Source organism: Pongo pygmaeus, chromosome 14 (assembly GCF_028885625.2).
Source record: "Pongo pygmaeus isolate AG05252 chromosome 14, NHGRI_mPonPyg2-v2.0_pri, whole genome shotgun sequence".
Classification (NCBI taxonomy): domain Eukaryota; kingdom Metazoa; phylum Chordata; class Mammalia; order Primates; family Hominidae; genus Pongo; species Pongo pygmaeus.
This window is the reverse complement of record NC_072387.2, coordinates 97,603,902-97,748,080: the sequence shown is the minus strand read 5'-3', so window position 1 is coordinate 97,748,080 and position 144,179 is coordinate 97,603,902. Positions and strand designations below refer to the sequence as shown.

The following is a 144,179-nucleotide window of genomic DNA, read 5'->3' as shown; positions in this document are numbered from 1 at the left end:
ATTCTACTTCTAGTCTCTTTATAGTTCATTGTACTCTCTATGGATAAGTGAAAATTTTCATATAAAGATAATGTGAAGTAATGACCCTATGACAACGTTCTAAGTCATTTCTCTTTTCAACATCTACATTAAGTCGAAGCTTCAGTTCGGCTCACTTCTTTGGGAATAAGCAAGATTGTATGTTACCTTGCCTTCTGTCTCCCTGAAATTCAAGTTCCTGATTGCTTTAGTAAGGTCTCTCTTGGTGAGACGAGTTCTGGTAGATTATGCTGAGTTTTTCAAATAGAATGTATATCCTTGTCCGTTATGACTATGAATGCAAGTCTGTCTTTCTCCTTGGGTTGTGACTTCCTGAAAACAGAACGTTTTGTGCATTTCATTTTTACATTTTCAGGACTTAACACAGTTTCTGGTGTTTTGCAGTTATTAAGTATGTCCTGTTAACCCACAAATGTAAAAATGCTGCTTTAGGAAATTTTATATATCCTTTGGCTAGTGAGGATACAGTTAGCAAATTACTTCATTTTGGAACAAAATTTCATGGAATATGTATGTTCAGGCTCTGTAACCTCAAAAACAATATAAGAATTAACGTTTTATTTGTTTCCATATGGCATATCTTTATTTAACTATAAAGGAAGGTGTAAACAGAAAATAAGCAATCAATTATTTGAGACTCATCAACTTTCTGTTTTGCCATTGTGCTAGCACACGTGTGGTACTGGGAGTAATTGGAAAGGGAGTTACCCGTTACTTCAAAAGAATTTTTATATTAACAGCAATATTTATAAAATATATTTTAGTATAGAATTAATTTATTACAATAATGCTTTAATTTAATTTATAGTTAAATAGAATGTCTAACAGCACCTTTTTTCCAAGTAGCAGTACATTATATTCATATATTATAAATATATATATATAAAATATGTGCCTGTAAAATAATCTCTGTAGAACTAAATAAAGGAACTAGCATCATATAAGATTTAAATAATTTAGATTTTTTTAAATGATGTGAGAGTTTACCAGCAAAATACTCATTCTTATTTCTACCTTAAATTCATTAAACACAATGTTAGGTAGGGGAGTAAAAGACAAATAATATAAATATTTTATCACAGTAAATGAATAAAGACAAACTTTTCTTTCTCAGTACACCAAATAGGCTCAGTTCCCTCAAAATTTAAACCAAATTAAAAATACTTAAATAGATTATTTCCTACTTTCTTGCTTTCTTTTTCAAATATGTTGTTGTTTTGAATAGGAAGGTGTAGGTTTTCAACATTTTTTTCTTTTTAGGTAATGGTTCTCTATACTCAGTAACAATTAAGTTGAATGAAGATTCCCCCAAAAATGTATTTTCTTGCAATATTGATTATTTTCTCTCACAAGTGTTTGCTTATTTTGAAATGCATTAATAAAAACTATTTTATATGTTTTTTGTCTTTGTACAATTTAATTTAAGGGTACACTCTATTTTTTAAGTATAAGCATAGTATCATGGAAGAATGTGTGCAAAATACATTATAATACAGCATATACTTATCATAATTTGATAGTCTAACATTAAGGAATTTTTTATATCATGTAGGCCAATTTGGATAAACTGAAAGATAGAAACAAGAAAAGGGAAGGGATGGAAAAAGGGAAGGAAGGGAAGAAGGAAGAAAGGAAAGAAGGGAGAAAAGAGGAGACAAAGAAAGATGGGAAAAAGAAATATGGGAGATTTCTCTTTTTTGTTTTTGTTTTTTTTTTTTTTGCTTTCTATTTTTAGCACTAAAATGTATATGAAGCAAACTAAATGTAATATCTTGGGCATAGCACTTACCCTACATATCACTTAAGCTAAGCCTCTTAATTGAGGAGAAAGGCATATTTATTAATACACTGGCAAGGTTACATCTCAAATATTACATCAGTATGCTTTTTACACATATCCCAGCTTCTTTTTCAGTAGGACCAGCAACAGCAGTTTTGTACACTATTCTAGCCTGATTTGGACTTGTCTCTGATTCTCAGTCAGCTGGTGTGTAGGATGAGGATGACTACTTAGGATGGCCTTGACTGAGACAACATAGTTCTGCTTCACATGGTTTCTGTTCCTTAAGATAATGAGCATGAACATGTTTTAATGGTAAATCCAAAGGAACAAAGGAACAAATGGAAATGAGAAAGAACTTTTTCATCTTTCTGACTGCATTGCAAATCTGCAATATTCTGTTTCCCAAACCAAGTCATGTGGAGAAAACTAAGAGTGGGCATGAACCTGTAAGAAAAAGAGTATGCCTACAGAAACATCATAAGCTGTTCCAGCAATGAAGCCTATTACGGTCTTCGGAATGTGGAAGGAGGGCTGTTCCACTAAAAAAGGAATATAAAAGGGATCAAAGGATCAACATACTTGGATTTATTGGAATACATCCAAACACCTCTTTTTCTTTTCTTTGGCTTCCTTTCTTTGCTGAACAATGCCCTAAATTTGACATAAGAGACCTGGAAGTGTTGTGAGTTCAATCTTCATTTTATTCCAGCTACCCATAAAATTAAAAACTGATTTTTTTCAGAAAACTTGTCTTGTAGCTATAAGACATGATATATTCATTCAGGGTAGAACTAGGAACTTTTTTTTTTTTCTCAACCTTTATCTTGACCTGGGAAATAAAAGCTCAGAAAATGAAAGCCAACTGAGAACTGCAAAACCTCCTGGCACAAAGGACTCCATTCAACCCTCTGCTCTAAGAGACTTAATCAAACTCTAGTGTGGCTTCTAGCAGCCTAAAGCCCTGTCCTTGAGATGACCCAGCCCTGCTCCACCCCTTAAGTTTCTGCCTGGGAAGCTCAATGCTTCCAAAAGAACTCAGTTTGTTCCAGTCCAAACATGATAATAGGCTTCTGGCTTCCCTTTTCTGGAAGTATTTGCTTTCAGAAACTTTCCATTTTAAATCTTTCTCTGTCCCTTAGAGATAGTTACGTATTTTCTACAGTGAAGGAATGCCTTTTTCAAAAACTTGGAAGCTATTTGTTTGAAATGTAATCCGAAGGAAGGATAAGAACACTATCTCCCAGTTTCTGTGAGAGGGCAGAGGTTTAACTTCAACAAGCACTGGGTAGCAAACATGGCGTAATCGCATCCCTTAATGTCCATCAATACTTCTCCTTTAGTACAGCCTGTTGTTTAAATGGCCTCACATCTTTTTCTTTGACAGAGCTGAGTTTGGGTTCCCTGAGGCCCTTCCCCCACCGTAGTAGTGATAAATAGAATCTGCCTTTGGCTTTTAACTAGTGTTCAGATTTGTTTCATTTTGCCAGAGACTGAAGGCAATGATCTAATTAAGGATGGGGCCTTTCTGCTCAAAGGTTTGGTTGAGACTCTAAAATTTTAATTTCTTTTCATATCTGCTGCCGATTTCTACTAGTCTCTTAATCCTTTCTCATTTGTTTGATTTACACCTTATTTCTCTGAACTTATTATATATATACTTATTTATGTTCTGTTTCCAGTAATTCAAATATCTGTGATCTTTGCTAGTGTAGTTTCATTGTTTCTATTCTTTCTAATTCTCTTCTCTGAATACTTGTTTTATTTTTTTTGTACATTTTGCATGTTGTGTGTCTGTGTTTATTTCTGATTCCTGTTTGTTGGAAAGCTATTTATGAGAATACATAATGACTGAATTGAGGATGCTTTTCTCCAGAACTATTTACATTTTTTGGTTGATGACATACCTAGGTCTTGGCAAAGATTCTTTGCTCTACCAAAATTTAGTCGGGTTTCTAAATCTTCTCGTAGTCTCACCTGTGTACTTCCTTGTAAACTCCAGTTTTAGATAAAATAAAAAATCTTTCACTCTTCATACCTAATCATCCTCTGATTAACACCTCTCATGCCCCACCATTGGTATCTGATCACCTGGCTTGCTTTCAGCAGGAAACCTTTAGGTTAGTCCAGCCAGAATTTCCCCCAGAATTGATCTCTTCTTTTACAAATTTTCCATTCATCAACCCTCTTACTCCTTGGCTATAAATCCCCACTAGTTCCTGCTGTATTCAGAATAGAGACCAGTTCTATAATGGAGTATCTTTTTTCTATTGCAATAGTCCTGAATAAAATTTGTCTTCACCACTTTAATATCTACTTGCCTCTGTTTTGACAGTCAATGTTCAATTAAAATATTTAACATTCAGTTTTTAAAGTACAAATGCCAAATACTCAAACCTTCAATCCACATGTCAGGTCATCATTGGTCATGAATTCTTATGGATGACCACTTTTCAACTTCTTGCCAGAATGAAGATTGAGACAAGTTATCTGCTGAAAACCACTACTAAATGTGTATTTTTTTTTACTTCGCTTTTTCCATGTCAGTTTTTCTGAGTTCCAATTTTATGCAGTATGATTTATAATTAGGCCTACTGTGTATGTGTTCAATAATTTTCTTATATTATACATCCATGAACCAAAGCATAGATAACTCAAGAGTACCAAGTATCTTCTGAACTCAGCACTGTCAAAGCAAATGATGTGAGGCCATTTAAAACTAATAATGCATAGATAACCTGAGAGTTCTCATTTCTTGATATTCTTGATCACAGTTTTTACTGATTTCAGAAATAAATTCTGTTATTTTATTTAAAGCACCATTAACCATTTTAATATTTTATTTTCTCTAGCACTAATTATTAGGGCTTTGCAGCAAGAATCCTTCAATATTTTTAGCCTATAGAAAAGCTAGAAATTAAACTTTTTTATAGTATTTATGCTGATTAATCCATCAGCTCCTTCTATTAGAACATTGAAATTATTGCATTCTTTAAAAATGTCTTCCATTATTTCCTTGATAATTTATTCCTTCCTTTTACTCTGTTTTCTCTTTCTGAAACTCCTGTTATTCAGATGTTGGATCTCTCAATTGATTCTGTAATTTATTTCAACTTTCTCTTCTAATTATTATTTATGTTTATTTCTTCTACTCTATTTTAGTAATTTCATTGCTTTTGAATTTATCATAATTTTTAAGAGTCTATCTTAGTCTTTGCACACTTCTTTTTATAATATTATTTTTACTGAATCACATAGCCAGTAATTTTATTTTACCTTTGAAGATATTAATTAGGGTTTCTAATTTTTTTCAAAGAATAAATTCTAAATTCTTATTAAAATTCTTTCCACCTGTTTATTGTAGATTCTGTATGTCATGTTAAACACCTGCCTGTAACTTCCGGTTATTCTTGCTTGCTTGTTCCTATTTAAGAGTAGGGTTTTAGAGAGCTACTGAGAAGTTCTTTTATTATTCCTGCAGAACACACTTATTAGAGTTGTTTGCAGGTGTGTGTGCATGTGTTTGTGTAATCTTATATTTGTTGAAAGTCTATCTATGTGTAAGTTACTTGAGATTTTAATTTGTTGTTTTTCTGTGGGAAATACTGTAATTTGCTTTTAGAAGTTTCAGAGTCATCTACTAAGATTCATCAACTGATTGTAATGATTTGCTTGAATATTCCTGACTGGCAGATTCTTTAGGTCTTTTATCCTTGACTTATCAGAATCCTCAGAGTAATGTGTTATAATCTTATTCCTGGAAAGCATAAGCTATGCCCCAGTATCCTGGGAGTAATATGCATGAAGACTTAGCAATCAAAGACATCTAGTTTATGCTGTAGTAAAAATGATCCCAACATCTACATGATTTATACAAATTTTTATTTTGCTCTTATGTTACTTATTTTTGAAGGATCAGTACATCTCCTTTCCATATCATCTTTATTCTAGAACCCAGGCAAGGGATCTAACTTCCCACGGCAAAGCTTTAAACTGCATTGCTCAGAAGTTAAATATCTCATTTTCCTTCACATTTTATAGATGCAATCAAGTAACATGACCAAGCCTTTCTTAACGGCCAGGGAAGAATAATCCTTTCCCAGAGAGAGGCAGAAAATGTATGCCATTAATAAAATAATCTACTATGAAAGAGGACTGTTGATCTTACTTTCTGTTTGTAGATTTTTATTACTTGTTCTCTTAACTGTACCCTTTCCTGTTTTCTATGAGTGTGGAGTCATTCTTAGTTACCTTCTGGAAAGAACTAACCATTCTTCTCCCTGGGTTGTGTTAGGACAGTTTCTTAGCTGCTTAGGGTATGGATCATGACTCATGTCCATATGTTCTCTGAAGTTCTTAGGCTCAATTTCAAGACTACTTGGGGTACCAGAAATTATTTCCTGAGTTTAAATATACAAACAATGACAATGAGAAACTAAAATATATACCAGTTAATGAATTGTCAGATTTATTGTCAAATATATATATTTTTTATTTTATTTTTATTACAAATTGAAGGTGGCATAATGACAATGATAAAATATATGATGTAAGTTAGAAAGCATATCTAGACAATTGATAAAAGAAGGAAGAAAGAGATAGCACAATCCATTAACATAACTGTGTCTCTTACTATCTTCCACCACTTTCGTCGAAAGGGTTTTAGGTCATAGAAATGAAAAAGAAATATCATATTTCAAGATGATATAAGGACAATTTATATTAGTAAAAACTAAATGAAAATGTGGTGACTGTGTTGGAAATCCTAAACTGTTTAGTTTAGATTGAGGTAAAGGTGAAGAATTAAGCTTTCAATTATATGTGAGGGGGAAGAAGCAAAGATGGCAGAAAATATCCCTGAAGAGGCATGGTATAGCTGAGGTACAAGGGTGTGGAGGGCTCTCCTTCATTGAAGATGCTGAGTACTTGTTGCATGGGCTACTTCCCTAACACTCCATAAACAGTAGCCTTATATAGTAAAGTGTTGGAATTCAATAAAATAAAAGACTGAATCCAAGCATTGCCACCCACTTGTCCCAACACTGAAAAATGTACTTAACTTTGCTAATTTTTAAATTTACTTTATCAGAAAACAAGGATAATTATGTTTATGTCTCAGTGGCTCCATCTTCAAATACAATCACATTGAGTATCAGAACTTCAAGCTATGACGGCAACATTCATCCCATAACAGCATCCAAAATGTCTGTCATCCTGTCTGGTGATGATGTCAATTTCTATGACTAGTCAAAGAAATTCTCCAGATGGAAATAGTTTAATTTAAATTCTATGGGCTCATGTAGAATTTTTGTTTTTAATCTAGACTCTGACATAATAATATATAATTTTCCAGAAATTATTAATAACATTTTCATGACTTGTTTCTTCAAGTATTTTATAAAGAAGAAATAGAAATCTATAATTAATTTTTCTTTCAATAGTGTAAAATTTAAATTTTAAGTTCCATTTTACGATTAAAAATGTAGGTCATTTTCTACATAAAGTTTGAATTTTTTTCCATAATATATTTATTTTATATTAATTGTAATTTGAAAGTCAACATGAAAATAGAAATGAAGAAAATATATGGAGATAAATTTTCAAAATAGCTCAAAAATCTTCAATGCTCTCTTTAACATGTTTTAAACATGTTTTTTTCAAGGTAGAAGGTGAACCTTTGTCTTATTTATTAAAAATACAAATTATGTTTTTTGATTTGCTATAATACACAGAGATAGTATTTTATCAAACCACTTTATATCATCAGTACATAATAAGAAAACTTGTATCTATGATTCATTAGCCTAATAACAAATAATTGTAATGAATTCCAAATTTGTTTAAAAGTATTTTTTTATAATTTATTTTAGTAACTGTATCTAAATGTGATATCAATTTCAATACATTTTTTGGAAAGTTTCATTATATTCAAACAAATCAGAAGGCACATGTTTGAATAAACAGTAATTTCAACTATACAATCTTTATAACATTTTTGAAACTTCTTCCTCTGTCATCCTGATTTTCTTGTTCCTTCACTTTTTCTTCCTCTCTCCATCTACAACCACACAATACATATATTTCTTTATATTTTCCAGACACACTATTTCAAAACCTTGCCAAGGAAACATTGTTTTTTTGTTTTGTTTGTTTTGTTTTGTTTTGTTTTTGCATCAGATCTGTGCTAGAGTCTGGATCAACCAGTTAAATCTATGACTTAGGAAAAATCAGTTCCTCATTAAGAAACTATAAATAAATAATAAGTAACAAGCACTATTCTTATAATATTTAAATTATGTTAGTGTTTACTGAACTATTTGATATCTAACAGGCAGTTGAAATTGTTGAAACTGGGAGATAAACATTAGGGAGTTCATTATAGTATGTTCTCGTGTGCTATAAAACATATCCTAAATAAAAGTAAAAGCTTCTAAGACAACAAATGTGTACATGAGCATTGAATTTTGTCCTCAGTTTATCTCCACTCCTCACATTTGATGTTTCCCAAAAAAAGTAGGTAGGCATTATATGTGGTGGTAAGTGCTATAGTCTTAGGAGATATGGTCTGTCCCTAAATATATATATGACCCTCAAAAGTTACTTACCATTTAGAAGTATTTTTGGCCATTTTGAAGATAAAGAAAGGTGACAAAATTTCATAATTCTTCAGATTAGAAAAATTATATTTCTAAGTCATATAAAATTATCCATGTGAAAATTATAATAATTCTAACCTTATATATCTCATGCTCAATTCAAAATCTCTCACTCCAAACCTGCTATTCATGCTGCATCCTAAACTCAATAAGTGGTTTTAAATTGTGCCCATTTTTTTCAGATCAAAACTGACTCAAATGTATTTAGCCTGAATCACAAAATAATTTCTTAACACTATCAATTCTCAACACAATTACTATTCTCACCTTCATCAATTTCTTGCCAGGTTGTTGTGGCAGAGTTTAGTTTCTCTGCTTGCAATTTAATCCATTTTTAGTCTGATTTTCTTAAGATAAGTAGTGTCATCCTTTCAAGTCATTAGTAATGTAAATGCTAGGTTCAAAATTCTCTGATTTCTCACTAAAATTAGAAAAAAATTTTAAAACTATGAAATCATATGAAATGTATATATTATCATCTGTCATTCATTCTCCAATTTAATCTCTTCTCTTTACTGATTGTGTGGCAATGACATGTCAAATACATCCTGTCTTATGTCCCTTGCACATCCTCTTTAATCTTCAAATCACATATTCATATGACTTGCTTACTCACATAATTTGCATCTCTATTTTAAATGCCATCTTTTCAATAAAGATTTCACTGGCTGTGTTACCTAAGTTAGTATTCCCTTATACTGGATCCGATTTCTCTGCTATTTTGCATATATCATTTATTGCTGCATAAGATTGTGATATATGTAATTGTTTATAACTATATGGTCTTTCTATGTAACATTAATGTGAGCTTCATGAAGAGAGAGAATTTTTTGTTGTTGTTGCCAATTCTATCTTTGTTCCCTAGGACAGCACCTGTTGCATAGTAAAACCTTAAAAGATTTGTTAAAGTTTTCTATAAAATAACTTTAACTTTTATTACATTATCCTGATATGTAATACAAGGCTCAAATTTAAATGTGTGTGCTTTATATTTTGCTGGGCATTGATTAACATGATAGCCTTTAATCTCTACATTACTCTTTCTACATTAAATCTGAGTTGTCTCTAACACATAAAGGAAAACTCTAGTAGAGTCAATAAGATGCCAAGATTTCTACAAATGATATAGTTTGTAAAAAGAAAATACAAATTAAGAATAAAAGGCTTAATTCTTCCTGCTGAAAGAAGGGGGGAATTGTTCCCTTCTCTTCTTTATCTTAGAGATTTTTACTTTGAAAAATTTGAAATTGTACTTTGAATAAGTATTTCTCCTCTGAATTATATAAAGTCATGCACTGCATAATGACAACTCAGTCAACAACAGGCTGCAAATATGACAGTGATCCCGTAACATTATGAAGCTGAAAAGTGACTATTACCTAGTAACATTAGAGCTGTTGTAAAGTTGCAGCACAATGCATTCCTCACATGTTTGTGGTGATGCTGGTGTAAATAAACCTGAGCTTTCAGTTGTATAAAAGTGTAGCACATGCAATTATGTACTGTACATAATGCTTGATAATAATAATAAACTGTTACTGGTTTATATATTTACTATACATTTTCTCATTATTTTAAATTGTACTCCTTATACTTATTAAAAAAATGACTGTAAAACAGCCTCAGGCAGGTCTTTCAGGAGGGATTCCAGAAGAAGACATTGTTATCGTAAGAGACGACAGGTCCATGTGTGTTATTGCCCCTGAAGAGCTTCCGGTGGGACAAGATGTGGAGGTGGAAGACAGTGATACTGATAAACTTGACCTTATGTAGGCCTAAGCTGATGTGCTTGTCTTTGCCTTAGTTTTTAACAACAACAAAAAAAGCTTAAAAAGTTAAAGAAAAATTTTAAAAAATTAAAAATAAGAAAAAGTTTACAGAATAAAAATTTTTGTACAGTTGCACAATGTGTTTGTGTTTCAAGCTACAGTGTTATTACAAGAGTCAAAAGTCAAAGGTTCAAAAGTTTATAAAAAGTTAAGTAAGCTAAGGTTAATATATTACTGAGGAGAGAAAAATATTTTCAGTATATTTAGTGTTGCCTAAATATACAGTGTTTATAAAGCCTATAGTAGTGTACAGTAAAATATTTGTAATAAATTTAGTGTAGCCTTAATTGTGCAGTGTTTATAAAGTCTACAAGAGTGTACAGTAATATTCCAGGCCTTCCCATTCACTAACCACTTATTCACATACCCAGAGCAATTCCACTTATGGTATGTACTATACATACCACTTTAATGTTTTGTGCCATGTTTTCATCGTATCTTCTCTATGTTTAGATATATTAGATACACAAATAATTAGTATTTGTTACAATTGCTCAAGGTATTGAGTACAGTAACATGGCTGTAAAGTTTTGTAGCCTAGAAGAAATAGACTATACCATAAGCCTAGGTATGCAATAGGTGATAACGTCTAGATTTGCGTAAGTACACTCTGTGATGTTTGCATAATGACAAAATCATCTAATGATGCATTTTTTTAGAATATATCTCCACCACAACATGGGGAAATATATGTATACCTTGTATATATGAATAATTCATATATACAGTCATGAAAGGATACATTTCAAAAGGATATATGTATCCATTTGAAAACAATAAGGCCTTTTGTCATCTTTATGTCCCAGGATTAACTTTCTCAAGGACTGAGAGAACTATCTATTTGAAATGTAATAAAAATGTAATCAAAAGAGACACGGCCCCTATCTCCAAGACTCCGTGGGAAGGTTGGAGCCTAACATTGGTGAGGTACTGACTCTAACTTGCAAAACTACTTCCTGTCATAAGGATACGAGTGATTTAGATAAAACCAATTAGCTAACACCTAGATTTCAGAGGATGTATAGAAATGCCTGGATGTTCAGGTAGAGGTGTGCTGCAGGGGCGGAGCCCTGTTAGAGAACCTCTGCTAGGGCAGTGTGGAAGGGAAATGGTGGGGGTGGGAGCCCCCACCTAGAGTCCCCACTGGTGTACCACCTACTACAGTTTTTCAGGGGCCACATTTGAGGACAAAAAATGCTGGGGCCAACAGTATTGAAAACAAAAAATGCAAGTTGATAAAAGTATTTGAAATAGTGGGAAATTAAAATTTAATATTCATAATCGTTTTCCCAGAATTACCGTTATATTAATTTTGTGAGTACAGATAGAGATATTGGCAGGACGCTGATGCTAGGTGATAGAGAAGCCGTGTAGGAAGATCGCTGGAGCTGGGAGGTCAAGTCTGCAGTGAGTCAAGATAGTGCCAAAGCACTTCAGCTAGGTGACAGCGTGAGACCCCCATCTCAAAATAAACTAACAAATAAACAAACAAAATATTACATAAATCGTGAACATTTGAAAGTAATAATCTTTTTAATGTACATGTGAATTTTACATAGATGAAATTGATTCTCCCTCCATTAAAATAAATAATATAGTCGGCATGCTTAGCCTTTCTACTGTCTTCTTCCAACTCTCCCATTTTCTATAATTATGTCATCACTTTTAAATTTACAACGGTTAAACTTATTATCTTTTGATGACTTGATTCTCATCAGTGTGCTTGGTCTTAGTAAAATATTTAGATTATAAAAATTTCTAGGCTGGGAATGGTGGCTCACGTCTGTAATCCCAGCACTAGGAGAGGCAGAGGAAGGCAGATCACCTAAGGTCAAGAGTACGAGACCAGCCTGGCTAACATGGCGAAACCCCATCTCTACTAAAAACACAAAAACTAGCCAGGTGGGGTGGTCAGTGCCTGTAATCCCAGCTACTGGGCAAATCGCTTCAACCAGGGAGGCGGAGACTGCAGTGAGCTGAGATCGTACAACTGCACTCCAGCCTGAGCAACAGAGCAAGACTCCATCTCAAAAATTAGAAATCTAAACTAGAACTTTTATCATGAAAAAAATTATATAAAAAGACAGAATTTTATCATGTTTTCCTACTTCTCAGATTTTTTAAGAATTCTCATCCTTGTTGAATTAAAAGTTTGTTTTATTGTTTTATTATTTAGAAAAAATCTCATAGGTGTTGTATTCTCTGACTTCCACACATTGAAGGACATTATGTGCTTTACACTGTGAAGAAAATTGGATGAAGTTTTAAATATTCTCTTTGTTGTGTAGAATTTTTTTAAAAATTACACTTTAGGTTCTGGGGTACACGTGCAGAATGAGAAGTTTTGTTACATAGGTATACACGTGCCATGGTGCTTTGCTACACCCATCAACCCGTCACGTATGTTAGGTATTTCTCCTAACGTTATTCCTCCCCTAGCCCCTCACCCCCTGACAGGCCCTAGTGTGTGATGTTCCCCTCCCTATGCCATGTATTCTCAGTGTTCAACTCCCACTTATGAGTGAGAATATGCGGTGTTTGGTTTTCTGTTCTTGTGGTAGTTTGCTGAGAATGATGGTTTCCAGCTTCATCTAAGTCCCTGCAAAGGACATGAACTTATCCTTTTTTATGGCTGCATAGTATATCAGGAGGAAGCCAAGTCAGGAATACATTCAGTTTAAAACTAACCCTTAAATTTATATAGGACCACCAAAGATGCACAATATCTGTAGCCATCCAGGCCAAAAAGAACAAAGCTGGAGGTATCACATTGCCTGACTTCAAATTGTACTACAATGCTATAGTAACCAAAATAGCATGGTACTGGTATAATATTAGACACATAGAACAATGGAACACATAGAGAACCCAGAAATAAATTTACTCATTTACTGTCAACTCATATTCAACAAAGTCTACAAGCATACACTGAGGAAAGGACAATCTCTTCAATAAATGCTGCTGGGAAAATTGGATATTCACACGCAGAAGAATGAAGCTAGACCCTTATCTCTTACCATATGCAAAAAATCAAGTTAAAATGTATTAAAGACTTAAATCTAAGACTAAAACTATGAAATTATATTAGAAGAAAATATTGGGAAACACTACAAGACATTGATCTTGGCCAAGATTTCTTGATTAAGACCTCAAAAGCACTAGAAGCCAAACCAAAAATGGACAAAGGAATCATATCAAGCTAAAAAGATTTGGCACAGCAAAGAACACAACTAATAAAGTAATAAAGTTAAGAGAATACCCATGCAATGAGAAAAAAACATTTGGAAACTATCCATCTGACAGGGGATGAATAGTCAAAATGAGCTCAAACAACTCAATATATGGAGCACAAACAACTCAATAGGAAAAAAAATCTGTTTAAAAAATGGGCAAAAGATCTGAATTGACGTTTCTCAAAAGAAGACATACAAATGGCTAACAGGTATATAAAAAATGCTCAACATTGTTGATCATCAGAGAAATGCAAATCAAAACTACCGTGAAATATCACGTCACTGCAGTTAAAATGGTTTTTATGCAAAAGACAGGCAATCATGAATGCTGGCAAAAATACATAGAGAGATGAACTCTTATACAATGTAGGTTGGAAAGGAAATTAATAAAGCCACTATAGAGAACACTATGGAGGTTTCTCGAAAAAAAATAGGTGGTAGCCAAGGAGTGGTTACTGCAGGCCTTGTGTGAGACCCAGTGCTGGGCTGGCTTTAGATCTAACTCAGCAAAGTCCTGGTGGTAGTGGTGCTTGTGTCACTCTACCCCCAGCTTCAGGTGGCTCAGAACAGACAGAAGGAGAGACTCTGTTTGTTTGGGAGAAAATAAGGGAAGAGAACAAGCTTTTCTTCTTGGTAATCCAGAAAATTCTTCCAAATTGTGTCCAAGACCATCAAGTTAGTATCCCTACTAGTCTGGAAAAAAAAAAAAAAAAACAGCATTACTGGGCTTGGGTGCCCCCTAAGGCAGATGCAGATGCAGCTTAGATCACAATACACCAGTCCTTTTAAATATCTGGAAAGCCTTCTCAAGAAGGAAGGGTACAAATAAGCCCAGACTATGAAGACTACAATAAACACCTAACTCTTCAGTGCCAAGACAAAGACAAACATCTACAAGTATCAGGACAATTCAGGAAAGCATGACCTCAATAAAATGAACTAAGAAAGACAACAAGGAGAAATCCTGGGAAAACACAGATATGTGGCCTTTCAGACAGAAAATTCAAAATAACTGTTTTGAGGAAACTCAAAGAAATTCAAGATAACAAAGAGAAGGAATTCAGAATTCTATCAGATCAATTTAACAAAGTGATTCAAATAATTAAAAAGAGTCGAGCAGAATTCTGAAGCTGAAAAATGCGGTTGACATACTAAAGAATGCATCAGTCTCTTAACAGCAGAATTCATCAAACAGAAGAAAGAATCAGTGAGCTTGAAGACAGGCTATTTGAAAATACACAGAAGAGACAAAAGAAAAAAGAATAAAGCACCCCTATAGGAGCTAGAAAGTGCCTCAAAATGACAAATCTAAGATTTATTGACCTTAAAGAGTAGAGAGAGAAAGAGATAGGGGTAGAAAGTTTTAAGACTGGGCAGCACTTTGGGAGGCTGAGGCAGGTGGATTGCTTGAGGTCAGGAGTTGGAGACTAACCTGGACAACATGGCAAAACCCTGTCTCTACTAAAAATAGAAAAATTAGCTGGGCGTGGTGGCTCACATCTGTAGTCCCAGCTACTTGGGAGGCTGAAGCATGAGAATTGCTTAAACCTGGGCACATGGAGGTTGCAGTGAGCCAAGATGGCACCACTGCATGCCAGCCTGGGCGACAGAGTGACTCTGTCTCAAAAAAAAAAAAAAAAGTTATTCAAAGGGACAGTAACAGAGAACGTCCTAAACCCAAAGAAATATATCAATTGCCAAGTAGAAGGTTATAGAACACCAAGCAGATTTAACCCAAAGGAGATTACCTCAAGGCATTTGATATTCAGATTTCCAAAGGTCAAGGATAAAGAAAGGATCCTAAAAAGCAGTAACAGAAAATAATCAAATAACATATAATGGAGTTCAAACACATCTGGCATTAGACTGTTCAGTCGAAAACTTACAGGTCAGGAGAGAGTGACATGGTTTATTTAAAGTGCTAAAAAAAACACACAAATATTATTATAGCATTGTAATTGTGGTGTGTAAACTACTCTTTTTTTATTTTATTATTATTATTATTATTATACTTAAGGTTTTATGGTACATGTGCGCAACGTGCAGGTAAGTTACATATGTATTCATGTGCCATGCTGGTGCGCTGCACCCACTAACTCGTCATCTAGCATTAGGTATATCTCCCAATGCTATCCCTCCTCCCTCTTGTTCCCCTTCCTGTGTCCAAGTGTTCTCATTGTTCAATTTCCACCTATGAGTGAGAATATGCGGTGTTTGGTTTTTTGTTCTTGCGATAGTTTACTGAGAATGATGATTTCCAATTTCATCCATGTCCCTACAAAGGACATGAACTCATCATTTTTGATGGCTGCATAGTATTCCATGGTGTATATGTGCCACATTTTCTTTATCCAGTCTATCATTGTTGGACATTTGGGTTGGTTCCAAGTCTTTGCTATTGTGAATAGTGCCGCAATAAACATACGTGTGCATGTGTCTTTATAGCAGCATGATTTATAGTCCTTTGGGTATATACCCAGTAATGGGATGGCTGGGTTGAATGGAATTTCTAGTTCTAGATTCCTGGGGAATCGCCACACTGACTTCCACAAGGGTTGAACTAGTTTACAGTCCCACCAGCAGTGTAAAAGTGTTCCTATTTCTCCACATCCTCTCCAGCACCTGTTGTTTCCTGACTTTTTAATGATTGCCATTCTAACTGGTGTGAGATGGTATCTCATTGTGGTTTTGATTTGCATTTCTCTGATGGCCAGTGATGGTGAGCATTTTTTCATGTGTTTTTTGGCTGCATAAATGTCTTCTTTTGAGAAGTGTCTGTTCATGTCCTTCGCCCACTTTTTGATGGGGTTGTTTGTTTTTTTCTTGTAAATTTGTTGGAGTTCATTGTAGATTCTGGATATTAGCCCTTTGTCAGATGAGTAGGTTGCGAAAATTTTCTCCCATTTTGTAGGTTGCCTGTTCACTCTGATGGTAGTTTCTTTTGCTGTGCAGAAGCTCTTTAGTTCAATTAGATCCCATTTGTCAATTTTGGCTTGTGTTGCCATTGCTTTTGGTGTTTTAGACATGAAGTCCTTGCCCATGCCTATGTCCTGAATGGTAATGCCTAGGTTTTCTTCTAGGGTTTTTATGGTTTTAGGTCTAACATTTAAGTCTTTAATCCATCTTGAATTAATTTTTGTATAAGGTGTAAGGAAGGGATCCAGTTTCAGCTTTCTCCATATGGCTAGCCAGTTTTCCCAGCACCATTTATTAAATAGGGAATCCTTTCCCCATTGCTTGTTTTTCTCAGGTTTGTCAAAGATCAGATAGTTGTAGATATGTGGCATTATTTCTGACGGCTCTGTTCTGTTCCATTGATCTATATCTCTGTTTTGGTACCAGTACCATGCTGTTTTGGTTACTGTAGCCTTGCAGTATAGTTTGAAGTCAGGTAGTGTGATGCCTCCAGCTTTGTTCTTTTGGCTTAGGATTGACTTGGTGATGTGGGCTCTTTTTTGGTTACATAAGACTATACTTTCAGAGATCATTTCTATAGTTCGTAAACTACTCTTTATAAAAAATAGGCCATTTTAAGAACTTTGTATTAACATATCTTGAGTAGCAAGACTAAATGATGAACCAATCAACAACAATAACTATAACAACTTTTCAAGACACAGATAGTACAATAAAATACCAATAGAAACAACAAAAGTTAAAAAGCAGGGGAACTTAAGATGTAGAGTTTTTACTAGGTTTCTATTTGCTTATTTGTTCATTTATGCAGACAGTGTTAAGTTGTTATCAGCATAAAATAACAAGATATAAGATAGTGTTTGCAAACCTCATGGTAACCTCAAACCAAAAAATGTACAATAAACATACAAAAAAATAAAAAGCAAGAAACCAAATTATGAGAGAAAATCTCCTTCACTAAATGGAAGACAGGAAGGAAGGAAAGAAGGAAGAGAGACCACAAAACAATCAGAAAATAAATAATAACTAATATTATCTTAAGCAAAAAGAACAAAAGTGGAAGAATCACATTACCTGACTTCAAATCATACTACAGAGCTATAGTAACCAAAACCACATGGTACTGGCACATTAGACAAGTAGAGCAATGGAACAGAATGGAGAACCCAGAAACAAATCCACACACATGCAGTGAACTCATTTTTGTCAATGGTTCCAAGAACATACACTGAGAAAAAGATAGTCCCTTCAACAAATGGTGCTAGAAAAACTTATTGAGTAATACCCCACAAGCAAAGGCAATCAAAGCAAAAATAGACCAATGGGATCACATCAAGTTAAAAAGCTTCTGCAGAGCAAAGGAAAGAAACAACAAAGTAAAGAGACAACACACAGAATGGGAGAAACTATTTCTAGCTATCCATCTGACAAGGGATTAATAATAACTTAAATTTTTTAGTGAGGAACTCAAACAACTCTATAGCAAAAAAATCTAATAAGTCTACTTCAAAATGGGAAAATATTTAAATAGATATTTCTCAAAAGAAGATATACAAATGGCAAACAGGCATAGGAAAAGGTGCTCGACATTATTGATCATCAGAAAAGTGCAAATCAAAATTACAGTGAGATATCAACTCGCCCTAGTTAAAAATGGCTTTTATCCAAAAGACAGGCAATAACAAATACTGGCAAGGATGTAGAGAAAGGGAACTGTTGTATACTGTTGCTGGGAATGCAAATTAGCACAACCACTATGGAGAATAGTTCAGAGGTTCCTCAAAAATCTGAAAATAGAGCTATCATGTGATCCAGCAATCCCATTGATGGGTAAGTACCACCCCTGCAAAAGCATGCACTCCCATATTTGTTATAGCACTCTTTTTTTAGCCAATATTTGGAAGCAACCTAATTATCCATCAACATATGAATGGATAAAGAAAATTTGGTACATATATACAATGGCATGGTATTCAGCCATAAAAAAGAATGAGATCCTGCCATTTGCAACAACATGGATGGAACTGGAGATCATTACGTTAAGTGAAACAAGCCAGGCACAGAAAGACAAACATCACATGTTCTCACTTATTTGTGGGATCTAAAAATCAACATAATTTAATTCATGGAGATAGAGAGTAGAAGGATGGTAACCAGTGGCTGGGAAGGGTAGTGGGGGAGTATATTAAATAAATATATGTTTGAAACATTATTCTGTAATACTTTTTCTTATAATAAGAAAAACCTCTTCCTTTATAAGTATGTGGTTCTTATCATCTCAAGAAATATATACTGATGTCTCCAGAAAATTGATAATTTTTACCTAATTTCAGGAGGTTTACAGAACCCATATAAACCATTTGTGAACTATTTTCCATGGGTATTCAGAATCCATGTTACTGACAAAGAGATTGATACCCATATGTGAACAATTAATTTAAGTCAAGGCTTGTCCCATTATCCCCTACAGTAGCAAAGCCAGGCCAAATGTAGGACCCTATGCCTTAGCACTAGTTTCTTTTAAATTTACTAAATTGGCATCCATCTTTTATAGACACTATCTAGAGAAAAATAACTGGTGCATTAAACCGTATAATTCATAATATGCTTTCACAAACAAACTTTCATTTTATACAAATTTTTGAGTTACAAATTTTTTTTAGCAGAAAAGGAAATGGAGGCTTGACATGTAATTACACTCTCAAGAAAACTAGAAAATAAACTAGTAAATTCCATCTTAAAATCTGACAACTGTTCTAGTGGATCCCAAATGCCAATCTGTTGATCTATACTCGATTATAAAAAGATTTTACCTGTCACAGAGAAAAAGGAACAGCAGGCAGAATTAAATGGAGGTTTCATAAAGCTAGAGGCATATGTTTTCAGAATTGTCCTATACGTTATACATAACTTCGATTATTAATGATATTTATACTAAGGCATATATACATAAGAATTTGTCTATGTCTGTGCATGTGCCTGTATGTGCATAAAAATTCACTTAACATTAGTGGCAAAACAACACAATGGTAACAAAGTACATTAATAGCAAAATAAAATGTTGTCAACCCTAAACCTGAGTCTTGGTTTGTTTTCCGACATACAGAGCTCCAAATCCCGAGTAATATCTTCTATGCTACAGATGTCTAAAATTCACTCACTTAACATCAGCCTAACTGGGTTATTGCCAAATCTGCTTTTCTCTCTTTTCCTCACAAAAACTCATGTAAATTTTTGACTTAGCCTAAACTTAAGATGTATAATTGCATAAATATCATTTACCCAATACATCGTTAAATCCAGTCCAAACCTAAGCAAATTTGAATTGATGATCTCCTATTAATAATTATTGATCTTCAATTTTAAGTAATAAGAAGTCACTTTGAAATAAACCTTGCTAATCAATGTCATCTCAGATATTAATTTTACTTCCTATTGCTGACTTCATGCAGTTTTCGCTCAATATATCTTACTATTTTCAGATACTCCTTTATTCCTCCACTTAGCTGAAAGCCAGGAATTCTTATATCCTTATCTACTGCCAGTAAAATGAAATCATAGTTTGATTTTTTTTAATTTTTAATCATCTGTTCAGAAAATATTTACAACTAAGAATATAGAGATGATAAATTATTTTCAAAATATATTCAATAATTTTGGGCTGTTTTCCAATAGTTGACTTTTGTGGAACATTTTCAAAAGTACTCTTTATATTAGAAGTCTGTTTATATTAAATCAATAAATATTGAGTATTAGTCACATAATTAAGAAAGTAGCATAGCCAATACGTAATTTTTCTTTCTGGTACAGTTGTATTGGCCTGTTTTCTTGTTTGTGTTTCCTCAGCTACTTACATCTTAATACAAGAGCAATCAAGCTCACTTTTGTAGTAATCACTTACTCATGTAATAAAGCCCAGAAAAAGCAGTGTTTTTATTTTAAAAGATGTCTTCCGTCTAGTTAAATGTTATAGTCACAATGGACTAACATGTGTTTTTTAAAAATTGCAATTCTGCTTTACTTTGAATTAAGGAACTGTTACTATTTTTTTTTTTTTGTAGGAGAACGTAAACATGCACTTTGAATTTCGACATTATGACACTTATCCTTGATGTAAGAATTGGTAAGTAATATGCAAGTTAAAATAGATGTAATTTGAATGTAAGAGCTTAGATACTCCATTACCAAACAAAGCAAAACAGGAGAGGGCAAGTCGATAGACAAGATGGTTTTTTTCACTGAAGTATTTTATTGATGTCTGCAAACCAAATTTGAATATAAACTAGATCTCACTGTTCTTGCAAGGTAACATAAATTGCAGTTTCAATATATAATTTCTATCTCTGCATTTTATAGGGCATGAAGTGTACATGAATGGATTGGAAATGATTATGCCAAGAGAAACTTCTATGTCGTATGTGTACAGTATCTTTGGGAAGACTTAAATAAAACACTGACTTATTACACTGTTACATTAACCAAAGTTAATTGGACTTGGAAAGGGTAGCTCAAGAGGAGCAGCAGACTCTTAAGAGGACAGCAAGGTAGGTTTGCTCAATAGCTCTTAGGATGTTTAAATGTGATGCATATAAAAAATGTAATGCTCATAGAATGTAAGCAGTTAGTAATGAGTCACACTTTTGTCCCTCCCTGCCTTGCAAAACCACAAGAAGTTAAAACCAGTACCCTATATACTCTAGTTAAGGACAGCAGGTAAAAATCATGCAAACTTGGCTAACTTCGGTGTGAACCCGTAACTTAAATCAGAGAGCCCTTAGTGTTGTTTGACCTTTCTACTATTTATTTCAGACTACTTAGTCTCCCATTACCCTAATCTATTTTACATTTTCCTCTCTCCAAATCCTCATTCCTTCAAATCCTGCTCACTCTCAGCTGGAGTTTGTTTCTTATTTCACTGTTAAAACAAAAGCCATCGAAGGCAATTACATTATATAAGTTAAAAAAGGAATTAGCATCCAGTATCTTCCCAAATTGTCACTGGAAAGAAAAATAGTTTCTCTCTCTCCCTCCCTCTCTCTCTCTGTTCCTCTCTGTCTCTCTCTCCCCTTCTCTCTCTCTTTCTTTCTTTCTCTCTCTCTCTCTCTGTTTATTTTATTTTCTACTCACAAATTTTGTGAAAACAAACTCTAGGGATGGCATGACAGCTCATTAGTAACCATGGAATGTACTCTTTTTAATTTTCTGCTATGCTATTCTTAACCAGTGGCTTTTATCCTGAAGTTTGACTCACAGGCATCATACGACTACAGGACCCCTAACTGTGACCTCTGAATTCCAGACACGAAAAGCAACAGCAAAGGGAAAAGTAAGAAAACCTCTCCAGCTGTCCCAACTTCTTTTAAAGGTATTTACCAAAAAACCTAACTCATTTCGTCTTTTACTATTTATCATCTCTCCATCTTCATGGGTGCCTGAGCATAGGGCATTCCTAAGAGCAGAGTGATTCAATGTCAGTGGAAGATGAGGAGAGAGAATATTGGATAGGCAACTGATAATCCTTAGAACAGTGTCCTGCTTTTCAAAATATTGACTTGGAACCTGAGGTCTCTGGATCATATGTAATCCTACCTCATCTGGATATTGTTTTTCTGAAGAGAAGGATCACATAAACTGCAAAGTAGCCCACATAGCTTTATCTGAGTTCATCTTCTTTGCCAAAAGTAGCAATTAAGAGCCACTTATTACTGCATGTAACATTTTAAACATTTTCTGCCATTTTCTTTAGTTTTACAATCTCATTAGGCATGTAGTTCATTTTTAAATATAACATCAAATGAAGGATTAATCAAATGGTTATTATTATTTCTTAATGCCAGCTCTGTCTTGTACCATATGAAACTTATCCAACTACTTTCTGACTACCTTGTTCAGCCACATTTCAGTTTGCATTACTATCAACACCTCACTTCTAAATTATGCCTCTTTCTTGGAAAAAAAAACACACAAAAAAGTATAACCTTAAAACATATCTGGAGGAAGACAGTTCATGGCCGCTTCTGGTGGCTTCATACTCATTAAACAAATGATGATTGTCTTCCATTCTCAGTATATCAGAAATAGAAGATTGCTGGTTGGACTTCAGCCTACTCTTCCTCGTTCTAAAGAAGTCAACAGAAGAATGGTTGACCTTTATCTCTTGATTTATTGCTCACAGACAGTGAATCATGCCTAGTCTCAGTGGCCAGAGCTATTGCAAGAGTGGCTATGACAATTAGTTTTTAGCTGGAAATATTGGCAAACTCCAGTAATACAAGGATCATTCAACAATTAGGAAGGGGAGACAACATATTGAAAATACAATATGTTCCCATCATATATGCATGTGTACTCACACACTGTGCTTCATCTTCTGCTATTATGAATCAATGTTTAGGCTTCTATATTATGCTAAGACTTCCCCTTTTATACTATATCCCATACCCACATTCACATTTGGTCTACTCAAGAATACAGCTCCTCTGATTCTGTCCTCTTTTGGATAATTCAGGTCTGCTTCTCTGCTAGGTTATATAAATCAGCTTAAAAATATACAACCATTATGGTACAACTCCTGCATCAAAACATGTTTATTATATAAATATCCTCTATCAGCTCATGCTTCATTTCTTTTTTATATTGAGATGTCTAACAAGGTGGGCATTAGACATGTGGCTATTTATATTTAAATTAATTAAAGTAAATATAATTAAATATTCATTTTATCAGTTGCACATTTTAAGTGTTCAGTAGTCACTAGTGACTATCATACTAGATAGTGCAGATTATATAGTATTTTCATTTTGTAGAAAAATCAATTATATGAACATATATAATGAAAACATGCGAGTTTCTTAACACCTGAAGAGAAATAAATAGTACATTTCAAGATGTGGGAGACACAACAAATGTTCTATGCAAAGGAAAAATCATAGCCTTAAATGCATAAATTAGAAAAGAAGAAAGTTGAACTCTAATGAGTTTGGAAAATCAGCAAAAGAACAAACCCAATGATTGTAGACTAAATAATAAGAAAATAAATTCATAAAATGAAAACTAGGCCAACAAAGAGGATCACCAAAGCCAAAAACTGATTTTCTAAAATTAGTAATAACATTTATCAACCTCTTCAGGCTTATCAAGGAACAACAAATGTTACCCAGAAAATAAATATTAAGAATAAAAATGGGTTTAATGGCATACTTAGTGATTAGAAAGAAAATGAGGGCATGCTATTAACCATTTTGAGTAAATTTAAAGCATAAGCAGAAATACACAATTATCTAGAAAAATATTACTTACCAGCATTTAATCAAGAATAAATAAAAATCCTGAATAATCATTTAAGTACTAAGTAACTAGTGTAGTAGCAAATAAAAAAAAAGAAGTAGCACTAGACGGTTTTATAGTTTAACTCTATAAAATTCTCAGTAAGTAGATCATTCCACAACTACAGAAAAGTAGACGACAGAGATGAAGGGTATTCTGCAAATCATTCTGTTAATTCATTAAACTTAATTCCATACCTGAAAAGAGTACAAAAATATACAGAACAATAAACAAAGATGAACAAAAATTTAAAGTAGATTACAATTAGTATTAAATTATGTAGCAGTGTATAATATGAACAAATCTAATTTGCCTTAAAATGCCAGGTTGATTAAACAATAGAAATATAATTTACCACAACAACAGATTAAAGAAAAAATTAAAACACAATGATTTTAAAACACAAACATTCAGTAACTATTTATAAAAACTATTCTTAGAGTACTAAAAATGGAAGGTAACTCATTTAAATTAACATAGGGCATCTACAAAAACAACCCTACTTTAATATTAAAGGAGAAATGTTTGAATCATTCTCTTTGAAATCAGAAGTAAAATATGAGTATCTATTATTGCCATTTCTATTCGATATTGAAATGGTGGTTTAAACCAATGCATTAAGACTAAATAAATACAAAAATTAAATAAATAACAAAAGATTCTGTAAAAAGAAAGCAGGAAAAAAAAACATTCATTATCTAGCAATCCTATTTTACTGTTCATTTACGTCTTTGCGCTCACGTGTCTTTCTTGTCCATTTCCTGATTGGTTCTATATAGCAGGCATCTACGATTTTCAGGTTTCCATGAAAACTGCCTTCCTTGTAGGTGCAGCCAGTGGAAGCGCCTTGCAGAAATTTGGAGTCCAGGAAGACCAAGAAGCCTGAACATTTCTGTCTCTATTTCTCTCTGTGGTGATACGTCCAGCAGAGACTCCGTTTCTTTGTGATGCTAAATTCAAAAAGATAGTTTCTTTCTCTGTGATCGTAATTTCTATAGGAAGGCACCTTAATCCCACTTTCACAAGGTTCTAGCTACTCCTGGAAGGCTTTGGTTTCCATGCACAAGTAAAACTATCTTCTTTCATGATCTTATCAGCAAAATAAAGTGGCAAAGGGTTTTGAAGGTGGCAGAGGTTTTTAGATGTTGCTAAAGCTTGGTTGCTTCACCTTTTCCTGGTTGTTCTTCAGCTTTTCCATCGCTTTTGAATCCAATCCCTGGTATTAATGTCACTCTCAGTGAAATAATTGCAGGGATTTCTGTTTTCTTGACTTGACCCTAGTGATACAGATATGATCCAATAAGGAGAAAAGGGAATTCCTAGGGCAATGATTAACAACTATGCAACAGGCTGAAGGGGAATTAAGGAAAGACAATCAATAGATCAAATCCGAAAACTGAAGACTCAATAATGTGAGAAAGGATGGTTTTGAAGCGTTGCTTGTGCTTCTAACTCAATCTACAGTCACTAAAATAGGAAATCTCCACTCCTCAGTGATATTAATTTCAGAGAATCTAACAGCAGCCAACTGTTAATTTCTTGACATGACCTAGTGCAAATGTTTCTAAAATTGATTATTGTTCTACACAAAGCATCCAAAGGTTGCCACGTCCTTGGAAGGCAAACTGGTAAAGAATATATGCTTCCAGAAGAGATTCAGAATCTTTCCTTTAAAAAGGAAAATATGATTTCAGAGGATGGATCAGAGAGACTTCAAGAGGAAAGTTGCCAGCGGGAAAAAAAAATGTGGAATTGAGGACATACCAAATAACATGAAAACAATGTTTGTGGGAGGAAATAGGGGACTAGCAACTTCACGTGCGGCACAGGTGTACTGGAAAGTGGAGTGGGCTTACTACGGTCTTCAAGGTTCTGGTAAAAAGCAGACTGGGTCCTGGTGGATATCAGAACTGTAATTGATTATGGTCTGTGTCCTGAACAGGTGTGGTTTCATCTTTGTTTTCAACTGAAAGTTGGTAACTCTTCAGTGAACCAAATACTGGAGTCTCCATGCGAATGCATCTTTATGAATTTTAAGATTTTAGAACTTTTGGGACATAATCAGGTGTTATGCTTGTTATAGAAAAACACAATTTTGAAATTTGAATTGTATGTGGATATTAATTTGCTTGGAAACTAATATCTACTCATTCATTAACTTTTATTCATTCTACAAATATATATGGACCCCCTGTTGTGCACTTGAGACTTTTCTAGGTGCTGGTGATATGGTAGCGAAACAGCACATCAGAACCCGTGGCTTGATAGAGGTGATTCCTGAGTTTGTAGAATAAGATGAAAGATTAAACATCAGATAAAAGCTAAGTATTTTTTTAAATGTCTCAATAATATGGAGATGAAGGTGGCTACATTTATAAGTCCAATACAAAAAGAAGAAATTTCTTAGCAATGATGCAAGGATATGTTAATTTTTTATTATATCATCTTATTTAAACATAGTAGATAAAGCATCTCATTTATAACATATTTATTGCATCCAAATTTTGAAAAATAAATGTGTTTACAACCGTACAATTTCTACATCACTCAAACTAAAAGTCATAAACGCGTCTTTCCAAAAAGACCAAATTTCTCATGATAGCCTTGGTAAATTTCTCATTTATAAAATTTTTAAAATTAATTTCAATGCAGAAAAATAAGTATAAAAATTGAGGAAAAGTATAATCATACAACTAGTACTGAATCTGTTTCTCCAAAAATAGAGTAACTTTTATATCTACATGGGAAAAATATTTTTTAGTGTTGCATATTTCTTTAAAAAGTCAAATGGAAACTTTTTATTTCTATTTATTCTGCAAAGTTAACTTAAACATTTGAAGATTCATGAATTTTTACATCTGACATCTGCTCAATCCCAGAACCTGGCTTCAAAATGAATTAGATCTTGCTAAGGGGAATTTTTAATGTTAAATTATACTTCAATCTTTCAATATCCTATTAATTAAATTTAGGAAATTTATTATGAGGTATATGATATTAACTCTAATATTTTAAAAATATAGTTTTAATGTCATTTTCCAACATACTAAAGAAAGGGAAATTATTAGTTCAAATTAATAAGATTTTTTATATTACTTCATAATAGAGTATAGTGAGTAAAACATCCTCCTATTGGGAGGAATTGCTTGACATTAGGGATATTATTAAACATAAATGGAAGGGAGCAAAGAAGAATTAGCAGCCTTTGTAACAAACCAGCAGACACAGAAATCATGGGAAGAGAATTGCTAATTTAAGACATCTTGTGTGAGTGCTTCAAAGATGTGGAACACTCTGTAATGGAAGAGAGAAAGTGATTTTAAATTTACTGATTATTTTGCAAGGTGAAGGGACAGGAGAGCTGTTAGAGCCATATCCTTAAATGGGGCACAATATAGAATAATATTATTTTATAGGCCATTTTTATGATAGAATTAAATCATAAAAATAGCATAATTACAAGTGGAGAAAAAAGCCCTCAAATATATATATATTAATAGCTAGTTAAAAAAGAAAGGAATTAACATTGAAGGACATTCTCAGATAATGCATTTGCTGGCTTTTTTCTTATATTACATATATCCAATAATCTATAAAATCACGCAAATATCTTTATAAGTTTGAAACATCACTTTAATTATATTTATTATATGATATATTATATTATTATTATGTCAGCTTATTTCCTTTACCTATGTCTACTTAGTAAAGAATTATGTGTGAGAGATCTCAGTTTTGCCTACATCCTACAACCATGTTTGCATCTCTGCATTTTAGGCATATGAGGGTTAATCTAAAATTTACTAAAATCCTTCAGGGATTCTACAACCACTTTTTATACACCGTGTTAACATTTAACATTATTTGATATTTTAGAAACTACCAAGTCTTGACACTCACCATATCATTGAATTAGTATTTTTAAAAATACCTTCAGGGATAAAAATAATTTCTTATGTTTTTACCAGGCTGTTGCAGTCTAGTCAAGCTGCTGTAGCAAAATACATCAGCTGGGTGACTGGGTGGCTTATAAACGACAGAATTCTCACAGTCCTGGGAGCTGGGAAATCCCAAATCAAGGCGCAGGCATGTGCAGTGTCTGCTGAGGGCCCATTTTCTCACAGATAGTGCCTTCTGCCTGTGTCCTGATGAGGTAGAAGGAACAAAGGAGCTTTCTTGGGCCTATTTTATAAGTGCACTAATTACATAAGAGGTTCTTTCACCTCCCAAAAGACCTCACCTCCTAATACCATACCTATATGAGTTTTGGTTCCTAATTTATACTTAATATGAAATTTGAGGGAGCACAAACATTCAGGACATAGTATATATCAATATCTTTTTGGTATCTTTTCTACTTAATATTTATAAGCAGTATTGAACATCGTAATGCCTCTAACTCATTTCTATTTTCTTCTTTCTCAAATCCTCTTTATTGTGACATTTTTGCTCATTTGTATTTGATTTTTTACTTCTCTTCAAATAATCCTATTTGCTTATATAAAAAGTTGGTTGCTCCATTCTCCCCTCATTAATTTTATTTGTAACATACTAACCTTACTCAGTGCTGTAAGATAAACGCAACTTTCTTAACTGGACCATCAAATAGCCCACCTCTTGTATAGAACTATAAAGCTGTTCATATAAAGTCTAAAACATAATTCAATTAAAAAAATTAAAAATATGTATTAAATATATATGCAAAAAAGAAAAGTATAACCTAATTTTTTTATGAATTTTAAGTCTAAAATTAAATGCTGGTCAACAATAAATTTTTTTATTGTGAAACTAAAAATATTTAATGAAAGCATTTTACTGTAATATATATTATTTATAATTTGATAGCCCTTACTCTAGTAAAATGCACATTGCATTAATAGTTCAGAAACCGAGGCATGTTTTCAGTTTCTTCCACTATTCAGCTCTTTCACTTTGGAAGTCATCTACATCTACAGGTCTAGTGCCTTTACAGTGGCTTGGGTAGGAAGACAGCCTGGATTATGTCTTGGCACCCTCAGAAGCAATGAGTCACTTCACTGATGACTGTCAATGCAAATATAATATTTATCTGTTTACAGAATCCCTTTGTTATTTGCTTTTAAATTTGGATATCTCCCTTATACTAGAAACCAATAAAATAACGAACTGCCACTATGAAGATTCAGAAAGCTAATCAGTCTCCTTTCTGACAAGTATAAAACTACTCCATGTAATCCATTTCATGCTTCACATTCTTTGTCTGCTTTTCAAATAGTTACAAAGCTTTCTACTAAGAAATGTTCTCTTTCACACCCCCTTGAAACAGAGATGCTGAGTAAGTCTTTGAGATATCAGGGCTCTAATGGAATGGCAGTTGCTTGATATATTGTAGGGTTGGTTGAGTAATTAAATAAAACATCTTTTTTTTTTAACATTTTATTTTACCTGGTACTGTTGCAGAAGTGGGGGGTGGTTATACAAAGATACTTATGAGCCAGTCTCCTGCCTTTTAATCACTCACATTCTAATGGAAAGAACCCATAGATATTTAAGCAAGGTTGAAAAATCATGGAAGACTCTGTGTAGAAGGCAATGTGTGAGTTATCAAAAAGCCAATTAGTATATAGTCCATTTAAGACAGAATGACCATTTCAGGAAGAGGATATAACATAAGCATTGCACAAACGACTCAGGTGAGAATAGCACCAGAAGACATATAAATAGCTTTGCATGTCAGGGGCATAGGGATAAATAGGAGATATGAGAGGAGATGGAGAGAACAAATCATTAATGACATTTTATATCTTGCTAAAGTTGTTGAATTTTATCCTGGGGATTTTAGGTGCAGAAGTGACCCTATCAGGAGTATGTTTGAAAAAGATTCTTGTATCAGCAGCATGAAGGATAGATCTGACAGGGATCTGAAGCAGGATGAACATTTAATAGATAAGAGAGATGCATAGAGCAGCAAAGACAGTGCACATTAGTGAGCCTTCAAAAATGTTTATTGAGTTGAAATGAATTGAAGAAGTTTGTTGAAACTTTCCTTTCTCACGTCTTATTTTTAGAAAATGTCAATAGTAGCTATTCATTGGGTTGCTTCAAAGTTACTCAGCTGAACCCCAGTGAGGGTGTGAGATAGTTGAAGTCTGGGTGAATGACCCATGTCATCACAGATGCTTCAAAAATGTCATCAAACGCTCATCTACAGATGGCCCCGTTGTTCCACATGGTCTTTACAGGTCCTGAGTCTTATGCTGCAGTCTGATGCACAAAATATTATTCTGCTTTTTGCAATGAAATTCAATACGCACCTTAATTATTCCCTTTGCGCTTGGACAAAGGGCATGTCAGTGATCGCACTGACTTTGGTTGTTATGCACACTCCTTGGTTACTAACTCTGTTTAAAGACTTTGTTTATTTTTTTCTGTGCCATTTTCAGAAAGTTTTGCCAATAAAATAAATCATTTAGCAGTTTCCTCATAATCTTCAAAGCTGGGATATACCAAAGAAGAAGCTGCTTTTTGATAATTGAAAGCTGGCTGCAACATTTTAATTTTTAAAACATTTTCACATTTTTATAAATGTATCATCATAACACTGTCATATAAATGAAAAGAAATATAATTTTTCCCATGTTGGAAATGAATGATTTAAAGATTGACTTTGGAGAAGTGGGTAAAAGTGTTTAGTTCAAAAGGAAAAAAAATCTCACCACTAAATATCACTATTTCAATATCCATAGTACGTCTATTGGTAATATTTTGTTAGTTTGGCTTTGGCAATAAAAAATATTATTATACACATAAAATATTTTATGTTTTATATTCATATATGTTTCCAAGCCTCATATTCTAAAAAGCCTAAAAACAATGACAAACCCAGTAACACTGACCACCTTGGCAAGCAGACTGTAGCCTCTTACATAGCATTTTACATTCAAATAAATCAGGGGACCCCGAATAACTGATTAAATCTAGATATGGTGCAAAAAATGTACAGAATTGGTCTGAAACAATCTATTATCCTAAAAAATTAAGGAAGATTTCAAAGACTACATATCAAAAGGTCTCATGGTACAATTGGAAGAGGATTCTATTGTTAGGACAAAGCAATTTTAGTAGCAAAACAAGTGGAAGTGACTGAAAAATTGATTGACATTAATTAGTGATAAAAATGATAATTTTTTAACTTAATAAAAAGTCTTTAATCACATTTGGCGAATACTATGTAACCAATGCATTCTGTAAACTGAGAAAGAAAGGGAAAGACCCTAGCATTCATCCTAATATTCCTATACAACTGCAACTAAATAATTGATGAAATATTTTTTAAATTAAGAATTTCAGCTGATAAAGAAAAAAGGTTAATAGAATTGTAGTATCATCATATTGCATCCACGAATGAAATTGTAGACACAAAAATTATTATCAATGGCTGCCCAAATTATTACGAGAAATGCTGCAGAAGGTCAGGCTAACACTTGAACCCACTGTCAATATTAGCATTTAAAAAAAAGGAAAGGAAAGTGTACACAGTATTTACATTATAGGAAATAGAAATATTTCACTATAAATCCTATAAAATAATTCGATTTATTTCTTTAATAATAAGAGGAGCAAGGAGTAGCAAGAGGGAGTTTACTACCTGTGAAGGGAAGATGTTAAATGACATAGGAAGTGAGGTGTGGTATGTCAACCAGCTGACGAAGTGCAAGACTCAAATATGTCAGAAGACTCTAGGTAGCAACAATGGCTCAGAGGCTGTTCCATGAATAGGACATAGACTGAGACTAAGTATACATTTTGTGTGTATATGTATACTCTGGATTGTGATGGAGAAGTCTGGAAGTTCAAGATTTTGGCAGCACAGTTACTGAGGGAATAGATGAGCTATGGAGGCTGCCTCTCTGAGATGTGTTAGGCCACATATATCCAAAAGCATAGAGATCTCAATGAAAATTAAAGCAATTTGTCTAAATCGGGGAGAAAAGTAAGTTTAGGTAATTGCCTCATAACTGTATATTTCAAGAGCAAAGTTTTGGAATCAGTTTTTTATATATACATATGCACGTATATATACACATAATATATGTATATATACGTGTATATATACATAATATATGTGTATATATACGTGTATATATACACATAATATAATGCGTATATATACGTGTGTATATATACACATAATATAATGCGTATATATACGTGTGTATATATACACATAATATAATGCGTATATATACGTGTGTATATATACACATAATATAATGCGTATATATACGTGTGTATATATACATAATATATGTGTATATATACGTGTATATATGTATACACACACACATACATATAGTGGAGATATATGTCTATCTATCTCTCTACCTATCTATCTATATTCAAGTTTGGAGATCTAAATATCCAAGTTCTAACATTATATAGCAGTATGGTCTTGGATTATTTACTTTATTTCACTGAGGATATTTCTCAACTGTTTAATGAGAACAAACTGTATATATCACAGTAGAGTTGTGATGGTTAAATAAGATACCACATAAAAATGAATATTAAAATATATGTCATATTTTAGGTACTCAATATTTTCAATAGAGAATAGAAAACTGCTTATTTGCTTGGGCTGGGGAAAAGTAAGAGGAAGAAAAATAGGGAAAACACACACTCTGAGAAATGATAGGGAAGACTTGAATAACTTCAGTGTTAAAGGAATAAAATTGAAGGCCCTTGGTTTATGGTTATCACTCCTTGGTTTATGGCAATAAAGGAACAATGTTGGAAACCAGAAATCCACATTGGATAACATCGATTTGGGGTCCGGACAAGATACAAAGTCATGCGACAGTTTCTTGGATATAATTATGATTTCCCACAGTCAGAATATATTCAGATACATGAACATGATTAATCCTGGAGCTGAAAAGATTCTATGGGCCAAGATGACTGGAGCTGATGAGAGAAAACTGAAGAACTGGAGGCGTGCCACCGACAGATGTTGCAGATCCTCCAAGGTTGCCTCCAGCCCCTCTTGTTGCTTACTAAATTTGTCAATATTCATTGCGTAAAGGCTGCTGGTTTCTCCTTTTGTCTTGAAAGAATCATATCTTCTGTTGGCTGCCAAACTGAAGATTTGTTTACATTAATGTTCCACCTGAACTTTATCATAATTGATTTAAACAACATTATCTGGAATCATAGAATGGTGGAATATTAGAAACAGAGCCATCCACAGACATTATGTAATCAACAACACACACTGTACCAAAGAATAAATGATTTTACTTACTTGTAGTTGGTTAACAGCTTTGCATAAGACCTCTTACTCAATTCTGATCTCTTAAAATGCCTCTTATATTACATAATCATTATTAATGCCTGGTAGGAGTGTCTGTGAGAAACACTTGTGGTTTTATGTGATATTATTTTATTCAGAAAACAAAACAAAAACTAAAGCATTTTGTTAATTTGGCTAAATGAATATCTGCCCCACTCTATAACTCGGAGTAACTTCAACTTTATATTACATTAACAAACAAAAATAGATTTAAAAAATTACATACCAGAATTTCATTGTCTCTACTTTGTTCTAATATGAATGTTTCATTTCTACAATAATTCCATTAAGGAAAACTCTCCAAATAAAGGACAGGTAAGGTTTCCTTATTTAGTATTTTGCTGTATACAGGAATTCAGACAAATAATGATCAGATTTTATCAAAATTCTTGTTCTCATTAAACAGAGCACGATTTAAACTATATAAGCAACTCAACTTTACAAATGAATGTTTTTCAAATTTTAATTTGAATGTTTGTAATTTAGAACTTGTGCTATATTTTCTTTTGAAATAAAATATCTTTTGAGTATATGCTACAGGTGCTGCATAGATTGTATGTCTGTGCCCTTAGCGGCAAAAGAAACAGAAAACTAAGTTTCTTATTTATATCTTGGAGAAGGATTCATATTGTAATGAACTCCACAGTAAAGAAAGTATGTTTAAAGATATTGGCAACTTGTGATACATGGCTGCTTCCAATGCCCACCCAAGGAGTAGACTAAGCAATGTTTACAATTTTGGTAGAGAATTTCACTTGGAAGATACGTTGCATTTTTTAGTGGAGAGGGTGGCTTTTTGGTGTCAATGGCAGTTTCTGGAATCCAGTGCTCTGTTCAGTGCTGCCAGACATTGTGTCTCTTACCATAACATCATGAGTGGGGTCACTGCTGAGAGAATCCTTCCATGCCTTTGGTGGGACTCCCTGATAAACAGATTCTGAGATACAGATATACCCGCTAGAGTTTACCTGGAACTACTTCAAGAGACCCATTGATAAAAGCGTGAAGGACACAGGATTGGACAGAAAGAGAAGTTGTGCTTTCCACAGGTTGCATCAGAGCATTCAGCCTATCCCATGGGACACTCAAGAGCTGGGATAGCAATTCACTGTTTTTCCAAATTGAGGAAAGGAGTCCAGACTTTGTATCCATTTTAACCAGTCATCAGATGTGGGTTGGTTCTAAAGACAGGGCAGAATCTTAGATGAGGCACCTTCTTTTGGTTGAGGGCAATTTCTTGAGATAGACTCAACTTTGAGCCTTCAACATCCAAGACTTCTGGCATCTTAGTCTTGAGGGGAAAATCCAAACAAGGTAACAAAGCAACAACTCTACAGCGCGGTTTGGATATCCTTTCTGGCTGTGTATCCTCCAAGCCTAGTGTTCTGGCTCTGGAGATTGTGAGACTTAAAAGGCTAAGTCACATGTCTTTTGATTTACTGATTAAAACAGTTTATATTTTATGCAAATAATATATCTGGCTGATGTAACGTCATGTTTTCTTAATTTATTATAAATTTTTACTGATTTTATCTTGATAACTGAAAATTAGAATGTATCACCAGACATTGCACGCAGAAGCCTTTCAAGATTTTCTAAGGGTTGTTGCTATGAAAATAGGGAACAGCAACAATCTTCATATGTGTGTTTCTCTTAATCTGTCTTCATATTAGCGATTTTAAGTGAATACTAGGTAGCACAGAGGCAATAAGTAGCTTATTCTAAGCATTTATATTCTAAGCACTATTTTAAGATGGAGCTTCTACAACAAGTTTCGTCTTTGACCAGCACTAGAATGAAGTAAGAGAACTGGAGTGGGAACGCATTAGTCATGTCTTCACACAAACAAAAGGAGGACAGAAAGAAAGATGAGCTATCCAAATGGCAGCAGCTGGGATAAAATTGAGATACTTGGTTTTGTCTTGCTATTTCTCCTAAAAGACGAATATAAATTAGGTGTAACTAAGTCAGGACTACTCCTGTGGGTTAAACTTGCCAAAATGATATGATATAATATATACATAATGACTGAAAAATAAAGTGAACCAGGTGAATTTTTTAAGCTAGAAGCTACTTCCTTTTGCTCATTATCTTCTTCAGTCTTGTGGCCTCTCATTCTCCAATTCCAATGTGCGACTATTAAGATGGCAGGAATAGTCTCTTGGCAAGAGTTACACAGTGTGGGAGCCAGGAAAAAAACAGAGAAAATAGTTTCAGAAAAAAAAAAAAAAAACTAACATGTAGGAGACTGTTCTGGAGAACCTTGAGAGGAATCTCAGTAGTAATCGTAGAGGAAGCATTGGCAGGGAGCTCGGATGCTCTGAAGGCCTACGGAGTATAGACAGCACTACTGATTTTCAAGTGATGTGGGCTGCTGATAGAACTATTAAGCTCATGAAGAAAATCTGTGCAGCTCCTGCTGTTGATCCATCTGCAGAAAGTTTTATATGCCAGTTTTCTTAATTAGGGTGGGCAGGGAGAGACACCCTGTTGAGATTAAGCCCACAGCACAATAAAGGAAGAAACTGTTTTTCTTATTGAGCTGCTGCCAAAAAAATGTGTTAATTATCAATATAGCAGAAGACTAGGTATATGTGGTAAGCGCAATTGTTAACAAATGCAAAGATTTGAGGTGATCTTTGGAATTTTTATTCAATAAGGAACAGTGCATCCTACTGAGAATGCTTATTGAACTAACTGTTCTAAGTATATTTATTTGATCTCTAACCCTGATTTATCTAGAATTCCACTGTGCCACTGTGTGTTGGGCCTTTTCCTATTCAACCAAAAAAAGGTATTTATATTATTTTCAACTAGACAAAAATAGGTTCTTTAATTTCTTTAAAATTGATGCTTATGCTAGAAATTGAAGAATGTTTTGAAACATGAGAATCTTGTGAGGATGGAAAGTTACGGCAGTTTTCCTCATCATAAGGGTCACAATAGACACTCCTATAACAAGAGAAAAGCATAGCAAGTTTGCTTAATCAAAGATTTATGTGACACAGGGGCCTTCAGAAAATGAAGACCCAAAGATCCAGAGAAAACTGTCTGTTTTATGATTCGGTTTGATGAAGATTGGACAATTGTGTAGAAATGTGACTGGACAAAGGGTAGGACTAATAGTGATAGACTAAGTGGGGAAGCCCAACAAAGCCTGTCTGTCGAAATTTTCCAGGCCTCTCTGGGTGGCATTCCTAGCTTTTAGGTATGGGGTAGGACCCTCTGGAATGAGGATCTTTAAGGGAGAAGGGAAGGAGTGAACTTTCTAACTTTTATGGCTTAGTTTGCGGGAGTGGGGTTCTAGTTTCTATGACCAATTTTAATGAAGAATTCTGGTTTCTATGACTCACTTCAGGGGAAGAAGGAAGGGCAGGAAACAGGAAGACAGGAGAAAGTGCAATCTTGTTTCTGAAGTCTTCCAGTGTCCTTCGGTTCAAAGTACTCAGCATGTCAAGGCTATAAGCTTTGGGTTATTGTGTTCTGAGTCCCAGAAATCTATACTATCAAGACAAGAAATGTCTAATACCATGATATCAGATATAAATATTAATAACATAGCCTGGCCAACATGGTGAAACCCCATCTCTACTAAAGATACAAAAAATTAGCTGGGCATAGTGGTGTGTACCTGTTGTCCCAGCTACTTGGGAGGATGAGGCAGGAGAATGGTTATAACTGAGGAGGCAGAGGTTGCAGTGAGCCAAGATAAAGTATATATATATATGACCGTCTTTTCTTTTTATTGTTTTTTTACACATATTGGTTTCTTGTAGTTTTATAATCTCATCCCTTCTGTAAAATGGCCAATATGAAGAGTGTTAATAAAGGACCTTCAACTCTCTAGCATTCAGTAAGCATTTTAATTAATTTTAACATTTTTATTATTTTGTTTTTATGTTAAATTTCTTCATTGACTTTTAAAATTACATCTCTCTACCTTTGTGATTTAAGTAAATATACAATGTTTCCTTTCGTTGGAATCTTAAACTTCCTCTTTGACTACTTTTAAAATTCTACTTGATGCATTTAATTTTTTTTAAATGCCATTTATAAATTAACTTGGAAAAAAGACTGAAGTAGGCGTGATTTATAATTTGACCTTCCTTACTAATAAATGTGTTCATTTTATATTTTCTTCAACACTTGGGAAATAAAGCAGTATCTCCTCTAAGTTAAATTTCTTCCAAAACTAGAAGATTTATTTGATGACTAATAAATAAAATACATTACATTATTATATTATGTAACGTATCATAATTTCTTATTTATATTAATTATAAAATATTTATACGTGAGTATGTAATATAGAGCCAGGCACAGTAGTGGATATCTATAGTCCTGGCTACTTGGGGAGGCTGAGGTGGGAGGCTTGCTTGAGTCCAGGAATTTGAGGCTGTAGTGTGCAATGATTGCACCTATGAATAGCCACAATATTCTAGCCTGAACTACACAGCAAGACTCTGTCTCTAATTAAGATAAAATTACTTATATATAATATATGAATATATTTACCAAATATAATATACTAACCATAGATGTAAATATATATTTACTATAAATTTATATAGTATATTATATAATTGTATTACTATATTATATAAGTAAATATAAATTGCTCGAAAGGTTAAAGATATAAATAAATACAGACATAGGTATAGTTTACATATATTTCTTTCATCTAGGACTTTTTATTGTCATCTAGATGGTCTTATATTTATTGTCATTATGGGGACTACTATGATGCTAATATAATTTGTAAAGCACATACTCACTTTATGGCTCTATTTTAGAAACCTAAATTTGGCCTTAATAATCCTGTTTCATACTAGGTAAGCAGAATAGCCTATCGTTGATCTGAAATAAAGCAGGATTATATCTTTACCTATTCTTTCACTACATCAAAACAATAATATTTCTGTTACTTTTTTTTATCCAAAGGCTTTTATTTTCCTAATCTTTAAACCATCTTGCTTAGTCTGGTAACAACTCCATATTACTGAGGATTATAAAGATGTAGATAGTATTGACTGAAATATGAAGACACATTATCACAAGGAAGAACAATATATAAATACATGGATATACAGTGATGACATGTATTAGTTCGTGCTGCTATAACAAAATATTATAGCCTGTGTGGTTTATAAACAACGGAAATTCTCATGTCTGTAATACTAGCACTTTGGGAGGCCAAAGTAGACGGATTTCTTAAGGCCATAATTTCAAGACCAGCCTGGGAAAGACCCCATCTCTACAAAAATAAAAATAAAAACATTAGCCAGGTGTGGTGGCACATGCCTGTAGTCCCAGCTACTCGAGAGGCTGAGGCAGGAGGATCACTTGAGTCCAGGAGTTCGAGGCTGCAGCCTAGGAGACAGTGAAAACCAGATTTGTTTTTTTTTCATTCTGTTACCCAGGCTGGAGCACAATGGCGCAATTTCTGTAACTTCCTCCGCCCAGGTTCAAGATATTCTCCTTCCTCAAGCTGTCTCACAAACAGCTGGGGTTACAGGTGCCCGCCACCATGCCTGGCTAATTTTTGTATTTTTAGTAGAGATGGGGTTTCTCCATGTTGGCCAGGCTGGTTTTGAACTCCGGACATCAAGTGATCTGCCCACCTCGGCCTCCCAAAGTGCTGGGATTACAGGAGTGAGCCACTGCCCCGGCCCCAGAATTATATTTCTTGTAGTTCTGGTAGCCAGGTTGCCAGCATGATCAGGTTCTGGCGAGGACTCCCTTCTGGGTTGCAGAGAGTCACCTCCTCACTGCGCCCTCACATGGCGGAGAGAGTACTTGTTAGCTCTCTCTCCTCTTCTTATATGGGCATTAATTCTGTTCGTGAGGTCTTTCATCCTCCTGACCTAATTATCTCTCAAGGGCTTCACCTCCAAAAATTTTCCTACTGAAATTAGGGTTTCAATGTATAAATTGTGGGGGGAGCCAGGAACATTTGGTCCATAGCATGCCGAGTACCTGGAAAATATGGGAACACATGTAAAAAGAAAGTTTTCTGCCTAGTGCAGGTGGAATGATTTTATCCACAAAAGCTACAAGAGTTTACATTTAAGCTGTATCTAGAAGAATGGGAGGATTTTCTAAATATAAGTCATCAAGTGTTGAACAAAGTTATCTTGGATAGAGAAAAAAAAAAAACATGTGTATTGATACAGAGCTTTACAAATATATTGAGGACAACTAGGACGATGATAGTGCCCAGTGTTTCCCAATCTTCTTTTCATTATCACTCTTCTCCCTACCAGGATCCCTTTTAGATGCTTTTACAAACTCACCACCATTCTCTCATGAAATTAAATTTTGACGATGAAGAGCTTGTCCTACAGTGTTAAACTGTGGAGACCCAAACTGCTGCAATTCCAAAGAATATTTTCCCCCTCAAGAGCCAATTGTAACCACATTGTGGACAATATCAACCTTTTGAGAATGCATGACTCAGTCTAGTAAGATTTTAACCATGTAGGATTCTTGAGAAGGAATGAAGACTGAGGAGATTAGAGAAGTAAAAGTATCCAGATGTTGTGAAAACTAATGAGTTATTTTAAGGGTTTTGGGTCTCTGTGGGTAAAGACTCAGTGTTAAAAGTGGAGGTATTTTCAGGAAATAGAGAGTAACTTAGTTTAAAAACATAGGAAGGCAGAAGCTTAAGATAGGGGGAAAAGTGTGAGAAGGCACCTTTACTATACTATGGAAGATATGACTATAAGAGGGTAATATAAATTAATTTTTAGGCAGGGAAGAATGCTTTTGAATTGTTCATATTAATCTTACATTCTAGCTGTATAAATTCACACAGGATGCATATATAGGTAATGATAATGCTGATGTGTTTATTTTCAAGATTTTCAAGGACTGCGTGGAATAGGATGCTCATATGGGCTGCCACATCATAAACAAGCTGGATTATTCCTCCTTGTCAGTTTAAAACAACCACTGGGTTTTCAGGGAACACAGTCAAATCTTAGGAAACAAAAAAAAAATACATTTCTTTCCATGTGTTCATTCATGAATATTTACTGTTTTATTCCACTTTCTTGATTCAGGTCATATAAATATAATTTAATTTTTAGCTTTTACCCTAAAATCATGAAAATTATTTGCATGTCAATCATTTTATAATCATAAAATATATCAGAAATAGATTTAGCAAACAATCAAAAACAACATTTATTTTTCTCATTGTAGTAGCAATTACTTTCTGATCCTCTATTTTATAATGGCATTATGGTAGATTTTGATTTCGAGGCACATTTCCAGACTTTGTCAGTTCCTGATATTTATGAACAACTCATTGCACATGCTTTAGCATATTCTGAAATAACAATGTACTGAAGATAATGACTTAGATTGCATGTGTTTCCTTTTCACTAGACAATTTTAGATTTTGAAATTTCTGAAAATGCAGCAGAAGTACTTAGATCCACTTGGGACAAAACCATACCTGGGGCTAATCTGTACCCATTACTAGAGGCCAAGGCTATACAAATAAACAATGCTTGGGGCTGGACCAATGTGACATTTTTGAGGGTGCAACGATGATGAATGCATATTGTTTCAGTCAGGAGACAGAGATGCTCTCTAATCATTTTTTTTCTTAGCTTAAAAAACTAAAGATGAAATTTGCTGAGGAATATGGGGAATGTGGGAGAGAAACCTCAAGAAGTTTCTCTTTTTACTATCAGATCTCATTCCATTCTAACAGTGGGGAGCAATTAGTCACAGAGAAAAACATAAAAGGGTGGTAATCACAGTTGAAAAGAGTAGCAACAATTAAAATTATACATATGCAATAACTGTGTATGTGTGCATGAATGGTTGTGTGTGTGTGTGCATGTGCGCCTATGTGAGAGATAGAAAAAGAGTAATATGCTTATAGGTACTAATTGCATTATTGCACATGTATGCATATTTTATAATTAATTGTCAATATCCAATGGGGTGGAGTGGGTAAAACAACCTGGTGTCTATGCTTTATTTCAGGAATATGACTGTTATTTCATAATAGAAGATTTATTTCTTACATAATTTTACGAGAACATTTAGTGTTCATAACAAATTCTTAGTGAAACCTGTCAGTCTGATTTAAATTGGAGCTAATGGAAGTTCTGTGTTTGTTACATAAGGTAGCGATTGTTATTGCAGCAGGTTTCTGTCAAGAATTTATCCTTTTAAGTTTTAACAATTATTTTTCTACATAGTGGTCATTTATTCATTTGCTGCCACCAATTTAATATTTCTAAAAGAAATCTCAAAATTACACATATTAATAATTTCAAATCAGTTACTACTAAACCTATTAGAGTAAAAGCATACATCATCTATTGTAATGAATTAATTATAGCAGATATAGAAACATTTTGCTGTAGTCCTGTTCCCTTTGGTCCTCCTTTCTGTCTAATTTGCCCTTAATGCTTTCTGTTTTTCCTTTCTGCCTTGCTCCTCCACTTGCATCTATTTATCCTTCTTTTGCATCATCCTCTCGCCTCTTCAGTATTCAGTACTACGCTTCTTTCTTTTTTCTTCTCATCATTATGTTGTTATTTCTTGCTTCGTGTACATTTTCTATTCCTTATACTTTTCTTCCACTTCTATATCACTTTTATTCAACACTGTCCACTCTTCTTTCTCCATTCTTGCTGCTATTCCCTCATAAAATGGAAAGACCTTAGGCAAAGACAATGACTTTTAAAATTTGCATTTCCCATACTTTGCAAAATGTTTGGGGCATACATATCGATAAGTATTGACTAACATTTTCTAATAATGTATTGCTTAATTTGGGAGTAGAAAGTTTTAATATCTAATTCATGCGAGAACTGTGCAAGATACTAAAGATAATACAATGAATTAGAACTGTTTCTTTTTTATAAGAAATTTATTACCATAAAACTGTAACATCATTTTGCTAACCACAAATATATTCACTGTATATCATATCTCCATAGTTTGAATACAGTCCTTCTGCAAGATTTATTCATGACAAATGTATGTCTCCCTAGTTCAATTCAGCTGTTCTGTGAAATTTAATTCAGAAAAAAATTGGTTAGAATCTTGGCCTCTGATACATTCTTCTATCAAAAATATCAACCTAATACTAGTAAATGCTACTTTTTATATCTGCATTTTCACTTTGCACTTGCTGAGTGTCATTACTATCAATCACAGAGCTGTGTTCCGCATATAGCAGTCTTGCTAAAGATTACTTCGTTTGGGGGTTTATGTGTCAAATAGGATTCATCCCCTATAAGTGTTCTCAAACAAGAGCATATAAAGATAAAGAACAATAATTTTAGACCAAGAGCAAAGCTGAAGTAAAAGCTTGATTGAAAAATATGCCTTAGGGTAATTTACACCTGTATTCCCACCATTTTGGAAGGTGGAGTGGGCAGATTGCTTGAGCCGAAGAGTTCGAGACTAGCCTTGGCAAATGGTGAGCCCCATCTCTACAAAAAATGCAAAAAATAGTCAGCGGTGGTGACACATGCCTGTGGTCCCAGCTACTTGGGAGGCTGAGGTGAGAGGATTACTTGAGCCCAGAAAATTGAGGCTTCAGTGAGCCATAATCCACCACTGCACTCCAGCCTGGACAATGGAGTAAGACCCTGTCTCAAAAACGAAAAAGTAAAATTTGCCTTAATTGAAGCTTGCAGTGAGCCAAGATCTTCCCACTGCACTCCAGCCTGGGTGACAGAGCGAGACTCTTTCTCAAAAAAAACAAAAAACAAAAAACAAAACAAAACAAAAAGCCTTGGTAACAAAGTTAACACAAATATCCTACCTCCTATTGCAAAATGTAGACCTTTGAACTCGCACATCCAGTTTTATCCGAAAAAAAGAAGATAGCCATTTCTAGATCTTCATAGAAGTCCTCAACCCTCATCCAGTTACTCAATAACAAAAAAAAAAAAAAAAAAAAAAACCAAAAACAACAACCAAAAAACACAAATAAAATAACACTGTGAAAGTCAAGATGTGAGCAAGAACATGGTCACACTTCCTCTGCATGACAAATACTGGAGTACCATAACAGATAAAATCAGTCATCTCTGGATTAGCTTTTTTATAGATTTCAAGAATGGCATCTGAAAAAGGAATTAATCCAAACATAACATATCCCAGAGAGGATATTTTAAAATCTGCATTCCAGCAGCTGTAACTGCCTGCTAAAACCAGAAGCTATAACCAAGCCTACACAAATCAAGGGGAATTTGGCAGAAAAAATATGTACTCTTTATGAACTTGACCTAGACATTGAAATATAACATGCATGGGAACTTATTGGAAATTTGAGTTAATCAGTAAGCTCATGGTATTTACTTGGATCAAGCAGGTTATATTCCAGCAAGATATCAGTGATTCAGTATCAAGGGGAGGAAATTGCTGGAGTTAAATAGAAAAAAATAATGGAGACTAGTGAGGTTGATGACTCTTAGAGTTGTAGAAACACAGAATTATGAGGATGTACTCTCTGATAACAGTGAGAAACTATCGAAGATTTCCATGCCAAGATCTGTTTAAGGTTCTAGTTAGAAGGCAAAATGATGCAAGGGACACATTATCCAAATAGAAACAGAAAACCAGAGTAAAGAAGAAACCTTGTTTTATAAAAAAAAATTGAAACTTGAGGTCAGAAAGTAGGAATCAGGATAAAAAAAATGAAGTGGGATGCACAATCACAACTGTGATAATAATTTTAATAACGTTAAAAATACTTAATTAGAATTACAAAAACACACCATGCTTAAGGTTATCATGAGCCAAATACATGAAATATAACGACTTATACATAGTAGCTAAATAGTGTTCTTGCTGTGCAGAAAAGCCAGACTATAAAGGATTAATTCTGTCTTGAACAAAATAATCCTCTGTTCTTTCCACAAGCCTGCTGTATAACATCTCTAGGGATCTACTGTCCATCAGCTTCCTTCCCCATATGTTCCCTAAAGTGTAGGAGTATGTTTGATGTGGTTACCCAGGTGACTTTATTATTCATGTGGCCTGTTTATTCATGTGGTCTATTGCCACATGAATCATCACACCTGCTTTAAACCCACTGCTACAATTTAAATGATCATAGTAGGAATGACACCTTCAGCTATCGTTTTTCTGTCGCAACAGTCTGCCTTAACTTCCCTATATTGTATCTTTCAGTCTTCTGGTCATCCACCCAAATCTACCCAAATTCTACTATACCATCTGTTGCCTTCTTGACTGCTTTCTACACTCCATATCCAGCTATTGTCTGTCACCATATTTTCTGGGTGTCATATTTCAATGCTCATCTAGCTATTCAAATATTTTTTATTTCTGGTTCCACTTCCACATGGACCTTATTTTGGATTATATTATGACCTTACAAAAAAGAGTCACGAATGAAAACACAATATATTTTCTATTTAATAAAAGATTAATTTCTCAGAAAAAGTACATTTTCCTGGTTATTTTTGAGTATTGGATTATGCTATATATGATATATATATTTATACGTTATGTATTACAGTTGACCTTTGAACAAGGTGGGTATTAAGGGTGCTGATCTCCCACAAAGGCAAAAATCTGTGTATAATTTTTGACTCCTGAAAAACTTAACTAATAACCTACTGCTTACCAGAAGCTTTACCAATAACATAAATATTTGATTAACATATCTTTTAAATGTTATATGCATTATATACTGTATTCTAACAGTAAATTAAGCTGAAGAAAATAAAACCATTAAGAAAATTATAAGGAAGATAAAATATATTTACTATTTATTAAGTGGAAGTTGGTTGTCATAATTTCTTAATTCTTATCATCTTAACATTGAGTAGGCTGAGGTGGAGGAAGTGGAGTGGCTGGTCTTGCTATCTCATGGGTAGGAGAGGCAGATTTTTGGAGGAGATAGAAGGGGAGTCAGAAGAGGTAGGCATAGTTGGCCCAACTTTATTAAAATACATTATAATTTCTGACTTTTTGCTTTTTAATTTCTCTAAAAATATTCCTATATGGTAAAAATCTTTCTTCCACCATGTGCTTTAGTTTCAGTGCCATATCAAAGAAGTCTCCTTGTAATAAGAGAAGTCGAAAGCAGTCTTGTATAATTCGAAACCTTTTGACAGACTCTCAAAAGTCAACTTGTTTTCTGTCATTGCTTCTTTTACATCTTCCCCATCATCATCATCTGGCACTAGTTTGGAAACACTCATCTCTATCAAGTAATCTTCTGTTAATTCCTTTTGTGTAGTGTCTGTTAACTCTTGAATTTCTCCAAGACTCCTATCTTGAAACCCTCCATTCTTCACCTTTTTTGCTGTATCCACAATCTCTTTTATTATGTCCTAGATTGGCTCTGTCAGAAATCCTGTGATGTCGTGCACAGTTTTCTGGATGCAGTTTTCTCCAGCAGCAATTTGTTGTTTCAAGCCTGATGGCTTTCATTGCTTTTCTGTACCAATGATGCCAAATTTAACAGTGTAATCCTTCCAGATGTTCTATCAGGGTTATCTTCCATAGAGTTTAAAATTATTTCCATAAAGCACCATGCATAATGAGCCTTAAAGGTCCTTATGACCCCTGATAGGGCACTTTCATCTGCGTTAAAAACCTCTTCAGGCAGATACCTCTTCTTTTCAATGATTTCTTTTATGGTATCTGGGAACTCATCTGCTGCCTTTTGGTTGACAGAAACTGCTTCTCCTGTTACCTTGACATTTTTAGACCAAACCCTTTTTTCTAAAATTATCAAACCATCCTTTGCTGGCAATAAATTATCCAGCTTTGATACTTCATCTTCCTTTTGATTTAAGTTCCATATAATGGTTTAGTTTTCTTCTTGAATGATATTAGAATCCATTAGTATGTTTTCCTTAAAACAATCCTATGCTAACATAAGAGTGTCATTTTTCTATACTAGCATAAGTGTATGAGATAAAAAATGTATTTCATGAAAAGTGCAGTTTCTGTCCCTGCTAACATAGCTGCAGCTTTTTTTTTCTTACATTGACAATGGTGCTTACACTAGTTTCATTTATTTGAAATGATGGGCAACTGCAGCTGCAGACCTCAATCTTTGGAAGGTACCAAGCAATTCAACTTTTTCTTGTAATGCCATGGCCTTTCTATGCTTCTTTGGAGCACTTCCAGCATCAATGGTGGCACTGATTATAGGTCCCCTGTGTTATTTAAGGTCTATGATATTGCACTATGCACAGTGAAAAATAACGTGAGAGCTGTGAGAGAACACCTTTTACTTGAATACACAATTTACTGAAGAGATGAACTGTTCACCTGAAGATGGTTAGAGCCACACCATGTTGTTAATGGATGCTTGCAACACAAATTCACAAAAATAGCAACAGGAGGTGGCTACAAAATCATTACAGTAGGACAGAATGTACTACAATTTTATGCAATTATGTTTTAATATTGGATCTTTATGTTTGTTTTCATTTCTCTTCCTTGTGAATGGTGCCATGTATGGTCTGTAAGTTTTGTATACATTTTGACTTTTTATAATAAATTTGTGTGTATTTCATGGTAGTAAATAATAAAATTGACTAGTATCTACATATATTTTATGTATTCATGACCTACCTAACTTTTCCTAAATTGTATTGATAAATTATATTTTGTGCAGTTTGTCTGAAATTTTTTTCAAAATGTTGCAAGTTTTCAAAACATTGTCCAATATATTTATTGAAAAAAAATCTATGTATAAGTGAAACTGTGCAGCTCAAATTCATGTTATTCAAGGGTCAACTGTATTTATATATATTGTGTATTTACAATATATGTGTTTACATACATAAAACAATCAGAAATATAGATATAATATCAGCATGCTTAATTTTTACTGACATTGAAAATCCGATTTCTAATCTTTCAAGCTACTTGTGAGGGAAGTAAATTTAAGACTAAGTTAAATATTCTAAACCTTATATGGCAAAGCAAGATTTTTATTCCACCTCATCTCTTTTTCTGTTTCTGCTTGAGTTTGAGAGGAGTAAAGACAAAGACTCTGAGAGCATGATTCATCAACTTTTGCTATCAGTGTGTTCAACATATAAAATATTATATATATATATATTTATATAGAGCAAAGACATTAGATTGTATACATGATAAATATGTATTTATTTTTAAAATCTCTACCTTAAAGAACCTCGAAGTTGAAATAGCACAGAGTGGGGCTTAGTAGAAAACTGCTGTCAGTGCTCCAAGATGAAACCAAAATGGTGAAGTCCTCCAAAATGAATCAGAATAATAACTGCTATCAGTCTTCCAATCTGAAGTCAAAACGGTGATGAAGATTACAAGGACCTCAAATTACTGAAGTTAGGAGTCGGTCTGGGCAGAGAAGATAAAAGACTAAAGCAAAGAAGACAGAAGAAGACAATGGAAGAGGGGGCTCTGGCCTGGCATAACCATCAAAGCTGGACAAACAGCATTTCATGGGGAAAGACAAGTATTTTTTTCACCCTTTTCTGGAGTCTGGGAACATTGTGACCTTTTAATAGTAAGAATGTATTTTTTTCCAATAATGGGTTTTATCTCTACACTCACTCAGACTATGCTGGCTTAACTACAGACTCAGAGATTTTTGCATAATTGAAAACAAAGTTCAAATTAAATTTAGTGTAACAGCTATGTGCATAAGGGATGTAATAATGATCCAAGAATCTTATAAGAATATTCTCCGCATATTCAGGCTGAAAATGCAAGCAAAGCTGTGACCCTTACTTTTTTATGTTGAGTAAACAACATTGCCTCCAGTGCCTGGGAAGGTTTACAACTATAGATCAAAGCACAAAGAACACTGTGATGAATGTGAGACACTTGTGAATTTCTACTATTAATACAAATTCAAAGAAAAATAAATAAAGGCGGTATCTAAAATCATCTTCCCAGTGCCAGTCTTAGAATTTTCAATACAAATATGTATCCTTTTATAGAATGATGTGTACCTGAAAAGTCCTGTAACTTTTTACATTCAAAGGAATTGTATCATGTATTATATTTGAGAGAGACATTATTGAAATTCCAAAGTGAATTACTGTGCAAGGTGAAGAATTTTATTTTAAAATATTCACTTGAACTTAGTTAACATTTTTAAAGTTAATTTTTGCATACTAAACATGCTTTAAAAAGGGGAACAGATTTCAAGTTTTAAGAAAGATGTAATAGGCATGCTTCTCAGTATTCTTCATGCTATGCACAGCTAAAATTGTAAAACGCAATGTAAAAACGTGGAGAGGAGAAGGCAGACCAGCTATAGACCTTGCACCAGAAGAATTACATGAAGGTGAGTTCCGGTGTGGTTTCTTTTCAGTTCATTTTATCTGGACTGGATACCGGGGAAACTTACGACCTAGAAATAGCAAAGGGTCACACCAAGAAAAAAGAAAAGCTTGTCCTCTCTAGACAAAGAGCCAGGAAAGGAAGATCCTAGCAAGAGGTGAAATTTTTCAATAATAATACTGCTCTACTCCTACCCTAGCCATGAGAAAAACCTGTGTCTCCATCTATACACACATCAGCAAAGGCTGAGTGGAAAGTGAATACTTCCATCTTTGCCTGACTATAAGAGGTGCCCGTCTCATTCCTTCCTCGGGTAGTGTGAGAAGGGGGTTATTGGAAAACCAGAAATTTCACCAACACCAAAAAATAACATCTCCTACCCCACCCCCAACCTTGTAGTGTCTTCAGAGGCACTTGGTTCCTGGACTTCTACCACCACCTGGAATTAATGAGAAACTTCTGCTGCCATCTGTGGTGGTGGTGCAGGAAGGTTATTGGAAAGGTGGGACTTTCACCCTCTTCAGTGAATGAAGGGGACATGGGGCCTCTGTATTCTTTTTCTGCAACTTCTTAAGCATGTGTAATTACTTAAAAATGAAAAGCTTAAATACTAAAATAAACACAAAGAAGAAGAAAACACATTTAATGGTTGCTCAAATTTGATTTCAAATAATCTATTTCCCTTACAAACACATAGACCAGTAGAATGTAATGGAGACCACAGAAATGAATCCAAACTTATATGGTCAAGTAACTTTTGAAAAGGGCAGTAAGAGGTTACAATAGGTAAAAAATAGTCTCTTCAATACATGGTTCTGGGAAAACTGAATTTCCACATGGAAACAAGTAAAATTGGACCCATTTATTATACAAACACAAAAAAAGTTAAAATGGACAAAAGATCTAAATGTAACACCCGAAACCATAAAACGTTTATATGAGAACACAGAGAAAAATTCCTTGTCAGCAGCCTTGGCAATGATTTTCTTTTTTTTATTTTTTTATTTTGATAGCATACCAAAAGCTCAGGCTACATAAACATATTAGTCCGTTTTCACGTTTACCCGAGACTGGGTAATTTATAACAGAAAGAGTTTTAATTGACTCAAAGTTCTGCAGGGCTAGGAAGACCTCAGGAAATTTACGATCATGGTGGAAGGGGAAGCAAACACATCCTCCTTCACGTGGCAGCAGGAGAAAGATGTGCTGAGCAAAGTGGGAAAAGCCCCTCATAAAACGATCAGATCTCATGAGAACTCACCCACTATCATAAAAACAGCATGGGGCATGTTCTCACTCATAGGTGGGAATTGAACGAGAACACTTGGACACAGGAAGGGGAACATCACACACCGGGGCCTGTCGTGGGGTAGGGGGAAGGAGGGAGGGATAGTATTAGGAGATATACCTAATGTAAATGACAAGTTAATGAGTGCACCAAACCAACATGGCACATGTATACATATGTAACAAACCTGCACATTGTGCACATGTACCCTAAAACTTAAAGTATAATAAAAAAAAAAGAAAGAAATGATAGTGTTAAAAAAAAAAAAACAGCATGGAGGTAACCACCCCCATGATTCAATTACCTCCCACTGGGTCCCTGCCATAACATGTGGGGATTATGGGAACTACAATTCAAGATGGGATTTGGGATTTGGGTGGGGATACAGCCAAACCATACCAATAAGCAATGCTATAAAAAATAAAACATCAAACTAAAAAAGTTACTTCAAAGCAAAAGAAACAAAAAAAAAATAAAATGGAAGCTAGGGATTTGGAAAATATTTGTAAACCACATATCTGAAAAAGGGTTAATACCTAAAATTTATAAAGAATTCGTACAACTCAGAAAGACAAATAACCAACTAACAAATGGGCAAACAGCCTAAAGAGACATTTCTCCAGAGAAGATATAAAAATGGCCAAGAAGTATATAAAAAGGTGCTCGATATCATTAATCATCAGGGAAATGCATTCAAAACAACGATGTGATATCACCTCATACTCTTAAGGATCAAAATATCAAGAAATAACGAACACTGGCAAAGATATGGGGAAAAGGGACCCTTTGTATATTGTTGGTGGGAATGCAAATTATTACAGACATAATGGAAAGCAGAATGGAAGTATTTTTTTTTAATTTTAAAATAGGACTATCATATCATTCCACCCCACTACTGGGTATATATCCAAAGAAAACGGTATCAGTATGTCAAAAGATATTTGCACTCCCATGTTAGCTGCAACATTATTCACACTAGCTATGATATAGAATCAACATAATTGTTCATTAATAAGTGAATAAATAAAACGTGGTATATTTAATTAATGGAATATGATTCAACCTTTTTTAAAAAGAGGAAACGTCATTTGTGACACATAGTGAACCTGAAAGACATTATGTTAAGTTAAATAAACCAGGCACAGAAAGACAAAGACCACAAGGTATCATTTATATTTGGAATCTAAAAAAGTTGAACTCATAGAATTAGATAATAGAATGATGGTGCCCAGGGGTTGCGGATGGGGGCGCAGATAGGTGTTGGTGTGATGTTAATCAAAGGATACAAAATTTCAGTTAGCTAGAAGGAATAAGTTCAAGAGATGTTTTGTGCAACATGGGTCTATAATTAGTAACAACGCCCTGAATTCTTGAAATTTGCTAAGAGATTTTAAGTGTTCTTGCCACCAAAAAGTATATGAGGTAATGTATATGTTAATTGGCTATATGTAGAAATGTTGTAAAGTGAACACCCTACAAAACATGTTGTACATGATATATATAATTTAGTCAATTAAAAAATAATAGATGTTTATAAATAAATAAGAAAAAAGACTAAATCACATAAATATATTAAACATTGCAATGTTTGGAATTATCATAGCTGCCTCACTACATACATTAATCTCCTCCTTTTTAGGAGACCACATTAAATTTATTTCAAAAGAACATTGGCAATTTAAACCAAGCACATTCATAAAACTAGGACAATTAGTAGCAGGGAGATAACAATACATTTCTGGAAGATAGAAGGCAGATGGAAAGGTGGTAACTGATAATTCAGAGAAAAGTAACACAGCCTAAGTTTCTTATGGTATCTCAACATGTGAGATAAAAGCCTTTCTGTGCTTTAGACACCCCAAATTCCCAGGTTTCAAAAATTCTGAGATAAATATTTGGGAAAAGGTAAATGTTAGGAATTTAAAACCATCCTTGAAATGTAAAAACAATTTAGAATGATGCTAAAGACTTACAATGCAATAGGAAGGTTTCAAGCAAGTAAGGATGGAACAAACATAAAATGCTAAATCTTGGGGGCAAAATTTCCTTCAAAATACCATTTTATTTATTTTTCCACAGATAGGTTTTGAGAAAAAAGCAGATAAAAACTTGCACTCAGAGTTGAGACTGGAGAAATATATAATATGAATAAATTTATAAATAAATATATAATGTGAGGTTAAGTTACTTGACAAAATTCAGGATTTATTTTTCGTTTCAGTTTTTACTTCATATTTGTATTTATTTCATATTTGTTGATGCTCTGTTGTTAGGATCACATACATTTAAGATTTTTACATGTTCTTAATGAATGTACGCCATTTATATTTTGGAATATTTCTCCTTATCTCTAGAAATAGTATTTTATCTGAACTCTACTTCAGACCTTGTTTCTCCATGGTGTATCATTTTCTAACCTTCTAATTAACATATCCATAACAGCCTTTCTTTACCTGGTACAAATGCAGCCCCCTTCTACAACATGACCTTCCTCATAATTGTTCCTTATGTCCTGTGAATTATTAATAGGTTTCTCCATCCTAACTGGTGGAAACATAAAATGATTCCTAGCCCTCTGGAAGCTCCAGTTGGTTTGCTGTGTGCTTCAAGGTGGTCTTTCCATTATCCTGGGGTGATTCCTCACACATGTGTACATCACTCCTCAGTCTGATTCAAGGGAATGACTCAGCACATCCCTTGAACTGGCATTCTCTCTGTATCAGCTTCTTCCTCTTAGTACCCTACCCAAGAGTCTAGCCATCTTTGCTTTCCTAAACTTAATGCCCTTATCTCCACATTTAAGCAGGAGGACACTGCTCCTCCTAGGTTTTCCCTACTTGTTCTGAGGCCTGGCAGTGACTTTGAACTTACTCTGTTTTCCTTCTCTCAGGTATCACAGTCCTAACTAATGTTCATTGTCTTAAAATAAATTGTTTTACATTTTGGGGGGGAGATGGTTCTAGTTGTTTATAGCAGGAGGGCAAATCTCATAAAAGTCATTCCTTCATGGAAGAAGGAGCTGCCCAGTTATTTCTCAAACCATGAACAGATAGCTACAGACCAACAGTTACATGAAGAAAACCAGCAACTAGGAAGAAAAGAGGGAGGTCAATATATTTAGAGACTTAAGGATAAAAGAGAAGTAAATCAAGGCACAATGGATAATATTTAAGAAATTATTAATTTATTTTCTCAGTGACATTGGAGAAGATACTATATACAAAAGGAGAATATCATGAAAAAATAGAGACTATAAATCTCTGAGAAATTAAAACTATGATTTTCAATACAAACTAATGTGAAAGGAGAGTAGTACTAAGGGAAATTCTCTAAAAATATAAAAATATGAAAAGGTACGTGCAATAGAGAAAAAATAAGAAACAGAAAGGTCTATAGTGAAACATGCTGTGCTGCAACAAGAAAGATCATAACTAGAAAACATAAGACTACAGAATGTTGTGGTAGAGTCATGAAGAAAATACAAAGTAAGTTAAGATAAAACATTATTAACAATTGAAGTGAAAATAAAAAGAACCCAAATTGTACATGACACTATGAATAACTGAAAAATGATGACTTGACATTTCAAAAGCAAACGCGAACCTAAAATGCTAATTGGCTTCATATTTCTGTATTTACAAAATCAAGATCACTAAAAAATATTTTGCATCAATTTACAGAAAAAAATGCTTACAATAAATGAATACACATTTATATGTTTATAATAGATATGGTACAGCTGAGACTAGTTAAGAAGAAAAAGAAGGCGAATGTTAGAATGATGTTCAGTCCTCCCTTGGTATCCACGGGGGATTGGTTTCAGGACTCCTTTGGATACTAAGATCCATGGATGCTCAAGTTCCTTATATAAAATGACATAGTATTTGCATATAACCTATGTACATTCTCCCATATACATTAAATCATCTTTATATTACTTATAATACCTACTAAAATATAAATGCATGTAAATAGTATACTGTATTTTTTATTTGTATTTTTTACTGTATTGTTATTTTTTGTGTTTTTTAAAAAAATATTTTTGCTCTGTGGTTGGTTGAATTCATGGATGCAGAAACCATAGATACAGAGGGTCAAATGTATACACAAATTATTATATTGTGTAGTAAGCAGTCAAGAAATTGAGACTGATACAGGAAACACTGAAATTAGTTTGAGAATAATTTTATTTTCTTTCTTTTTTGCAGAGTTAGATTTTATTTTTAAAATTTTTATATGTTGGTCAACAAAGCTTTGTTGCATTAATTGTGATTTTTAAAAGATATTGAAATATTCTCTGTCTCGATTAGTGATTTTAACAGCTTCATTGAGGCATAATAGGTATACCAATAAGCTGCACATATTTAATGTGTACAATGTGATGCGTTTGGACACATGCATACACCCATGAAATCACCACCACAGTCAGGGATATAAACATATCCATCACCTCCAAAAGTTTATTCAGGCTCCTTCGTCTTCTTGATTGCTGTTGTTGTTCTGGGTGTGTGTGTGTGTGTGTGTGTGTGTGTGTTTGTGTGTGTGTTAAGAATACAATATGAGATCTACCCTCTCAACAAATTCTTTAAGTGCACAATACAGCATTGTTAACTTTAGAAATTATGTTGTATGGAAGATCTCTAGTACTTTTTCATCTTGCATAAATGAAACTTCATACCCATTGAACAACAGCTCTGCATTTCTATCTCTCAGCTCCTGGAAACCAGCAATATACTCTCTGCTTCTATGAGTTTGATTACATTAGGTATCCTACATAAGTGAGATTATAAGTCAGTTTTTTGAGAATTAGAAATATTAAGATTAATAAAAATGTTATTTTCCAAATTCTTCCAGCTTACTCTCTCACATGTAGGCATTATTCATTATATGCAGTTGCTATGTTCTATAAATTCACAGATAACACTGAATTAACAAATCCTGAACCCTTACTCCTGGAAGAGATACAGGCTTAGATTTCTGAGAGTCTCTGGTCACAACATTTTTACCAAGCAATCAACACATATCCTAGTTTTATGTGTATTTCTATTTAAAGACATGTTATTTAATCTATGTTAAAATACAGATTGATTTACATGAACCCAGCCAACAGCACCATATAAATTATGTTAGAACAAAACTTGGCTAACCCATAGATTTTCTTCCTAAGACACATCAGCAGTTTTTCCCTTAGAAAAACCAAACAGCATTTCAGCATTATCTTTGGGAGACATTTAAATAGTGAAATCACCAACAAAAAGTACAAAGTTGTGAAAAATATGGCACCAATTAGATCATGAAAGAGCCATTTCTTTAGAGTATAGAGTTGAAACAAACAGCTTTGGCTTGTTTAATTTTAGCTGGGAACCTGCGCACCATGTGAATCAAAGTTTTTGCCACTCACCACTTGTCCACAAATGACCACAAAAGTGCAGCTAGTATTAATTTTGAGGTTACAAATAAATTTTATGGAGTAGACAAATTTCCATGGAATCCATGAATAATGAGGATCAAATGATATTAAAAATTAAGAAAAATAAAACTAGGTCTTAAACTTACAGAGTATGAATGTAAAAATGAACAAAAATGGTTTGCATAGGGGATTGAATTCTCAAATTGGGAATAAATTGAAAAAATTAAGAAGAAAACATTTGGTTAAGATTTTTTTTGAGACAAGTTCTTGCTCTGTCGCCCAGGCTGGAGTGCTGTGGCGTGATCTTGGCTCACTGCGGCCTCTGCCTCATGGGTTCAAGAAATTCTCATACCTCAGCCTCCCAAGCAGCTGAGACTGGCTAATTTTTTTATTTTTAGTAGAGACAGGGTTTTGCCATTTTGTCCAGGCTAGTCTCGAACTCCTGGCTTCAAGTGATCCACCCTCCTCGGCTTCCAAAAGTGGTGGGATTTCAGATCTGAGCCACTGTGCTCGGCCCTGATTTATAATTTTAATTAGGGTAAATAAGATACTTTTAATTCTGTTTGAAGGAATTGCTCATAAACTGCAGATAGCATCCTCTTAAATACAGGGTTTTTCCTAACAGTAGAGCTCATGCTTACACTTTCTTTTCACAATTAGGACATTTATCTCTCCATATAAAACTAAAAATATTTCATTTAGAAAGATATCCAAAGGTGTAACTTATTTCATTAAGAGTATGATACCACATAACTGAGTGAGGAATGAGGTCGGTGATGGGCAAGATGAACCTATAACTATTGGTCCAGTATATGAAAATTGAAGTTAATGGGAAAACATTGTTACAGAAAACTACCGACAAATTGGTACCTGTGTTAGTTTACATTAAAAATCTACTTAACAATTCTATGAAACAGTTGCTGCTCAATTAGAACTCAATTATATGTTAAACGAACTAAATGCCATTTCATTTGCACAGAGGAATCTTTAATAATGATTAATGGAAATTTAATCAAATGTGAGTTGAGACTCCAAAGTGTTTCACAATAGAATATGAATGAGTTATATTGGTACTAACTAGATCCATTATCTATATCATGATGCTGATGAGGTCAAGTTGGAGGGTCTGATCCTTACACAGCACATCAAACAAAGACTATTACGTAGAGTAACAAATGGCACCTTACAATCAGCTCTTCACCTTATAAATGTACCCATTTGCCACAATAGAACAAAATGATTATGAATAAGGAAAATCACTCAAATTGGCTAAAAATATGTTAGGCAGTAGTTTTGTTTTGGAATACAAAAAACAACAATTGAAGGACTTATTAATACATAAGTTCTTAAGACTGATACATTCAATAAATTACATTTACTTTCATAAAAGGAAGATTGAGATCTTCTGTTTCTCATTCTTCATTACCACAACCACCTATTAACCAAAGTTTGGGTAATTGCATGACATTTGCAAATTAGGGAATAATTAGTAATTTATAATGTGTGTATTTCAATCCAGATTTTAAAAAATTTAATAATTTAAAATATGGGATTTTATTTTTGTTTTTTGTCTTTGTACATAAATGCCAGGAACAAATTGAATAGCAAATATATGCTACTTATTTGTAAAAAGTACATTATTGTAAGCTTTCGCATGTTTTATTAATATTCTATTAGTCTTTATGTTTACTTCATATTAGTACAAATGACTATGTACCACGTTATTTTCTGAAACTCATGAAAATCTGAAATGTTTATAAATGCATTCTTGCATTTTTTCCCTTAAATTAGTTGTGTTCTGCTGTCAGAGTCACTAATATATTTCCCCTACATTTTAATTCTAATACTGACTCTCCATTTATCTGTGTAATTATGTTGAATTCCTAACATCCTAACATTATTAAGGAAGCCAAAAAACATAATTTATTTTCTTCATTACCTAGTGTTTTATTAATACCTTTTGCTTTTGGTAAAAATATTTGACTCACTACATAAATATTTTCCCTTTATGCTTGTAATTTCTGTAGAGTAGAATATAAAATTGTTTATGATTAATATATTATTATAAAAACTAAATCAGGCTACCATCTATTTTTTATTGATGAGCACATTGTGTATGCTGTGCCAGTGATTATGACAGGTATTCAAGGTGATGCTTGCACAATATCACAATGCCTGGTTGACATTTCTGCCACTATAAGACCAAAAAAAAAATCATTGTTAAATTAAGTTTAAAATCACTACTAAATTTAATTTGGCTTTATACAAATATAAATTGGCTTTATACATGAAGCAACATGCTTCATGTAGTTTTTAAATCAAAATCTCACCTTTGTGGACAAATGCAGGTACTGAGTTATTAAGGTCTCATGTAAAGACACCCACTGAGAAAACTACTTTCTATTCAATTTAACTATCTCAAAGAGATGACAGAAGAGACTGGGTTATTGGAACTCAGACCTCTTTATCAAAGAATGTGAGCAATGCATAGTGGATTTCAAGGTAAAGAGAAATTGTATTATTAATGTAATAGCTACGTGAACTACTCTTTTATTAGCAGTTCCGGTTTGTAAAACCCTTTCCCTGTGCTAAGTATTCTTTTCGGCTTTATATCTTACAACTGAGCCTACTAGAAGACACTTTGAAACACAGGTGTTTTAAAAGGTGTCATACCAAATAGCTTTAATCCAGCTATGTTATAACACGTTACTTTTAAACATTTTAGCTTTGAATGTGCATTGAGAGGATCAGAAATATCATGTTAATAGATTTTAAGGTGTTACAACCATCATAAATTTTCTTAAAGAATATATAATTAGAAAAAGTATGCTATTGGGAATTACAGTTCATGAGGTATCAGAATTGGTTTTAAAATGTACACAGTAGGTTTCTTATTTGAAAACCTATCAAGATAAATTTATTAGCTCAGCTTGTACAAAATAACAAAATACATAAGGCATATTAGCTCTTTCCAGCTATAAATTAATTGATTTAAATTTTATAAATCCTTATTTCTTTATGAATAACTCGTAACTTTAGAAGTTTTTAGGAAAAGTATTATGTCTGGTCCATACCATATCTTTCTCCTTACATTTCATGACTTCTAGTATAGAGATTAAATTATTTTCCTTATTACCTCTTCCATCAGCTGATACCCTATAATCACTGACATAAGAAAGGGCTGTATATGACTAACTGTCCTGCCGCAGATCCCACACCAAATAAAGACTGTGTGCAAGGCATCCCATTTTAACTCAGTCTTACACATTTCCTTTAACACCACATTAAAATCTTTTCACACATTGGAGCATTCTCTGTAGTTTGTTCCTAGTACTTAGATGTATCAGTGCTCACTTTATATATCTAAACTTACCTCACAAAAAGCTTTTTTCTCATTTCTTCTCTTTATTCCCCTTTCTCTTCCATCTTATTTCACTTTTATCCCTCTATTCATTCCCTTTATTAGCCAAAGACAGACAAAAACAAGCAAACAAATAGGAAAAAAAAAAAAGTTTAAATAAGCATTCAAAGTGAAGCCAAATGTGAGCATTTGGGAAAAGAAAAATAAATGGAATCCTGTTTTGAGTTTTAATTAGACAGTTTTCAGTTAATTAAACTTTTAATGGCTTTAAATGTCAATTCGGTGTATTTACCCAATTCAGTAGTTACTTCCATTTTTTTCCTCACAAAATGTAAGTGGGTTTTCCGAATTCACAGGGGTGAAGAAGTATGGAGAAATGGTCAGCATCAGGGAAAGCCCTGACAAGTAAGGCCATCATGCTGCAGGCTTTCTATTTGATGACACACCAAACAAAGCAGATGTGATTATGGAGCAGTCGCCTGCCCAGTGGAGCTATCATTCTCTCTCTCAGAAGTTACTGGTAGAGTTCTGTTAATACTGCTTATTTTTAATTCTCATGACATGGAGGACCTGTTTCAGGAACTCAAGTTTTTATTTGATCTTTGCTGATTTCTATTCATCTTGATCCATTGTTACAGTATCCAAAAGAATGTTCATATAATTTCAATTTGAAGATAGACACTTCTAAAATCACCAGCATACATCCAGTTTTTCCAATGTGTCCACATACTTTTGGGCTCATCAAATATTTTTGTTAGGTAATGATGGAGGGCATATCCAGTGAGGAAAATATTGGAAGCAAGTGCTCATACCTCAATATTTTAAAAAAAAAAACTTTCTTATTTTTTAATGGCTCTTATATTTAGAAAGGCTAGGTTAGGTTTTTCAGTTTATGCTTTACCCAGTTATCCCTTCAGAACCACACAGAATAAATACAACAGTTTTGCATATGGCATTCCTATTAATACTCAGATCATCATACATTCATGTTCCAAATACTTCATTTGTCTACGCCACATCTTGTGCCTTTAGATATTTCTATGACATGATTTTCTTCACACTTGATCTTCCTAGTCACAGTTTTTTAGATCTTCATGAGTAAACATTTCTTTTCCATATAAAACCCTGATCTGAATACTGTACATTGGATGTATATTCTTCATTAAAGATATAAAGATACTTCACTTAAAAATTTGAACCTGAAATAAACACTAATATTGATGACTTTCAGGATTATATTGGGCTCTTGATTTTCCTCATCATCTTCCTTTTAAATAACCACTTCATCTTTTCCCTCCCTTTTATTCCTTTCTCTTCTTCAACTACTCTGTTCCTAGGTAGGGTCAAACAAGGCAGCATTATGTTAAGGACAGCGGAGACAGTGTTCCAGAAGAGATGACAGAGGAGTGGGAGAGAGATGACAAGAGTGCTGTGGGGGCAGATTCTTAGTGGTGTGTTTCGAGTAGTGTGAGAAAGTAATGAGTAGGATGGTGACCCAGGACATCATTTCAGAGCCAAAGCAGGGTGAGGCTTGTTTCAACAAGAGATAGACAGACCAACATGAGGTGGATTAGGAAAGTGTCTCTGTGCAAAGAAGGGGGGAACAAAACAGAGGGCATGTTGTCAGAGACCAGGCTAGGTAGAAAAGTGTTGTAGTTGAGAAAAGATATGGCATTCAAGCATGGAAATCAGAGTCCAAAAGGGGCCTAGAAATGTGTGTGCAGCCTGGTGTGGGGTGTTAGAAGTTGAGCAGGATGAGAACATTCTGTTAGGGGACACTGGGGCTGGAAAGTTCAAGTCTAACCAGCTTAAGAAGGGCTTTCTGTAAACAATTGTCTGCCCATTATGGGGAAATCTGGACAAGGGAGGAAGGATCTCCATGCAGGAGAAGGAGCATCAGTGCATCAAGAAGGGACAGAGGTGATGAAAAGTCTGCATATTAAATATATATTTGTTATTTCTCTTATTTCTAATTCTGATCCAACCTTACAAGTTTTTACCCCTTCAAATTTGTAAATTCCTTCTTCAATTAAGAGAAAATCTGGCTCTCTATTCTTAATATCTTTACATATTTGAACATTCTGTGTGTGTATGTGAGTGTGTTTGTGTGTGTGTGTCTGTGAGGGAGGGAGTAAGAGTTTAGTATTTGGGGGCTAATATTGAGATTACTGGTAAATTAAATGATTTTTAATTACTGTGTTTTGAAGTTTTATGACTACATTTCTTTCTAACATTTTATGAAAAACTCTTCAAAGTGATGCAACACTTAGTAAATAATATGTTTTTAAGTCAAAGTTTCTTAAAAACTAATAATTGTATAACATAATGATTAAAGTTGTATCTGCAAATGGCTTGGTTAAATTCTTTACTCAATAATATAGTACGTAAATTTATAAACCAAATTCTTAATTTCAAATATAATAGCTAGAATAATAATAAAAGAACATAGAGAAAACTTCTAGTAATGTGTTTTCGTGCATTTTTAGTTTTTATTCAATTTATGAAATATATATAATTTGCATTTTATTCAAATGCATTACATATAGTCTCATTTTTAAGACGGTAAGACTACATTTTGAAAAAGACCTTATAAAATAATTTAATATGAAATAATTATTTTTTGCAGTTAACATTTTCAACTGCATACCCATGTATCTTGGTGTCATACATAGAACAATGGCCCCTCAAAAAGTTCTATATTCTAATGCTTGAAACCTACTAATATGTTACATTAAATGGCAAAGAGGAAATAAGGATATATAGATGAAATTAAAGTTGCTAATCAGCTGAACTTAGCATGATTATATTCAGTCCAATGTAATCACAAGAGCACATAAAGGTGGAAGAGAGGACCAGAGATATGGCAGTATGAGAAAGACTTGACCCAAAGCGACAGATTTTTGAAATGGAGAAAGGGGCCAAGAGTCAAGGAAAATATGTGGACTATAGAAGCTGGAAGAGGCAGGGACCAAATTCTCCTTTCCAAGAATCTTCAGAATGAAATGCACACTACTGACACCTTAAATCTCTGTGGGCTTTCTGATCCACAGAACTCTAAGGTAATAAATTTGTGTTGTGCTAAGACACTATATTTGTGGCCATTTTTTATGGCTGCATTAAAAAATGAACACACTCGATTTTAAGAATTTTATAACAATATCATATATGTTACACTTAAGTTTTATATGATATTATTTGTATAGTTTATGTTGGCATAATATAATTTTAATGTAGAAGATATATGCTATATGGATAAAATATTATCAACTACATTATGATGGTAATAACAAGTAATTTATTTTTTCCCCAAAATACATTTTTCCCCAAAATTGTAGCAGCTTATGATTAAGAGGTAGATGAATACATGTTTCCCTAAACTTTCTAAAATATGCTAAAATAACTATTTTTCTCATTCGAGAAAACATTTTATTAAAAATGAATACACTGCTAATCTCTGTGCAATGTGTAAAATGTAATGCTGGTGTGGTAAATTAAGAAATATAACCAGTGAATCAGAAATCATATGTTTTGAGGATTGTAGACATTAACAAAACAACAAAATTCATAAAATACTGTATATCATCTTGAATACTCTTCTTCATGCAAATAACTGTTAGGACTTTTAAATCAACATTTTATTAATGTAATCTCAATCGTTGTGCTTTAAACATGGTGTTTGAAAAGTACATATTTATATGAAACTACTTTGGGACTGACTGATTTATTCTTTCCAAAACCATTTGGTTAGAAGCCCTCCTTTCCTTTCTATCTCCCCCTCCTTTCTTTTTTCAATTTTATTTTTCTGTTATTTTTGTATACACAAGTACTTAAATTAAGTGCTAATGATTGATAAACAAAAGTGCATATAGTTATTGAAGAGCCTTGCCATCCAATATAAAAACATGTTATATAAGATATTCAGAATTGTTGAAAATACTGGAAATGAGAAATTTTATACTAATATTAATGAATATAAAAAACAACACAAGCTTATGGCATCAAATCTATACTGTAAACAAATATAAGACAAACAGTAAAAAGTCACCCCTTCTTCCACTTTCAATATCCATTATCTAAGAAAAAAATGGTTTTAACTGTGTAAAATATTAGGTGTTATCATAGAATCCCATTTCCAAGTACATAGCCACTGAAACCTTTATTTCTTGAATTATCCACTTGAAACAACTCTCACTGACTTCCCATACCCACTGTGAGAGATAAAGAATGCAACACGTTTTCCCTCTCACAATGCTTTGACTATAATAAGGAATAGCACTATTTTGGTCTTAAAGACCCTGGTATCCTAGATTTGCGGTTTGTTGTAATGGCAGTTAAGTTTATTGTGTCCTTAGCATAAGATAGCTGCATGTCTAAGAATAATTAATTCTTTTGATCCAGGAGCATGGTATGACTTTCTATTTGTTTGCTTCCTCTTCAATTTAATATCATTAAAATGGACATACTGCAAAAAGCAATCTACAGGTTCAATGCAGTCCCTATCAAAACACCAATTTTTTTTTACAGAAATAGAAAAAAAATTCTAAAATTTGCATGTAACCAAAAAAGAGCCTGGCTAATCAAAGGAATACTGAGCAAAAACAGTAAAGCTGGAAGCACTGCACTGCCTGACTTCAAAACATATTACAAAGCCATAGGGAATAAAACAGTATTGGTATAAAAACAGACACATACACCAATGGAACAAAATAGAGAATCTAGAAATAAATCCATATATTTACAGTCAACTGATCTTTGGCAAAGCTGTCAAGAATAAACACTGGGGAAAGTATACCTTCTTCAATAAATGGTTCTGGGAAAACTGGATAACCAGAAGAAGAATGAAACTGGACCTCTATCTCTCACCATATAGAAAAATCAATTCAAGATGAATATAGGCCGAAAACTACTAAAATATGAGAAGAAAACATAAGGAAAATTATTCAGACACTAGTCTAGGCAAAGGTTTTATGACTAAGGCCTCAAAATCACAGGCCATGAAAATAGACAAATAGTGCTATATTAAAATCAAATACATCTGCAAAGCAAATGAAATAATCAACAGAGTGATGAGGCACCATTTTGAATGGGAGAAAACATTTATAAACTACTCATTCAGCAGGGTATTAATATCATAAGTGAACGTGTGTCATGGGAGTTTGTTGTACAGATTATTTCATCACCCAGGTATTAAGCCTGGTACTCATTAATTATTTTTCCTGATCCTCTCCCTCCCCCTACCCTTCATCCTCCAATAGGCCCCGGTGTGGGTTGTTCCGCTTGGTGTGACCATGTGTTCTCATCATTTAGCTCCCAAAATACTGCATTTTGTTCTCACTTATGAACAAACTTTGCTAAGAATAATGGCCTCCAGCTACATCCATAACCGTGCAAAGGACATGATCTTATTTATTTCATAGCTGCATAGTATTTCATGTATATGTGTACCACATTTTCTTTATTCAGTTTACCACTGATGGGTAGACTAGAGATCTAGAAAGAGAGAGAGAGGTTGTTCTTATGAAACACAGGCTGCTAGAAGTTTGTCAGTCTAAATTTAAAATATGTGTCATACTTTGGTTCTTGAAATAAATGACCCCATAGTTTAATAAGCAATAGGTATTTTAAAGGCAGTCTTGGCATAAACTCGTAAGATATTTTTAAATGTTATGAGGATTAAGCAACAGGTGTGCTTAAGTAAACACTAACATTTGTAAAGATGCTGATTTATATACAAAATTTATGAGCTTTTCACTAAATAGTTAGAATCTAAATATAAAATATTTAATCTCCTTGAAGTAGATTCAAGGTAAACTTAAATAGTGCCAATGTATTTTGCACTAGAACTCTTTGGACATATGTTTATACTTGTCAAAAGTTAATTTCTCATTTTGTACTCTTGAGATAATGGCATTTGTCTATAGTGAAGTATATAGGAGATTTTCCAATACTTTCTGCTTATAATAAAGGACACTGTAGTTACTTCTTCTTAAAATCATACTGAGTAATCAAACATGTTTGTGGTTCAGAAGCATGTATAATATACAGAACAAACATTAATAATATGAGTGTGTTGTTCCCAGTGAAAACAATTCTATTGTACAACCTGTGAACATTCTTTCAACAGAACATATAACACTGTTAGAATGATAGCCGTAGGAGGCAACCGCATTCCTCGGCAAATAGTGGATGGTCCCCAGTAAAACCCCACTTTCAAGTTAAAGACAGTTTAAAAGCCAAGCTACAAGTCTCAAAAAAAATCCTTAAGCAGGATTGAGAACCTCTCTTCCTGTTTGACATGCTTTCCTCTGATTTGTCCCCACACTTCACCTATTTTACATATACCTACCCTTCCCTAATTATTGTTTTTTTTACACTGCCATGCCCACCTTTGAATGGTGCCTTTGATTTAGCCTTTTTTTTTTTGTTTGCATACTCACAAAGCAATCAGCATGCACTCCCCCATTCTGAGGCCATAAGAGTCCCAGACCCAGCCATGCTGAGAGAGCGACCACCCAACTTAAGACAGGGGACCACCCTCACAACTCTCTCCTGAGAGCTGTTCTGTTGCTTAATAAAACCCTTTTCTGAGCCTCTCAACCTTCAGTTGTCAGCATAAGCTCATTCTTCTTGGATGTGGGACAAGAACTTGGGATGCTGCCAAATGCAGGTACGAAGAAGTCAGCAACACTTTATTTAGCCATCTGACCCTTGTTGGCACCTGGTGGCCACCACATGCAATACGAAGCAGCGATGCGGTTGGGCCAACTCTGGAGCTGTGGGGCACAGTGTGGCAACAGGACTGAAAGAGCTGTTAACAAGTCCCCATTCTGCAGGCTGTGGTTGCACTAAAAGAGCTGTTAGCATGCTGTAACACCTCCTCTGGGGCTTTGAGGTCACAAACTTCCCTGTTTGGATGCCATCATCTTAACCTCATTTGGATGTTGGAGTCTCCTGGAGGAGTCACTTGCAACACACCTGGTTCAACCACAAGCCCTGCATGGAGCTTGCACCTGTGCCAGCACTTGGAGTGGCCAGCCGGACCTGGCACTCACTCACCCAGACACACCCTCAACCGGGGGCTGAGTGCACCATCACAGTGGTCATGGTGTCTGTGCAGAGCACAAGCCAGGCATAGCCTGATGGGCTGAGTGGGAAGTGCACCTCCTGTGGTGAACCCAGGGCCAAGCAAGACCTGGGCAGGGGTGTCAACACCTGGGAAGGTCTCTGGCTGGCAAAGTGGATGAGAAAAATCCTGCATCAAGAATTTTATTCAGTTTTTGGGATGGGGCAAAGGCAATTCATTTACTGATTTTAATTTTCTCTATATTTTGTCCAAAGACCTAAAGATTAAGGTTGTGTCCATGTACTACTCTATATGTATTTAGGGTTAACAGAGATAGGCCTTTTAGTTCTTGACCCTGGAAATTATATCTGACTTAAATATTTACTCTTGGAGATTTTGGACTTATTTTTTGACTCTTTTTGTAGGCCACACCATGTGATGAATTAAAATTATTTGTATATCATTTTCCAAGTAGGCTAATCTATCTCCCTTAAGTCTTATTAACCAGAAACTCTTCTAGAGCTTTACTCCTCTAATGCTGAAATGTCATGAAGACATCAGAGATAGTTACATCACATGTTTTAGACAGGCATTTATTAGCAAAAATGTTAATACAATTTGAAAAATTTAAATACCAATAAACTACCTTCTTGTTTAAATTGAATGCAGTGCCTTATTTAGTAAGTTTAACTCCTCACTTAAGTTTCCTTTCACAGTAATTGGCAAAACCATAAATCTAATTGCTAATGTCAAAATCAAGGCATATCTATTCATCTCTCATTCTGAAACAATAAATCACTAGAGTCAATTGACTCCACCATTTAAAGATTCTCAGATCCTCCACTTCTTCCTACCATTCTTATTCCCACAGGTATAGTGCAGGCAACTGTTATGTCTCATTCTGATGAGTGACAGTCTTCAATCATTTATCTGAGAGCATCCTGGGTGAATTTTTTCAAAACATAAATTGTCACCCCTCCTTGACTGGCCTCTTGTGAAATTTAGGATGAAGCTTTAATGTTTAATGAGTCCTATAAATTGTTATTATGTAATACTAGCCTACCTAGACTCACCACTCTCATACTGTTTCTAAGCCAACCATACAAATATGGTCTGGGTTACTTCTTTTTTCTGATTTTTACACTTTCAATCATGTTCTCTCTGGTTAAAATATTTCTCTTTCTTTTTGCCCTGTTTGACCTATCCATCAACTGCTCATAATCTAGACTTAACTTTTCAATTTTTTCTGATCCAACAACTAGGCATATTGGCCCTTCTATGGACAGTCCTTGTATTACCCACCTCCTCTATCCTACTGTTCATTGTAATTTTGACTGACATCTTCATAGGCACATTAAACTTGCTAGCTCTGCACCTAGCAACTGTGATGGCCCCATGAGGATGTCACACAAAAGTACAATGAACATTATTTTTACTATTTTTATTTTTAATTTATTTATAATTGATCATATAAACATACAAATATATATAATTTGAATGGTAATGTGAGATCCAATAATTTGATAGTTAATTCAGTAAGCATTTTTTGAGTATTTGCATTGAGTTTGAAATGTATTGGCTGATGCTTTGCAAAGGTAACTTCAGATTTCATGGAACTTATCATGTATTTGGAAGTATAACTAATAAATTGAATAATGCCATTCTATTTATTCTATTTAATGCCATTCTACTTAAAGCCATTCTAAACTTTGGATAAATATTTGTTGAATGAATCAATAAATGACATCAATAAATGACAATTATTAATTTATCTATATTATACAATAAACTCACATTGTTTTGTGCTCCCAATCTATTGATTTTTGTTTTTGTTGTTTTAGTTTGGGTGTGGGGTGTTAGTGGATATCAACTAAATAAATCCACATCTCTCATGTATTAGTCAATGTCCTTGAGTTAAATGTGTTCCTCATAACAAAATGTCCAAGTGGAAGATTTTGAGGGAGATAGAGTGAAAAATCTAGATAATATTGAGAGAAGGACATAGATGCATATTCTGTCATCAGTAAATAAGAGAGAAAAAATATATTTAAATTTAGAAGGGAGATTAGCTATTTCAGAATGGTTGACATTATACAATGATTAAAAATAAAAGCAGTACAGTAAAAATAGACAAACCTTCTCTTGCTGTTCTAGTAGATGATGATCAGGATACATCTGAAAAAGGGAGATTATTAATGTCACAATCTTATAATTTAAAATTAAAAAGGTAAATTTTATAATTTATAAACATTCATAGTAACAGCCTAAAGCAGTGAATAAAGAATAAGAGTGAGTTTACAATGTTTTTAAACGTGATTATATTTCTTGGCATAATTTTAACATTATAGTTCTTAGATGAAATTATTATGGAAAACAATGTTTGGAAAATCCTTCAAATATGTTGTGTTCATTGTTACTTGTATAATATCTACTGCAGCATAAACTAAAGCCTTAACATTAATCTTATTGTCACAGAGTATAAAGGAATGATAAAACATATTGGGTTAATGTAAAAATAGAGCATAACAAAGGAATGAATCAGAAACATGTAAAATGGTCAAATGGGAATATTTTCTATTCTCTTTGTCATTTTCAGGGGAAATTTTAGCATTTGCTTGCAGAGAGATATACTCACTTTTATTTTTTTCCTAGGATCATCCATTAAAACTACTACTCTGCTCTATTTTAATGGCATGTGAATTCATTACTTAAAATTAAGTCATTAAAAGCAAATGTGTATGGATTTACATTTTTAAATTTATTTTCAGGATTTTCTCTTTACCCATACATGTTATAACTTTAGTTTCTAATTAAAAATGCTTTTAAATTTGTTCCATTTTCACCCTCTTCTAACAAGCTCTTTGCCAACCCATTTACTTCATTAGGCTATGACTTTCTCCCTTAGTTAGTGGGTGCTTCAGCTCTTCCACACCCCATTACTTTTCAATTGTCTTCTCCAAAGCACCACAGCACAGAGCAAAATTAGATGATATAGAAGAGTAAACAATGTTTCCCATCACCCATTTTTAAATCTCCTATTGTTTTTTTCCTTTCTCTTTCACTCTTTGTTTCCTGTTATGTTTCCAGTACAACCCACTGGATCTGTAATGTTTTGTGAAGGTCTGCCTAACCTTTCTTCTAATCTGCTTAGCATCCCATCATCTGAGATCTGTGCTCTTTTCAACGTGACAGCCAACTAATCTAAGAATGTAATTGCTAACTGTGTGTAAAAGAAGTATTCATTATTCATACGCTCATAAAAGGTTAGCGTCATGCTTTTACAGGTAATTTTTGCACAAGTAATGTGAAGCAAGAGCAGTATAAAATAAAATTAAAAACTCAAAGATCTTCACCAAAAACTGACAATTTCTTTACTATACTTATTTTTAATTTGTTTAATTGACCATATAAACATATAATTCTACATAATTGAAATAGTAATGTGAGACACAATAATTTATTAATTAATTCATTAAGCATTTTTTGAGTATTTACATTGAGTTTGAAATTTGTTGGTTGGTGCTTTTCAAAGGTAAATTCAGACTGCATGGATCTTATCATGTATTAAGAGATGTAACAAGTAAATAGAATAATGCCATATAGAGTGATAGCAACCACATTAAAAGCACTTATAGTGTATCATGGAAACACATCAGTGACCAACCAATCAAACTTCTAGGAAGGAGTTCAATCAGAAGTGATACCCCAAATGAGACATAGAGAACATAAACACCATAAAGCAAGACAGATTATGGATTATTCAATAGACAAAATTTTAGGCAGAGAGAACAACTAGACAGAAAGCAAGGGAACCACAAGAGTGAGTGCAAAGTATATGATATACCTGCGCTTGAATTTATAAAGAAGGTATTGGGAGTAACAAGTGGAATCTTGGATAAGAAGATCAAGGCCAGGTCACGGAAGATGCTGTTGATCACACTAGAGATTTTGATCTTTATACCCAATGATGTTTGGGGATATTAATAAACATCAGGCTGAGAAATAATTTTTATGTTAGGAAAATCTGTTTTTCTGCTTCATTTTATTTTGGAATTTTTGTTTTATTTTGCTTTGTTTTTAGAGAATGGATGATATGGTTTGGCTCTCTGTCCCCACTCAAATCTCATCTCAAATTGTAATCTCCATAACCCCACGTGTCAAGAGAGGGACCTGGGGGGAGGTGATTGGACCATGGGGGCAGCTTCTCCTATGCTATTCTTGTGATAGTGAGTGAGTTCTCATGAAATCTGATAGTATTATTAGTGTTTGACAGTTTCTCCTTTACACACTGTCTCTCTCGTTTGCCACAATCTAAAACGCGGCTGCTTGCCTTTGCACCATGATTGTAAGTTTCCTGAGGCCTCCCCAGCCATGTGGAACTGTAAGTCAATTAGACTTCCTTTGTTTATAGATTACTCATTCTTGGGTAGTTCTTTATAACATTGTGAGAAAAGACTAATATGATGGAGGATAGACTTTAGGCAGCAGGCCTGGAAGCATGAAGGTCAGTTCTATGGTGGCTACTACACTAAATCAGTTTTGGTAAAATGAGGGGCTGAACTAAGGTTATAAATAAGGTTAAATTACTAGAACTTGGATTTTTTTTGGTAAGGTAAAAGAGGAGACATTGATGACTCCTACATTTTTGGATTTTCTAACTAAAATGTTACAACTGTCAGGGTCTCAAATGAAACTTACATCAGTCAGGGGTATAATTAGACTAGTATGGTCAATATGACCTCCCTGAATAAAACATTTTCTTCATAATTGATGGGGCTCCCCAAGTAAGATCTATGATATTCAGGAGCCATGAGCCATGGAAAATGAAAGAGAATTGGACATACATATGGAGGTGTAGACGGTTGATTTGTCTGAGAGAAGAACCTGGGAACATTTGCTGAAATTTCTGGTAGACTTCTGGTTCACATTAAGGGAAATGGTGATTAAATTATGGCTAAAGCCATATAAAAGAGAATGGCAGTTAATAAAAGAGTAGACGGTTAAAATTTGGGAGCTTGCAACAGTTTGAGGAGCTGCACTATAGTTTTTTTCTTTGTGAGAAAGACTTTAAGGGATGATTTTGAAAATATATTTTAATAGCATAAATATGATATCTATCTATCTCTCTATTTCTATATCTGTAAGTATCATTCCTTTCTCCATGCCTGTTGGACCTTAGAGTTGTCAACTCACTTGGGTTTACATATAATGGTTGCAAATTTCATCTTTTCTTTCTCAGTGTAGGTGTATTATCTGTAATTGTTGTCTAACAATGGATCAGAAACTTCTGCCCACCCAGGCAGCCATAGGGCTGACTGCTACATTTGTGACAAAGCCCTGTTACTTAGAGGAAGTTTAGCAACAACCAGAGTACCATTCAAGGAGCTGCCTTTGAATCTACTTTCCAGTACTCAGCCCTTCATTATTCTTTTTAATTCCCCCTCATTATCAGGCATCAAAGTGAAGGACCATTTATTATGTGAATAACCACAGGATTTATTCAATCTTCACAATACAGATTCACAGGGACTTTTCTCAAACTCTCTTAATTGGCCTACAAGTTCTCATTCTTCCTTTCCTAGAAAGCTATATTTCTGCCAGTGTCCCCATCTCATAGACAAAACTGTCAAGAACTGTGAATAGTTTGAGATGTTACCCTATTTTCAAGCTGAAATATTAGCCTCAAAGTTTCATGAATCCGTCAGAAGACCTCTTGGATGAAAGCAAGTCAATTAGTTGGTCACTCTGATGACAGCAGTCAGAAGAGCAGGTTCTTCTTGTCTTCTGTTCCATAAGCTCAAATTGCTACAGTGTGATGCAAAGAATTACACACAATGGGTTGAATTACAAAGGAGAAACTCTTTTCTTAGGAAATGCAAATCTTTTACAGGATAGGAATCAGGGAATTACGCCTGTTACTTGCTCTGGAGGGAAACACTATCTCTGTCTTCCAAGATTGTTTGCTATACAAACAGCAAAGTAGTCTGAAATAAAAGCAATCAGTGTCTCTGCTCACCAGATGTGTAGAAAGGGAGGGTACACATGGAGAATTATCTCCCAGTATATAAATGCAGAGCAAAAGAAAACCTGCACCCTCGGTGTGTAGATAAACACAAAAGGAGCTTTCCAATGTATTTTTTAAAAAATGAATAATATTATCTGTGCCCTTGCCTCACACATGGATGAGGCATTTTGAGGATGCTTCAAAATGACCACTCTTTTATTAACTGCCATTCTCTTTTATATGGCTTTAGCCATAATTTAACCACCATTTTCCTTAATGTGAACCAGAAGTCTACCAGAAATCTCATCAAATGTTCCCATGCCTCACACATGGATTAAGACCTACTTGCTACAAGCTTTGTAATAAAACTAGAATAGAGTGTCATCCAAACAGAGAAGTGAAAGGCCTGCTTTAAAGAGTATAGCTTATGCACTAGAACTGTTAGATAATTTGGCAAAATTGTTTTGGAGAAAACACCTGCTATTGGACATGATAAAATAACTAAGACTAGACTTAGCCAACCAGTACAATTTGGATGTTGAAATGCAGGCAATGCCTGAAGGCACTTTCCAAATGGCAGTGCAAAGAAGTGGATTCTGAGCAGATCATGGTCTTATTGAACTGAGGAGGCAGAGATCGAGCTCAAAGTTATAAAGTGCTTATGACATAAACTTGATTGTATCCTATATATACAGCTTCTTTTATTTGCCATTTCTTCATATTCCTAGGGTTTCATTTATTCTACTATATGTTATGTTTACATTTACACTTAGTTGTCTTTCAAGACACAATAAAATAATACCATACCAAAATAATAAAATTTTGTTTTCTAGAGGGAAGATCTTTAAGTAGAAGCCAAGATAGAGATGTTTAGTCCAATGAGATTGTTGCAAGTTATAGCATTCAATATGAGCCTGAGCTTTTGTTTTTTCTTAATGCAATGAAGCTTCAGTTTTTATATCATGGGTTTTATGTCTCTGCCTTTGATATAAATGTTAGATTTTGAAATTTGGTATCTTTTCTTAAAACAACATATTAATTACATTTTCCATGGCCAGGAACTAGCATAAGGCCATGTTTTAATGATATATTAACATGGTTTCTCAGTATTATTGGAAATTTATTATGGAACATCAGCTTTTTAAAAAAACTTTTAAAGTGATTTTGAAATTTTCTCAATTCTAGAGTAAGGTGATGTGTGACACAAGTCACAAGTCTATTCTTTGACACATTTGACATTTATGTTTTTGGAATATTGACTTTTTGACCATTTTATTAACTGAGCTTTTGGTATGACCACCAGTGAAAGTCAACAGTTGCACTCACTGTAAACCTTTTTCTTGCAGTATTTCTTTAGCTTTTGATGATATTTTTTCTGACAATTTTAGTGTTTGTACTTACATGTTTTTACAGTTTCCTTTGTATATGTGTGTATATGTACCCATATATATATATGCTTATATTTACATGTTCCATAATCAAGTGCATATGTATAGAATGTCACTTTGTATGAAGACAATTCAAAAATACAATTATTCTAACATTTTCATCTTTTTTCTCCTTTATAAGTACATAAAGTGTCTTGCACTTTATGCTCTTGAACATGTAGATTTTTATCAGTGTAAGCTGATTCAAGTGGCCATTAATATTTGGCCAAATAGCCAATTATTATTAATTTAATATTCCATTGTCTACTTAATTATTACCACTTGCCCAGTAATAGCCCCTTTAAGATGGCTTTAATACCTATGAAAACCTCAAAACTATACTAAAATTTGAAGTGTTATAAGAGGCTCCAGACCCAAGCCTTTATTTTTCTTGTCCCATGGCACATAATCAAATGTGCTTCAAGGAGCCCTATTACTGTTAGTAGACGTTAGTAATAGAAACAAATAATATCTACATTGTTTTGTATGGGTCTTCATGAGAATTTTTCATGGAAAAAGGTGCAGTTATAGTATTAAGATATGGTTAGGAATAATAGAGTTAGAAAAATATGTATTTTGTAAGTCATGATTTCCAATTAATGTTTTCATTATTACACTAGTTATAGCTTTCTTTCAATGTAAGGGGTTATGGATACCAAAGATGTTCTCATTTATTGATAGTACCTCCTCTGTACCTTTTAAACTTCAAGATTTTAAACTCTTAGCACAGTGAAGGTCTATGTCAGTTAGATTTATAGATGTCATGATATTAATTGGGAACAACAATGGTATTGATTTTATAAGGACTGAGCCACATCTTTTTACTGACTGTGAACTCTCAGTTCCAGTGGAAGTTTCCTTGAGGGACAACCAAGCCCAGTTCATCACAGAAGAAATCAGTCCTTTTAGGGTTAATTATGACAATTCTTCAGGCACACATTAAAAAGCACATGAGTTGACACTTTGATTTCTCATCTGCAGCTTTCAAAGCTAGAATTCTTGAAATTATTGTTCTTTCCTGTTAACTTTCTCCTCCACATCCAATTCTCTGTCAGGTTCTCTCACTTAAATTTCCTGAATATTGTTAGAATACTTCCCCTCTGCAAGGTCATTACTGTCACTGCCCGTGATCAGGCTATTTCTCCTCTCATTTATAGTATTACCCTTTTAACTTTTCTTTATTTATCCAGCTTTGACCCTCCCCTGCCATTCCTTCCCATGCTGCTGTCAGTGATTTTTATACAACGAGTATACAATGGTATTTTATCTCTTAAAATGCTTCCATGGTTTTCTGCTACATTTAAAATAAAACTGAAATACCCAATCATGGCAGAGGAGACACTTCATTCCAGCTGATAATCTCTTCAGCTTCTCATGATGTCGACATCACTTGGTAAATGGAAGACACTTTTCCAAAATTGTCGTTTATTTTTCTCTGAATTACAAACCACTTTTTAAAAATGTTCTTGCTAAACTCATTTTTTTCTTTCCTCGAGATCAATTTATTCTTTAATGTATAGATACCTATCCACTGCTTCCTTGTCTGCCCATCTCTCACTACTTTTTGTTAAGTATCAGTGATAGGGAGAATAATGCCCTTATACTCAAAGATGCCCATCTCCCAATCTCCAGCTCTGAAAACATATAAAGTAAAATTCCAAAAAAATCGAAAATATAATTAAGGCAAAGGACATTGATTTAGGAATATTATTTTATATTACCTCTGTGGGGCCAATTGCACCATGTGAGCCTTTAAAAGCGAAAGAGCAAGCTGGAAAAGTGAGTCAGAGATTTGTTGTGAGTAGGGCTGCACTCACTGTTGCTGGTTTTGGGGGAAAGGAAGTAGGCTAGGAGCCAAAGAATGTGGCAGCCTCTAAAAGTTGGGAATGGTCCACAGTTTACAACCAGAGAAACATAGAGATGTTAGTTCAACAGTTTCAAGGAAGTGAATTCTGGCAATAATACAATTGAGGAAATACATGGATTTTCTTCTAGGATCTTCCAGAAAGAAACAGAGCCCTGAAGATACCTTTATGACCCAGACACTTCTTCTAACCTATAGAACTCTAAGAATATCTCTCTTATGTACTCTCTTTTACCTTTATTAAAACACTCACTACACAATATCGTGTTTGCCAATTGACTTGCCACTGTCTCAAAAGACTGTGCCCTCCTCGTTGGCACTGTTTTCATTCTTATCAACCTGCAGAGTGCTGGGAACATAGTAATTATTCAATAAATCATAGATAAATTAGTATATAAATGTAGTGCAATTCATACATTTAATTTATCTTCTGTGCTTTATTACAAATAAAAAATACCCTTAGATATCATATTTAATTTTTAAAATATCTGTTCCTTTCTCTTTTATTTTCATCCTCTTCATTCTTTTCCCTTTTTTCTTTACTTTTCCTTCATTTTATTTTATCTTTTCTGACTCTTTACATGAAAAAAAGGCTTCAATATTTTCCAAATACCAACAGATTTGGCTATTGAACACTTTCAGCCTTTTTTCACTTCTATTCCCCTCCATGGAAAACAGAGTCAATGCAAGCAAAATTAATCTGACAATTTAGTGCAACTCACTGACAAATAACTTACATTTGGCATAAAAATTATTTGGCTAAGCAAAGTGCTATCACATTTCTTTTTGACATTCAATAATGGCAAATAAATGGAAGAAGTATAAATAGATTACATTTGAAGTGACAACTATGCACAGTGTTAATTTCAACTACTTTCAAAACTTTAGAAGTCCATTATGAACTACAAGAGCTTACAAATAAACTCAATTAATTAAGCTTTGGCTAATAACTTAGCATCACTATATTGATTGTAATTTTCCATATATGAAATTATGTTACTTATTTTCAGGAAGCATAAGATTTGCATTCTGTATTCAGTTAATATTAGATTGATTGTAGTACAGCCTTAGAAGTTGGCCTGACATTGTCTTTACTCATCATATGACTGCTTTGAAATACAAAATAGATTTGGATAAAGAAAGAGAGAGTGGAAAAACATGGTATAATTAATAAAATTTTCATTTATCTTGCCATCATGGATAAGTGTTACTAGAAATATCTTAACCCTTTTATTCCAAAATGTACATTTTTTCTCTAATGTCACCTTTTTCAGGAAAGGAAATTTGGGGTAGAAGAGAGATAATTTTATATCCAGATTGGCAAGCCATTCTAACAAAATAGATTACAATATTTATTTACTTATTTTGCTTTTTCAATGATATGTTCTTTTTTGCAAACAGTTAGACAATGGTGGAACATTTGATAAATATATTTAGGAGAATAAACTTTAGATGAAAGTGGTCCACAAACCAACTCTGTAGAAGATGATGGAAACAGTTTTTCTGAGCTGCATCCTCTGCTAAAGGAAGATGAACTGTATGAGGGCGATTTCAGCTCTGCTTCTTAGATTTCCAATGAGATTATTGGAAGATGCTTCTAAAGGCAACTCAGGATAGTCAATGTGAAGGTTCAGCATCCAGAATATTGGACCCTCTCTCTTCACTTCACATACAGTGGCTGCACTTATGCTTTTCCATATCAAATGCTAAGATTCTATCTAACTTTTATTTAAAACTTTTAAATGCTTTTACATTTAAACAGATAAATTATGGTTTGTCAAATAATTTGTCTAGATCTAACATGCTGCATTTCTAAGTAAAGGGATATGTTGTGAAAAGAAAATGGTTACGAATAAGATAAACTATTTATATCCTACTAATCTTAAAATTATCTTACAAGAAATTGTAATTTATTATACAGTCAGTGGCAGATGTTGAAGAAAGATTATATTGGAAGACAGAATGTACAAGATGAAAGAAAGAAATTCTACACTAAACCATGACTGGTTTGAGACTAGCAAAATTATATAAAAGAATCAATAACTGCCAGACAATATGAGACTCAAAAAGACGCTCTATAGGCTTATGAGCTTGTTAAATAGTCTTAAAAAACACTATAAAATTTGTTTTAAAATATGAGGAACAAGTCTCAACAAACCTCAAGAATAAACCTTCAGAAGGTATTACCATGTCATAGGGAGATTCAGCTAAATATCAATAATTAACTTAGAAAATTCTCAAATTGTTTGAAATGTAGTCAGTGTTCCTATTTAAAGACGATAAAAATACAACATCTTGTAAATCATGCTATGCAGCTAAAGCTTATGTAGAGGAAAATATGTAATTGTAGTTCTTATAATTGAAAGGTTGAACAGTTGACACAGTCTAATTATCCAGCTCAAGGTGTTAAAAACAGAAAGGCATAAAAATAAGAGCCTAAATGAGACAGATAAGATATTGAAATATTGAAATCAAATTTAAAATTATACAAAATCCTTCTAAACTCTTATGTCTGTTATTCGAAAATGTATAATTGTAAAAATTTTCCACCAAAATTAAACAGAAAGATACACCAATATCAGAGATGGAAAAGGGGCATCACTACATGTGCTACAGTCTTTAACAATAGATCTGACTGAATGCTTTCCCTGAGACCAACAATTACGACTTCTGTTTATAACTGGCCTGGAGCTCTTAGTAATAAAGTAATAAAGTAAAAAGGAAAAATTAAAGGAAGTTGGAAAGAAAGAACTAATTCTGTCTTGATCCATATACAACATTATGGTCTCTATGAATAATCCAAGAAAAACTAAATTATAGCAATTTATATGAACTTTTAGCAAGGTTATCAGACATACTCATGTCAAATATCAATTTTTATATAAAAGCATCCAACAAATAGATATGTTATTTAAAAGAATATTACTATAAACAATCAAGCATCTAGAATAAATCTAGAAAGAGTTATGCAAGATAAAACAATACTAAATTTAACTGAGCAAAATCATAACAGGCCTAAATAAAGAGAGGTATAAATTGCATTTGATGTTTGTGATTTGGAAGACTCAACAGTGTAAAAACGTCAATTTTCCTCAAATTAGTTTACACATTCAAAGAAATCCCAAACAAAATATTAGAAAAGAGAGAGAGGGAGAGACAGAGAGAGAGAGAAAGTGTGTGTGTGTGTGTGTGTGTGTGTGTGTGTGTTTGTGTGTGTACCGACAAACTATTTCTAATTTTATATGGACAAGTAAGTAAGAGGCCAACAGGAACTAAAGCATCTAAAGAATGAAATCTGAGAAGTACCCTACTTGATACCAAGACTTTTAGGCCCACAAGAATTAAGACAGTATGGTACTGGCTCAAAGACAGACAAGCCAATTAATGTAATCATGAACTGAGGGAATGCAAAGATTTTCTAAAATGAATAAAAGGAAACAAAAGCAAAAACAACTAACCATAAAATTTGAAAGTTGGAAAATCGTATAATTATGAACTTCTATTAATCAAAACCTTTAAAAAATTGAAAAGGCAGACCACAGACATAAAGAATATAGCTGAAATATACTGATCAGTGGATTCACACATCAAATGTATTAAAAATTTCAGTATATAAAAGCGATAAATGTAATCACAAAATGAACTAGAAACAAATAGGCATTTCAAATAAACAAGATAAACAAATGATAAATAAGTATATGAAGAGAGGCTCAATGTCATTGTTTATCAGGAAAATGCAAACTAAGCCACAATTAAATTATTATCATCAAATTATTTTTACTATAATAACCAACACATCTATAATGCTGTGTATGTGCCAAGCATAGCTGTAAAAGTGTTACATATGTTTTCTTTATAAACTTTACAACTATATTATTTTTGTTTTCATATGAAGAAACACAAAGCAGCCAAATAATTTATAAAAAGTTTTAGAACTGCTGAATGGGAGAGTCGGTATTGGCATATTATTTATTTAAGCTGGAATTATCATATGAGAAATATAACCTTTCATTCTTCTCTGTGAATTCCTTTACATATAGTAATATATTCTTCAGAATTAAAGAGCAGAGAAAAAATTACACCATATATTTTTTACAGATTCATGAATGTATAATTGATATATCTTAAAAACGACACCTATTTAATGTATAAAATGTGATGAGTTTGGATATAAGTGTACACCCATGATACCATCATCTCAGTTAAGGTAGTAAACATAGCCATCACTTCCAAAGGTTTTCCCATGTCCCTTTTTTTTTTTTTGTAAGAACACTTAACATGAGCTCTATCCTCTCAACAAATTTTTAAGTGCACAAACTGTACTTTCAATTATAGGCATTATGCTGTATACCACATTATCTAGAACTTACTTATTTTGTATAACTGTAACTTTATACTCACTGAACAACAATAACCATTGTGTCCTCCTCCTACCTCCTGGTAGTCACCATTCTATTTTTCCTTTCTATACCTTGGCCATTTTAGATATCTCATATAAGGGGAGTCATTCAGCATTTGTCTTTCTGTCACTGACATTTCACTTAATATAATGTCCTCCAGACTCAGGTAAGTTGTTGCAGATGTTAGGATTTCCTTTTCTCAGGCCAAATTTTATTCCATTGCAGGTATATTTCACATTTTTGTTTTTCTTCACCCATTCATCTGTCAATGGACTTTTTGGTTATTTTCATATCTTGGCTATTGTTAATAATGCTGCCATAAACATAGGAGTATAGCTATCTCTCTGAGACCCTGACTTCAGATCTTTTTAATATATGCCCAGGAGCAGGATTGCTGAATCACACAGTGGTTCTATTTTTAATTTTTTTAGGAACCTCCATGTTTTCCATATTAGATGTGCCATTTTACAATTATTTCTACTAAAAGCATAAAGCGTTCCAATTTTTCTCCAGCCTTTCCAACACATTTTGTTTTTGTTTTTGACAATAGCCATCCTAAGAGGTGTGAAGTAATATCTCGTTGTGATGTTGCTTTGAATTTTTCTGATGTTCACCAAATCTTAATTACTGTTCTTAACTGCTGTTGCCAGATTCCAACAGAGCAGCTTGACGTTTCACAAATTCCATATTTTTGGTCATAAAATTGGTAAAAACAAACAATGAAGAATAGATACACATTCTTCAAGGACTGCAACCCTGCCTTTTTGGCTGACAAATGTGTCCTCAGGGTCTAATGCAGTAACTAATGCATAAATAAATGTGCATTTAATAGGTGAATCTGCTTCTGTTGGATTTGTTTTCTTATTATACACATGCAATTATTCAGACTTATAATTGTTATATATTCTAAACCACTAGACAATGAACACTTTGATAGTATAAAGGCTTCCTTAATCAACAGAACATGTTTACTTCTTTCTTTGCATTTTTGCTCACAATGTATAAATATTTTAAATGAATATCACCATCACACTCCCTTCTGCCTGGTTAACTCTTAGTCCCTTGCCATAGAACAAATTCTTAGTCCTCTGCAAACAATTTCAAAATTAATCTTTTTCCTACAGTTCTCATGTGGTTTTGCAATTCTGTCCTATCATTACTTCTTTTGTATTTAAAATTGTATATTTATATTTTCCTTGTGATTATGTGATTTATTGGTATATAAATAAATTATTGTTATTCAAATACCACGACTTCTGAAAATTAATGTTGTCTGAAAGTTTCTTTTGTTCTATCCTTTATTTTTCAGAATGGGTCTTAATTTAAACTTGCCCTCTAATGTATCTTTTATATTTAAGGACTCACTAACAAACAGTGTTTAGTTTTCCCAGGATTCATATTTAGAGTCCTAAGTAGATATTAAGTAAAATATTACTACTTTCCAAAAGAAAAATCATCTTGAATTTATCTCACAAAGAGTATCATTTTATCATTTTATTATTCATTTTTATATCTAAATAGAAATTATCGACTGGGTGCGGTGGCTCACGCCTATAATCCCAGTGCTTTGGGAGGCCGAGGCAGGTGGATCAAGAGGTCAGGAGTTTGAGACCAACCTCCTGTTGGTGAAACCCCACCTGTACTGAAAATACACACACAAAAAAAATTAGCTGGGCATGGTGACATAAGCCTGTAATCCCAGCTACTCGGGAGGCTGAGGCAGCAGAATCGCTTGAACCTGGGAGGTGGAGGTTGCAGTGAGCCAAGATTGTGCTAGTGCACTGCAGCCTGGGTGACAGAGCGAGACTCCATCTCAAAATAAATAAATAAATAAATAATATCAAATATAATTAATTTCTATGAAGTAGTATTTATAATAAATGTCTTATATTCAAATACCAAGATATCCTATGCTAATTATGAAATAAATGGACACCCTAATATATGTGTTACAAGCTACTTTGATATTAAATTTTTCGTCATTATAAAATTAGCTTTTTACCAATTTTTTTCAGGCTTATATTTTTTAAATATATTTTAAATCTTTTAATTCACAAATAAAAAGCAAACATATGATAAAATTAGTTAATTTGCCCTCAAGTCACATTTTGTATTTCTAAATGCCAAGATATCTTGGTACTGACAATCTACTTGCCACTGCATTGCAAAGAAAATTCAATTTATGGAAGATCATGCACTTATTTGCAAGTCATTTCCTAAGATTGCAAAATATTTTCACATTAGCATTTGATAACCTGTTTATTTTTCTTTTGTTTATGGTAATAGTTGTATGTATTTATAGATTACATGTGATTTTTGATAGATGCAATGTGTGATGATCAAATCAGAGCAATTGGGATATCCACCACTTCAAACGCTGATCATTTATTTGTGTTGAGAATATTTCAAATCTTTTCTAGCTATTTTGAAATGTACAGCAAATTACTGATAAGTATAGTCACCCTAGTGTGCAGTAAAACACTATAATTTATTCCTTCTATCTAACTATATGTTTGTACTCCTTAATGAACCTCTCTTCACCTTCTACCCCTTCTCTTCTTAGCCTCTGGTATCCAGCATTCTAATCTCTACCTCTATGAGATAAACTTTAAAGTCTCTCACATATGAGTGAGAACATAAACATGATAAAGTTTTGAAAATGGCTTTGTAGTTTCATATTAAAACGTTTAATCATAATGTGTTTATTCAAATGTTACTTTCAATAAAATAATGAAGCAGCAGAAATGGTTAATAGTTTACGTTGTAACAACTATTGGTCAGAACCTAATACAATAAATTTTAAGGGGTAAACAGTACATTGTTTAAACATTGCAGTGTTAGTAATTAAAATGAAAATAAAATTAAATAAAATATAGTTTTCATTTTCTTTGAAACTGAAGTTTAAAGAAATTTTAAATAGAAAATGAAAAAGATAAAGTATATGGTTTTTGAAACTTGAAACAAAGCTAGATGGAATGGATAAGATCTAGTATTTGATAGCACAGCAGGGTGACTACAGTCAACAATAATTTATTGTATATTTTAAAATAACTAAAAGAATACAACTGGATTGTTTGTAACACAAAGAAAGAATAAGTGCTTGAAGTTATGAATCCCCTATTTACCCTGATGTAATTATTATGCATTGTATGCCTGTATCAAAATATCTCATATACCCCATAAATATATATACCTACTATGTACCCACAAAAATTAAAAATTAAAAAATCAAATTGTATTTAAAAAGAAGACTTCTGACATTTTCAAAGGCTGCTGCTGATAATACTGGCTCTTTATAAAAACTCACTTAGGTGGGGTGTACTTGCCCAAACCTGTAGTCCCAACTCTCAAGAGGCTGGGGCAGGATGATCACTTGAGTCCAGGAGTTCAGAATTACAATGAGCTATAATCGTACCATTGCACAAAAAAATTTAACTTCAAATGGTGTGGGCATTTCATTTCAATCACTGAGACGGATAAAATACAGTCATCAGTACCAATTATTTTCTGTCTTTCTGTTTATCAAAATATTTAAACATCTGTGGTACTTTTTCCTTAAAATCCAAGAAAATTTGTTCATTTCCCAAAACAGTTCTGCTTTTTTGCTTTATTTAACCTTGCATACTGCCATTGTTATAATTCTATGACACCCTCAGTTTTTCTCTATGATCTTAGTGCCTCACATTTGGAGCTTATTTCCTTTGTATTCTGCACCAGTAGCCAGGTTTTAACCAATCATTACCACTTCTCAAATCTTTAAGTCCTGGCTTAATAAGGCCAAGCATCTCATCTACTACTTAAAACTAAAGCAATTAAAATTCCTATTCAAAATGTCATTGCTAAATTAACAATCATAGTCCAGGCTGGTTATTGAGCATTTTTTTCATGTTGATGAGTTTGAGCCTAACCATTGACTTACTGAGTTTTTTACAGCAATATGAAGGGCTTCACAATTGGTTAATTACCCTAGCTATTGTCAACTCTTTCGTGGGTCCCAGTGTGTCAGAGAAGAATAGAATATAAATAGACACTGAAGTCAAAAACCTAATCACTTATAGAGCAATATGGGGCTTTTCAGCTCCTCTTCTACAGCACTGAAGCGAAACGTGATTTGCGTCTGTGAATGCCAATGACCAACCAGACAGCAAGGCTGAAGATTAAATGAGTAGATGAGGGTGAAATAATCAGAGATAAAAATAATATTCTTAATATGGTGTGCTAACACTGCATTCAGAGAATCATGTCTTCAGCTGAATAAATGTTTCTGATATTTAAAAAATGGTCAATTACATTCTTATCCATATAGTCAAACCAATATATTAGCACCGGCCAACTTTCTGATACCAGTAGACAAAATTACATAAGCATATGTTTTTTTTCTTCCACACTCAGTAGCTGAAAAATTAGATTTCATATGTTGAGCATAATCAGACTATATTTGATACAAGTATAGCCTTTGGTTATTAAAAAGATAAGGCCTAGGAAAACACTCTTTCTAAAAATCTACTATAATAATGAATTATTTATCCCTGAATGTATTCTGCTCTTTAGAGAACATTACCAAAAAATAATTTTTTTAAACATTAAAATGAGTTTTGATCTGGGAATTACATTAATTGTTCGTAAAAATCACGTTTATATACTAGTTTTGCAAAGTCTGAGCACAAATTGATAAAGTAATAGCGCCTGTTACCTAAACTTTTTATTTCATCTTATCCAATTCATTCAATACACAGATACTAAAGTAAAAATTGATATAATATAGAGAGGACTAATTAAATGATGTAAAACTGGTGAAAATTATTAAAAATATATTTACTACAGAGAGCAGATATAAACAAATTTCAGAGGAAAAGATATTGAACCAAGTAAAATGTTATATCTAAATGTCAAAATACATAAATCAAGAAGCCTAGAAAATACTCAAGTATTTCTCAAATAATTTATTATTTGTTTCTCTCTAAGAATTGACAAAGGAGATAACACATAACAGCACTAACAACATGAAAAGCAAAAGAAAAGGAGCAAAAATTAGAGAAGACAATTAAGTGATGATTAAATTAGGAAATGAAGCAGTTATGAGGGCAAGGACAAATGGAGAGAAATGAAAGAAGAAAGCCATAAAAAACAACTGGGGAAAGCATAAGGAACAATATTTAAAATGTGAATTAAGTAATAAAACTTGCAATCGTGACTTTTCGTTGTTCTCAGGTTTAAAATCCAAAATCATTAATATGATGCAAATATCCTAGTCTTGATCTTTTATTTTCTATCTTATATTGTTCTCACCTACAAATTTTCCATCCTCACCTCCCATCCTCCATACTCCAACCCCTACTTTCCACACATATTGTCACTTCAAATATATTCAAATAGTTGACGTCTCAGAGATCCAATCATCCACAAAGATGTAGACATTAAAATACAATAGAATTTTATCAACCCCTATCCCACAAGTTATTGACACAGAAGAACCCAGGAAATTTCACCTGTGATACAATTACTCTGGACTTGCCATGATATTAACTGAGACAACTGGTTTTGGATATTGATATTCCACATAATGAATCTGCTCCCCGAACACAAGTTATTAAATAGAACCTCCAAAGACAGTCAAGTTGTCCTTTCATACGTAACCTGGCAAAATTGAATACATGGTGATATAATGAGGTATTTTAAATAAAATGTAAAGGGCATTAACATATCTGATATTATTGTCAGAGGCCCTGTTGCCTTCAGAGATAAAATATTAATTTCCTAAAATATTCCTCTGTTATGACTTAGTTCAAATCTCTGTTTGCACAAGCACCGAGCCTGCAACATCACCATGTTCAAATAGTTTCATTGCATCCCAGGTGTTCATATGTGGCCATGTATGGTTTTCAATGATTAAATACCCAGAAATATCTGTAAATCACTAAGTTCTCAATTCACAGTGATTCATTTGAAATATTTTCACCATAATTGCTTCATTAACCAAGCTTCTACAATTGTGATTTTTTTTGTTCATTTGTTTCCTAGAAGTACTTTCTGACTCATTGCAAATTCATTTGCATGAAAATGATTCATCAAACTCGGAATTGAGGGCAATTCTTCTCAATAGGACATTGGTTTCTTTCTATCTGCTGTGAAATATTTGAAAAAGCATTATCATCAGAATAAAATCCATATCTGTAGATCTACACTATTATATATTAATGATTAACAGTGGAAATTCTGGTATACATGACCTCAAATACAAGCTCTGATATGTATTACCTTTACGGCCAAGGGTTATTAAATAACTTTTTAGACCCCAAGTTTCTTTATCTTCAAGAAGAATATTAATATGAGCAATATATGCTTATAGTTAATATGAAATGAGATAATTCTTATAAACATTTAGCTCATTCTTCTCGTTTACATACTTTACACCTATATATTTTACAAATATGCTATTCCTTTTGTTATATTTATTACAGCTGCTGTTACTCTTATTCCTACTGGCATATTATTAAAATACGCTTTTAACAAAATATTTGCTGCCTAATTTATCTGTTCTATATCAGTAGTTATATATAATATACACACACTATATGCATATATATGATACATTATATATTCATTTATATACATATAATTGGTTATACACTGTCAGCCTAATGTCATTAAAAGGAAATAGAAATATGTGAAAAAAGGTCAACATAAATAGTCTTGGGAGATGTATTAATAAATCATCTCAAGAAAGATTTGTTTATTTTGGCAACATACAGTCATTAACTCAAGTGAGAGAAACTTATGAACCCGAAGATAAAAAAAATCCATAAGGAATGATTGTTAATCTTAAGAAGCTTACGTTGGATTTCTTTGATTAACTAATTATTGTTGGTGCCTTAGAATATAAATGAGCAATGTTTTGAAATAATTGATGAGAAAGGCTGATTTTTTTATTGAGACAATGTTTTTCTAGTGATATGAAGAGCACACAATTTAACTTGGGGAAAAGAAATAAACTTTACATTTTACTTTATAATCAAATTTCTGTAATAATATTAAGCATTGAATCCATTGTTAAGGAGTGAAGCGAAAATTTACTCAGATCTACATACTGTTACTAAATTTTTTAAGTTTATAAATTTATAAAAATGTAACATGTTTTACTATATTATTTTCTCACTTTATCTTTGGTCCGAGGTAAATTATGTATGATGATGCATTATTATTTAGAATTAAAAAAAAGAAGAATCCTAGAAATTGGCACATAGGGAATAATTTGTCTGTCCTTTGACATAGATAATTCTGAGGTAATTGCTGCTCCTGGTTACAATCACTTTTTTTTAATATCATGTCCCAGACAACATTATTTTTTTGTTGCAATTGTTTCTGACTTTAAAAAAATCCTGCCTTCAGTCTCATATATTTATGAAAGTAAAATGTCTTCTTAACTTCTTAACTCTATCATTTATCTTAACATTTATCATACAAGTAAAATATGTGTGCCAATAAGGGTGTGTGTGTGTGCGTTTGTACATGTTTTCACATGTATATTACATACAGATTGATACAGACATGCTCACATATTTTCATAATCATAAAATAGATCTATCTACATATATATAAATTTGAAAATTTTATCAAAAATTTCTATGATAAAAAATTATTTCACCCAAAGTTTTTATACACTATTCTAAATTTATTGTCCATCAAAGTCATTAAATATAAGTGCCTAATTATTATCTATAAAACCACATTGGTTAGCTAAAACATAATTTGTAAGTGTACATTTGATCTCCCAAAATTACTCAAGGCATTGAGGAGCTAAACATGACCTTCAGATGGACAGATGGTTTATACGGTACTGACACTGGTCCTCTTGACAAAAAAAAAAAAAAAGGCATAAAGACACTGTATGCAAGTTAATGCTTATGGTATTTTATTTATCAAGGGTTTGATATTTATTGCTTAAAGAATGTAAAATTATTTTATATATAATATAAAATCTAAATATACAATTGCCAACAAGATAAAAATGCCTAACACCTAATGTCTGAAACATTCAATAGTATACTTTATGCTCTCATAAGGGTTAGACCTCCAAGAGAAAAAAAAAAGAAAGTTCGATACAAAGAAATATTAAAAAATTCTGTATTCTGAGCATAGACAAAGTGTCAACATACAGGCATAACAAAAGGAACGTGGGAAAAGTAAAAGAGAAGATAAAACGTCGCTGCCACAGTGAGTGTTAGATATGGTGGTAGACACAGTGGACATTTATATTTACAATAAGAAAATAGAGAGCCCAGAAGCTTCTGAGATCAAGATCTTAGAAAGTTCCACAATAACAAGAACTTTATGAGACTTAAGAATGTTTGAAATCTTAAAGGTAACAATAACTGTGCTAAGCCTAACTCACGTCCCTATACAAAAGAGACAAGCGATTACACATATCTGCATCTTCATCAAATGAAGCATTGAAAGATTGAAGTTCTGTATTGATTGAAAATCACAGTAAAATAGAGTTGCTGCTCAGTATTCACAGGAGATTGGTTCCAGGACCTCCTGTGGGTACCAAAATCCACGGATACTTAAGTCCCTTTTATAAAATGATGTAGTATTTGATTATAACCTACTAACACCCTCTTGTATACTTTAAATCATCTCTAAATTACTTATAATACCTAATAAAATGTAAATGCTATGTAAATAGTTGTTATACTGTATTGTCTAGGTAAGAATAAAATGGAAAAAGTCTGTACATATTCAGTACAGAGGTAGCTATGCATTTTTTTCCAAATGTTTTTGATCCATGGTTGGTTGAATCCATGGTTGCAAAACCCAGGGATAGGCAGGGTTGACTATATTATGGATCGTTTCATATATAAGGCAGTACTGTTTTAGTGAAAAGCTAAAATAAACTATATCTACTTAAGAAGACATGATAATAGCTGAGAATATTGGAAAAATAAGTTTTTGACGCACATCATGATACAGAAAATCACTCCTCTCCTACGAAAAACAAAAAACAAAAACAAACAAAAAAACCCTACAAACCAACCATAGGAAGTATTATTATTTAATAATAATAAAGTATTATTATTAAATAATAATGGAATTTAGCTGGATACATGGTAGATAAATAATTGTCAGTTACATTTTTTATACTAGCAATAAAAATGGGAATTAAATTTAAATAGAGAACTCCGTTTGTTACAATAGCCAAAACATTACATTTCTATGAATGAATCTAGTAAATATATGAAAACTTTGCAATATCTTCACACTGAAAACTATGAAAAGCATTTCTTAAATTATATCTAAATAAAATGGAGAGTTATTCCAAGTTAATGGATTGTTCTACTCTTACTAGCAAAATACCTGTTCTCTTCAAGTTTCCCTAAAGCTTCTATGCAATCCTCAAAAAATTTCAGCATGATTTTCCTTTTATGGAAATTGAGAGTATGATCCTAACATGTAGATTAAAAGTCAAATGTCCTAGAATCACTAAAGCAATTTTGAAGCAGAGCAAAACAGAGCAGGTATTACCACATACCACGACTTACTATAAATACATAGTAACCCAAACAATGTGACATTGTTTCAAGGACAGACAAATGGTCCAATGGTGCAGAATACAGAGTCCAGTTAGAGACCTGCACATTAATTTTTAATTGATTTTTTAAAGTCCCCATTACAAATTCTCTGGGGAAAGGATGGTTTTTACAATCCATGGGGGAAAATGGTTATATTAATTCACTTCTCTTTCCAAACAAACACAAACTAATGTTAGATGGCAGATACACCTAAATATTACACATATATTTATCAAATTGCTAGAAGAAAACACATAAAAGTCTTCATTAACTCAATCTCTGAATAAATTTCTTAAATAACATGCAGTAAGCAATATCTAAAACATTGATACATGGTGCTTCATTAAGAAAAAAAAAATCTAGTTTTCAACAAACCTGATAATTAAGGGAAGTGATACAAAGACAACTGTCTGGGAAGAGGTATTTTCTCTTTCTCTCTCTCTCTCTCTCTCTCTCTCTCTCTATATATATATATATATATATATATATATATATACATACACACACACATATGTTTGTATATTAGATATATGTTTGTATAATATATAATATACATACACATACATATGTATATATATAGAAAAATAGGTTGAATTGAATGTGTGCTTCACAGAAAGGTATCAAAAAGTTTCATAAACTTGTGGAAATGTTTTATTATCATTATTGATCACAGATATGCATATTAATATTACAATGAACTATCACTACCTATCAGAATATCTAAATAAATGGCTGAAAATAACAAGAGTTTCTGAGGATGTGGAATAACAGTAACTATATTGATAGTGATTACAAAAAATGTAAAACCATTTAAAAGAAAATGTTTTGATAGAACCAATTTGAAGAAAAAAAAATAGTATCCTTTCATATGCCTGGAATCAGCAACTCCGTTCCTATATTCTATATGCCCAACATAAATACACCAAAACCGATATGAAAAAGTGAACATGGAAATTTTATTCATTACAACCATAAACTTGACAAGACTCAAATGTCCAATAACAGTAGAATGGGTTAATCACGATAGTGTTTACAGTTGGGTATGATCCTGACTGGAGCATGGTATGAGGGAGTCTACTTGAGTAGTAGTTACACAATCTTTATGTGTGTTACATGAATTACACATTTAATATATGTAGACTTTTCATATGGGATGCCTTCAAAGAGGGAAACAATATTTGGCAATTTTTGCCCATGCTAAATCAACAATAAATATTATAAAATAATACTTTTGACAATGAAAAATATCTTCATCCTGCAGTTCACAAAGTAAGTCGTATATAATTGTATTTTATAAACCACATATTAGTGTACCACTGTGAACTACATGTATTCACAGTATCTTTGTTTCACTATTGTAATATTATACCAAAAGCATATTATATTATAGACAAGTGTGCAATTTACTTAAAATGTAAATTAGTATTATCTTCTATTATTCTATTTTTTAATATCTTAGAGCATTGCCTTAGTCCATTCTCACATTGCTATAAAGAAATACTTGAAACTGGGTAATTTATAAAGAAAAGAGGTTTAATTGGCTCACAGTTCTGCAGGCTGTACAGAAAGCATTGCTGGGGGGGATGCCCCAAGAAACACAATGATGGCAGCAGGTGAAGAGGTCGCTGACACATGGCCAGAGCAGAAGAGGGGAAGGTACTACGGCGGTTTCCAACAAGCAGATCTCAGGAGAACTCTATCACAAGACAGCACTAGGGGGATGGTGCTAAACCATTAGTAATAACCCCCACAAGCAAACTGCCTCCCACCAAGTCCATCTTCCACACGGTAGATTACAATTTGACGTGAGATTGGGGTGAGAATACAAATTCAAACCACAATAAGTATGGTATTATAAAAATTACTGTAGCAAAGTATACAATTTCAGGTTTATAAGGACTCTATAATCGCATGAGATACTGTTATGTAAAAATGAATGACCTTTCATAGCATTTTACTACAGAAATCTTTCGTCTTTGAAAATTGTAAGATTTGAAAATAAAGAACCCACAGCAGTGGAAGAAACTTGATCCTAAGTTTTGAAGATTGTTAGAAAATGAAAATTATGTATACAGCGCCAACTGTGTGTGACACAATGTTACTTTTGTCCTAGAAATGTAATATATTACTTAATCTAACAATAATTAGAGTATGTATTGTTATATTTTTTACAGAAGTCAGAATTAACGCCTACATTTAAAACAAATGCTTATACTTTCTACTGTGCATAGGGGCACAGAAAAAGAGTGAATTTATCCTGGAATAATAGCCACAAGTTCAAAACCCATTACAACATTGACAGTGTGCTTCTTAAAACTGCTTCTGCCAGAAATACTTCCAAAAATGGCATATTTGGGAGGAATTAAACAAAAATCATTCTTGGCTCCCTCTATTAAAAGTGTGTTTTCTTCCTCTAAGTCTGTAGGATTTGGAGCAAGCCAAAATATCCTTGTATAAAACTTTTAAAATTCCTACTTAATAATGCTAGAAGATTTGTGAATTTAAATTGGAATACAGATAATATTTTACTGGCATTTTGGTCAAGAATGAAGATTATTCTCAGCTGCTCTAATATCTGATAGAGTAGGAATCATTATTTTCTATAATGGTTTTCAGGTAAGAGACAAGGGAGCCCGAAGCAAAACAGCCAAATTTACCTTTGTTTTTGGCAGTCATTCTGGGTTGTCTCCTCATCACTATCTCTTAGACATCTTCCTTGCTATTAAAACTCCACATGGGCTCACCATTCTCCAATTTGCTTTCAGCAGTGCTCTGCCTTTCCTAGGAAACATGGAATGGCTCCTAACCTGCCTCTGACAAAAATGTGGTCTCATTTGCCTGATGAGTGATTGTTTTAGGCAAGGTCATCTGACAAAATTATGCTAATTCAATTATACAGAGAAGTTCTCTCAATGTGAATGCATTCTATGATGAATTTTCTGTTCCTGATGGAGATGAAAGACAGATTTTTTTTTTTTTTCTGCTTCTTGATTTTGGCCTCCGCATGTGACACAAGTTGCCATACTGGAACTACTAGAAGACAACATTCCGAGGATGGCAGAATGGAAAACTACATTCTTATTCAGCCACTGAGTTAGCCATATCAGTATTGCCTTACTGCCAGACATGTTTTTATTTTATCTGTTACTTTCACATGCAAACACTGTAACTTTAATTTTTCATTTCCTATATTTCAGACTGATTCCTACAAATTATAGAGTAGATTCTAAACCTTTTAAAGTAGAATATAAATACCGTTGGAATGCCAGTAACATTTTGCTAACTTGGAGGAGAGCCAAAGGAATCAATTCAGGAGACAACTGTGTATGGGTTCTCTGAAAGGAATAAAACTACGGTCCCTGTCTTCAATGAGAAATAAGTTGAATAATTTCAAAACAGTTTAGTCATTGGGATCAATCTATGAGCACCCAGTAAGTTTTTAGCATACAGAAACGTTCTTAAACTATTAAATATTAAAAAATAGCCATATTTGAAGCAACTCGAGTTTGTTATTAGCAGACATGGAAGTGTGAAATTTTTAAATTTCATCCCTTAAAAAGCTATGGTTGACTCTGTTACATTTGAGGATACCACCTAAGAAGAAGGCTAAAGGTAAGTTCAGCACTCAGACTGTACATGACTCTTTGACTACAAAATGTTTAATTGAAGTGAGCTGTTCTTTAGTAATGCCATCATGTTGAAGGTAGCGTGAAGACTCATGACACAGAAAGTGAAACTGTCAAAAGAGAAGCCAAACGGCACTGGAAGACATTTTGCAGAGTATTTAAAAGGGACATGTAACTCTATTATTCCATATCACATGTAAATGAAAGGAATACTTCTACCCTGCACTCCCTCTCTTGTTGGTCCCAGTCCTCAGTACCTTTTATTGGTTCTCAGAACCTGAAAATCAATGATCAGTGGCTATTGACTTTTACATCTTTGTTGCTTGAACTCGGTTAGTTGATGGCCTAGTACCTACAGGTGTTTGAGTTTGCAGTCTCGGCCATGGCCTCTTCTGATTGATAATGTCAATGAACTCCCACAGATATTTCAGTTTTGTTTCGCTCTTTGACACTTCTTTAGTTTTTTGACTTTGAGAGTTACCTCACGCTGACTCTGACCATAAACCCAGGACCTAACTGTGGTCCAGCTATCATCAGCCTTTTTCTGTATTGAATACAATATACAAACCAGTAATTCATATGATATTGATGTGTTCATTTTTCAAATAAAATGCATACTTTTCTATAGCACTGTTTTCAAAGTAGACCAAGCACTGTAGGGATCTGCATGTTTTGAAAAGAATACTACATCTTTCAAGAGTTAAAGGAGAATAAGAGATTCAAAGGGAGTTATTTGCTAAAATAAATACTTTCTAGGGCTTGATTTTATAGCTTTATCTTGTGTTACTATCATCATTTCTTTTCCTTTCTACCGATAAATTTTATTGGTTTTAATCCCAATATGCAGCACACATGGGTTACTTTAAAAATTATTTGATTGATAGAAATTTTTCTAAAAAAGGTCTGGCTCCATATTTAAAATATTTTTATCAAAAGTTCATGTATACTTTCAAATATGTTCCTTTTTTTGCTACAAGTCAGAAGTTTAAAGATGTCTTATAATGTATATTATTCATATTTTTATATTAATTCAATTATTTATTCAACATAACACTTACTGACATTATTTTTGAATTGCTAGAATTATTGTAGAAAAGTAAAATACAGCAGCAAGAATGATACATAAAATAATTAATATAATATATTATAATGAGATATAATAAAGGCTTTGCTTTTTAGGTGATTCCTAAGTGTCAAAAAATTATACATGAAATTGTTTTCATTATTATAAACAACAGAAGTAATTGTAAAACTATATCCAAGCTTGTGATATATTTTTATTTATTATGAAAACTGAGATAAACCTACCAAATTATAACCTAACTCCAAAGTAAGTAAATAATTTTATTATCTACTTCCCAAGTAGAATAACAGTACACGTACTTTATTTTCTAGAAGGAAATAATGTTTCTGCAGTTGTGGCTATAATTTCCTAGCATTGTTCTTTCAGGCTTTTCCTTAAATAAATTTTCTTATTATTGCTCTTACTGACAAGTTCCAAAATTTATATGAACAATTTTAATCTCCAGTTTTCCCTCTCTTTCTCCTTCTTCTCCTCTTTCTCTCCGTCTCCTCATCTTCTTTGCCTTCCTCCTCCACCCCCGGGTCCTCCTCCTATATTGCAAAACATTTGTATAGTTTTCAATGGCCTACCACTTCCAAAGAAAATGTACTCCTCAAAGAAGGTTCAGTTGGATATCAAGAGAGGAGCAACCAATTAACCAAATCTGGAAAATAGGTAGTTTTCAACTACACAAATGGATGGTAAGAATGATACATATTTTTGGACTAAGTTGAAATAAATTAGTTTATGTAATGTAGTACATAAAATTGGTATTAACGACACAGTCTTAAAATTTGGTTTAAACCCGCTTTTGTTGGACCTAGAAAATATGATTGCAACAATATATCTGAAATTATGTCATTTTATAATTTCAAGTTCACAATGAATTCTCATTTTTGTTATGTGCACTCTTAAAAAGATGTATTTATATTGTAAAAAAGTCATATTTTTATATGACTATTTTTATATGGTCTATAATTTTTGGAGATAAAATAATTGTCAGAATTGCAGAAGAATCAAAAGATTTCTCAAGAATGTATTTGCATGAACTATAAGGAAACATTCAGTTATTTATATATGGGTGATTTCAAAATGATGATTGTTGGGAAACAGAATTCACAGTGTGTTTCAGTACAGAAAGGAGCAGAGCTTGAAAGGCACCTTATAGAAAAGTACTCTGGTAACACGCACATTTCTACTTACCAGCTTACCAGAACATTTCTTGATACATGGCCTTTATAAGCTTAAACTCCTGGGTTTTTTAGCTACCAAAGTAGATTTTTGGAGTTTGTGTTTTGTTTAGAAATTGAGGGAGAAAGACACTCATGTATATTTATAGTAGAGGCACCTTTACCTTTTGTAAGCAAAGGTACATTGGTGATGAGAGTTAATGAGTAAGAGAGCAACATACAAAGGAGACAAAGATGACAGTAGAGGGCAACTGCACACCTCATGGTACAAATAAGAGAAGGATGAATAGCAATGCAGTAGAGAAATTACATTTCACTCATGGCAGTTTATAGTTGACCTAATGACAAGGTCGAGTATTATGCGCTGAGTGTAAAATTAATGTCAAGTCGAAATGGGCTTTTCATCTGGATGGCACTTGCTAATGTAAAACGTTTTAAAAAGAAGCCATCAGCAACACTTGGGAAAAGATAATTCTGAAAGAAGTAATTCATGTCATTTATTTTAAGATAAAAAAAATAAACCCTTGAGAGCAAAGCTTTCATTTCCATGTTTAATTTTGAAGAAAAAGAGTCAGTTGCAGACAAAAGTCAGATAGATATCAATAATTATTTCAGTTCACCTGGAACCAGAATAGTAATTTAATTTGTATGAGGGCAAAATTAAACATTTTTTCATTTTGCTGATGAAAGACCTTTGTGTGATGTTCAAACTTAACCAAAATAGCATTTAGTGTCTTAAAAAGAACATGGTAAACAATATAACTTATTTTAATAACACTTGATGTATTATATGAGTGACAGGTCTACAGCCAGGACTACTTTTCACTCTCCTGGGGACTAATAGGGGCCATACGACTTTTTTATTGACAGAATTTGAAAAAAAAATAATAAATGACACTTCTGTATTAAGAAACACAGGAATTGATCATGATTTCCTTACCTTCTCTTTGTTACTAATTGCAGAGTTTCCAGATGTACTAAGACATGGAAAGAGTTATTGTCTCTGAAATTACCACATTTAGGTCAACTCGCTGCCCCTAAAGCAACCTCATTAGAGTGAAATGAGAACAATGAGGTTCTCATTTCTATGGGAATAAACCACTGAAGTTTAAGAATTTTATTTTTATTTTTCATACCTAATTAATACAGTTCTGTGTGCATGCGTGTGTGTAAAAGTAGTCCTTAAATAGTTAATTTTCAAGAAGAAAATTTAAATACCTAAAATACAATAAAGATTACATAGTGATTTGGCAAATAAGTGGGTATCTTCCAGAATCTTCTAGATAGAATTCCCTTGTATGGATGGAGTAAATCTGCCTGAATATAACTAATGATGATCAGAACCTTAGAAAATGAGGTCAAGCTGATATTTTCACTTCCCAACTTTTTTCAGTTTTGCAATATTTCCTTTAATTTTTTATTCAATTTGTACTTTAATGTTCTGACACACTACGTATTTACTTTACCTAGAGGAATTTGAGATATGTGTGGTTTCACATATCTGGTTTAAGCTGTCAAATATGTGGTGAAAGTCTCAAGAATTGGCCGTCTTATTAAAAAAAATCAAAAAAACAAAAAAACAGACTAACCACCATGTAGTTCAGCTTCAAGAATGCCAAACTCAAATATCAACTCAAAGAAATAATCAAGTCAAATTCCATATCAACACACTTTGCAGCCAGCACTGAGCTAGATCACAAAGGCTGATATATGCACAGTAACGTCAATTATCAGGAGAGAAGTCTTCTTTTGTAAAGATCAGGCAGAAAGGAGAGCAATGCCACATTACAAAACTAAAAGCCAGTATCATGGCAACACAGTAAGAATGTAACAGACTCACACACTCGAAATTTGTGTATGCAGTGAAACAACATATTATTTATTAACTGAGCCCCTAACCACATTCATTGTAGTTTTCTTGTTTATTCAGCTTTGATTTGCTGGTTATCATACTTGTTTTCTTTTCTGGCTAACCAACTGTCTTTCAAGGCTGTGTTTATTATGAATGCTCAACAATGTTATTGACATTGTGTTACTTAGAGTCTTTACAAAGACAAATAAGAATTAATCAAAAAGTAGCTATTTTATAGGCTTTATCTGCCAGCTATTATTCTCTAAAGTAGATGAAAATACTTTTTTTGTCAGCTTCATGAAGAGAAGTTTTAAAATTTGAATTTGAAAATCCTTTAGAGGAATGTATTGAGATAACTATCAGAAGTTATATTAGGAAAAGACCATGCTTAGAGCATTTAAAATAATTTTTACTTGGAACAGTGCATAGAATTGAAGTATGTAGCACATCATCTATGTGACTTACAGAAGACGTCCCATTAAATTGCTCAATATTCTTATAGAAATCTTATTGTATTATTAGCTTTTGTAAAATGGGATAAAATTTGTTTTAATATGAGAATAAAAAAATAAATTATAAAATGTTATCAAAGTTTCCAAAACTAAAAGATATGTGAATTGAATCTACAACACGGGTTTTAAATGAGAAGCAGGAGTGTGATTGCTGTGTGGAGTGTATATGAAGAACCAGAAAATATTGCTGTGTTTTCATTTTTGTTTTCAAATTAATATTACCAAATCATATTATTTTTTCTTCTGGGGATCCTTAATTAGCTTTGCCAGTTTAAAAAAGAAGAATAGTTTACTAATCTCTCCAGGGGATTATATGTGTTCTTCTGCCTTTTCTAAGGGTATCATGCATTTTAAAATTTGAAGAACTTTCATTTGTATGGGTAATGTATGAGAATTATAACATGTAGTGATGAGGAAATGTGCTATAGCCACAACTGACCAAATAGAAGAATAAAGGTAGCACAGAGAAAAGCTAATAGTGTCTTGCGTTTTTAATGATTTAGATAAGTAAATGCATTAAAATGGTTTTGATTAAGTTGGCTATATTGGTTAGTTCTCAAGGTGCTAATAAAGACATATCCAAGACTGGGTAATTTATAAAGGAAGGATGTTTAATTGACTCACAGTTCCACAGGGTTGGGGAGACCTCGGGAATCTTACAATCATGGCAGAAGGGGAAGCAAACATGTCCTTCTTCACATGGCAGCAGCAAAGAGAAGTGCCAAGCAAGAGGGGAAAAGCACCTTATGAAACCATCGGATCTCCTGAGAACCTACTTACTTACTGTCAAGAGAACAGCATCACGGTAATTACCCCATATGATTACATTACCTCCCATTGGGTTGCTACCAGGACACATGGGGATTATGGGAGCTATGATTCAAGATGAGATTTGGGTGGGGACACAGCCAAACTGTATCATCCCACCTTTAGCCCCTCCAAAATCTCATGTGCTCACATTTTAAAATACATTCATGCCCTTCCAACAGTTCCCCCAAATCTTAACTAGTTCCAGCATTGACTCAAAAGCCCAAATCCAAAGTCTCATCTGAGACAAGGCAAGTCCTTTCCACTTATGAGCCTATAAAATTAAAAGCCACTTAGTTACTTCCTAGATACAATGATGGTACAGGCGCCTTGGGTAAATACAGCCATTCCAAATGGGAGAAAATGGCCAAAACCAAGGGGCCACAGACCCCATAAATTTCTGAAATCCAATAGGGAAATCATTAAAACTTAAAGTTTCAAAATGATCTTCCTTGACTCAGTGTCTTACATCCAGGTCATGCTGATGCAGGAGGTGGGCTCCCACAGCCTTGCACAGCTCGGCCCCTGTGGCTTTGCAGGGTAAAGCCCCCCTCCCAGCTCTTTTCATGGGCTGGTGTTGAGCGCCTGTGGCTTTTCCAGGTTCACAGTGAAAGCTGTCAGTGAATCTACCATTCTGTGGTCTGGAGGTCGGTGGCCTTCTCACAGCTCCACTAGGCAATGCCCCAGTGGGGACTCTGTGTGGTGGCTCCAATCTCACATTTCCCTTCCTCACTGCCCTAACAGAGTTTCTCCATGAGGGTTCCATCCCTGCAGTAGCCTTCTGCCTGGACATCCAGGCATTCCATACATCCTCTGAAATCTAGGCAGAAGTCCCCAAACCTCAATTGTGGACTTTGGTTCACCCATAGGTCCAACACCACATGGAAGCTGCCAAGGCTTGGGGCTTGCACCGTCTGAGGCAATGGCCTGAGCTGTACATTTGCCCCTATTAGTCATGGCTGGAGCAGCTGGGACACAGGGCACCAAGTCCCAAGGCTGCACACAGCAGCAGAGACCTGGACCCAGCCCAGGTATGGACTTTTCCCCTAGGCCTCCAAGGAAGGCCTCTTTTCCCTAGACCTCCATGCCTGTGATGGGAGGGGCTGTCATGAATGTCTCTGATAGGCACTGGAGACATTTTTCCCATCCTTTTGGTGATTAACATTCAGCTCTTCATTACTTATGCAAATTTCTGAAGTGGGCTTGAATTTCTACCCAGCAAATGAGTTTTTCTTTTCTGTCTCATCATCAGGCTGCAAATTTTCTAAAGTTTTATGCTCTGTCACCTCTTGAATGCTTTGCTGCTCAGAAATTTCTCCTGCCAGATAACCTAAATCTTTCTCTCAAGTTCAAATTTCCACAGATCTCCAGGGCAGGGACAAAATGCCACCAGTCTCTTCACTAAAGCATAACAAGAGTCACCTTTGCTCCAGTTCCCAACAAGTTTCTCATCTTCATCTGAGACCACCTCAGCCTGGACTTTATTGTCCATATCATCATCAGCATTTTGGTTTGGTCAAAGCCATGCAATAAGTCTCTAGGAAGTTCCAAACTTTCCCACATCTTCCTGTCTTCTGAGACCTCCAAGTCTCTAGGAAATTCCAAATTTTCCCACATTTTCCTGTCTTCTGAGCTCTCTAAAGTGTTCCAACCTCTGCCTGTTACCCAATTCCAAAGTTGCTCTCTCACTTTCAGGTATCTTTAGAGCAGTGCTCCACTACCCAGTACCAATTTACTGTATTAGTTCATTCTCATGCTGCTAATAAAGACATACCTAAGACTGGGTTATTTATGAGGGAAAGAGATTTAATTGACTCATAGTTCCACCGGGTTGGGAAGGTTCCAGGAAACTTACAAACATGGTAGAAGGGGAAGAAAACATTTCCTTCTTCACATGATGGCAGCAAGCGGAAGTGCCAAGAAAAAGCAGCAAAAGCCTCTTATAAAACCATCAGATCTCTTGAAAACTCACTCACCTCACTATAATGAGAAGAACATGAAAGTAACCACCTCCATGATTCAACTATCTCCCCCTGGGTTCTTCTCATGACACATGGGGATTATGGGAACTAAAATTCAAGATGAGACTTGGATGGGGAAACAGCCAATCCATATCGTTAGTTCTTTCTCTCATTTTTAATTTTATCTACTTTATTCCACTTATAATGAAGAGATTTTCTAGTTAATCTTTCCAACTTAGCAAATGAGAATAAAGAATTTTTTAAAATTTACTTGGAATAAATACTTATGAAGGGATTCAATTTTTTTTTTCAAAATGAAAATACAGAAGACTTTAAAAATATATTATTTATTCTTTACAGCCCTGTTAGGCATGTTTGATGCTTTGAGAAGTATATACATGTGGGAGAGACAATATACATGCACAAGAAAGAAGACAGATAAATTAGGACCCAGAACAGGCAGCAGCAGATGAAATGCAAGATAGATGCAGAAGCTAACAGTATATGGAGTGAAGTGCATATAAAGAAGGAATCACCTTGGCTATGTACAGTGTTGCTTAGCAATGGGTACACATTCTGAGGAATGTGTCCTTAGGCAACTCTGCCTTTGTTCAAACATCACAGAGTGTACTCACACAAAACTACTAGATGGGGTAGCCTACTCCACATCCAGGCTATATGGTATAGCCTTTTGCTTCTAGGTTACAGACAATACAGCATGTTAGTCTACTCAATTCTGCAGTACAGCATGTTACTCTAACAGTATAGCATGTTACTACTGTACTAAGAGTACAGCATATTACTCTACTCAATACTGTAGGCAACTGTAACAAAATGATGTTTGTGTATATAAATGAATCTTAACATAGAAAAGGTACAATAAAAATATGGCATAAAAGATAAAGAATGCTACATCTGTATAGGGCACTTAGCATGGATGGATCTTCCAGAAATAGAAGTTGCTCTGAGTGAGTCAGTAAGTGAGTGATAAACGAAGATGAAATCCTAGGGTAATAATGTACACTACCATAGACTTTATAAACATTGTACACTTGGGCCATACTAAATTTCTAAAAAAATAATTTTCATTCAATAATAAGTTAAACTTCACTTACTGAAACTTTATTTTATAAACTTTTAAATTATTTTAACATTTTGATTCTTTTGTTTAACACACCTTAAAACGCAAACACATTTTACAACTGTACAAAAATATTTTCTTTCTTTTATTCATGTTCTATAAGCTTTTCCCTAGTTTAGTTTCTTTAATTTTTGTTGTTTACTTTTCAAACATTTTTTGTTGAGAAGTAAAACACAAACATACACGCTATTCTAAGCCTATACACACAAGGTAAGGGTCATCAGTATCACTGTCTTCCACTTCCACATCCTGTCCCCCTGGAAGGTCTTCAGGGACAATAACACACATGGAGCTGTCATCTACTAAGATAACAATGCATTCTTCCACAAAGCTTCCTGAAGGACCTGCCTGCGGCTGTATTACATTTACTTTCTTAAAAAAATAGGTAGAAGCAGTACATTCTGAAATAATCATAAAATGTATAGTGTAATAAATACATAAACCAGTAATAGGGTAACATTTATTATGATTATATTTGTATGTGTTATACTTTTATATGACTGGCAACATAGTAGCTTTTTACACCAATGTCATCACAAAGAAGTGACTAATGTGTTATGTTACAGTCAGCATTATGATGACTATGATGTCACCAGGGTATAGAATTTTTAGGCCCCACTATTATTTTATGGGAACATCATCAAATATGTGTTCTATTGTTCATGAAATCTCATTATGAGGCATATAAATATTTTGTGTCAAGAGGAAATTAAGAAGTAAATGTGGAGGCAGCCAGAGTCATAGGTTTAGAGCCCAGAAGTTAAGAAAAAATTTTATACATATTTATTATCTCCAAGACATGTAAGACTAGAAAAAAAAAAAAAAAAGGAGGGTAAAAGAATATAGGATTTAAGGCCGGGCACGATAGCTCACGCCTGTAATCCCAGCACTTTGGGAGGTCAAGGCGGGTGGATCACCTGACGTCAGGAGTTTGAGTCCAGCCTGGCCAACATGGTGAAACCCTGTCTCTACTAAAAATACAAAAATTAGTCGGGCATGGTGGTGGGCACCTGTAATCTCATGAGGCAGGAGAATTGCTGGAACCTGGGAGGTGGAGGTTGCAGTGAGCAGAGATCACACCATTGCACTCCATTCTGGGCGACGACAGAGAGACTTCATCTCAAACAAACAAACAAACAAACAAAAAAGGAATATGGGATTTAAGGAGAATAGAGAAGGTATCATCAAGTTCCGGTCTAGAAATTATGGAAATTCTTTTATAAATATTTATTATCTCCATGACACGTAAGACTAGAAAAAAAAAGAGGGTAAAAAATGTGGGATTTGAGGAGAATAGAGAAGATATAATCAAGTTATTTTAGAAAGTAGAAAAAGAAATACAACAAAATGTCCCTTTGTTTTTGTTGATCACTCAGTTGCAGCTGCTTATTTATATTTTATTTATTGTGGTGTATACACAGTAAAGAGCTCCACAAGCCAGAGAGGGAGGAGAAATGGAAATAACCAGAGCTATGAATGTATTAAATGGGTCTATCATGAAGGAAAAGCAGAAGCCAGTTAAGGGGATTTGTTTTTCATTATCCTACAATAGAATACATAAGAGAATTAGGTGGAAACTACAGTGGTTAGACTACAAAATAAATAAGTGAAATGAAAAGGTAAAGTTAAAACTTAATTGATCACAGAAGTTTTAGCAACTGAGAGCAAATAAATATATGGCATTTTGAAAGTTGTATTATGAAGTTCTTAATTACCTATATACAGAATTGCAATATATTATTGATGTGTTATCTTTAAAATGCAATATACAGCAAAAGTATTGTTAAAAATTATATTTGAAAGGTTTCTATAAAACATGAATTTCAAATTCAGTAACAAGAACTAAGAAAATTATATACCTTGTCTAAAAATCACCATCTGGAATGGTCAACAAATGGCTGTTTCATGCAATCATGCTCATGGGGATTATTTAGCAAAGTTCTGTGGTTTTAGCCATGTTTTATCATAGTTTGAGCAATGTTGAAAGGGATATGAATCAATCAGGCAAGATTAGCTTATGTGGCAATAACAAACAACCACTAACACTCAGTGACTTAAAGCTACAATGGTTGTATGTTTTTGCTTTTGTTTCTTAATTTCTCACCCAAGTTGCATTTTTAAAAGTAGTCATTTAGAGTCTCTGAACTGTGTCACTATCCTAATAAAGTAGCCACTATCAGAAATGTTCTCTCTAGAAGGAAACACATAAGCTAACAATGTCACAAAGCATTCTCTGGATTTTAAATAGATTTAAATCACCTGGAAATTTAAATCTCTTGTAAATTAGAGAAATCATTTCTGGTCCCATTTCACTGGACATAATCACAAGAAGAAACAACTTCAAAAAGATGGGAAAGTGAAAACATACAAAGTGACTAAAAAGAAAAAAGAGCTGGCATATTTGTGAAGAAATCTAATATGTATTAGACTCTATAAAATAAAAGACATTGAAACTTCTTATTGTGTAAATGTCAAGGTTCTGAGGTAAACATTAATTTTTCTGTGAGTCTTACTGGTTAGAAGATTAATTTACTTTTCATTTTCTCATATCTACTAAACATCAAAGTTGAATTTGGAATTCAAACTGCCATTTAGCAACTGGTTGAGAAAAAAATCATTTCTTTTTTCAAAGTTAAAAATGAAGGAATATTCCTTGTAGAGCTAACTGAATGCAAATGGCACCATAAATTTGATTCCAGCTCTCTTGAAAATAAACTCCACATTTATGTGCTTCTGTAATTAGTTCCAACCAGCACACTATAAATATGTAAGGATTTTACCCATCTATCACTTGCATCTTTGGTTTAAAGCTCTTCAGTTGAAATGGCAAACACAAATTCTGAGCAGGTAATAATTCAATGCGGATTTGTCTAAGACTTAAAAGCTACAGACAATTCTTCCTTTGTTCTTGAGTTTTAATCTTATTTATCCTTCTATTGAATACAGTAATCATTTCTGTCTAAAATCAGAGAATATTGTAAGAGATTATATTAACTTAGAATTGAAAAGAAATGAATTTTAGTTATCATGAGGGCCTGGGAGTTAGGGATAAATCCTCATTACTCATAACCTAAAAGATTCATTAAATGACAGTGATAGAAAAATGAGAAGAGAAAGAGTGCATATTATATATATACATAGGAGAAAGAGTGTTGGGGTTTCTAATAATACTTTGCCTTTCTTACGGTACTGTTCTCCTATTTAAGTCAGTGTCTTTCAATACATTTGCAACTATAAAATATTTAACAAGTTTCACATACATCCAGCAACAGCAAATAATATACCTTCGCATTGATCTTCTTAAAGGTTTAGAGATGAGTTGGGGCATGACACTTCAGAGATGCTTGGCATCTTAAAATGTTCTCAGGATGGTGATGCTTGAAAATATGCAGTTGGAAAATACTCCCTCACACATGTGATCCTGATATACCTACCTTCAACTCAGTTTCTTTCATTGAAAATAAATAAAAACTATTCCAACAGCAATTTTCTTCGTATGTAAATCAGAAGGTCAAGAACAGAAATTTTAATGGCTTCATATTTCTAGAGGTTGTTTGAATTTCATGTTAAAGATTGTATGACTTAGAAGTTTCAAATCTGTGTCACTCTATGTGACTATATAAGTAAATAACCCCTACAACAACAACAACAAAAAAGAACAGCAAGTAATAATTTCAGTATAATCGGGCTAGGCAAGGTTAGATACAATCTAACATATCTACTTACAATTTGTGAAATTATTTTAGTTTAGACAATGAGATTTCGATTTCAAAATCAGTTTAAATTTAGCGGGAATTTTTTTTTTTTTTTTTTTTTTTTTGAGACAGAGTCTCGCTCTGTCGCCCAGGCTGGAGTGCAGTGGCAAAAGGATCTCTGCTCACTGCAAGCTCCGCCTCCCGGGTTCACGCCATTCTCCCGCCTCAGCCTCCCCAGTAGCTGGGACTACAGGCATCCACCACCATACCTGGCTAATTTTTGTATTTTTAGCATAGATGGGGGTTCGCCATGTTGGTCAGGCTCGTCTTGAATTCCTGACCTCAGGTAATCTGCCCACCTCGGCCTTTTGAAGTGCTGGGATTACAGGCGTGAGCCACCACACCCGGCCTTTAGTGGGAATTTCTTTGGGAGCACATCATTTTTATAGATAGTATAGATATTCAAATATTGTATTCTCAAGAGTGTTGTTGGTATCTTAATCTAGGCTTAAGCATTTTCTAAGGTATCAACTACCTATTCATTCATTTAATATTTATTTATTGAGTACCTCTTACGAGCAGGCATTGGTCATATATAAGAAGGCAAGAAAAGTTGATAGATTCTACCCTTTGACAGTTCACAGTCTAGGGACAGAACACAAAGACTCACCCAAGTAAATTCCAAACTAGAAAATTGAAATAATTGTGATAAAATAAAAGTCCAAAATACTATTCATAACACATGAAGTGCACCTTACTAATTTGGAAGCAATGAAGGTTTTCTGCAAAAGCATACCTTTTTAAGCTGTAAAAATGAAGAACTGTTCGAATTTAAACAGACAAAGTTTAATGTTTGAGAAAGAAGTAGAGCTCTTCAGAGAACATTTCTAGCAAGAGAACAATAGACAGGAAAGCCAGTAACACAGGAAAGAGCATTGAATGTTTGAGAAACCCACACCTGTCCGGTGAAGTTGGAACATAGACAGCTGGGAACAAAAAGTATGAGATAAAGTGAAAGGAGTTTACAAGGAATAGAAAGTACTGGATTTTGTAGGCCAAGTTAAATGTTTCTGTTTTTAGTCTATGAATAATAAGATGTAAAATACATTTTACAAATTCAGTGATATTACTAGATTTACATTTTAAAAGGATAATTTTGTTTGCAGTATAAAAACCAATCAGATTTGTGGGACAGAGTAAGCTATGTAATGTATAAAGTACAGCTTTTCCATCACCATGCAATAATCATAATACTATTATAGAGGGATTTTTTAAAATAAAAATAAAAGTAATACCCACATAGAATAAGTATTTTTTTAAAAACCTTTTTTTTGAATCATTGTGGAAGTTTTCTATCTGAATACATGCATGTGCCCAATCTCTGAAAAGAGAGCAACAAATTAAAATCGTTATATGACTCAAAAATAAACGAGAGAACTAGAGGATGATGGGAAAATAAGATTCTTCAGAGGTCTTCCTTCTGCTGAAATGTGAATATGAACAACTATCTACACTCAAAAGTAACTTCACAAGAGCTAAGGAAACCAGGTGAGAGATCCCAATACCTGACTGCATCACAATCAGAAGAAAAGACACATTGAAAAAGCATTGAAGAGGGCGGGAAAGACTGTTTTACACTAACCATGTCAACCCTCCCCACAGCCCCAGGCAGCACACCGTGGAAAGAGATACTCTTTTTTTCCGGGAAAGACAGGAAAGTGAGCACAGGACTTTTTCCTGGACTTCAAAATGTGATCCCCGGCCAGGTGCGGTGGCTCACGCCTGTAATCCCAGAACTTTGGGAGGCCGAGGCGGGTGGATCACAAGGTCAGGAGATCGAGACCATCCTGGCTAACACGGTGAAACCCCGTCTCTACTAAAAATACAAAAAAATTAGCCGGGCGTGGTGGCGGGCGCCTGTAGTCCCAGCCACTCGGGAGGCTGAGGCAGGAGAATGGCGTGAACCCGAGAGGCAGAGCTTGCAGTGAGCCGAGATCACACCACTGCACTCCAGCCTGGGTGACAGAGCGAGACCCCACCTCAAAAAAAAAAAAAAAAAAAAAAAACAACAAAAAAAAAAACAATGATCCCCACAGTAAAACTCAGAAGCAGGCAGGCTCCCATGGCCTTCAAAACCAGGTTAGATTCTTGAGGATAAACCTCCAGACCCACCTTGGTAGGAGTGGGGAACTTGCAGTACAAAGCTTAAGGCCTGTGAGACAAACTCAATCTCTAGTCCACACCATGGCCTGGCTTCAATGTTCCCAGGACCCAGAGAGCCCTCAGTGGCAGACAGGCTTTAGCAATCCTGTGCTTCTACTCTGCCCCAGAACCTCAACGGTCACAGAAGACTGACTTCAGCTTTGTCTCAATGCCATACCGGCTGCAGCTGACCCAAACATTGGGCATAAACAGTACTTTGTCAACCACAATGGTCTCCAGGTTAAGAAACATGCTGGACAGCCTGCCTAAAATCTCTGAATGGGCTGACTGTTGAAGGCAATTTCAGAAAAAGCTAGTCTCTAATGACTGGAATGAATACCCACTTTTTCAAATGTGCTGACAATGCATGGCCATAAGAAAAGAAATGACATCATTAAAGGACAAAACAAAGTGCTAGTGATCAACCATAAGCAAAGGAAGATGTATAAAGTACTTACAAAGAATTCAAATAACTGTCTTAAGGGGCCTCAGAGAACTTTAAAAACAAGCACAGGGGAACAATTCAAAGAAATATAAGGGAGCAGAATTTAACAGAGATTGAAATGATTAAAACAAAACTGACAAAAATTATAGAGCTGAAAAATATAATGAACAAAATGAAAATTATAACACAGAGCATCAGTTGCAGAATTAATCAATAGAAGAAAAAATCTGCGAAATTGAAGGCAGGTTATTTGAAAATATACAGAAAAGAATGAATAAAAAGGAATGAAGAACGCTTATGAGACTAACAGGGCAGCATCATAAAGGCAAATTGTTGAGTTACAGAAGATAAAGTAGGAAAAAAAGGTAAAGGGGTAGAAAGTTTATTTAAAGAAATAATAGCAGAAAACTTTCCAAATCTGGGGAAAGATATAACTATCTAAGTACAGAAATGTCAAAAGTCTCCAGATTGAATTCAAACAAGATGAGCTGAAGACACATTATAATCAAACTGTCCAAAATCAAAGACAAAGAGAAGATACTAAAAGCAGCAAGAGAAAAGAAGCAAGTAACAAAAGACAGTTTCAGTAAGACTAGTATAAGATTTCTCAGCACAACCCTCACAGGCCAGGAGAGAGTGAGATTAGTACCTGAAGAAATGAAAAAAAAAAAAAAAAAAAAAAAACACTTTAAATAAAGAATACTGTTCTCAGCAAAGCTATCCTTTAGAAATGAAATAAAGATTGGGAGGCCGAGGTGGGCAGATCACGAGATCAGGAGATCAAGGCCATCCTGGCTAACACAGTGAAACCCCATCTCTAATTTAAAAAATACCAAAAAAAAAAATTAGCCAGACGTGGTGGCGGGCGCCTGTAGTCCTAGCAGCTACTCGGGAGGCTGAGGCAGGAGAATGGCATGAACCCAGAAGGTGGAGTTTGCAGTGAGCCGAGATTGTGCCACTGCACTCCAGCCTGGGCAACAGTGAGACTCTGTCTCAAAAAAAAACAAAGAAATGAAAGAATTTTCCAGATAAATAAAAGCTGAGGCAGTAAGCTTCATGAGACCCATCTTTTATTTATATATATATATATATATATAATTATACCTTAAGTTCTATCAATGACAGACTGTATAAAGAAAATGTGACATATATACACCATGGAATACTATGCAGCCATAAAAAGGATCAGTTCATGTCCTTTGCAGGGACATGGATGAAACCGGAAACCATCATTCTCAGCAAAGTAACACAAGAAGAAAAAAACCAATCACCACATGTTCTCACTCATAAGTGGGAGTTGAAAAATGAAAACACATGGAGACGGGGAGGGGAACATCACACACACTGGGGGTGGGGGGCTGGGGGAGGGATAGCATTAGGAGAAATACCTAATGTAAAGGATGAGTTGATGAGTACAACAAACCAACATGGCACATGTATGCCTATGTAACAAGCTTGCCCATTGTGCACATGAGACCCATCTTATGAGAAGTGATAAAGGAAGTCTTCAAGTTCAAAGAAAAAAAGATACTAACGAGTAACATAAAAACATCTGAAACTATAAAACTCACTGAAAAAAGTAAGTACATAGTTAAATTCAGAATACTCCATTACTGGTGATGTGTAATTCACTTATATCTGTAATATAAAGGTTAAAAGACAAAACTATTAAAAATACAATTGCTATAATAATTTGTTAAGCAATATGAAATATAAAAAGAGGTAAGTCATCACATAAAAATGTAAAATATTATGGAAGTGGAGTAAAAGTAAAGAGGTATTTTGTGTGATCAAACTTATTATTGGCTTAAATAAGCTGTTTAATGCATAATTTTTTAAAGCTTCATGGTAACTACAGCAAAGACTTATAGTAAATTCAAAACATAAAAATATACCACTGGAGAAAATAACTTAACAATAAAGGAAGATACTAGCAAAAAAAGAAGAAAGGGAAAAAAGATCTACAAAACAAATAGAAAAAAACAGCAAATTAGCAGTATAAACTCAATATATATCAATAATCACCTTTAAAATAAATGGATCACATTCTCCAATAAAAAGACATTTAGTTAAAGAATGGATGAAAAGTAAACATAACCCAACTGTATGCTGTCTATAAGAGACTCACTTCAACTGTAAAGACACACATAGACTGAAAGTGAAGAAATGGAAAAACATATTCTGTTCAAATAGAAATCAAAAGATACTAGAATACCTGTATTAGATAAAATATGTTTAAATCAAAAACTGTAAAAGGAGACAAAGAAGATCATTATATAACAATAAAATGTTCAATTCAAAAAAGAATGACTAAAACATGCAAATTAGTAAACACATCACACACACACACAAATAAACAAAACCACAAATAACTGACATAACACATTGTATAGGGAAAGACATATTCAAAATTGATGGCTATTTTGTTTGTTTGTTTGTTTTTGTGGAAGCAGTAGTTTGGAACATTTTTATACCTACCATGGAATTTAACTTTCCCAAAACTCAGAAGACATGTTTGTTACAAACCCAATATTACATATTATATTATATTTTATCGTATTGTGCTACAGTATAGTATATCATAGTACAGTACATATTATGTTATGCTACATTATAAGTTAAATAGTATTATGTTACATTATGTGATAAAAGTTTTATTTCCCTCTGTATACTAATATGAATATTTTTGTACTAAAGCAGTCAAATTTAATTGTGTAAACAATTGTAAAATTTAAGTCTAATTGGTACAAGTCAATAGAGGCTTATCCTATTACTAAAATATTGTTAACAAGAAAATAAACGTGTAAAAAAATACAATTCTTGTCTAATTTGGCAATGGACATATGACTTCAGTAAACATACAAAACATGCCATTTTAAGTTATTACCTGTTAATAACTTAAGATAATTTTATTAAGTATTAATAAAATGTAATGTATGACAAACATGTCATCAGGAACTACAAAAGTGCTCTCATTTTAAAGAAATGTTAAAAATAAGTAAATGATGACATTCCAAAGCCAAATTTTCATTCTCTGAAAACCATAAAAGCAAAAATAATGAAGTCTCAGGGACCATCCTCGGATTTCTGTTCATATATTCTGGAATGCCAGGAATGACCTCCAGATGAGGTCATAATTGTCCAATTTATAATTTCGTATAAAATGATCTTTCTCACACTTGGTGGTCTCCATTAATACATTAAGTTACGGCAGGTATTAGTTAATGATGGGTGCCCTTTTCTTGACATAGTGAATATCAAAAATACTTTGTGCCTCCCTATATTAGGGACTCTGAGAAAATGCTAAAATCAAGAATAGGAATTACTTAAAGATTTCATTAACCTCAAAGGTAACGTCTGATTTGTTATGAAGCTGTAATTCACAACAGTCATGTTAGAAACAAGTTCAAATCAGGTGACTTAGTAGAGTATTTATCGAATGGACCATCTAGCAGGAGCATTCAGAAAGTAAATAAACCCAAGTATAAGCCATTACAGGACTTGAAGTCATATTCCTCTACAGAACAGGCACTTACAATTTTAAATTAATAACCATTACTAGATATTCTATATGATTATTTCTATCAACATCAAACTGAGTTATTCAGATAAGTGAATGTTGTGTTTTAAAATGTTCTAAATCAATTTACATTCTTTTAAAATATTCAATCCTGTCGTTATTCTAAAAATATAGCACATATATTTAATATGTAAAATGTGCAACAAAAAAGGAGATAGCATATACTGTTGTTTCATCTTGGTGATTAAAAATGTATACTTGGGTATTATGTCTTTCTTTTAACCATGAATGTTATCATGAGTATATAGATGGTTTTACCATTTTAACTAATCAATATATCATCATCATCTACCAGAACTGTATTGGTTTTTTTTTTTTTTTTTGTCTCCAAGATGGCTGACTAGAAGCATTTCAAGCATTCCTCCTCCATTTGGCAGAACCAAAACAGTATGTCGACAATCACACTTTGAATACATTATTCAGGAAGGAACACAGGAGCTCAACAGAAAGTTGAAGGGAAGTCTTCAAATCTGGGAGGAAAAAAGAAAATGGGCAGCCTGAGTGGCCAGGATCAGCCAGGAGTTGGGTGTGAATCCTCCACATGGGAAAGGGCAAGTGAGTGTGCTTTTGTGGTTTACTTTCCTACTGGGGAATTGTGCAAGTTGAGGAACAAGGGGAGAACCTGACCCTCCCAATCCCTGAGTCTAGCTTGAGAAGCAGCCAGAAGACTGTGAGAAGGAATTGCTTCAGGAGGGTCTCATGCACTTTTATAGACCTGGGATGCCATTCTTGAGCCTAGCTCCGAGCCAACTGTGTATGGTCCTTGAAAGTAGCAGCATTGGTCCTGGCTGTTAGGGATGCGTAGGAGGCCATTGTGGAAATGGGACTTTACTGCAGGATGGGTTACCACAAGTGGTTCTGAGAATTGAGTGTGGAGTGGGATCTAGCCACTGGTGGAGCTGGGCACCCTGAGGATTGCCTTGTCCTGTCCTGACAAGGGTGGTGCCTGTACCTGCCATTAGGAGTTCTGGGTTCAAGGTCGCCTGGTTCAGCTCTGCCAAACTTCTCCCCATTCTCTGAGACAGTGTGGGATCCATGCTCATGGGTGTTCCACAAATCAGTCCACCACGTGGGACACCCAAGCACTTCCCTCAGGGAACACAGGTCAGATTTATACATCCTACCACTACCCTCACAGCTGTATTATTATTATTTTTTTTACCTGCAAGTGCCACCTACTGGCCTAGAGGATAGCCCATATATTTCATTACCATTATAACAACTGCTAGGACAAAAACACTCAGGAACTACAAAAAGATCTCATGACCACTGCTACTGCCATCACCCACCACACCGTAGGTTCCAAGGATGCCAAAAGCTCACTCACTTCCTTACCACACCACCGCTACTACTGACATCTGAGAAAGCCACTCGTAAGTCCAGGAACCAGCCTGCCTGGAACTGCCCCTTCAGGTGCCAGCATACATTACCCCAGGTCACAATGATAAACATGCTGAGCCCACCACTACTACCAACGAAACCTGAAGAACTTATTACGCATTCCAGTCCTCAGCACAACTTCCCCACATCTCCCACCCATGGCTGCACCCTAACTCACTGAGCAATCCACAGATACCAAGGCTATGTATAGCCAAAGAAATCTTACACAGTCTTCATCACTGCAAAGAACCAGAGCCAAATGCCGTACCAAGTAAATATCATAGTAATATGTTCAAGAAAAAAAAAATCCCCTCCCATGAAAGTAATTTTAAATTAAAAAGAAGCAACTATTGCCTCAGAGCAAAAATCAAAGTAATATGACACCTTCAGAGAAACACAATAGTTCTCCAGCAATAGGTGTTAACAAAAAAAAAGTCATTGAAATGTCATATAATAAATTCAAAACACTGGTTTTAAAGAAGTTCAATGAGATGCAAGAGAAATTTAAAAACCAATACAAAGAAATAAAAAAATAAATTCAGGATATAAATGAGAAATTTACCAGGGAGATTTATATCTGAAAAAAAAAAAAACAATTCACACACACACATGCACACACACGTACATACATACAAAAATTCTAGACCTCAAAACTTTATTGAGTTAATTTTTAAAAATTTCAAAAGTCTCAACCATGATAATATCAAATAAAATAATTTCACAACTTCAGAAAAGGTCTTTTGAAATAATGCAGTCAGACAAAAATAAAGAACAAAGAAATTAAAAAGAATGCGCATAGGCTTCAACACATTTGAGACTACATCAAGCAATTGAACTTAAGAATTATATTCCCTGGGGTGAATACAAATTAAAATATTTTGAAGACCTATCTAATAAAATAATTAATGAAAATTTCCCAAGTCTAGCAAGAGATTTAGATATCCAGATATAGTAGGACCAATAATCCCTAGGAAATTTATGGCAAAAAGGGACTTACCACAAATTGTAATCAGTCTAAAGTCAAAGTGAAAGAAAGGATTCTAAAATTAACAAGAGAAAAGCATCTAGTTGCTTATAAAGAAAGCCCATCAGACTAACAAGCAGACATCTCAGCAGAAATCATACAGGACGGAAGAGAATGGGAAGGCAGGTCAGAATTGCTGAAAGAAATAAAACTTCTAGCCCAGAACTCTATACCCAGCAAAATTAAGGTTTATAAATGAAGGAGAAATAAAATCTTTCCCAGCCACACAAATGTGGAGGGAATTCATCACCACCAGACTAGTCCTACAAGAAATAATCAAAAGAGTCCTAACTAGAAATGAAGAATAACTTTCACCACTCTAACAACATATGAATGTATAAAACTCACAGGTAAAGCAATCACACACAAAAAAAGAGAAATAAATCAAATAATAAGGGGCCAGGTGCAGCGGCTCATGCCTGTAATCCCAGCACTTTGGGAGGCTGAGGTGGGCAGATCACTTGAGGTCAGGGGTGGTGGTGGGCACTTGTAGTCCCAGCTACTTGGGAGGCTGAGGCACAAGAATCACTTGAACCCAGGAGGTGGATGTTGCAGTGAGCCGAGATCGTGCCACGGAACTCTAGCCTGGGCAACAGAGCAAGACTCAGTAAAAAAAAAAAAAAAAAAGAAAGAAAGAAATCAAATAATAACACTACAGAGTTCCACTGAATCAAAGATAAGTAGACATAGAAAAAAAATGAAAAACAATTAAGAATGTAACAGGAACAAAATCTCACATATTAGTTTTAACCATGAATGTAAATTGATTAAGTGTTCCACTTAAAAGATATTGATTGACATAACTGATTAAAAAATCATAATCTAACTATATACTGATAATAATAAATTCACCTTACCTGTAAAGACACAGAAAGACTGAAAGTAAAGGTATGGAAAAAGATATTCCACACAAACAAAACACAAAATTAAGCATAACTGTGTTAATATTAGATAAAACAGGCTTTAAATTGAAACCAGTTTTTTAAAAGGTCATTATATAATGATAAAGTTATCAATTCAGCAAGAGAATATAGTAATTCAAATATATATACCCATTCGTATATGCACCAGATTCATAAAACAAATGTTACTAGACCCAAAGAAAGAGATGGACAGCAATAAAATAATAGTGAGGATTTCAACATCCCACTCATATTCTAGACAGATCATCAAGACATAAAATCAACAACAAAAAGTAACCCACTGGATTTAAATTGCACATTAGACCAAATATGCATTTATAGAATATTCTACCCAACAACCACATAATACAAATAGTTCTCATCAGCACATGGAATATTCTCTTAGATAGACTAAATATTAGGCCACAAAACAGGTCTCAACAAATTAAAAGCAAAATAGAAATCATATCAAGTATTTACTCAGACTACAGTGGCATACAAGTAGAAAACAATACCAAAGAAATTATACACGGAAATTATCCATGGAATACATGGAAATTGTCAAACACATTTATGAATGACCATTGGGCCAACAAATAAGATGGAAATTTAAAAATTTATTGAAACAAATAAAAATGGAAATATAGCTTACCAAACCTGCTGAGATACAACAAAAGTAGTGCAAAGAGTGAAGTTTACAGCCTTAAATGCTTACATAAAAAGTAGAAAGATTAAAAATAAACAACCAAACATCACACCTCAATGAACTAGAAAAGCAAGAATAAACCAAACCCAAAATTTGCTAAAGAAAATAAATAAGAAACATAAAAGATATAAAGATATAAAGAAAAAATTACAAAGGATTAAAGAAATAAACAGATGGTTCATCAAAAAGATGAAAACAATTGATAAACTCCTAGCTAGTCTTACCAAGAAAATAAGAATAAAGATCCAAATAAACAAAAACAAATATAACAAGATATTACAACTGATACCACATAAATACAAAGATCATCGGAGACTATTACCAACTGTACGCTCACAAACTGGAAAACCTAGAGGAAACAGAAAAATTCCCCAAACATACCACTTTTTAAGATTTATCAAAAAGAAATAGAAAACCTGAATAGACCAATAATAATGAGTGGTGAGCCTGTATCAGTTTTTAAAAATCTCCCAACAAAGAAAAGCCCAGGACCAGATGGATTAGCAGCTGAATTATTCTACCAATATGCAAAGAAGAAGTAATAGAAATCCTCCTGAAATTGTCACAAAAAAAAAACAAAGAGAGAATTATCCCTAACTTATTCTACAAGGCCAATATCTCTTTTATACTAAAATCAGACAAGCACACAATGAAAGAAGAAAACTGCAGACCAATATTCCTGATTAACATAGATGCAAAACCCTCACCAAAATCCTATCCAATAAAATCCAACAGTGTATCATAAAGATAATACACGACAATCAAGTGGGTTTTATACCAGAAATGCAAAGATAATTTAACATATGCAAATTAATAAATATTAACATCATATAAACAAAATTAAGTACAAAACTCATATGAGCATCTCAATAGATGTAAAAAAAAAGCATTTGATAAAATCCTGTGTGTCTTCATGCCAAACACCCTCAACAACTTAAGCATAGAAGAAACATGACTTCAAGTGATAAAGGCCAGAAGATGGCTGACTAGAAGCAGCTAGTGTGTGCTACTCCCAGAGAGAGGAGATAGTGTGGTGAGTAACACTATTTTTTGAACTGAATTGTCCAGGAGAGCACTTTGTGATTCATTAAGGAAGCAATAGGACCCACAGAGAACAGAGAAGTGAGATGGGACAGCCACCCACCTGGGATTGGCATGGAACAAAGGGAGGCTCCTTACCATAGGGAAATGGTGAGTGAGCAAGAGCCCCTGGCTTTTCTCACAGACACACTTCTGCCACAGACCTTTGCAAACCTGGGCATAGGAGATCTCCCCTGATCCTCTTCCCTCCCTGGGACCTCCAGAGTGACAGAGAATGCTGCATGGAGTATGGGCAGAGCCTCTACTAAAACACACAGAGTCCCAGGGTCCTTGGACCCCCGAGCACCTTGACACCAGTGGCTGTAGCTCTACCAACAAGGGAGGCCAGGCTCTTTCACATTCCCCAGGAAAGGGGCCCCATCCATGGTGCTGAGGAGTGAATGGTCTGCAGGCTTGGCCTCTGCTACACCTCATTAGACAAAGACAATTGGCCTAGGACCTTAGCACAGCCACCACAAGTTGCCTGAGCTCTTAGGCCTGTGGCAGTTCTGCATTTCCGTGGGACAGAACTCCCAGAGGTAAAACACAGGTCTGACATTTTTGCTGCTACTGCAGCCCCCAACCCAACTGTCTTCAGGTTCCACAGGGAACAGAGAGATGAAGGACTATTGCAGGCCTCCAGCACAACACAGCTGCCCTCCAGAGAAGTGGCTAGGCTGTGTTGCACGTGAGCCCCTGATCCTGTAACTCCTCAGTGGCCAGAGTCTCTCAACCTGGCCCCCTAGCGCAGCTGCACTGCCCCTGAGAGGGCACAGCATATCAGTTGGTGGGGGCTCTGCATTTGTCTGAGGAGTAAATATCAGAGACAATCCCCCTCCCTTCTGCCACTGCCAATGCAGCAGTAATGCCCTTACTCCCTCTAACTGGGGAAGAAACAAGCAGCCTGAGTGCTTTACTCATACCCCCAGCATGCTACAGTCACCACAGGAAATTGAGATGAGTCTCTCTTCTCAGTGAGTCCCCAACACCCTGCTCTTCACCAGGCAGGGACCCCTGGCTTGGGCCTGAAATGCAGCCACCATGCCCTGGACTGATTGTTCCCATTGGCAGATGCTCTTCATTGCTCTAGGGTGGAGCTCCAAGAGACAAGGAAAAGGCCTTCTCCCATTACCACTACCAAAGTCCTAGTCCCTGCTTCCCCGAAGCTTGAGAGGGAAAAAAGCCTGAGCTTGCCCCATGGCTGTGGTGCACAGCCCAAGAGTGACAAGATAAGATCTGTAGCCAGCATTCAAGTAAGAGAGGAGTTCACACTCTCAGAGCCCTGAGGAGGAGCATGGCTACAAACAGGAGGAAATACAGAGGAGCTACATGGCTGAGCAAAAGCCTACCTAAAGGGCATTTTGCTTTACTACCATCTACTGCATCACAGCCCAAACTTCAACAACAAAAATACTTAGATTACTATATCCCCCTGTGAAACCAGGGACAAGAATTCAGCCAAAAATAAAGATGTTGCACAAAGCCTTGGCCCTCTGAAAACATGCAGAAGTGAAGCCAACTGACTGTGCTCAATTACACCAAGGTAAAGGGAACATTGGTCCACAGAGATGAGAAAGAACCAGTGCAAGAATTCTGGCAACTCTAAAAGCCAGAGTGTCTTCTTACCTCCAAATACCACAACAGCTCCCCAGCAATGGTTATTAATCAGAAGGAAATAGCTGAAGTAAAAGACATAGAATCTGGAGTCTGGATAGCAATTAAGATCCTTGAGATTCAGAAGAATGTTGAAACAAATTCTAAGGATTCTATGGAATCCAGTTGTATTAGTCAGTTCTCACATTGCTGTAAAAAATACCTTAGACTGGGTAATTTATAAAGAAAAGAGGTTTAATTGGCTCATGATTCTGCAGGCTGTGCAGGAAGCATGGCAGCAACTGCTCAGCTTCTTGGGAGGCTTCAGGAAATTTACAATCATGGCAGAAGGTGAAAGGGAAGCCAGCACTTCACATGGCCAGAGCAGGAGGAAGTAAGAGAGCAGGGGAGTTGCCAGACACTTTCAAATGACCATATCTCATGAGAATTCACTCTCTATCACAAGAACAGCACCAAGGGGGGAATTCTGCTCCCATGATCCAATCACCTCCAACCAGACCCTGCCTCCAATATTGGGGATTAAAATTTGACATGAGATTTTGCAAGGACACAGGCCCAAACCATATTATTTCCTCCCTTGGCCCCTCTCAAGTCTCATGTCCTTCTCACAACAGTCCCCCAAAGTCTTAACTCATTCCAGCCTTAACTCAAAAATTCCAAAGTCCAAAGTCTCATCTGAGATGAGACTAGTTCCTTCTGTCCTGAGCCTGTAAAATAAAAAATTAGTTACTTCCAAGATATAATGGGGGTAAGGTAGTGGGTAAATATTCCCATTCTAAAAGGGAAAAATCAGCCAAAGAAGAAAAAAGGGGGGCTAAAGTCCCCATGCAAGTCTGAAACCCAGCAGGGAAATCACTAAACTATAAAGCTCCAGGATAATCTCCTTTGAATTCATGCTCCACATCCAGGATTCATTGGTGTGAGGGGTGGGCTCCCAAGGCCTTGGGCAGCTCTGCACCTGTGGCTTTGCAGGGTTCAGTCCCCATAGCTGCTCTCATGGGCTGCTGTTGAACGCCTGTAATTTTTCCAGAGACATACTGCAACCTGTCAGTGACTTTACCATTCCAGGGTGTGGAGAATGGCGGCCCTTTTCTTACAGCTCCACTAGGCAGTGCCCCAGTGGGTACTCTGTGTGGAGGCTCCAACCTCACATTTCCCCTCCTCACTGTTATACTATGGGTTTTCCATGTTGCCTGCATCCCTGCAGCTGGCTTCTGCCTGGACATTCTGGATTTTCCATACATCCTCCAAAATATAGGCAAAGGATCCCAAGCCTCAACTCTTGCATTCTGTGCACCCACAGGCTTACCACCACATGGAAATCACAAAGGTTTATGGCTTACACCCTCTAAAGCAGTGGCCTGAGCTGTCTGTAGGTCCCTTTAGCCATGGCTGGAGCTGGAGTGGCTGGGATGCAGGCAGTAGTGTCCTGATGCTGCACAGGGCAGTGACACCATGGGCCTGGCCCATGAAACCATTCTTTACTCCTAGGCCTCTGGGCCTGTGATGGGAGTGTCTGCCATGAAGGTCTCTGAAATGTCTTCAAGGCAAAACAATTCAACATGACATTTGGGTGGGAACACAGACCCAAACCAAAGCACCAGTAAAATGTTTCAAGAAAAGAAAGATAAAATAGCCATTTTAATGAGGAGCCAAACTGAGCTGACTGAACTGAAAAACTCACTACAAATATTTCATAACAAAATTGAAAGTTTTAGCAACATAATAGACCAAGCTGAAGAAAGAATTTCTGAGTTTGAATGCTAGTTCTTCAAATTAACTCAGTCAGAAAAAAAATTAGAAAAAATAATTTAAAAATGAACGAAACTCCTGAGAAATATGAGATTATGTACAGATAACAAATCTACAAATCATTTGCATTCTTGAAAGAGAGGGAGAGAGAGCAAGTAACCTGGAAATTCTATTTGAGGATACTGCCCACAAAAACTGCGCTCCCCCCCGCCCGAGAGAGATTGACACGCAAATTCAGGAAGTTCAAAGGACCCCCATAAGACACTAAATGAAAAGATCATCCCCAAGACACACAGTTATGAGATTCTTCAAGGTCAAAACAAAAGAAAAAATATGAAAGGCAGATAGAAAGAAGGGGCAGATTACTTACAAAGGGAACCTCATCAGGCCAACAGCAGATCTTTCAACAGAAACCTTACAAGACAGAAGAGATTGGGGGCCTATATTCAGCATCCTTAAGGAAAAGAAATTCCAACCAAGAATTTGAGTAAAGGAGAAATACAATTATTTTCAGACAAGCAAATTCTAAGCAAATTCATTACCAACAGGCCTGTATAACAAGAGGTCCTTAAGGTAGCATGCAGCATGGAAATGAAAGGTCATTTCCAGCCATCACAAAAGCACAGTTAAGTATATAGACCATCGATATTATAAAACAAATCCCCAATCAAGCTACACGTAAAAACAGCTAACATCATGATGACAATCAAATCTGCACATATCAATATTAGACTTAAGTATAAATAGGTTAAACATCCTACCTAAAAGGTACAGAGTGGCCAGTTGGATAAAGAAGCAAGACCCAACTCTAGGCTGTCTTCAAGAGATCCATCTCACATGGAAGGACACCCATAGGCTCAAAGTGAAAGGATGGAGAAAGATTTATTAAGCAATAGGACATTTTTAAAAAGCAGGGCTTGCTGTTTTTATTTTAGACAAAATCAACTTTAAACCAACAACAATCAAAAAAGACAAAGCAGGACATTATATAATGATAAAAAATTCAGTTCAACAAGAAGACTTAACTATTCTAAATATATATGCACCCAACATTGGAGCACACAGATTCATAAAACAAAATCTTAGAGATTGGCAAAGAGACTTTCATTACCACTCAGTAATAGTGAGAGACTTCAACACCCCAACAAATGTATTGGGCAGATCATCAGGGAAGAATACTAACAAAGCTATCTGGGACCTAAACTAGTTACTAGACCAAATGGATCTAGGAGACAACTACAGAACAATCCACGTAACAAAAACGGAATACACATTCTTGTCATTTGTAAATGGCACATACACTAAAATTTATCTTATACTTGCCATAAAGCAATTCTCAACAAATTAAAAATAAAAAAAAAATCATACCAACACTATGGGGCCACAGTGCAATAGAAATAGAAATCAGACTAAGAAGATCTCTGAAAACCATGCAATTATATGGGAGTTAAACAATTTGCTCCTGAATTTTGGGTAAATAATAAAATTAAGGCAGAAATCAAGAAATTATTTGAAACTAATGAAAACAAAGACATCACATATCAGAATCTCTGAGACACAGCTAAAGCAGTGTTAAGAGAAAAGATAATAGTGCTAAACACTCACATTAAAAAATTAAAAAGATCTCAAATAAACAAGCTAATATCACACCTAGCCAAACTTGAAAAGCAAAAGCAAACTAACTCCAAAGCTAGCAGAAAAATAAATTAACCAGAATCAGAACTAACCTGAATGAAATGGAAACAAGAAAACTCCATAGACTCTGCCTAAAGGCTCCTAGATCTAATAATAATAATAATAATAAAAACTTCAACAATGTTTCAGATTACAAAATCATGTACAAAAATTAGTCACATTTTTAATACACCAATAATCATCCAGCTGAGAATAAAATCCAGAAGACAATCTTATTTACAATAGCTACCAAAAATTTAATACCTAAAATGTAATTAATCAAACTGGTATAAGATCTGTACAAGCAAACAAAAACACTGATGACAGAAATTGTAGATGACACGAACAAATGGAAAAACATCCTATGCTCACGGATTGAAAAAATCGATATTTTTGAATGAATATTTTGCCTCATGCAATCTATAGATATAATGCAATTCCTATCACAATAACAATATTATTTTTCACAGAAAGAAAAAAACAATCCTGAAGTTCCTATGAAGCAAAAAAGAGCTTGGAATAACCAAGGCAATTCTAGGCACAAAGAGTAAATCTGGAGGCATCACATTTCCTGACTTAACAATGCTATAGTAACCACAAAATCATGTTACTGGCATGAAAATCAACTTATAGTTTAATGGAACAGAATAGAGAACCCAGAAATAAAGACAATATGTACAGCCAACTTATATATGCCAAAGTTACAAGAACATACATTGGGGAAAGGACACCCTTTTCAATAAACAGTGCTGGGAAAATTGGATAGCCTTATGCAGAAGAATGAAACAGGACCCCAATCTCTCACCATATAAAAAAATCCAATGCAAGATCCATCAAAGAGTAAAATGTAAGACCTGAAACTATAAACATAACAGAAGGAAACTTAGGGAAAACTCTGCTGGACATTGGTCTAGGCAACAAATTCATGGATGAGATCTGAGTATCACAGTCTACAAAAACAAAAATCAACAAATAGGACTAAATAAAACTATACAGCTTCTGCACAGCAAAAGAAACATTCAAAAGAGTTGAAAGCCAACTTGTAGAATAGGATAAAATATTTACCACATGTGCATACAACAAGGTTCTAATATCCAGAATATACAGGGATCTCAAAAAAAATAATTAACCTCATTTAAACATGGGCAAGGACCTGAATAAACACTTCTCAAAAGGAGACATACTAATGTCCAGCAGATATATGAAAAAATGTTCAACATCACTAATAATCAGGGAAATGCAAGTTAACACTACAATGATGTATCATCTTACTCCTGTCAGGAAGACCATCATTAATAATAATTTCAAAAAAAACATGTTGTCAAGAATGTGTAGACAAGGGAATGCTTATACACTGTTGGTTAGAATGTAAGTTAATGCAACATCTATAGAAAGCATTACTGATGTTTCTCAAAGAACTAAAAATACAACTAACATTCATTTCAGCACTCCCACTACTACTTATCTACCCAAAGGAAAATAAATCATTATAAAAAAAACTGCACTTTTATGTTGATCACAGAATTATTCACAACAGTGAACATATGGAATCAACCTAAGTGTTCATCAAACGATGATTGGATAAATACAATGTGATACATATATACAATGGAATTCTACTCAGTTTTAAAAATAATGAAATCATGTATTTTGCACACCATGAATGGAACTGGCGGCCATTATTTTAGTGAGTCAGGCAAGACACAGAAAAACGAATATTGCTTCTTTTCAGTTACAATTTGGAGCTAAATAATGGGTGCATGTGGATGTGGAGTGTGGAATGATAGACAATGGTGTCTTGGAAGGGTGAAGGTGTGGGAGGCAGGTAGAGGATGAAAAACTACTTAATGGGTACAATGTACACAGTTTGGGTGACAGATACCCTAAATGCTCTGACTTCACCACTATGCAATCTATGCATTTAACAAAATTAAACCTGCACCTCATAATTTATATAAATTTAAAAAAGGGAACCACCAGAATATATATATATATATATCATTATCAAAATATGTTTCACAGATAATATTTTATTGCACTAAAGGATTTCACCAGAACAACTATTGTAGAAGGATAGTATATTCGAAATCATCATTTAGCCTTTTTCTGAAATATTCTTGTCATTTTGTCTTATCTATTATGCAGTTCTCTCACTGGAGGATCAGTGAGTTTATAGATGCTCTCCATCTTGAAGCATTACTCCAGAACTAGCAGAAAAATTATTTTCTATTTGTAAGCATTTTTAAAAGTTAATTTTATTCTTATTTCAATAGTTTTTGGGTACAGGTGGTTTGGGGTTGCATGAGTAAGTTCTTTAGTTGTGATTTTTGAGATTTTGGTGCATCTCTCACTGGAGCAGTATACACTGTATCTAACACAGTATACACTGTAGTCTTTTATCCCTCACCCTGCTCCTAACATCCCCCACTCTGAGTTGCCAAAGTTCAGTATATCATTTGTATGCCTTTGCATTTTCCTTGCTGAGCTCCCACTTATAAGTGAGAACATACAATATTTGATTTTCCATTTCTGAGTTACTTCATGTAGAATAATGTCCTCCAGCTTCATTCAAGTTGCTGCAAAAGACACTATTTCATTCCATTTTATGCCTGAGTAGTATTCCATGGTGTGTATGTACTACATTTTTTTATCCACTCATTGGTTGATGGACACATAGCTTGGTTCCATATCTCTGCAATTGTGAATTGTGCTGCTATAAACACGCATGTGTATGTGTCTTTTTCATATAATGCTTTCTTTTACTTTGAGAAGATCGATGGATCGAACGGTAGTTCTACATTTAATTCTTTAAGGAATCCCCATACTGTTTTCCATAATGGTTGTACTAGTTTACATTTCACCAGCAGAGTGAAAGTGTTCCCTTTTCTCCACATCCATGCCAACATCTGTTGTTTTTTGACTTTTATATTATGCCGTTTCTTGCAGGAGTAGGGTGGTCTCTCATTGTGGTTTTAATTTGCATCTCCCTAATAGTGATGTGGAGCATTTTTTCATATGTTTGTTTACTTTTTGTATAACTGCTTTTGAGAATTGTCTACTCATGTCCTTTGCCTACATTTTATGGGATTATTTGTTTTCTTCTTGCTAATTTGTTTGAGTTCTTTATAGATTCTGGGTATTAATCCTTTGTCAGATGCATAGGTTGTTAATATTTTCTCTCACTCTGTGGGTTGTCTGTTTACTCTTCTGATAATTTATTTTGCTGAACAGAAGCTTTTTTGTTTAATTAGGTCTCATTTATTTATTTTTGTTTTTGTTGCATTTGCTTTTGGGTTCTTAGACATAAATTCTTTACCTAAGCCAATGACAAGAAGAGTTTTCCAATATTATCTTCAAGAATTTGTGTGGTTTCAGATATTAGATTTAATCTTTGATTCATCTTAAGTTGATATTTATATAAGGTGAGAGATAGATAACCAGTTTCATTCTACATGTGGCTTGCCAGTTTTTCCAGCACCATTTATTGAATAAGATGTACTTTCCCCAATTTGTTTTGTATGCTTCATTGAAGAACAGTTGGTTAAGTAATCAGTTTAAAAATGTGAAAATCATCACCCTAAGGGCATATATTAAGTGTTACTAAGAATATATTTCTAGAACAATAAAACTGAATGTTTATTCCAATTTACATGCACAACAGTTGAAGACATATCTTTACAAATTAAATTAAATTATACATGTTTTCAACTAAGCCTCTGAAAATTATAATGCTCCTTAAGCCTTGACCTTTATTAATGGTTTATGAGAAAGAGCATATCTATGATTAGTAACAAAGTTTATAGTTTGTATTCCTGTTAAATCTGTAGCTTTAAAAACTAAAATATATGATATCCAAACTAGTCTATAACTTGAAAAGATGTTACTAGTCGGCAAATTCTAGTAATGAGACAAAAATTCCAAGCTCTTTGACTAGAAGCCAAAACAAATTAAGCTTTGTATATTCTCTCTGAGACACATAGACTATAAACCACATTGACAGGTAATATTAGTCTAAATTCTTCATATTTTGGTGGAATGGGCTTCCACTGGAAGTTGGAAGTTATAGCATTTCATCCTATCTCTGCTAAGAATAGTTGAGCAAATCACTGAACAGACCAAGTCGTAAAGTTCCTATACATGTTTGTACAATTCTTATTTAGACTAGGACTCTATAGCGCTTTATAATCTAATATCTTATTATTTTAACATTAACATTCCCAGAAGTAAAAACATATATATATATAAAAAGATATATATATAAAGATATATATATAAAGATATATATATATAAAGATATATATATAAAGATATATATATATAAAGATATATATATATAAAGATATATAAATATATATATCTTTTACTCACAGATACATATTTACTATGTATGGGTTTATTGAATAATTTATACATAGTTAACTATATTTGGGTTTACCTGCCCAAGACTACGACCATGTTTGTCAAATAAGTGACATTTATAAAGACTTTATACATTAAGTGAACAGAACTTCAAAGCTTGACTTAAACTCAAAATATTCTATGTTATACAAATACAGATTTTATTATTTCAAATTTAATTGATTTAGGAATTTATGCTTTTTTTTTTACTATTATAAGCTTGTAAGTATAAAGAGGCTACCACTAGTTCAGAAAATGTAATATTTGGATTTACATATCAAGACAATTAGATCATTATTCGTATAACATTTCAAATTACTTATGTTTTGGGGTGATTTTTACTCTCATTATTTACCTCAAAATTTTCTTAGGCTTGAGAGGCTAAGGGAGATCTAAATCATCCCTTTGATTGCCAATCAGAACCAAAGATAAACCTAAAATAAAAGTTAAAAAGTTAATGAGACAAAAGAGTAACATAAAGGGTAACAAAGCGATAATAAGGAGATAAAGAAGGAAAAGGAAAGGAGGAAGAGAAGGAAGAGGAAAGAGGAGGAAGAGGAAAAGAAGAAACATGTGTAAAGAGAGTAAAATCGACCAGTGATTTAGAGCTAATTTAAATATGCTCTGACACACAGGGACCTTGAAACAGGAAAAGCTCTCTTATTGAAATACTCAGCGTCAGTGATTATTTTTATATAGCATACAAGTTTCCTTATACCTTAACTTAATTCTATTTCCAGCTAATTAAATATTACCTAACTTCACAAGCTGACACTTGAAAATAAACTTTCATCAGTGAAGCATTTTTGACAGGCATTCATTCATTCAACAAGATTTTCAAAGTACTGATTTTGTGCTGTGTTTTGGGTTATTTTCTCAACACGTAGAGTGAAAAAGAATGTTTAAATACTGTCTTCACAGAGCAGTTCTTAAATTATAAGTTGCATGTGAATCACTAAGAATCTTGTTAAATTGTCAATGTTTGAGGCATAGCAAAATGAATTTATTATTTTGTTAGAAAATGAACTCCAGGAATCGGAACCTTTAACTATGAGCTGTAAACCAAAAAGTGTCTGAGACAGATCTCGATCAATTCAGAAACTTATTTTGCCAAGGTAAAGGACATGCCTGTAAAAAGAAGGATCACAAATCCACAAGAACAATCTGTGGTCCATACCTTTTTCCAATGATGATTTTGAGGACTTCAATATTTAAAAGGAAAAAGTAGGCTGGAGGGGAAAGAGGGAGAGTACAGTCACATTACTGAATCCAGGTGTTGCAAGAGAAAAGTAGCAGCAAAGAAAGAATCAATTAGTTCAACTAGCACTCAGTAACTCAGAATGTTACATAAGAAATGTGAGCGTAGAGTAGCTACCTGTGGTGATATTTAACCTTTTATCTGTAACTATCTGCTTAGGAACAAAAGGAAAGGAAGTTTCATACATGATTCAACTTTTAGCTTAATTTATACTTTTGGCCATAATGGGTTCCTGAGATTTTATTTTTCCTTTCACATTCATCTCCCACCCCTCCTTAAAATAATATCTTTTAGAGAAAGCATATTAGATGAAAATGAGTCTCTGGTTTCAGATTTTGTCCAATCTCTCATGGCTAGGATGGTTTATTCCTAGATGGTTAGGTCCCATGTTGTAAGGAAAGCTCATTGTTAGCAGGTTGTGAAGTCTCCCATTCCATTAAGGAAAATTAGGGATGGAAGAAAGAGAAAACAGAAGAACAAAAAAGAGAATTAACAAATAGAAAGGTAAAACAATCCTGGAAAACTGATATAGGCCATATTACTCTGAAGTTCACACATCAGTAGGCAGGTATAAAAGTATATTTATATATATAATGTATATTATAATATACATTTATATTATTATATTATATATAATATACATTTTATATATAATATGTAATATACATAATATATAATAAAATATAATATATAATCTATATATATAACATATATGTGTGTGTGTATTGTTGTCCTTTTCTTCCAATGTTTCTTTCCAATGTTTAAATTTTCTAGCTTCAGGTTACAGAACTTTAAGAAAAGCACAGTTTTAATTTTTCAATGATTTGAAAATAGAGAAAAAAAGAAAAAAGAGAAAAAAATAAAAAACATGACTTTAGAGACTTGTAGCCAGGAAAATGTGAGGATTCAGTTCAAATTTTAGAAAATAATAAAAAGTGAAAATTATTGGATAAATTTAGAATCTAGTAAGAAGTATACTATAGTTTATTTTGAAAAAATAATTTATGTCTCTAATTACCCAATTTTATTAAAGGCAAAATCATAACAGGACCAATTTGTTTGTAAAATAAATTTTAGTTGTTTTATACTTGGCATGGTTATTTGCCTAAAATTGAGCAAGAATAATCATTTGCCATATAAGTGGTTTTTTTTTTCTTCTTTTTTTTTTTTTTTAAATTGGCCTTGCTGGAACCTTTCTAAAAGCCTTGATCCCAGCCAAAGATTTATCTGTGCCTGTAGGTACTGGTATGAATTGAATGAATTTCTCTTTTTTTTTGAGGTACCAAGTAAGGTTGGGGTTCCTGGGCCTGTCAAAAATAACATTCTTTACCTACCACAGGTCAGGACTCTCTTAAGGACAAAATATGAGACCTGTTTTTCCAAGGGGCTTTTAAAGCTCTGCAGGTCAGCCCTATTTTTTCAAGGCCATTTGAAAGTATGTCATCCTAGTCAAAGCCTTGATAAAATAACCAATGTCTCTAATCATATCTTGTTATAAAATAAAGTAGATTCTTATTGAACTGATGCAAATAGCTATATAATCTATAAATTAAGAATAATCAAAAAGTTTCCAAATGTTGGAAACATGTTGAAAAAAAATTATGTTTTAAATTTTGCTCATAAGAGTTTATTTTATTCAGTTGTTAAAAGCATAAATGGCATAAAAGAGGAAAAAGTTTGATTGGCTCTGATATAAAAAGAACTGGCAATGTTTTAAACAAAGGTCATAAAAGGTTATTTTCAGTCGTCTATTAGTTCACTCCATGCAATGAACTTCTTTTTTGCTCCATATTTGATCAGCAATCCTCATGAATATATCACATCTCCATGAGAGTCCTGGAAGATTTTCTCTTCATTCCAATGGCACAATCTCTAAATTTATCAGAAACCTATATTTTAGAGAACTCTTCAGAGCTCTGTAGCTGATTATAAATAACCCTTTCAAAAGGTTAAAGTATAACAATTGTGGATGAAATAAGTCTTAGAACAACCATGATAAAAAAAATTGACAGGAAAATTTGGTTATTTCTGTGGCTTGCAACTATTTAACGTAATCATAATTACTGCTAATAATATATACTAAGGCATATCAGAGTCACAGAAATCTCATATAATTTTGGAACTCATACTAATAATATGCTTTTATAAATATAATCCAAAACATGTTAGACATTATTTCGTAGTTGACAATGCTTCCTATGGTTTTATTATACCAATGTAAGCAAATATGTCTGTTTTGGATTTCAGAGAAACCTAATATCAAAAAAAAATGAGATCAAAAAGAATAAATTCAGCATTTGATTTTGGAAAGTTTGTGAAATAGCAAAGGTTTAAGACACTTGATATAATCAAATGGGATCACAGATTATTGTAAAACAAGTCATTAATTTAGCCTATATAACTCAATTCTTTTTAAAAAAGTAAAAGCCTTTACTCTTTATTAGAGGAGAGTTACTTTCCCAATAAGAATCCCTAATAAAGATAGCATGATGCCAGTTAAAAATCTCTCAGATATTATAAACAAATCTATTAAACTGTTACTATTTTTACCATAAGATATGTTTGCAAACCATTTTATAAACTTTTCTATTTTTTTTCCTTAAAATGAGGATTAATGATCTAAGAAAACCTGGGGCCCCAATGCTGGTCTTGCATCAGTGTGCCTTTGATATTAATGTTTAATTTATAGAGCAACTGAACTTACTGTTTCTCTAAAAATTGGCTCCTACAATCTCACATACCTACCTTTTCCAGAATAGTTCCTGGGCCTAGAGGGGTTGAGTAGTCTTAATTTTCATCCCTGTGTCTCAAGAACACAGTTCATTTTTATAATCATCTTCTCATGGGCCTGACCATGAGGTTTTAACTATGGTCAGTGTTTAAGATTTAGCAGGAGTTGGGGTCCTTTTTACACCTGAGAGTCAAAGCCCTGTAGCATACCAGAACAAGGATTTGAAAAGCCTTATAGAAAGTGACATGCATGTAATAACATTAATTAATATTAAAAATCTCAGTTTTTTCTAAGCAAAAACAGATTTTTAAAAAACTTAATAACATCGACATAGGAAATTTTTCAATAAAATTAAAATTTGTTTCCTAGACTAATTACCAAAAAGCAAAAAACTGATCTTGTGCAGTGTGATTGCACTTCTTTATGGGGAGTTCATTTAGATAATCTACAATTCCAAACTAATGAAAAGGGCACTAAAATTTATTAGATATAGTAAGAGTGTATCCTTGTCATCAGTGAAGGTTTTACATTTCATAGAGCCATTTAGATATATTAGGAGGAGCCAAGAATATAGAATTATTATATCCAAAAAATACATTTATTTTAGATCTTCAAAATAAAATATTTTTAGCATCAGACCACAATGACAGTTAGAACCTGAGAAAAAAGTTACAGGAGATGATAAAAAGCTTGAAGGAGAGAGTCATTATTTCAGGCCTCTTCAAATAGAAAAGAAAGCTGAAAAGTAGATGCAAAAAAAGTCGAATTTTGGGGTGAAAAATTAAAATTTATTATAGTTTTATTAAAAGTAAATCAATACTTTAATAATTTTCTTACTCTAACCAATTCTTTTTGTATTAATGTATTCTTAATATCAAAGCCCAATCTCTAGGAAGATTATTATACACAATTTCCTTTTAATTGTAGCCAACTTAATTACATGAAGATTTTTTTCAAAAATTATCTTTTTACAAATCTGATTATGACTAACACAAACCATCTATGACATGCTTGGACTTCCAGTTTTATCCCAAACAAGTATCTTTCTTAAATAACCAGACACTTTATTTTAGGACACAAAATTACCATATAAGATTCTTTCTCATATGAAATTATCTTAGTTTTAACCTTTCTTACCAAAAATAAGTCTTTGTATTTAAACTTTACTTACTTCTCCCTTGTTTATTGTTTCCTTTTACCTTTTATCATAAATAACCTTTGAATTAGATAAAACTTATTTTCTCTTTTATAGCAATGCTTGTTTTAGAAAAATGTTTTTCTATAGTATAATTATAAAATATTGGTATGATGCAGACATTTAATGAATATATATTATTCGATTTAATAAAACTTCAAGATTCTGAATTATATGACAAGCATTTTTATAAGAAATTATTTTATTATGTTTACCTAATTAATTAGTTTATTCTTAATAGTTTACCTAGATTACTTATAAAAATTGTGATATTAGTCAAAGCTAATCATCATTTAAATTTGTTCCCTGTTAAACATTTTTATAGCCTGTGAAGATTGGGTGTTTACTTGAGTAATATCTTAAGGTTAAATAAATGGGCTTTTTTGGTAATAACCCAAGATCTAGCTGTTTTCATTAAACCAATAATATTGAATGCTTTTTTTATCAAAAAAATTGCACGAGGATCATTCTGTTGGCCTGCCTTTGTAGCTCTATAAACTTCATATAAAATTTTGACCTTAATATTTAGTAGAGATAAATATAGAACTGCTTGAAAAGTAGGTGTAAATAATAATGTATATTGACAATTATAAAGGCATTACTGATTTTGTTTTATGAATAAATTTAAAGCCAGCTTATGTGTTAAAAATTTACTTAAATCACATGAACTTGAAAAAGCATTTTAGCCTAAATTTTTTGTTTTCTAATAAAGCATTTGATTTAAGTGCTTTTCTTTCTTTAGGCCAGTTAATTAGAGCTATTTTATAGAATCTTAGTAGTGCAATATTATATGCATGACACAAATATATAGACATACAGATATACAAACAGACATACATCTTATAGATTCATTAAAAAATTTCTTTCCTATTATAGACTTATAATCTTTTTTCTTTTTTTTTTCTGTAAGACAAGGTCTTGCTCTGTCACTCAGGCTGGAGTGCAGTAGCACAATCATGGCTCACTGCAGTGTCAAACTCCCTGGCTCAATTGATACTCCCACCTCATCCTCTGGAGTAGCTGGTGTGACAAACACATGCCTTCAGACCCAGTTAATTTTAGTATTTTTTTGTAAAGACAGGGTTTTGCCATGTTGCCCAGGCTGGTCTCAAACTCCTGGGCTCAAGCATTCTGTCCCCATCAGCCTCCCAAAATGTTGGGATTATAGGAGTGAGCCACCATGCCCAGCCTTCTTGATAACCTCTTTCATTACCCTAAGCAATGGTCAGTAACATAACCCTAAATTTGCATAACAAATAAATTCTTAGGTGAAAATCAGCAAAATTTACATTGCAAAGTACAGAGAGAGAGAAAGTTAGGGTGTGTTGCAAGAAGATTAAAATGGATGCCAAGCCAAACATAAAATTACAGAAATCTACCATAGGATTTTATAAGGAGACCAACTTTATTTAGATAGATAGTTTTAAATTTATTCTCTATCTTTTAACTGGACCACTGAGCTCTTCCAATGCAGCCCGTATTGCAGAGGTTCCCATGCGCCAGGCTGAGGACCAGCACTAGCTTGTGACCTGTTAGGAACTGGGTCACACAGCAGGAGGTAAGTGGCAGGTGGGCAAGTATTAACACCTGAGCTTCACCTCCTGTCAGATCAATGGCAGCAATAGATTCTCATAGGAGCACAAAGACATAGATAGATAGATAGACAGATAGATAGATAGATAGAGAGATAGATAGATAGATAGATATCTTAGATACCAGCTTTTAATTAAGCTGACTTTTAAATATAAAGCTCACTAAAAAATCATTTCAAATCTCTTACTACTATATTTTAGCTAGGACAATCAGCTGATATTCAAAAGGAGCATAAATATCAAACAAGAAAGGACTTGATTTAGGAAGCAAACCTAGGTTAAACAAGTAAAAAGGGCAGGATCTTAGCTACTGAACTATAGCTAATGGTAGCTGCTGTTGCTCTTCTTACAAGAAGAAAAACTAGAAGCAGCTTTTTTAGTAAAAGGTACCCTTGTTTTGTGGCTGAAGCCCCTAAAGTAGTAGAAAAACATTTTTTAAAAAAATCCTTTTTGCTGGCTGTTTTTTGTTTGTTTGTTTTTATTTTTATTTTTTGTTTTTCAGCTTTGCAGCTGTAGGGGATTTCAGCCAATTCAGAGGCCTTGTTCTGCATAAGTTGGAATTCTCATTCAGATTTGACCAAACCAGGTAGAGTTGGTGAAATCCAATGGGAAAAGGAGTGAAAGGCCAAAACAAGAACAAGAAAAACAAACCATACGATTACTGAGAACTAGACCAGCTGGTTGACAATCTTAACTTTTAGTCATAACAAACCTGCACATTGTATACATGTACACTAGAACTTACATATAATAATAATTATATGTAATTATATAATATATAGTATATTATATATAATATATATAATTATATGATATCTTATACATAATTATATGATATATAATATATAATATGTATATATTATATATTATATAATATATAATATGTATATATTATATATTATATAATATATAATATGTATATTATATTATATATATTATATAATATATGTTATAATTATATAATATGATATAATAATAATTTTTTTAAAAAGAAAAAGAAAATGACAGGCTGGCAATGGTGGCTCATGCCTGTAATCTCAGCACTTTGGGAGGCTGAGGCAGGCAGATCACCTGAGGTCGGGAGTTCCAGACCAGTCTGACCAACATGGAGAAACCCTCTCTCCACTAAAAATATAAAATTAGCCAGGCATGGTGGCGCATGCCTGTAATCCCATCTACTTGGGAGGCTGAGGCAGGAGAATTGCTTGAACCCGGGTGGCAGAGGTTGAGGTGAGCCAAGATTGCACCATTGCACTCTAGCCTGGGCAAAAAGAGCAGAACTTGGTTAAAAAAAAAAAAAAAAAAAAAACAGGACTAAGACATTTATTTGAAGGCAAAACCCCAATTCGACTATTTACCTAGGCATGTGGCCAAGGCTGAAAGCTGATCTCTACCATCTAAGAAGCAGGAAAAAGCTCAAACTTGCCTTACGTGTTGGAAGTGAGTAAAACTTCAGAAAAGGAGTCATACAGCTAAATCAACCTTAGATCTCAACCAAATCAGGGGAGATCAGGATTCTCTGGAGGGTAAATAAAACCTTCAGTACTCCAGCAAATTGTCCTATTGATTTGAGCAATAAAATCTTGGTACCAGCTTGGGTACCAAGGTTTGAGGTTTGGTACCCAGGCTGGTATCAAGCACCAATAGAAGATTTGTCAAAGGTTAGGGCCACCTCCACTCAGAGTCCCCTTTGTTAGTCAACAATTTGTAAACCAAAAAGTATCTGAAACAGGTATCAACCACTTTAGAGGTTTATTTTGCCAAGGTTAAGGACTTGCTTGTAAAAGAAAAACCACAAATCCACAGGAACAATCTGTGATCCATACCTTTTTCCAAAGATGATTTTGAAAACTTCAGTATTTAAAGGGAAAATGCGGGCTGGAGGGGAAAGAGAGGGTATCATGACATTGCTATATCCACATCTTGCAAGAGAAAAGGAGCAGGTAGGGGAATAGTCCGTTAAGTTTTCAACTAGCTCTCAGTAAATCAGCACTTTATATAACATAAGGTGCATAAAGTAGCTATCTATGGAGATATATAACCTTTATCTGTAGCTCTCTGCTTAGGAACAAAATGAAAGCAGGTTCTTGCATGACTCATCTTTCCGCTTCATTTTTTCTTTTTGGCATAGTGAATTGGGGTCCTGAGATTTCATTTTTCTTTCACATACCCCAGGGAGTTATAGTTCCCCTAAATAAAAACAATGGTTTAGAGTAAGAGAATATGCTAATTAATTACATAATAATATATAATAAGATTAATGTTTTGTGCAAGCAAAATACATTATAGTATATGTGGACAAATGGAAAAATGTAATGAAGACTGTGATGAGGATTGAGTGGCACTATGAGACCTGAAAGATGTGTACTACTTAGCCAGATGCAAATGTTAGGGGATGGGAGAAATGTCCAGGAAGAGGAAACAGACAAGTGTCAAGATCCCAATAACTAAACTGCAGTTCACCATGGTTGTGTGCTAGGGAAGTATTTGTGTGACTGAAGGCAGAAGGGAATGTCTGATAAAAGAGCAATAAAGCCTCTTTACTCTGAGCCCCTCATGAACTCACAGCCCTACCTAGAAAACCTCCAGCCACCCAAGATCTGTCAACTAAGAGATAAATGTCTGGCAGAGCAAAGGTCCTCCAGGTGGCATTTCATCTGGCAATTACATGCCTGTGTTCTACCAGTGTATAAATATTTTCAATATAATCACTGTATATGAGTAGAAAACTGGAAGGTTAATTGGGAACTAATAATGAAGAACTTTGTGAACAATATTTAGGATTCTTACCTGCATCCTAAGAGTAATTCTAAACCAAAGATGAACTTTAAACAAATGAACTCCATGATTAGAAATATACCAGTATCAAAGCAGTGGTGAGTAAGAGAGTGAAACGACAGAGGTAGAATTATTCTTACCTTTCCTTTAGAGCAGAACAGAGGGAATGTAAGGAGGGCTATTACACAATGAATGCTGGATATTAATTCTCAGAAAATAAGAATCAAATTTAGAGTTCTCATCTGGTCCCACAATATTTAAATACTGTCTAGACTTGCTGATTGGCATCTGAATGCCTGTTTCTCATTAAAGTGTAATACTCTAGCTAAACAGTAGAGAGGAGAGTAGTTGAGTCTTCAAATGAGATTTTCTATTCAGAGTCAGTATAATTTGGTTCTCTTCTCACTGAAGTCTATTATCACTTTGCCAAATTATACTACTGTATAACATAAAATCTAGTTATAGAGACTTGAAATCTAGATTTGGCAGCATTTAACACATTTTTATCTTTCTCTAAAAATATATTTTACCACTATAACTCAAGCTTTTCACCCTATCACATCTAGGCAGGCAGTTGAATACACAATTACTGCATAGTTCAGGTCATAAACTTTGCACTATTTTTCACTGAGGCAATAAGTATTATGATCATTCTCTCAATTATTTTCCTTTTGAAATGTTCTCACTTCTGATTATAATATCAAAAAGTTTCTAGTCTTGCCATAAAAATCTGTAATATGATTGTTTGCTTATATACTCTGTCCAATGAATAATGAAGTCTCCAAAATATTAAAATGTTCTGTAATTAGTAGTGTCTGCTGTATCCATTTAATGTTGGGTGTGCTCCATTTTTTAAATGCTTCTGGTAATTTACTCAAACAAACTGCATACTGTAAATGAAGTCAGTCATTATATGTTGTATACTATAAACTAATGTATACACATTTAAAAGATTTGTTTAACTCCAGTGACTTGTTTTATGTTATTCATTGAAAATCAGAAGAGTTGTCTAAAATTACTACTGAATTGATAAACTTAATTTGATAATACAATTCATCACTGTGACAAAGCATTAAAGCAGTTACTTTCTCTTTTTTTTTTTTGCTTTTATATTATCCTTTTAAATGTCTTCATTGTTGACCTGATTTCCAGAAAATTAATTCTTCACACATTTTATTTGTTCTATCAGCATAGCAGAAACAAAAACATCCAGCCATAAATTGTGCTTGCAGTTAGAGCTTAATGATAAATACATTCTTGTTCTCTGCTACTTCGAATGATGAAATGCTGTTAGCACTGAATTCTCGCTTTACTACTCTAGACCCAATGAATAACATTAATTGTTTTATAACCCTACACCAACTCATTCTCCCTGATTCATAAAACAGTTACGCACCATTAAGAAGTATTTCTCAGTAGGGTCCATTTTTCCTCTTAAAAAAGAGTTTGAATTCATTCGTCTCCCATTCTTATTCTGAAAATGCAGCATGAACTTTGAATTATACACTAAATTTTATGCAATTCTCAGTCTCTAAATTAGCTGAGAAAGGGAAAATCTCTTAAACTACGTTCAAATGTAGATTTAGCACAATAGAGTTGCAAGGAAAATATGCCAATTATTTTGAAGAAATATGTATGCTATTGGAAGTCTTAAAGTATTTGCAAGAATGATATTTGCTTTTTAAACTTCAGAGAATAAAAGCATTGCAAGTGGACACCAAAACACCAAACACTATTCAGTCCAGTATTCAGAAATATGAGGGAATCATATACATCCTATATCTATATATTAATTAGAAGAAGGGAAATAGTTGAAATTAATTCTTGGCAAAAGCTCTGAGTACTCTAAATTATGTAACCCAGTAATTCAGAAAGGCAAACAAAGCAGGAATTGAAATTAAATCAGCAATTAAAATTATTTAATAAACTTGTATTCTCTAGAGAATTTCCTAAAAAATATTATGTCACTATAGAAATACAGATATTTAAAGCAATGTTTAATATGTTCTAGTTTAGAATATACTCCTCTAAGTCAATGAAGTAGATATTAATCTGTATGAACAATTCAGACCAAGAGGCAAGTTTTGATTTGTCTCATAAATTTACCTTTGTTTCCCTCTGCAGAACAGAAAAAGTAAACCAATGATAATTTTTATTATAATAATAAATCATTATATCCCTGCTTTTAGCACATACTAAAAGTTAAAAACCTAATGGAAAATAAGCCATTGAGAGAAATGAACTGGTATAAAACGATTCAAATTTCCAATGAGCAGGAATGGGACAAACTCTCAAACAGCACCATGTTTATCTGGGCCAAGCTACTGAAGTATAGTGAAGGCATCTTGTTTTATTTTATTTTATTTTATTTTTTTCACTCAGATGACACCATTAGGAAAACCATAGCCTCTTTTTTGTTCCTGCATTATATAAATACAAAATATTGGGGCCAAGTTCAATCACGGTGGTCCAAAATGAGTTGCTATATCACATTTGTTGCAAATGATGTGCCAGATATGAGAGAAATCAGTTTTTTCCTGACATCCGAAATGGGGCACATTGTTTTCTTTTTTCTTTTTTTTAATTTCATCTATTTTTATTTTATTGTTTAGCATATTTTGTGAGGTTTTGAGAGGCAGCACTGAAAGCATCAATGTTAGAAATACAAGTCAGTTGAGTTCTTGAACGGGAAATGATAATCACTACATATTAATGAATTTGTCTAAAAGGAGTTCAATTCATACTTTGGAGATATCCCCTTTATTTAGCTACAATTAGCAGTATGCTCACCATTCTGTGTTTTCTTTTTATAATATGTGTTTGGTATATTTTAACTTAATAGTTGATTTTAAAATATAATTTTCTTTGAAAATAACTCTTTCAGTAATGAAATCAATTTCCAATGAAAAGGAAACTGCATTTGCTACAATTGAAATGTTATATGTACCCTAAATTTATTTCTTAAATTATTTTATTACAGTATGAACACAACATGAGATCTACCCTTTAATAAAATTTAAAGTGTCCAATACAATGTTGTTGACTGTAGGCCCCGTGTTGTGCACCAGAGCTCCAGAACTTATTCATCTTACTGAATAAAAACTGTTTGCCCATTGATAAGTAACTGTCCGTATATCCCTCCTACCATGGTTGCCTTGACAACCATCCTTCCACTTTTTTGATTCTATGAATTTATTTTGGATATCTCATATAAAAGGAATTATGCAGTATTTGTCTTTCTGTGACTGGGTTATTTCACCAAATATAATGTTATCCAAGCCTACTCATATTATCTCATATTAAAGAACTTTCTTTTTTAAGGGTGAATATTGTATTGTATGTATATACCATGTCTTCTTTGTGCATTCATCCATTAATGGACATTTAGATTGTTTCTGCATCTTGGCTGTTGTGAATAGTGCTGCAATAAACATTGGGAGTGTAAATATCTCTTTAAGATTTTGATGTCGATTATTTTGGTTATACATCCAGAAGTATGATTACTGGCCCAAATGGTAGTTTTCTTTTTATTTATTTATTTTTTGAGGAACTTCCATACTGTTTTCCAAATAGTATGAATTAACTGAACTGTATTGCATTCCCACCAAGAGTTTGCAACGTTCCTAATTTCTCCACATCCTCACCAACACTTGTCTTTTTTTTTTTTTTTTTTTTTTTTTTTTTATTGCTCACCTGTCAGAATGGCTATTATTAACAAAGGGCACATTGCTTTCTTTGGTGGTGACTGCTAAGAGTGCTTGAAGCAATGAGACCATGATAGAGGATTGAAATAGACAGTCTTTAATTTTAGCCATATATTTAGCAGCCACATAAAAGCTATGTACTTCTAGAGTTATCTGAATTTATGAAAAGTGAAGAGTATTTTTAAATAGGCTCTAAAGATTTTTATCTTTATAACCATTTGATAAGAAATTTTTATTTGGATTAAGCATATGCAGTGACAAAATCAAAATCACTAAGATGTCATCAGTCTTGATTTTCCATCAGGAATCTAAAGAGCAAGTTTATAAGGCAAAATAGCTGAAATAGTTGTAGATACCTAAATAGCTGAAATAAAGGCGGATAAACACTCTATTTTAAAATAGATGTAAGCTCCATATTGACTGATTGTTATAGATTCACAGAAACACACACACGCGAGCGCATACACACACACACACACACTAGATAGATAGATAGATAGATAGATAGATAGATGTCTTCTGCAAAGTAGCTCATCTCTTCATTTAATTCTAAGTGCAGGAAAAAACTAGATAATTATGAATTTAACAATGATTAAAACCAGTGAGAGGTGCACATGTCTATGAAAACATAGAAGTGAAGTTCCTTGAAGTATATGCATGTTTTTGCCTAGTAAAGTAATGAAGAAATGGCATAGAAAAAATGAGCACAATTGCAAAGCATTATATTAAATTTTGTGTGTCTGTTCTTCATGAATAACTCCATAGTGAAGATGTTGTTTGAATAAGAAAGAGTTTTCATCAAATTTTGAGGAATTATATTTGGCTTTAAATTACATTTCTAAATTGAAGGCAAGTAATTTAGTTGGTATTAGTTTCATAAACTAACAGTTGTATAAATTACGGTACGAGAAAATCAGAAAGTTGACTTGGCTAGAAATGGCCTATGATGATTATAATAAAATCAAATTATATTAATAAATAATACAAAGCAATTCAAAGATTTTAATAGTGAATCTCAAATACTTTATAATAGGCTGAAAATCATCCCTTAAGAGGCATATTTTCCTCTTTTCTTTCCTGAAATACATGAGTTTACAATGTAATGCAAATTTCAACTCTCTTAAAATAACTTAATTCTAAATAATAATGAAATATCTATAAATGTCAAACTTACATATATGCAGTTCTATATTTTCATTTCCTTGTGTATTTAATTAAGTAACATATTTTCTTCATGTTAGAATTATAAAAATACAATAATAATAATGGCTACCATAATTGAGTGCTCATGATATACTAAACACTGTGCTAAATCCTTTGCAGGCATACTATCTTTAGAGTTCACAGAAAATGTATTTGATAAAGTATTAGCATTACTTATAGAGAAGAAAACTAAAAGCACAGACAGGGGAAGATTATGCTTATATAGTTATATAAAACAAAAACATAAATTGTACTAAAATTGGTCTGATTGTGAATTCATGCCTCAAACACCCATGAAATCCTTATTCGCATAAGTGTTTTAATGTTGAAATCCCTAAAAGTTTAAGGCACTCTTTGGCCTTTTCTGCAGGCAATATTCTGCACTGGTTCCACCTCTGGCCTACCAGAGCCAGGACTTATTTAATGGGGCAGAGATAAAGTTTGGTAATATAAAAATGAAAGAGCACAGAGGGAAAGAAAACTTTTTTTTCTCTTTCCTTGAATACTAGAATATTTTAAATATTTTATACTATTTTAAAACACAAACAGAAAACTAATATAGTTTGGTGTTGAACTATGGTAGTTACTCTATTTTTTCCTATACAAAAGAAATAATTATAACCTTTTAAGAAATGAGTGAAATCATCATCATTTTCTGCCATTTACTCTATCTGGAACCATTTGTAGTTTCATTAAAGTGTAATAATTCTGTAAGCAAAGTTTCAGTAATATATTGCAACTTTTGGTCTTTACAATTTGCATCAAGTTCCAGATACTGTGGCTCACCAGTAAAGGCTGTTCACTTCCTACTCTGACCCCAAGTTTAGAAGAGCCACAAACATGAGATGGGTGTGGATGATTCCGATACTAACCAAAGAAACTACAAGGAAAAACAAGGAGTTCTGGAAATGAGTCAGGGAACTCCAAGTTCTTAAAAAATGGCAGCCTATGAAAGCAGAATGCCAAGACTAATTTATATGAAGTAAGCTGTCCACATTGTACTGGGAAGTTAGTGAGTAACTCAGTCAGCAGAGTGTAAAAACTACAGTGCCTCATCTGTACAAGTCAGAAAATCAAAGAAGGCTATAAAGCTGGGAAACCTATAATACTGTGTGGATAGATGCTGGCCAACTCTTTGCTCTCTTTTAAGTCATGCACTAGGAAATTACAAAAAGCTCAGTGTGACAAGCATGGTGGTATTGGGAGGTTCTGTGACAGTCAAGGTTACCTGAAAATACGGTGGCAGGGTAAGTGAGGAGTGGTTAACTCTTTGTCCTCTAAAGTCTTTTACCTGAGTTCAAGATAGAATTCAACCCCAACAGGTTATTTGCCAAGGTACCTGAGAGATGTCGTGCAACATGAGCTAACATGGGGGAAGTAAAGAGACATTTAATGTGTGCAGGAATTTCATTCATTAGTTATTAATTCATTATATCAAAGCTTATATTGCATTTAGTAGTTGTTAGCACTGTTCTAAACCATGCAGTTCTAGTGAGAAACAAAATAACAAAAATCCCAGTCCCCTTATAAGTCATCTTACATCTTACATCCTACAACCTTATTGTAGGAGGTTGCCTACAATAAATAAACTATATAAATTATACAGATTATACATTATAAGATGACAAGTACTCATAAAAACATATGGCAGGGAAAGTTTGAATTATGGAGGGGCTGGATAGAATGTCTTTACCTAGAAAGTAAAGTCGAGTAAAGATTTGAAAGAATCTAGGAAGTAAAGTGGAGAGGAAGAATATTCCAAGTACGTATACATTATCCATTCTTTATATTGGAATGGGGGAAATGCCTGGTACTTCAGCCTAGTGGTGAAGGAGAAAAGACAGTGGGACCTGAGATTATCACAGGGACTTGGGAAGTAAGCTTATAAATTTTGGCTATAATTCAGAGTATAACAGGAAGCCACGAGTATTTTAAGCAGAGAGTGATTTATATTTTAATAGGATCATTTGGACTTCTGTGTTAAAAATAGCCTATAAGTGACAAAGACAGAAACTAGGTGACTAATTAGGGAGCTGTGACGATTATTTGGGTAAGAAACAATGTTTGCATAGAAGTGGCCTGTTTCTGGATTTATTTTGAAAACTGACTTAACCATATTAGCTATAGTGGTAGCTGAGAAAAAGTAAGGAGTTAAAGATTACACTAAATATTTTTGTTTGAACCAGTATAAAAAGAGAGTTTTTATTTGATAAGATGAGAGATACTGCAAGAAAAGCAAGAGATACAGAACAGAATATCAGCAGCTAAGTTTTGTAATTGATAATTTTTTGGTGGTTATAAGATATTTAAGCAGAGGTGAAGAGTAGGCAGCTAAATATGAATGTGCCAAATTGGAAAGGCTTAAAATTGATGGTATAAGTTTATTTAATTAGAACCATAGATAATTCTAATATAACTGATAGGGAGGAAAAGGAAGAAAGAAAATGAAAGAGAGAAGAGAGAGAAAAGAAAATGAGAGGGAGAAGAGAAACAGAGAGGGGGAGAGAGAGGGAGAAGAGAAACAGGAGGAGAGAGAGGGAGAAGAGAAACAGAGAGGGGGAGAAAGAAGAAGAGAGAAAGAAAGCGGAACTGAGCGGGTAAGGGAAGGGAGAGGGAAGGGGAGGAGGTAAGGAGAAGAAAAGAGAAGAGAAAGAGGGAAGGGAAGGAAAGGGAAGTAAAGAGAAGGAAGACAATGAAAGAAGAAAGCAAAAGAGACCAACAAGTAAATCAAGCTTACTACGATATATTGAGATGGAGATGTGAGGACCTTCACAGGAGACTGAGAAAAGCTGTCAATAAGAACAAAGGAAAACCAAGAAAGTGGGGTACACTGTCAACCTAGCAAAGAAAGTACTTCAAGGAGGGGGAGTTATCACTTTTGCTTATAGGTCCAGTAAGCTAAGTTTAAAAACTGGCCATTAGATTTAGCAAAATGGAGGTAACTTCAGATCAGATAATTATCTCTCAAACTGACCATGTAATAGGCTACAAGGGAAATCTTAAGAAGCTTCTCTGCAAATGCACATGAAATTTTCCAACAATAACTCAAATATTAAAATATATTACAGAAATATAAATTTAAGAAATATAACTGCAGACCAAATGATATACTACTATATACTCCTTGGTTTACAAGAAAATCATATGTAACATAGAACAGGCTGCATATCAGTTAAGTCAAATCAGTATTTAGAGGGATTTTGTAGATATGAACACTGCTTTTAAGAAAAATATAATAACTAGCACGAAGGAATGAAGGGTTAATAGTGAGGCTAAGAAAGTTAGCAAAAATATAAACCCAGTGGTGAGAATGCTAAGGTAGTAAATATACAAGTGTACACCTAAGTTTTAATTTGTATATTAAATTTAACTTAATTAAATTTCATTTTAATTCAGCTTAAGTTGAATTAAAATAAAAAATAAAAAGTATTATGATAGATGAAATTATTGCAAAAAGGATTTTTTCAAAGGGTGGCAAAGAGAAAGTAAAATAAAGGTATAAAATAATAAAATCTGTTGCAGAGCTTTTAAAGACCATAATAGATTCTACAAACTTTAAATGGCAAAATATAAAAATTCTAACAGAAATGACCACATTTTCTAGAACTTATAATAAGCAAACTTGGTTATAAAAACTACTTTGAATGCTACAATAAACATCTGATAGCATGCAATGGAAACCAACCACCCATCTCCCACCCTGTACACCCTGACAAAAGCCTCAGAACCAAGCAATTTATAGGCAAATTCCACCAAATTATTTAGAAGTAGATAATTTCTACCTCTCACAAATATATCTAGAAAGTAGAAAGTATGAAAAATCTTGTTTAACTGAATTTATAAATTCAACGTACTTTTATGATAAAATACTTCAAAGCATTATAGGAGGAAAATTATGAGCAAAATACCCTTATAAACAGAGTTTGATAGTCTTGGTATAATTAGTCAGTTTGTTATATAGTGTATTAAACATTACTCATTTTGCTTTAGTAGGTTTTATCCTTTGCATGTGAGCTAATGGCATTGAAAATTTCTGTAAATGATTAATGGAGAAAATGATTGTCATAGAAAATCTTGATAAATATTATAAAGAAAATAGGTTGAAAAAGATAATTTTTCAAAGTTCAAAAATTAAAAATGTAAATAGACTCTTAGGAAATAAGAAACAGGTAAGAGATTCTTATTTTGACATGGAATATAAACACACCCTGAGAAGGAATAAGGCAGAAGAAGGCAGACATCAAAGTCAATGAAAAAACTTAAAAACATCTTCTTATTAAAGATTAAAAGGACAAGAATTCCTGCATTTACCACTAATGTTTAA

General features: G+C 33.8%; 1 long non-coding RNA gene across 1 annotated transcript; it reads right to left on the bottom strand.

Annotated features, from left to right (window-relative positions):
* Positions 1–58,499: 58,499 nt before the first annotated feature.
* Positions 58,500–126,625, bottom strand: LOC134738037 (uncharacterized). The gene is made up of 3 exons (XR_010123508.1): positions 126,572–126,625; positions 67,663–67,701; positions 58,500–58,559 (listed from the first exon to the last, which is right to left on the bottom strand). It is a non-coding gene; the product is annotated as an uncharacterized LOC134738037 (long non-coding RNA).
* Positions 126,626–144,179: the final 17,554 nt, after the last annotated feature.